The sequence below is a fragment of the Cryptomeria japonica genome, chromosome 11, assembly GCF_030272615.1.
Source record: "Cryptomeria japonica chromosome 11, Sugi_1.0, whole genome shotgun sequence".
NCBI lineage: Eukaryota > Viridiplantae > Streptophyta > Pinopsida > Cupressales > Cupressaceae > Cryptomeria > Cryptomeria japonica.
In genome coordinates this window covers 360,145,105-360,289,283 of record NC_081415.1, presented here as the reverse complement: position 1 = coordinate 360,289,283, position 144,179 = coordinate 360,145,105, and the positions used below count along the sequence as shown (strand labels likewise).

The window sequence follows — 144,179 nt, the reverse complement described above, 5'->3', positions numbered from 1 at the left end:
GCATTTCATTCCAGTAATATGTTCACGAGGGATAGGTGAAGGTGGTCTTGTGTTGGTTCTCTGGTGCTATCCTTATCTAATTATATACTAAAAAATGTCCATTAAAGATAGCATTATTTCATGTCTGACTATCATATCCACTATCATGTCAATATTCAGGAGAGGAAAATCATCTTTAGAACAAGCCTTGTTCAGATCCCTAAAGTTTGTGCAAATGTGAATTTATTTGGTTGGCTTAGTCATAGGTACAAGGTTTGAGATCCATTATACATAATATATGGGTCTAATGAAACCCACATCCAAAACATGTGTAGCTCTACCTTGACGAGGAGGGCTATCTGAGGGTGCATTTTTCATAGTTTTTGTTTATAGGGTTTTTCACCTAGAAGCAAGGGTAAGTGATGTAGAACCAGTTCTAGATCTAGGTTAGGCATGTTTGTGTATGACCAAGAAAAATTTATCTGCCTTTCTCTGAATAACTTGTTGAACTTTTCCTTTTCCTCCGGTTGTAGTGACTCTACAAGATGTATTTTCCTCCCATTCTCAACATCCCCAATGGTTATTTCTTCTAATTTTTTTACCAGCAACGAGGATCACTCCTGGTCAATTGGTAAGCTATTAAACCTTCCTCTTGACATGGCCTCAAATTTATTATTTATTTTCTTTTTTCCATGATCTGATGATGTCCTTTGATTTCTACCCAGGATCCTTTACTTTTATTTTTGTTTTCATCCTCTTCTTGGTCTCCCTGACTAGAACAAGAACTTGCTTCCCCATAATATGTTTCCATATTGAGGTCTATTGCAAATCCAACCTTGTGATCCCCATAGAGTAGTCCTTCCTAGACACTAAGAAATTCATCTATCACCTCATCATTTTTGAACCAGTCATGATGTGGCTTATCTTTTTGTTCTCAGTCTATAAGATGGGGAAACATAAGGCAAATATAATTATCTCTATTGGAATAGGATGCAGTTGTTAAAGTGCAAGAACAAGTGTCGAAGTAATGTCTCCATGAATTAGGATCAATTTCTTTATCCTCATAAACAATACCGTCATCAAAAAGAGGTTGATGATTGTAACACCGATCTACAACATATGTGTTGCTTCTATGTAGGGATAACCATTCATAAGCATGGGAGTTGGTCTCTGTCTCAATGTGTGTCTCCACATCAGATTATTTCTCATAGGGCTCGATCACTTCTTCAAGAGGAGGCAATTGGGTATTTACTTTATTCACCACCAATGGTATACTACTTTGGCTTGTGGAACCTTGTTCTATTTGGGAGGTTGTACCAATTTCTTTAATAACGGGTACAAAGCTTTTGGAACTAGTTCTCCCTGCTAGAGTTATGTTCATTTCCTTTGATGCAATCAAATGGGAGGGAGGCACATATACCACCAATAATAGTTTACTTTTTGTCTATTGACTCTTGGTTAGGAGTTACACTTGCTAGAGGCAAAATTATCGGGGGCACATTTAGTATCATTGGTCCATTATTTCGGCTTGTTGATCCTTGTTCTGTCTTTCCATATCTTAGGCCATGATTTCACAGATTTTTCATTGGAATTATAGGTTCTATGACACCTTGGTTCTATGCCCCCAAGCTTGTGGTGTCATCATAACCATGTCTCTATAGCATTTTGAACCCTTTGTCATATTGGTCTAAAGGAATATGGACTGGAGTGTTGTCTTCTTCATCCTTGTATATCCATTTACATATATCTTCTTCTAGTGATTCTTCATTTAATTCTCCCCATTTTATGAGGGAGGAAGAAGGTGAGTATTGAATTATTTATTTGCCTTTGTGTTGGTTAATATGATTTGGTAGCAGTCTTCCAAAAGATTTTGGGGACAAGAGTAGATGCTTGATGCAAAAAGCCTCATGAATAAGAATATTCCTCACATCCTCTATCATTAATTTGAAGTTTAATATTAGATTTAGATGTAGAAGGCACTGATGTGTCTACTATTAACAAAGACTCAAGCCATGAGGTGAGGGGAGCTACCTAATTTACTGGGACTTGGTTATATGTGTTTTCTCTTAGTTTATTGTAGTGTTGGAATAGGTTTGGGTTCCCTTTTATAGTTAGTCCAACCACTACGTGAAAGCTAGCGCTGCCCACATTGGGTTACACATGGCTAAAAAAAAAGGCTTTACTAAAGTTTGGTTGGAGTCGGACTCGCTAAACACTGTCAACTGCATGAGTGGACGCATAGATCCTAGCTGGACAATTGTCATCCTGATCAAGGACTACTGAAATATAATTAATGAGTTGACAAATTTCAAAATCTTGCACATATACCGAGAAGGCAATAAGGTGGCAGATCTATTGGCCAATCTGGCAGTGGGATACATGGCAACCAACTAGTGGAGTAGCAGGGACACTTTCCCCTAAAATTTGTGTGAGCTGGCACATAATGATTACTATGTTAATCAATGATCCCTCATCATGACATGACTAAATTGATAGGGAAACAACTCTTTTTGGTTTTCCCTAATCAAAGATCTAGAAACCTCCTCGGCAACTAGATTTCCTATCTCATTGTGTGGTTTTTCTGCTACTGTTTGGATATTTTGTGGGTGTGGCCCATTTTCTATGACTGGTTGGTGTTAGTGAGCCCCATCTCCTACTATTTGGCAACTAGGAGCATAATGGGAGGTGATAAGAACATACAAGATCCCTCTACTTGCGAGAAGTGGAAGAAGAATAAAGATGTCTGGTAGGAATTCATTGATGGTGGCCTCATCCCCTACTTGGACCAGCTTCACGGCCCCTCTCCTCTGCTTATGGAGGTCTTTGTTAACGGATAGAAAAAAGGAAGTCTCGGGGCTTATGGTGCCGATTATCAAATTGATGAAACTCCGGTGGCGATGGTCACTGGTCTGGCCACGACTGGAAGAAGTCTTATAGGTATAGAAAAACTGGGGAGGAGGACTTGTCGAGTTTCTTTTACAAAGACAAGGAGCGCTCCAGAGTCACCAAGATGGCCGATGGCGGCTATAATAGAAAAGACCTCATGGTAGGCATGCAAGCATCTTTTCCTACCATTTCACTATCTTAAATCATTTTAGACACGGTAAAATCATCTTTGTTCCTGTCATGCCCAACTTTTGGGCACAAAAACGGAACAACAAATTTTTTTTGACGTCATGAACTCGCAACATATCCTACAATATAATAACTTTATTGGAGGTTTGTCTTATCTAGGGTGTAAATAAATTTACTTACAAAGGTTGGGTTAATTAACCAACTCGAACGAGCAACTTAATGGGTGGAGATTAATTAGTGCCACGGATTAGTTAGCTAGCTCAATTTCCTTAACTAAGTTGTCGCTAATTAAAACAAGGGTTAATCGGATATCTTGACGTATTAAATCATTCCCAATCATATAATGATAATGTTATTAATTAATTGATGCACACGCAAATTTATTATTTAAATCCCACCGATATGGTTTAAATTTTTATAACACCATTTGCCCACTAAAACCAATATTAGGCTAAGGCCAATTCTAATTTTCCTAACCTCTTAGTTTTGATGATTTAATTATTTCGCCCAAATCGGTCACAAGGCTTATGGTTCATTAATTTACAATTTCTCTTTTTTAAATTTTCCCCATTTACAATATAACCTAACGCCCAAATGAGTTGAGGAAAATCTATTGATTAATTAAATAAATTAATCGATTTAATGTATGGTGTATCCAACTATAATAACTCTTCATTTTTAAACCCCTTTAATTTTACTATATTAAAATTTTAATTCCCTAAAGAATAAAAAGACATATAATAATTCAATTATTAAATTAACCCCAAATATACATTAAAATCAAAGTTTAAAATTCCAATTTAAATTTCCCATCCCTAATTTAAAATTCTTTTTAAATAAAGAATTCCCCTTTTCCTAAAATGCTAACCCTAATTATAAATTAAAAATCAAATTTTAAAACTCCAATCTAAATCTCCCATATATATATATATAAAATTCTTAAAATGCTAACCCTAACCCGAAATTGGGTTAGGGTTGCATTTCTATATATTACACTTTGTTTTATTTTCTTATCATTTTATACCCTAACCCGAAATGGGTTAGGGTTTATTATACCATTTTTTTTTATTGTTTAGTGTGATTGCAGGTACGGTGGATAGGGCACGGCGGAGGGTTCGAAGAGGGGAGAGCGAAGGGTTTGGCACGGGGTTCCCCCGGGCGCCGCTGTGCATACACACAGTGGCAGCAGCGCCGCCCACTGTGTGCACACACAGTGGCGGACGGTGTAACCCGCCGCCCACTGTGTATACACACAGTGGTGGGCGCCGCTCGCTCCACTGTGTTTGCACACAGTGCGGTGCCCTTCGGCGCCACCCACCGTGTGTAAACACAATGGCTCGGCCGTGAGCCGTCCACTGTGTTAACACACAATGGCTCGGCTCAGTACCCGCGATTTTCCAATGAGTTTTTTTTGGTAGGTTTTAATATTTAATATTTCACTTTCCTTTTTTTTTTTATAACAGAATATATATATATATATATGTATATTATTATATATATATATATATAAATATATTTCTATATGCATATATTTATATCTATATATATATGTGTGTATATTCACTGCCATGACCAGAATACATACATATACCCCCATGCAGGAGTATATATATATATATATATATATATATATATATATATATATATACCCGATAGGGTTAGGAAGTTTATTTTGAGTTATTTTTAACACAGCAGTATGTAATCTTTTATATATTTTGTAACAGGGATACACAAGTTCAAAATATATCTCTTTTTTTGTTGTTGCAGGGGTATGCACATATAGCAGTTTATATATATATATATATATTTATATATATATAGGTAAATATTTTTCAATATATATACTTATATATTTATAGATATATATAATTAAATGTTAAAATAATAGGGCTGAAAACCCTAATATTGTTTTGAGATTTTAACAATTAAACATTCTATTCTTAGTCTTCTAACAGCATTAAGAATAGGTCTTATTTTTCTTCTTTTTAACAGTCATACATCATACTTTCTACAGCAATGTGAAAATACTAGTTCTCTTTTTTTTACAGTCATAAAATAACAGTAATTTAAACTATGCAAGTAAATAATGAAACCTAATGCTTTTTTTTTTCCTTTTCTTTAATATCGTAGTAAATAACAAGTTAACAGACCAGATTTAGATGTAGTCTACAGCAACATAATAGACATCAAAATTTAAATAAAAATTACATTGCTTCCAGAATAATAAGTTACAATACCCCATATATAAAAATGGGTGAATAATCTAACCAGTCTTCTCTTTCTTAAATCTTTATACAGAGAATAAAAGAAGTCAACACAAAACTCCTTATTCACATATATTTATTTTGCTACAATTCATAAAAATTACATTTTCTTTTTGCTTTTCTGCATTTAAATAGAAAATCTGTATCTGAATAAAAATCTGCAACCAAGCAAATTTGCAACTCCTAGTCTTTTTCCCAAGCAACCTGCATGTAAAATTTTAGGGCTGTGACCATGGGATGCTCACCTCCCAGCTTAGACTTACCAGAAGCCACCCCCGATCTAGGAGAATCAAGACCTAGACGGGGTTACAACCAAGCAATACAACAAGCAAAGGGGAGGAAAATTACACAACAGAGACACCCTTTCCCAAGTTGAAAACTCCATCACAAAATGTGATGCCTTACTAGGGTGGAAGTGGACCAAGTACCCTAGGGGAGAAATCTGCTAAATAAAACTTACAGCCAACTCATGGCACCCATGACTGCATAACCAGAATTCATCCTTAATCCCTACACCCTTATGACCCCCAACAAGGCAAGCATGCCATATTTGCTCCCCCTTATGACCCCCAAGTGTAATAACACAAAAGAAAGCAGCAAGGGTCTCATGGACAGACCCTTGAGATCACTCTCAAAATGAGAGCCTCTCACCCTAAGGGCTGTCAAGCTCCTTCCACCCCCAAGACCAATCTTTCCTCCCAAGGAAAGGAGGGTCTTGAACATTCCCCAAATACAACCTTACATAAAACAACAATAAACAAGAAACACATAAATTTTACAAATACAACACAACAAAGAGTTATAGCAATTTCCATTCACATTCTATAACAAGTTTACATTTACATAAGAGGGGAAAAATAACACCAACCTTGACCTGCCAAAGGAAATCTAAGGGAAAGCTTGATGAAGAGCTGCCCAATCCACTAATTCTTTTCTGCAATTCCTTAGCCCCCAAATCTGCTATCCTAAAACTGATCTTCCTCCAAAATTTTCCAAAAATCTCCAAGGATGGAGAGTGGGTAATTAGCTCACTAAGCTTCCATTCTTGGCCTAAGAAGGCCTCTCTCACTCCTTCCAACCTCTTGGATAGAGTGAGGGATCCTCCATTGGATTGGTTTTCCCTAGGTCTTACACACTCCCTAACCTAGGTGTCTAGAGAAGGGAAATGGAATGGGGAAGAGGGATTACTCCCTTCAAGAAGGTTCTCCTACCAAGGAGGGCACTCCTATAGATGGAATTCGTCCATCTTGGGAAAACCACTTTTTTGGGTGGTTAAACAAGTGCTAAGGGAAAGACACATGGCCAATTTTGGCCTTCACCCATAGGTACCCCATGAGGCCTAATAGAAATGCTCTAAAATTGACTCTAGGAGTTGATTTGACCCTCAGAAAGTCCACCTGAAGTTAACCTACGGGTCAACTCTGAGTTGACCTTTCTTGTGGCTCACTAACCTAGATTTCTTGGTTCCTTCAAGGATAATTAGGAGATATAACAATTAACAAAAACAAAACTTTCCAAAAAGGTGACAAGACAATTTGCCAACACAACTTACTACATAGGTGTCAAGTGACACTACAACATAATTCCACATCACAATTACATACATGGCAATTGTCCCTAAAATAATTTAAACAATTCAATAAATACAATTTACACTCATGTAACATTTTACATTTACGAATAAAATACAATACATACGGGGTGTTGTCTCTCCAAATAGACAACCCATGGTTTTACTAACGCACATAGGCCTAGGCTCGATTCTCCATAATATTTACATGGTCACATGGATAATCTCCTACACAACTCAATTTAAACATTAGTACTTCCCAATAGCCTCATATAATATAAAATACATAATCAGAATACAATACATCCATTCTGCAAGGACTTGTCATTATAAAATACGATTTGTCACAAATCAAAGTAATTCATCATAATCCTCAAAATTTGATCCCTCTACAAGATATGCAAACATATTTCTAACATTATAACAAATCCTGAAATTCGGATACTAACATACATCATCACAATATTACCCTAATTTGGAATCATATAATATTCTATAATCCACAAGGCATAGAAATGGGGCATCAAATATATATCAATATTACCAAAAATCGTGGGATCATAAAAAAAAGTTCTATATCCATAGTGTGTCAAAACTAGCATCCAAAATAGTTCTAATATGAAAATAACTGAAGAGATAGGATAGATCGGGGTAGGGCCTCACACCCTCCCCCTCTAGGCATGAACGTCCTCCTGGAGTTCATCAAAAAGATGAGGTTATTGTGATCTAATACGTGTTGCATCCTCCCATGAAGCTGTAACCTCATCATAGCAATCCCACTGGACCCTAACTTGGTCCAGCTCTCGACCTCGAAGGGCCAACGTCCGGCGAGCCAAAATGCGAATGGGCTCCAAAGCTAGATGCCCATCCAACTCCACCTGCAAGGCATCCCAATCTAAAATATGAGACTCATCATAGATATATTTTCTCAAAACTGACACATGAAACACATCGTGGATGCGTGACAGGCTAGGTGGCAAAGCTAGGCGATAAGCAACTGGTCCTATCCTCTCAAGGATCTCAAAAGGTCCGACAAAGCGAGGTGCGATCTTAGAACCCTTTCCATAGCGGATTGGACTCTTATGCGGTCGCACTCTCAGAAAAACTCTATCCCCAACGATGTAACTCCTGTCTATCCTCTTTGCATCTGCATATTTCTTTTGCCTATCCTGTGCTTCTCTCAGGCGCTGTCTAATCAAAATTACCTGCTGCTCCATATCATGGACCATCTCAGGGCCTATGGCCACTCTATCTTCAATACGGTCCCAACTCAAAGGTGTCCTGCATGGTCTGCCATACAAAGCCTGAAAAGGTGGCGTCCTCAAGGAAGTGTGATGCCCATTATTATAGGCAAATTCTACTAAATCCAGGTACTCCTCCCATCTGGTCTGATGATCCATGACGTAAATGCGGAGCATATCCTCTAACACCTGGTTAACCCGCTCTGTCTGTCCATCTGTCTCTGGATGATAGGCTGTGCTGAAGTTGAGCGTGGTGCCCAATGCTGCCTGTAATGCCTTCCAAAAGGAACAAGTAAAGAGAGAATCCCTATCATAAATAATCTTGCGTGCAACACCATGAAGCCTGACAATGTCTCACAAGAACACCTGTGCCACTGCTAGAGCTGTGAAGGTAGTCCAGACGGGTGAGAAGTAGGCTACTTTGGTCAATTTGTCAATTGTCACCAAGATTGCATCATGGTGACGAGATGACATAGGAAGACCAATGATGAAGTCCATGGATATGGTATCCCACTTCCACTCTGGTATAGCATGGGACTGGAGTAACCCACCTGGATGGCGGTGCTCCTCCTTGACTCTCTGACACTCAAGGCATCGGGCTACAATATCGGCTATAAGCTGCCGCATTCCTGGCCAATGATATAACAGATCCTCTGACAAACCTCTAGATACCAATCATCCTCCGGCAACCGCTGCAAAATACGGTCTCTCAAATCTGTGCTCATGGATATGGTGTAAACCTCATGCCGTCTCCTACTTAGGGCATCTGTGACCACATTCTCCTTTCCTTTGATGTAGTGAACATCAAAATCATACTCACAAAGGAACTCCATCCATCTCCTCTAATGTGCATTAAGGTTAGGCTGGGTGAAGATGTACTGCAAACTCTGATGGTCTGAATGAAGCTCGAAGTGATGACCTAAGAGGAAGTGTCTCCACCTCACTAGTGCATGTACAACCGCTGCAAGCTCTAGGTCATGCGTAGGGTAGTTAAGCTTGTGAGTTTTAAGTTTCCTAGACTTGTATGCTATAACCCTACCTTCCTGCATAAGAACTGCTCCCAATCCATATAAGGAAGCATCTGTGCATACCATGAAGTCGGTCGTGGGGTCTGGCACAATAAGAATAGGTGCACTAGTAAGTGCCCTTTTTAGATCCTGAAAAGCCTTCTCACACTTCTCTGACCACTCAAATTTCTTCCCTTTTTGCTGGAGGGATGTGATGGGGTGTGCAACTCTGGAAAATCCCTCAACAAAGCGTCTGTTGTATCCTGCTAAACCCATGAAGCTCTTGACCTCTGTCACACTGGTAGGGGCTGGCCAATCCATGATGGCTCTAATCTTTGATGGGTCAACTGAGATCCCATCGCCGGATATAACATGTCCTAGGTACTTTACCTCTGATCTAAAGAAAGCACACTTCGACAAACTGTCGAACAACTGGTTGTCCCTCAAACACTGCAAAACCTGCCTCAAATGCTCCTCATGCTCCTACTCGTTCCGGGAATAGATCAATATGTCGTCGAGGAACACAATCACAAATCGGTCGAGGAAGGTGCGGAATACCCCATTCATGAGACTCATGAATACAGTTGGAGCATTCGTAAGACCGAATGGGACCACAGTGAACTCGTAGTGGCCATATTTGGTCCGAAACGCGGTCTTGTGGATATCACTTTCCACAATCCTCAACTGATGATATCCTGACTTCAGGTCTATTTTGGAAAACACCTTAGCACCTTGAAGCTGATCAAACAAGTCATCGATCCTCGGCAAGGGGTAGCGGTTCTTGATGGTTCCCTTATTGAATTGCCTGTAGTCAATGCACAACCGAAGGGATCCGTCCTTCTTCTTCATGAAGATGACTGGTGCGCCCCAAGGGGAGACGCTAGGATGAATGTGACCCTTCTCTAAGAGTTCCTCTAGCTGCATCTTGAGCTCATTAAGCTCATGAGTGGTCATCCTATAAGGTGCTCTCGAAACTGGCTCGGCTCCTGGTACCAAATCTATGTGGAAGTCAATCTCTCTGCTAGGCGGCATACCAGGTAGCTCCGCTGGAAACACATCTGCAAATGCCTCAAGGATGGGATGATCATCTATGGAAGACTCCCTCTCATTTTCTTCCTCTCTATCACTGATCGTGATAGTAAACAACTAGCATCCCTTCCGCATGCTCTGCTTAAGCTGCATAGCAGATATCATATGAAGAGACACAGGTCTCTGAATCCCAGTGATTATTATGGGAGCACCATGATCATCCTCACACTCGATCTTTTTCGAGCGACAATCCATCTTGGCTCTGTGGGCGTAAAGCCAATCCATGCTAAGTACGACACCATAAGATCTGAGTGGCGTAACTCTAAGGTCTACTAAGGTGGTGGTATTGCCAATCTAGAGTGGACATCCCCTAACCTTTGAATCAACTGACACTCTAGCCCCTGAAGCTAACTCCACTTCCCAGCTGACACTTTGCCTTACTGCCACTAGCCCGCAAGGCTCCACAACCAATGGAGATATAAAGGAGTCAATCGCTCCTGAGTCAAATAATATAGAAATACTGCTACCTCTGATCTTACCTGCAGCCTCGATGATTGTGGCCTGATGCTCTGCCTGGCGGTTGTCAACCGCTGCGAAGACTCTATGGGACTTGCCCATATCCCCAACTGTAGGCTCTGATGTCGCCATTCTCTGATTTCCTGTCATCTGACCCTGTGGACACTCTCTCGCCATGTGCCCCATGGCTCCACACGTGAAGCAAGAAGCACGTGCCTGGGACTGTGTGCCCTGTGACCTGGAAAAAGGATGCCCACCTGTCTAGCTAGAACCACTGTACCCACCCCTGGTGGACTGCTGAGCCCGTGTCGGGGGTGTATATGTACCCTGTGCTCTCTGGTCTCGCTCAGGACCCTGTGACAGCCACTGCTTGGGCCTGGAGCCCTGCTGTCCCTAAGGGGGCCTCTGTCTCTAACTCTGCTATGACTACTGCAGAGGAGGGGGTTTATGTGACCCCGAAACATTTCTGTGGTTGCCTTTCCAATGGGGTTTCTGAAACCTAAAAGATTGGGGGATCGGGTTTCGGTTCTGAAACCGATCCCTCGTGTCCTGTGGCCTAATCTGAATCTCCTCGGCTATAAGGGCCTTCTCTACGGCAACTCGAAGGCTTCCGGGAGCGGCCATCCTTACTGGCCCTGCTATCCCAGCATTAAGTCCCCTGACAAATCGGTTGACGAGCAACTTCTCATCCTTCAGGTAATCTACATAAGGTAGGAGCTCAATAAACTTACTCTCGTACTGGGTCACTGAGAGACCCTTCTGCTGAAGGTCATGGAACTCATCGATCCGACGCTGCCTGAAGTGCTCTGACAGGTACCTCTCTCTGAACCTCTCTGTGAAGATTTCCCATGTGATGGTATCTGCAGTGAGTCCACACTTGAATTCCTCCTGCTTCCACCATGTGGAGGCTGTCGATCTCAGAAGGTGGACTGCAACTCGTGCCTTCAGATTGCTTTCATAAGATCGCAATGCAAAGCACCGATCTAGGCTCAAAAGCCATGCCTCAGCCTCTACTCCGTCAGTGGTTCCTCCAAAAGATGGTGGCTGGAGGCGCAATACCTCTCTAATCAAGTCTCCTGGTTCCTGACGTGCTCTCTCAAAGTACACAGGTGCCGCTACTGGAGGTGGTTCGGGCAGATGAACGGACTCCGGCTCATGCTCTGCCTCGCCCTCTATGGAATTAGGAGGTGGACTCCTACTCCGTTCCCTCTCTACTAACCTATGACTCCTTGAGTTCTGATTGTCTGCATGACGGTCCACTGCTGGAAGCCTATCCTGCATGATCCCAATCAAGTTCTGAAGAGCTAGCAAGATGTCTCGGTTAGGGTCAACCGGCGGTTCGAGAGGTGCTTCCGGGTTCCCTTCTAGGACCGATTCCTCCCTAGTAACATCCTCGCGTGCCTTACATGTACGCTTAGGACCCCTTCCGCGCTTGTGAGCTTGTCGCGTCGTCGGAGGCATCCTAATGAGAAAGTAAATAAATAAAATAAATAAATAATTAAATAATTTAATTTTCACATATTTATATTTTTTTTTGAGAAAACATTTGATTAATTTAGATAATTAAAGCGAAACGTAATGGAGAAAGGTTCCTATTGTCGGAAACCTTGCTTTGATACCAAAATGTCATGCCCAACTTTTGGGCACAAAAATGAAACAACAAATTTTTTTTGACGTCATGAACTCGCAACATATCCTACAATATAATAACTTTATTGGAGGTTTGTCTTATCTAGGGTGTAAATAAATTTACTTACAAAGGTTGGGTTAATTAACCAACTCGAATGAGCGACTTAATGGGTGGAGATTAATTAGTGCCACGGATTAGTTAGCTAGCTCAATTTCCTTAACTAAGTTGTCGCTAATTAAAACAAGGGTTAATCGGATATCTTGACGTATTAAATCATTTCCAATCATATAATGATAATGTTATTAATTAATTGATGCACACACAAATTTATTATTTAAATCCCACCGATATGGTTTAAATTTTTATAACACCATTTGCCCACTAAAACCAATATTAGGCTAAGGCCAATTCTAATTTTCCTAACCTCTTAATTTTGATGATTTAATTATTTCGGCCAAATCGGTCACAAGGCTTATGGTTCATTAATTTACAATTTCTCCTTTTTAAATTTTCCCCATTTACAATATAACCTAACGCCCAAATGAGTTGAGGAAAATCTATTGATTAATTAAATAAATTAATCGATTTAATGTATGGTGTATCCAACTATAATAACTCTTCATTTTTAAACCCCTTTAATTTTACTATATTAAAATTTTAATTCCCTAAAGAATAAAAAGACATATAATAATTCAATTATTAAATTAACCCCAAATATATATTAAAATCAAAGTTTAAAATTCCAATTTAAATTTCCCATCCCTAATTTAAAATTCTTTTTAAATAAAGAATTCCCCTTTAACTAAAATGCTAACCCTAATTATAAATTAAAAATCAAATTTTAAAACTCCAATCTAAATCTCCCATATATATATATAAATATATAAAATTCTTAAAATGCTAACCCTAACCCGAAATTGGGTTAGGGTTGCATTTCTATATATTACACTTTGTTTTATTTTCTTATCATTTTATACCCTAACCCGAAATGGGTTAGGGTTTATTATACCATTTTTTTTTTATTGTTTAGTGTGATTGCAGGTACGGCGGATAGGGCACGGCGGAGGGTTCGAAGAGGGGAGAGCGGAGGGTTTGGTGCGGGGTTCCCCCGGGCGCCGCTGTGCGTACACACAGTGGCGGCAGCGCCGCCCACTGTGTGCACACACAGTGGCAGACGGTGTAACCCGCCGCCCACTGTGTATACACACAGTGGCGGGCGTCGCCCGCTCCACTGTGTTTGCACACAGTGCGGTGCCCTTCGGCGCCGCCCACCGTGTGTAAACACAGTGGCTCGGCCGTGAGCCGTCCACTGTGTTAACACACAATGGCTCGGCTCGGTACCCGCGATTTTCCAATGAGTTTTTTTTTGTAGGTTTTAATATTTAATATTTCGCTTTTCTTTTTTTTTATAACAGAATATATACATATATATATATATGTATGTATATTATTATATATATATATGTATATTATAATATATATATATATATATAAATATATTTCTATATGCATATATTTATATATATATATGTGTATATTCACTGCCATGACCAGAATACATACATATACCCCCATGCAGGGGTATATATATATATATATATATATATATATACCCGATAGGGCTAGGAAGTTTATTTTGAGTTATTTTTAAATAGCAGTATGTAATCTTTTATATATTTTGTAACAGGGATACACAAGTTCAGAATATATCTCTTTTTTTGTTGTTGCAGGGGTATGCACATATAGCAATTTATATATATATATTTATATATATAGGTATATATTTTTCAATATATATACTTATATATTTATAGATATATATAATTAAATGTTAAAATAATAGGGCTGAAAACCCTAATATTGTTTTGAGATTTTAACAATTAAACATTCTGTTCTTAGTCTTCTAACAACATTAAGAATAGGTCTTATTTTTCTTCTTTTAAACAGTCATACATCATACTTTCTACAGCAATGTGAAAATACTAGTTCTCTTTTTTTTTACAGTCATAAAATAACAGTAATTTAAACTATGCAAGTAAATAATGAAACCTAATGCTTTTTTTTTTTCCTTTTCTTTAATATCGCAGTAAATAACAAGTTAACAGACCAGACTTAGATGTAGTCTACAGCAACATAATAGACATCAAAATTTAAATAAAAATTACATTGCTTCCACAATAATAAGTTACAATACCCCATATATTTATTTTGCTACAATTCATAAAAATTACATTTTCTTTTTGCTTTTCTGCATTTAAATAGAAAATCTGTATCTGAATAAAAATCTGCAACCAAGCAAATCTGCAACTCCTAGTCTTTTTCCCAAGCAACCTGCATGTAAACTTTTAGGGCTGTGACCATGGGATGCTCACCTCCTAGCCTAGGCTTACCAGAAGCCACCCCCAAGCTAGGAGAATCAAGACCTAGATGGGGTTACAACCAAGCAATACAACAAGCAAAGGGGAAGAAAATTACACAACAGAGACACCCTTTCCCAAGCTGAAAACTCCATCACAAAATGTGATGCCTTACTAGGGTGGAAGTGGACCAAGTACCCTAGGGGAGAAATCTGCTAAATAAAACTTACAGCCAACTCATGGCACCCATGACTGCATAACCAGAATTCATCCTTAATCCCTACACCCTTATGACCCCCAACAAGGCAAGCATGCCATATTTGCTCCCCCTTATGACCCCCAAGTGTAATAACACAAAAGAAAGCAGCAAGGGTCTCATGGACAGACCCTTGAGATCACTCTCACCCTAAGGGCTGTCAAGCTCCTTCCACCCCCAAGACCAATCTTTCCTCCCAAGGAAAGGAGGGTCTTGAACATTCCCCAAACACAACATTACATAAAACAACAATAAACAAGAAACACATAAATTTTACAAATACAACACAACAAAGAGTTACAGCAATTTCCATTCACATTCTATAACAATTTTACATTTACATAAGAGGGGAAAAATAACACCAACCTTGACCTGCCAAAGGAAATCTAAGGGAAAGCTTGATGAAGAGCTGCCCAATCCACTAATTCTTTTCTGCAATTCCTTAGCCCCCAAATTTGCTATCCTAAAACTAATCTTACTCCAAAATTTTCCAAAAATCTCCAAGGATGGAGAGTGGGTGATTAGCTCACTAAGCTTCCATTCTTAGCCTAAGAAGGCCTCTCTCACTCCTTCCAACCTCTTGGATAGAGGGAGGGATCCCCCATTGGATTGGTCTTCCCTAGGTCTTACATACTCCCTAACCTAGGTGTCTAGAGAAGGGAAATGGAATTGGGAAGAGGGATTACTCCCTTGAAGAAGGTTCTCCTACCAAGGAGGGCACTCCTATAGATGGAATTCGTCCATCTTGGGAAAACCACTTTTTTGGGTGGTTAAACAAGTGCCAATTTTGGCCTTCACCCATAGGTACCCCATGAGGCCTAATAGAAATGCTCTAAAATTGACTCTAGGAGTTGATTTGACCCTCAGAAAGTCCACCTAAAGTTAACCTACGGGTCAACTCTGTGTTGACCTTTCTTGTGGCTCACTAACCTAGATTTCTTGGTTCCTTCAAGGATAATTAGGAGATATAACAATTAACAAAAATAAAACTTTCCAAAAAGGTGATAAGACAATTTGCCAACACAACATACTACATAGGTGTCAAGTGACACTACAACATAATTCCACATCACAATTACATACATGGCAATTGTCCCTAAAACAATTTAAACAATTCAATAAATACAATTTACACTCATGCAACATTTTACATTTACGAATAAAATACAATACATACGGGGTGTTGTCTCTCCAAATAGACAACCCCTGGTTTTACTAACGCACATAGGCCTAGGCTCGATTCTCCATAATATTTCCATGGTCATAAGGATAATATCCTGCACAACTCAATTTAAACATTAGTACTTCCCAATAGCCTCATATAATATAAAATACATAATCAGAATACAATACATCCATTCTGCAAGGACTTGTCATTATAAAATACGATTTGTCACAAATCAAAGTAATTCATCATAATCCTCAAAATTTGATCCCTCTACAAGATATGCAAACATATTTCTAACATTATAACAAATCCTGAAATTTGGATAATAACATACATCATCACAATATTACCCTAATCTCAAATCATATAATATTCTATAATCCACAAGGCATAGAAATGGGGCATCAAATATATATCAATATTACTAAAAATCGCGCGATCATAAAAAAAAGTTCTATATCCATAGTGTGTCAAAACTAGCATCCAAAATAGTTCTAATATGAAAATAACTGAAGAGATAGGATAGATCGGGGTAGGGCCTCACACCCTCCCCCTCTAGGCATGAACGTCCTCCTGGAGTTCATCAAAAAGATGAGGGTACTGTGATCTCATACGTGCTGCATCCTCCCATGAAGTTGTAACCTCATCATAGCAATCCCACTGGACCCTAACCTAGTCTAGCTCTCGACCTCGAAGGGCCAACATCCGGCGAGCCAAAATGTGAATGGGCTCCAAAGCTAGCTGCCCGTCCGACTCCACCTGCAAGGCATCCCAATCTAAAATATGAGACTCATCATAGATATATTTTCTCAAAACTGACACATGAAACACATCGTGGATGCGTGATAGGCTAGGTGGCAAAGATAGGCAATAAACAACTGCTCCTATCCTCTCAAGGATCTCAAAAGGTCCGACAAAGCGAGGTACGAGCTTAGAACCCTTTCCATAGCGGATTGGACTCTTATGCGGTCGCACTCTCAAAAAAACTCTGTCCCCAACCATGTAACTCCGGTCTATCCTCTTTGCATCTGCATATTTCTTTTGCCTATTCTGTGCTTCTCTCAGGCGCTGTCTAATCAAAATTACCTGCTGCTCCATATCACGGACCATCTCAGGGCCTATGGCCACTCTATCTTCAATACAGTCCCAACTCAAAGGTGTCCTGCATGGTCTGCCATACAAAGCCTGAAAAGGTGGCATCCTCAAGGAAGTGTGATGCCCATTATTATAGGCAAATTCTACTAAATGCAGGTACTCCTCCCATCGGGTCTGATGATCCATGACGTACATGCAGAGCATATCCTCTAACACCTGGTTAACCCACTCTGTCTGTCCATCTGTCTCTGGATGATAGGCTATGCTGAAGTTGAGCTTGGTGCCCAATGCTGCCTGTAATGCCTTCCAAAAGGAAGAAGTAAAGAGAGAATCCCTATCAGAAATAATCTTGCGTGGAACACCATGAAGCCTGACAATGTCTCGCAAGAACACCTATGCCATTGCTGGAGCTGTGAAGGTAGTCCGGACGGGTGAGAAGTGGGCTACTTTGGTCAATTTGTCAACTGTCACCAAGATTGCATCATGGCGACGAGATGACATAGGAAGACCAATGATGAAGTCCATGGATATAGTATCCCACTTCCACTCTTGTATAGCATGGGACTGGAGTAACCCACTTAGATGGCAGTGCTCCGCCTTGACTCTCTGACACTCAAGGCATCGAGCTACAATCTCGGCTATAAGTTGCCGCATTCCTGGCCAATGATATAACTCCCTCAAGTCAGCATGCATCTTCTTAACCCTGGGATGCGCTGCATAAGGAGCTCTATTAGCCTCCATGATAATGAAATATTGCAAACCCCCAAGAGAGGGTACATAGATGCGCCCTCTATGGCGTAATAAACCATCGGTCTCTAAAGAGTAGTCCACAAACTTTCCCTCCAGGGCCTCCTGATTATGGATCCTCTGACAAACCTCTAGATACCAATCATCCTCCGGCAATCGCTGCAAAATACGATCTCTCAAATCTGTGCTCATGGATATGGTGTAAACCTCATGCCGTCTCCTACTTAGAGCATCTGCGACCACATTCTCCTTTCCTTTGATGTAGTGAACATCAAAATCATACTCACAAAGGAACTCCATCCATCTCCTCTGACGTGCATTAAGGTTAGGCTGGGTGAAGATGTACTGCAAACTCTGATGGTCTGAATGAAGCTCGAAGTGATGACCTAAAAGGAACTGTCTCCACCTCACCAGTGCATGTACAATCGCTGCAAGCTCTAGGTCATGCGTAGGGTAGTTAAGCTCGTGAGTTTTAAGTTTCCTAGACTTGTATGCTATAACCCTACCTTCCTGCATAAGAACTGCTCCCAATCCATCTAAGGAAGCATCTGTGCATACCATGAAGTCAGTCGTGGGGTCTGGCACAATAAGAATAGGTGCACTAGTAAGTGCCCTTTTTAGATCCTGAAAAGCCTTCTCACACTTCTCTGACCACTCAAATTTCTTCCCTTTTCGCTGGAGGGATGTGATGGGGTGTGCAACTCTGGAAAATCCCTCAACAAAGCGTCTGTAGTATCCTCCTAAACCCATGAAGCTTTTGACCTCTGTCACACTTGTAGGGGCCGGCCAATCCATGATGGCTCTAATCTTTGATGGGTCAACTGAGATCCCATCGCCAGATATAACATGCCCTAGGTACTTGACCTCTGATCTAAAGAAAGCACACTTTGACAAACTGTTGAACAACTGGTTGTCCCTCAAACACTGCAAAACCTGCCTCAAATGCTCCTCATGCTCCTGCTCGTTCCGAGAATAGATCAATATGTCGTCGAGGGACACAATCACAAATCGGTCGAGGAAGGTGTGGAATACCCCATTCATGAGACTCATGAATACAGCTGGAGCATTCGTAAGACCGAATGGGACCACAGTGAACTCGTAGTGGCCATATTTGGTGCGAAATGCGGTCTTGTGGATATCACTTTCCACAATCCTCAACTGATGATATCCTAACTTCAGGTCTATTTTGGAAAACACCTTAGCACCCTGAAGCTGATCAAACAAGTCATCGATCCTCATCAAGGGGTAGCGGTTCTTGATGGTTACTTTATTCAATTGCCTGTAGTCCATGCACAATCGAAGGGATCCATCCTTCTTCTTCACGAAGATGACTGGTGCACCCCAAGGGGAGACACTAGGACGAATGTGACCCTTCTCTAAGAGTTCCTCTAGCTGCATCTTGAGCTCATTAAGCTCATGAGTGGTCATCCTATAAGGTGCTCTCGAAACTGGCTCGGCTCCTGGTACCAAATCTATGTGGAAGTCAATCTCTCTGCCAGGCGGCATACCAGGTAGCTCCGCTGGAAACACATCTGCAAATGCCTCAAGGATGGGATGATCATCTATGGAAGACTCCCTCTCATTTTCTTCATCTCTGTCACTGATCGTGATAGCAAACAACTGGCATCCCTTCCACATGCTCCGCTTAAGCTGCATAGCGGATATCATACGAAGAGACACAGGTCTCTGAATCCCTGTGATTACTATGGGAGCACCATGGTCATCCTCACACTCGATCTTTTTCGAGCGACAATCCATCTTGGCTCTGTGGGCGTAAAGTCAATCCATGCTAAGTACGATGCCATAAGATCTGAGTGGCGTAACTCTAAGGTCTATTAAGGTGGTGGTATTGCCAATCTGGAGTGGACATCCCCTAACCTCTAAATCAACTGACACTCTAGCCCCTGAAGCTAACTCCACTTCCCAGCTGACACTTTGCCTTACTGCCACTAGCCCACAATGCTCCACAACCAATGGAGATATAAAGGAGTCAGTCTCTCCTGAGTCAAATAATATAGAAATACTGCTACCTCTGATCTTACCTGCAGCCTCGATGACTGTGGCCTGATGCTTTGCCTGACGGTTGTCAACCACTGCGAAGACTCTATGGGACTTGCCCATATCCCCAACTGTAGGCTCTGATGTCGCCATTCTCTGATTTCCTGTCATCTGACAATGTGGACACTCTCTCGCCATGTGCCCCATGGCTCCACATGTGAAGCAAGCAGCGCGTGCCTGGAACTGTACGCCCTGTGGCCTGGAAAAAGGATGCCCACCTGTCTGGCTAGAACCACTGTACCCACCCCTGGTGGACTGTTGAACCCATGTCGGGGGTGTATATGTACCCTGTGCTCTCTGGTCTCGCTTAGGACCCTGTGACTGCCACTGCTTGGGCCTGGAGCCCTGCTGTCCCTGAGGGGGCCTCTGTCTCTGACTCTGCTGTGACTTCTGCGGAGGAGGGGGTTTATGTGACCCCGAAACATTTCTGTGGTTGCCTTTCCAATGGGGTTTCTGAAACCCGAAAGACTGGGGGACCGGGTTTCAGTTCTAAAACTGATCCCTCGTGTCCTATGGCCTAATCTGAATCTCCTCGGCTATAAGGGCCTTCTCTACGGCAACTCGAAGGCTTCTAGGAGTGGCCATCCTTACTGGCCCTGCTATCCTAGCATTAAGTCCCCTGACAAATCGGTTGACGAGCAACTTCTCATCCTTCAGGTAATCTACATAAGGTAGGAGCTCAATAAACTTACTCTCGTACTGGGTCACTGAGAGACCCTTCTGCTGAAGGTCGTGGAACTCATCGATCTGACGTTGCCTGAAGTGCTCTGACAGGTACCTCTCTCTGAACCTCTCTGTGAATATTTCCCATGTGATGGTATCTGCAGTGAGTCCACACTTTAATTCCTCCTGCTTCCACCATGTGGAGGCTGTCGATATCAGAAGGTGGACTGCAACTCGTGCCTTCAGATTGCTTTCATAAGATCGCAATGCGAAGCACCGATCTAGGCTCAAAAGCCATGCCTCAGCCTCTACTCCGTCAATGGTTCCTCCAAAAGATGGTGGCTGGAGGCGCAATACCTCTCTAATCAGGTCTCCTAGTTCCTGACGTGCTCTCTCAAAGTACACAGGTGCCGCTACTGGAGGTGGTCCGGGCAGGTGAACGGACTCCAGCTCATGCTCTGCCTGGCCCTCTATGGGATTAGGAGGTGGACTCCTACTCCGTTCCCTCTCTACTGACCTATGACTCCCTGAGTTTTGATTGTTTGCATGACGGTCCACTGCTGGAAGCCTATCCTGCACGATCCCGATCAAGTTCTGAAGAGCTAGCAAGATGTCTCGGTTAGGGTCAACCGGCGGTTCGGGAGGTGCTTCCGGGTTCCCTTCTAGGACCGGTTCCTCCCTAGCAACATCCTCGCGTTCCTTACGTGTATGCTTAGGACCCCTTCCGCGCTTGCGAGCTTGTCGCGTCGTCGGAGGCATCCTAATGAGAAAGTAAATAAATAAAATAATTAAATAATTTAATTTTCACATATTTATATTTTTTTTTGAGAAAACATTTGATTAATTTAGATAATTAAAGCGAAACGTAATGGAGAAAGGTTCCTAGTGTCGGAAACCTTGATCTGATACTAAAATGTCATGCCCAACTTTTGGGCACAAAAACGGAACAACAAATTTTTTTTGACGTCATGAACTCGCAACATATCCTACAATATAATAACTTTATTGGAGGTTTGTCTTATCTAGGGTGTAAATAACTTTACTTACAAAGGTTGGGTTAATTAACCAACTCGAACGAGTGACTTAATGGGTGGAGATTAATTCGTGCCACGGATTAGTTAGCTAGCTCAATTTCCTTAACTAAGTTGTCGCTAATTAAAACAAGGGTTAATCGGATATCTTGACGTATTAAATCATTCCCAATCATATAATGATAATGTTATTAATTAATTGATGCACATGCAAATTTATTATTTAAATCCCACCGATATGGTTTAAATTTTTATAACACCATTTGCCCACTAAAACCGATATTAGGCTAAGGCCAATTCTAATTTTCCTAACCTCTTAATTTTGATGATTTAATTATTTCGGCCAAATCGGTCACAAGGCTTATGGTTCATTAATTTACAATTTCTCCTTTTTAAATTTTCCCCATTTACAATATAACCTAACGCCCAAATGAGTTGAGGAAAATCTATTGATTAATTAAATAAATTAATCGATTTAATGTATGGTGTATCCAACTATAATAACTCTTCATTTTTAAACCCCTTTAATTTTACTATATTAAAATTTTAGTTCCCTAAAGAATAAAAAGACATATAATAATTCAATTATTAAATTAACCCCAACTATATATTAAAATCAAAGTTTAAAATTCCAATTTAAATTTCCCATCCCTAATTTAAAATTCTTTTTAAATAAAGAATTCCACTTTTCCTAAAATGCTAACCCTAATTATAAATTAAAAATCAAATTTTAAATCTCCAATCTAAATCTCCCATATATATATATATATATATATATATATATATATATATATATATATATATATATATATATATATATATATATATAATTCTTAAAATGCTAACCCTAACCCGAAATTGGGTTAGGGTTGCATTTCTATATATTACACTTTGTTTTATTTTCTTATCATTTTATACCCTAACCCGAAATGGGTTAGGGTGTATTATACCATTTTTTTTTTATTGTTTAGTGTGATTGCAGGTACGGCGGATGGGGCACGGCGGAGGGTTCGAAGAGGGGAGAGCGGAGGGTTTGGCGCGAGGTTCCCCCGGGCGCCGCTATGCATACACACAGTGGCGGCAGCGTCGCCCACTGTGTGCACACACAGTGGCAGACGGTGTAACCCGCCGCGCACTGTGTATACACACAGTGGCGGGCGCCGCCCGCTCCACTGTGTTTGCACATAGTGTGGTGCCCTTCGGCACCGCCCACCATGTGTAAACACAGTGGCTCGGCCATGAGCCGTCCACTGTGTTAACACACAGTGTCTCGGCTCGGTACCCGCGATTTTCCAATGAGTTTTTTTTTTAGGTTTTAATATTTAATATTTCGCTTTCCTTTTTTTTTTATAAAAATATATATATATATATATGTGTGTATATTATTATATATATATATAAATATATTTCTATATGCATATATTTATATATATATGTGTATATTCACTGCCATGACCAGAATACATACATATACCCCCATGCAGGGGTATATATATATATACCCGATAGGGTTAGGAAGTTTATTTTGAGTTATTTTTAACACAGCAGTATGTAATCTTTTATATATTTTGTAACAGGGATACACAAGTTCAGAATATATCTCTTTTTTTGTTGTTGCAGGGGTATGCACATATAGTAGTTTATATATATATATATATATATATATATATATATATATATATATATATATATATATATATATATTTATATATATATAGATAGGTATATATTTTTCAATATATATACTTATATATTTATAGATATATATAATTAAATGCTAAAATAATAGGGCTGAAAACCCTAATATTGTTTTGAGATTTTAATAATTAAACATTCTTTTCTTAGTCTTCTAACAGCATTAAGAATAGGTCTTATTTTTTTTCTTTTTAACAGTCATACATCATACTTTCTACAGCAATGTATAAATAATAGTTCTCTTTTTTTTTACAGTCATAAAATAACAGTAATCTAAACTATGCAAGTAAATAATGAAACCTAATGCTTTTTTTTTTTCTTTTTCTTTAATATCGCAGTAAATAACAAGTTAACAGACCAGATTTAGATGTAGTCTACAGCAACATAATAGACATCAAAATTTAAATAAAAATTACATTGCTTCCAGAATAATAAGTTACAATAGCCCATATATAAAAATGGGTGAATAATCTAACCAGTCTTCTCTTTCTAAAATCTTTATACAGAGAATAAAAGAAATCAACCCAAAACTCCTTATTCACATATATTTATTTTGCTACAATTCATAAAAATTACATTTTCTTTTTGCTTTTCTGCATTTAAATAGAAAATCTGTATCTGAATAAAAATCTGCAACCAAGCAAATCTGCAACTCCTAGTCTTTTTCCCAAGCAACCTGCATGTAAAATTTTAGGGCTGTGACCATGGGATGCTCACCTCCCAGCCTAGGCTTACCAAAAGCCACCCCCGAGCTAGGAGAATCAAGACCTAGACGGGGTTACAACCAAGCAATACAACAAGCAAAGGGGAGGAAAATTACACAACAGAGACACCCTTTCCCAAGCTGAAAACTCCATCACAAAATGTGATGCCTTACTAGGGTGGAAGTGGACCAAGTACCCTAGGGGAGAAATATGCTAAATAAAACTTACAGCCAACTCATGGCACCCATGACTGCATAACCAGAATTCATCCTTAATCCCTACACTCTTATGACCCCCAACAAGGCAAGCATGCCATATTTGCTCCCCCTTATGACCCCCAAGTGTAATAACACAAAAGAAAGCAGCAAGGGTCTCATGGACAGACCCTTGAGATCACTCTCAAAATGAGAGCCTCTCACCCTAAGGGTTGTCAAGCTCCTTCCACCCCCAAGACCAATCTTTCCTCCCAAGGAAAGGAGGGTCTTGAACATTCCCCAAACACAACATTACATAAAACAACAATAAACAAGAAACACATAAATTTTGCAAATACAACACAACAAAGAGTTATAGCAATTTCCATTCACATTCTATAACAATTTTACATTTACATAAGAGGAGAAAAATAACACCAACCTTGACCTGCCAAAGGAAATCTAAGGGAAAGCTTGATGAAGAGCTGCCCAATCCACTAATTCTTTTCTGCAATTCCTTAGCCCCCAAATCTGCTATCCTAAAACTGATCTTCCTCCAAAATTTTCCAAAAATCTCCAAGGATGGAGAGTGGGTGATTAATTCACTAAGCTTCCATTCTTAGCCTAAGAAGGCCTCTCTCACTCCTTCCAACCTCTTGGATAGAGTGAGGGATCCCCCATTGGATTGGTCTTCCCTAGGTCTTACACACTCCCTAACCTAGGTGTCTAGAGAAGGGAAATGGAATGGGGAAGAGGGATTACTCCCTTCAAGAAGGTTCTCCTACCAAGGAAGGCACTCCTATAGATGGAATTCGTCCATCTTGGGAAAACCACTTTTTTGGGTGGTTAAACAAGTGCTAAGGGAAAGACACATGGCCAATTTTGGCCTTCACCCATAGGTACCCCATGAGGCCTAATAGAAATGGTCTAAAATTGACTCTAGGAGTTGATTTGACCCTCAGAAAGTCCACCTAAAGTTAACCTACGGGTCAACTCTGAGTTGACCTTTCTTGTGGCTCACTAACCTAGATTTCTTGGTTCCTTCAAGGATAATTAGGAGATATAACAATTAACAAAAATAAAACTTTCCAAAAAGGTGACAAGACAATTTGCCAACACAACATCCTACATAGCTGTCAAGTGACACTACAACATAATTCCACATCACAATTACATACATGGCAATTGTCCCTAAAATAATTTAAACAATTCAATAAATACAATTTACACTCATGCAACATTTTACATTTACGAATAAAATACAATACATACGGGGTGTTGTCTCTCCAAATAGACAACCCCTAGTTTTACTAACGCACATAGGCCTAGGCTCGATTCTCCATATTATTTCCATGGTCACATGGGTAATCTCCTACACAACTCAACTTAAACATTAGTACTTCCCAATAGCCTCATATAATATAAAATACATAATCAGAATACAATACATCCATTCTCCAAGGACTTGTCATTATAAAATACGTTTTGTCACAAATCAAAGTAATTCATCATAATCCTCAAAATTTGATCCCTCTACAAGATATGCAAACATATTTCTAACATTATAACAAATCCTGAAATTCGGATAATAACATACATCATCACAATATTACCCTAATCTGGAATCATATAATATTCTATAATCCACAAGGCATAGAAATGGGGCATCAAATATATATCAATATTACCAAAAATCGTGGGATCATAAAAAAAAAGTTCTATATCCATAGTGTGTCAAAACTAGCATCCAAAATAGTTCTAATATTAAAATAACTGAAGAGATAGGATAGATCGGGGTAGGGCCTCACACCCTCCCCCTCTAGGCATGAACATCCTCCTGGAGTTCATCAAAAAGATGAGGGTACTGTGATCTCATACGTGCTGCATCCTCCCATGAAGCTGTAACCTCATCATAGCAATCCCACTAGACCCTAACCTGGTCCAGCTCTCGACCTTGAAGGGCCAACGTCCGGCGAGCCAAAATGCAAATAGGCTCCAAAGCTAGCTGCCCATCCGACTCCACCTGCAAGGCATCCCAATCTAAAATATGAGACTCATCATAGATATATTTTCTCAAAACTGACACATGAAACACATTGTGGATGCGTGACAGGCTAGGTGGCAAAGCTCGATGATAAGCAAATGGTCCTATCCTCTCAAGGATCTCAAAAGGTCCGACAAAGCGAGGTGCGAGCTTAGAACCCTTTCCATAGCGGATTGGACTCTTATGCGGTCGCACTCTCAGAAAAACTCTGTCCCCAACCATGTAACTCCGGTCTATCCTCTTTGCATCTACATATTTCTTTTGCCTATCCTGTGCTTCTCTCAGGCGCTGTCTAATCAAAATTACCTGCTGCTCCATATCACGGACCATCTCAGGGCCTATGGCCACTCTATCTTCAATACGGTCCCAACTCAAAGGTGTCTTGCATGGTCTGTCGTACAAAGCCTGAAAAGGTGGCATCTCCAAGGAAGTTTGATGCCCATTATTATAGGTAAATTCTACTAAATGGAGGTACTCCTCCCATCGGGTCTGATGATCCATGATGTACATGCGGAGCATATCCTCTAACACCTGGTTAACCCGCTCTATCTGTCCATCTGTCTCTGGATGATAGGCTGTGCTGAAGTTGAGCTTGGTGCCCAATGCTGCCTGTAATGTCTTCCGAAAGGAAGAAGTAAAAAGAGAATCCCTATCAGAAATAATCTTGCATGGAACACCATGAAGCCTGACAATGTCTCGCAAGAACACCTGTGCCACTGCTAGAGCTGTGAAGGTAGTCCGGACGGGTGAGAAGTGGGCTACTTTGGTCAATTTGTCAACTGTCACCAAGATTGCATCATGGTGACGAGATGACATAGGAAGACCAATGATGAAGTCCATGGATATAGTATCCCACTTCCACTCTGGTATAGCATGGGACTGGAGTAACCCACCTGGATGGCGGTGCTCCACCTTGACTCTCTGACACTCAAGGCATCAGGCTACAATCTCGGCTATAAGCTGCCACATTCCTGGCCAATGATATAACTCCCTCAAGTCAGCATGCATCTTCTTAACCCCGGGATGCGCTGCATAAGTAGCTCTATGAGCCTCCATGATAATGAAATCTCGCAAACCCCCAGGAGAGGGTACATAGATGCGCCCTCTATGGCGTATTAAACCATCGGACTCTAAAGAGTAGTCCACAAACTTTCCCTCCAGGGCCTCCTGATTATGGATCCTCTGACAAACCTCTATATACCAATCATCCTCTGGCAATCGCTGCAAAATATGGTCTCTCAAATTTGTGCTCATGGATATGTTGTAAACCTCATGCCGTCTCCTACTTAGGGCATCTGCGACCACATTCTCCTTTCCTTTGATGTAGTGAACATCAAAATCATACTCACAAAGGAACTCCATCCATCTCCTCTGATGTGCATTAAGGTTAGGCTGGGTGAAGATGTATTGCAAACTCTGATGGTCTGAATGAAGCTCGAAGTGATGACCTAAAAGGAACTGTCTCCACCTCATCAGTGCATGTACAACCGCTGCAAGCTCTAGGTCATGCGTAGGGTAGTTAAGCTCGTGAGTTTTAAGTTTCCTAGACTCGTATGCTATAACCCTAGCTTCCTGCATAAGAACTGCTCCCAATCCATCTAAGGAAGCATCTGTGCATACCATGAAGTCGGCCGTGGGGTCTGGCACAATAAGAATAGGTGCACTAGTAAGTGCCCTTTTTAGATCCTGAAAAGCCTTCTCACACTTCTCTGACCACTCAAATTTCTTCCCTTTTCGCTGGAGGGATGTGATGGGGTGTGCAACTCTAGAAAATCCCTCAACAAAGCGTCTGTAGTATCCTGCTAAACCCATGAAGCTCCTGACCTCTGTCACACTGGTAGGGGCCGGCCAATCCATGATGGCTCTAATCTTTGATGGGTCAACTGAGATCCCATCGCCGGATATAACATGCCCTAGGTACTTGACCTCTGATCTAAAGAAAGCACACTTCGACAAACTGCCGAACAACTGGTTGTCCCTCAAACACTGCAAAACCTCCCTCAAATGCTCCTCATGCTCCTGCTCATTCCGGGAATATATCAATATGTCGTCGAGGAACACAATCACAAATCGGTCGAGGAAGGTGCAAAATACCCCATTCATGAGACTCATGAATACAGCTGGAGCATTCGTAAGACCGAATGGGACCACAGTGAACTCATAGTGGCCATATCTGGTGCGAAACGCGGTCTTGTGGATATCACTTTCCACAATCCTCAACTGATGATATCCTGACTTCAGGTCTATTTTGGAAAACACCTTAGCACCCTGAAGCTGATCAAACAATTCATCGATCCTTGGCAAGGGGTAGCGGTTCTTGATGGTTACTTTATTCAGTTGCCTGTAGTCAATGCACAACCGAAGGGATCCATCCTTCTTCTTCACGAAGATGACTGGTGCGCCCCAAGGGGAGACACTAGGACGAATGTGACCCTTCTCTAAGAGTTCCTCTAGCTGCATCTTGAGCTCATTACGGACCAAGGGATTAAACTAGACATCCCTATCAATGTTCAGAAAGAAAAAAAGGGGACCATAGCCAATGAAGAGAACTGTGGGAATCAGAAGAGTGGTAATCTGATGAATCTAGTCATGGAAGCTACCAAAAGCCAATAGAGCTATTGGAAGTGGGTCGAGCGTGAAATTGACACCCTCAAAATGGGGGTAAAAGAAATAATTGATATTTTCACTACTTTCCTTGAGCCTAGAAAATCGAAGAAACTCATGATTATGAACAAAAACTCTCCCAGAATGTTGAGGCAGTGAAATACAACCACAAATAAAGGATTGATAAGGTGGAACAATCCATGGCTGAGATTGAGAAAAATCTCAAGAACCTAGTTGACATTAGTAAAAAAGCCATGAGCAACAGTATTGAGGGGCTTGAAAATATTAATGCCATGGTTGCTGATTATAGATCCAATCACAGTGAACCGATGAAAGATCTTGGAGGAGATGATATGGCTACTGGAGACAACAAAACCACTGGACCTAGTTCTAGAACCAAGAGCAGAAGCAACAACAAGGGTACCTCCAGATTCATCATGGAGGAGCTGGAGGAAATCAATAGGATATCCATCCAAAAGAACAAGGATCTGGTGCTCTCTCTTAACTGAGAGCTTTTTCTTTTGTTTTGGCTTGTCTGTCTATGTTTCCTTTGTTTTTCGTTTCTACTCAGCATTTCTCCCCTATTTTGCTATTGTTTCTTGTTGGTTTGGCTGTTAACCAACTATTGTAAAACTTTAGGTTTCGGGTCCTTGTAAAACCCATTTATCTTTATCAAAAACATAATTCAATATGCAATAAACAAAATGGAAGCATAACACATGACACTAGATTTTGTATGTGGAAAACCCAATATGGGAAAAACTACAAAGAGATGATTCTCTTAGGAATAGTGTAATATGTAACCGATTACACAGTATAGAGGGTGGCTCACTGTCGGTTTGGCTCATTTTTGGTTTGGAATCACTATCCTATATACAAAAGAGGGCTTACAACTGGATTACAAAGTATACAAAAATTGAACTATTGTAGTTGCATCTCACACATGCATGAAATATAGTTCTCTTGAAGTACATAAGCTATCTCATAAATTTGCTATACTTGATTTGCACAACCATAGTATTTTTGCATATAGTAAACAAAATAATAATTTTTCAACAACCATACCATCAACACATAGTATTATTGGCAATATATATCTGCATCATATTAATTGACAAGATGGCCCAACCGAAAGAGAGATGAATGGACTTATCCACACACTACAGTAATCAAGGCGACTTCATGTGGTGTTGTCTTCTAGAAACAAGTAGACTGGTGGATCACTCTTTTCACCATATCCAAATAGGATTGGATCTCAACTCATCTTAAGACATGTGCTACCATCATATCCAGATAAGAATGGACCCCAAAACTGTGCATACATAATAAAACAATATTGCATATATATAAAGCACACTTTTCGGATCGGGTCACATACATACATGCTGGATAACATATGATATTCATAACATCAATGATAACAATGATAAATAGGCCAACAAATTCAATATGCATATATTAAGTCTAGCTTTTCCATCTATCTGTACTCTTCTAATTTTATGTTTATGAATAAATACTTGCATATGCAAAGGATCATTATGCGATGGCTTGTGTACTGGGATATCTTGTTGTGTAAAGGTGATGTGGGGGTGGAAGATAAAATTCTCACCATGGATTGAAAGGAATCTTCATTGATATTTTGAGGGACAACAAATTCATGGAGAGCTTTGTCTAGGATTTCCTTATGATGTGAAGATATGCGCAATAGCTCAAAAAAAGATATTTGTGTTGGAGTCTTTTTTAGTTAGTCAATCACATTGTAGATTCATGTTGGGGAAGGGTTAGATGGTGCCTCTTGAAGTGTAACCTTTGAGTGACAGGTGATCACTACATAGATTGGGCTCTTTTCTTTAATTGTAATGCTGGTCACAGACTCATATACTTGGCAAATGTGATTGATCATGTAATCATAAGATGCATGCATATAATTGGACTTATTATCCTGTGAACCTGAACTAGAGGCCTTTCCTTTGTCATGATTGTAGAAGGGGTTAGTAAAATTCATGTGATCTATGTTTGAAGTTTCTTTTGAGTTTTCAATACTTATGTCCCCTTGATCAATGAGGTCTTGAATTAAGTTCTTGAGCTTATAATACTTGGATGTTTCATGATCTTTAGTTCGGTGATATTCTTAGAAACCATTGTCATTCCACCAAGTAGGCTTGAGTGAACCAGGTTTGTAGGGTTTGAGTTTTGATAGTATTATCACATTAGATTGGATTGGCTTCTTGAGTGTGGATTCAATAGGTTCCCCTTAGGGAGTGTAATTTCATTTGGGATTGTTATTCCTCTATGAGCATTGGTTGCTAGGTTGTGTTGTGTTTGTCAAGACAACATTACTATTATTAGGCTGACTCTTATTAGGTGTGAATGTATTATTAGAGCCTTGAAGAGAGACAACAAGTTGAGCCCTATTTAGTACTCTAGAATCCATGATGCCAATGTTGGTGAATTTTTTGTTTTTTGACCATAATTTGAATTTCTCATTATTCGCATTGTTGGTCGAGTTTCTCTCCTTAGAATTATTCAAGATCCCTTATTCAATCATGTGTCCTTTCTCACACTTGATTCCTTTTTCCACTACCTAGTGAAATGAATTAAGACATTGCATTTGCAAAGGATATTTTATTTGGGGGAATAGGTTCTATGTGAACATGTCATCTTGTTCTTTCTCAAGAATATGACAAGGACTCCTTCAAGCGAGTGAGTGCCAGTGTTGTAAGAACGAAGTGAAAGATTCTCCCTCCTTTTTCTTAGTAGCACACAAGTCCATTAATTTTACAAGGTTATGAATGTTGTGAGAATAATGTGCAATGAACTATTTGGCTATCTCTCCCTATGATCTTATCTCTAGTGGGAGGTGAGAGAACCACTCTAAAGCTTGACCACCCAGGCTTCGAGGGAAAAGACGCATTAGGTAAGTATTATCATGTGCAACCTCTATATAGGCAGTAAAGAATTCTCAAATGTGATCTCTTGGGCCACCCTTCCCCTTATATTTCTTGAACTTAGGAATTTAAAAGTTTGAGGGAAAAGGTAACATATATATTGTCCAATCAAAGGGATATGGACATAGATCTTCCATCACATAGCTCCTTTTTGTGTTACCTGTTTGGAGGTTTATCATCTGTCTTTGTAGGTTATGAATTTCTTGGACAAGGAGAACTATTTGAGTCATTGGAATTGGTGTGGCATGATGAGAGCTAACAAAAGGGTTGTTATTGGTGTATACGAGAGATTGCCAAATATTTGAATGATTTTAGAGTTATGTATTGCTAGTCCCACTTGATGGGTTGAAGTATGCAAAATGAGTGCTGACGTTGGGATAAGTTTACCCAAACAAATTATGAGGACCTTGATTTAAATTTTGATTATTGTAGGTTGACCTTATAGAAACTAAGACCGAAGATCACGTACTTATTACCATTGATCCTCCAAGAGTCGAAATAGGGATTTGTGAGGCACTAGCCAATGTTTAGGATGAGGTTCTAGAAGCACTGGATGATGTTTATAATGACATACTGGTACTTGTTTGAGATGTTGTGTTTGTGTGTGTCTGAGTGCTTGAAGATGAGGTATTCAAATTTACACTCTAAGTAGAAGTCGTGGTGGCTTGGGTTGATGTTGATTGTGCACATTGTGTAGCACTTTGGGTAGAACTTGAAGTTGCCAGGGCCAGTTTGGGTTTGTTGAGAAGATGACCCTAATGTTCATCATGTGTTTGTATGAAGTGTAGTCCCGAGTGGTAGAATGGTCATAACATCAAAACCGGATGGTAATTTGGTCCCATTCTGAAGTAACAATACAAGGTATATATTCAGGTTATTATTTAAAAGACCATTGAGGAGTGTAAGCATATGAGGGTCTTGTTGTGTATCCTCAATTTATTTTGTTGTTATATTATGCTAAAGGATATCTACTAAAAAATGAATCATTAGTATTTGATGGTATGTTTCTACTCCTTCTAGGTTGTCCACATGAATATGTTGGCAGGTTCATAGTGCTAGTAGGATTGAAAGTGGGGTCACTATTTGGGTCCATTTGACTCCTGGTTTTTTACAATCAGGTAATAGGAACTAGTGACTTCTAAGACACTCTAAAGATGAAATACAAAAGTTAAGATTGGTTATGACATGTTAATAGATATTAAGGTTGTTTGTGATGGACTAAGGATGCAGTTGGAGTGAGTATGACTTTTGGGAATTCCTAAGACACTCTATTGAGGACGTGTAGGAGGAGGTGGAAGTCCTTGTTCGAGATGCACTCTTTTGAGTCTTTGCTGAAGGATTTATCTTTCAACTACCACTTGAATTCATTGGACTTTCTCTTCTTCCTCCTCTAACATGAAGCTCACTCACATATATTGAGGTGCATTTATTTTTAATTTCCAAGAGAGATTGTTTATCCCTGAGATGATATCTTCTTGGTTGTCTTTAAATCCTAAGTTGGGTTGTAAGACTAAGATTATGTCTCTATGTGGTGACACCATTTTGGTTCATGCTAGAAAATTTTCCTATATCAGACTGTATGATTCCTAAAATGATGAAGTTATTGATATGAATGATGCTAATGTCTATAATACCCAAGGATAAGTTTATGGACACTTAGCAAGAGATATCAAAGATTATTTTGCCCCAAGATAAAGTTTAAACTAATTGAAAGATAACAAATGTCAATACCCTATGCTAGACTTATGAGAAAGTGCATTAAATTATGAGGATTGACTGAAAGGAGGTCTAAATTTCTCAATGGTTCTCTAGCTTGATGTTAAAACGAAATCCTTGGATGACTGTTTGAGATGCACCCAAATTGAAGATAAAATTGTAGACTCTTATGGACATGCAACCTATAGGGAGATAATCATTCTAAAAGACTCTATTGGTCATAAAATTTTAGAGCAGTTCAAACCTTGGAGATGAAATCAGGAGTTATCTATACATGCTCTAATTTTATCCAGTTGGACGCAAATTTGGACCAAGAAAAATGAAAAATGGGAAACTGGTAAGTGTGAAATCTGATTTGGTTGAATGTGAAATGGCAACTAGATGAATGCAGAATGGCAACTGAATAAATGCTAAATGGTCTTAAGATGAATGCGAAAGGGTTTGTGGAAAATTGTGAAGTTTTGTGTTTCCTATGGAGTTTGAAAATGTTTGATTTGATTTTGAGAATTTTAGTCAAATTATGATAATCAAATAGTCAAAAAATAGTATGAACACTATGGCCTTCGATTTTTGTTACTCTAAAAATCAGAGTTGTGCATCGAAGGGCCTAAATCAGCCCAAATCAAAACTAACTCTACTAGTTTAACACATTAAAGTTTTTGTAGACACTCAAAAGACAAGCATGTGACATACTCAGGATAGAAAGGCAACCATCCAGTGGGGCCCCCACAACAAAATACCTTTAATAGAACAAGCAAATAGAGATCGGGTTGCACTCGCTCCCCTCCATGGTACCGACACACCTTTTCTCTTATCCTGAAGCTCTAGAGATCTCTTAACTGGGGGATTCTTATCTCATTATAAAGGGTACATGAGGAGTATCTATGATCTGTATGATCCACACTCCCTGAACCACCAGATGTAGGGTTTTAGGCCTCTAAAAATAATGGTTTCTAGTCAGAATATAAGGTCACCAACACCTTGTGTGTGCCAAGGAAACCTTACTCAGGATATGAAACCCCTTTCAAATTGACAAGAATGGAAAAAGCTAATATTGGTTGGGCTATGACTTTCATTGCACCCTTTTTATATAGCAGACTAGGTTAAACTACCTCTTAGGTCATTCCCTCTCACTTCAATAATGCTTTAGGAGGCAGGCCTTCTAATGGGGTTAAACAAAATGGGCAAGTGCCCCAGACACGTCAAAGAAGTTGCTCATTTTAAGCACCAAACGAAGTGTGAGCTAATCTAGAAAAAAAAAAAAACACATACTACCCCTTCAAAAATAATGAATTAGTATTTTTGTCAATTTGGTGTCTTCAACCAATTGTATGGTTTTCTCCTTAGAATTTCATCTACCACATGTTGAAAATATGACATTAGTAACATGGGAAAAACAAAAAATGAATTTGTAGGATGAAACAAATATTATATTTGACAGTGGAATGTGAAATAATAAATAGACAAATATGAAATGTAGAGATGACAAATGTGAAATACTCAACAAAAAAATGTGAAATGCAAAAATTTAATCTATGATAAAGAATTCTGCAAAATAGAAAGTCAGAATTTTCTAGAAAATAGAATTTGAAATTAGAACATCAAAATTGTTTTGGGGTGCATGTTATATTTTTGTGTGTAAGCCATAATGCACATTTGATATTTCATAAGCTCAATGTATTCGTCGGGTTCATTGAGTAATATTTCTACTCGCAAGATCCACCCGAATCATTTGTTCAACCTCTTATGTTTAGCTAATTTTATGGTATCTTAGAAACCTTATCTTTATTTTACAAGGCATTTTATCGGATTCATTATCAATTATAAAACAATTTTATCAATTTACTTTCAAATTGGGAGTTGAATTCTAAAAGAAAACAAAAAATAGAATACAATTTGGAGAGCCAGTTTTTATACCTTTTTCTATTTTACCTGAGTGGCGTGATGATTTTCGTGATGAATGTGAAAAAATCGTGAGACAAATGCAGAATGCTACCCAACAAATGCAAAATATAGTCTAAACAAATGCAGAATCACTTTCAATGAATGCGGGATCTCAAGACAAATATGAAATTCCATACCTATAACCTACAAAAAACACAAAAAATAAAGAAATTATAAGTTAGAAGTTTTGATTCACATTGGGTTCACCATTTTGTATACGTGGGAAATTTTATCATAAATTATGTTGATCAGATTTAATGGGAAACCATAAAGCCTTGTCTAATTAACAAAATTTCATCGTAATACCAATGAAAGTATGTGATCAAAACAACAAGATAACAAATAAAAAACTCCCTATTGCATCTATACATGTCGCTTCCATTATTCTTTTTCTTCCAACAATATGGTGGCTCTCAGAGTCATGTTGTAAAACCTACAAGGTATGGATGCAATAATTCGAAGATCGTGGTTGTTGAAAAAGGAGATTGATGCTGAATTATAGATTCTGGAATGATTCGTTAGAAGACTGAGATTGAGTTGAGAACAAATTCGATTGAAGGTTGAGATTTCATGTGACAATTTAGTGAGAGAGAATCACTCATACTAGCTGAATTTGATTGATAGATCAACTGGCTTGATTGACTAGATAACTAATGTGGTTGGAAGTTGAACAAAATTGATGGATCAGTCATGAGATTTGATTAAATAGTTAACAAAATTGATTGATCAGTAGACTGATTTTATTGATCAGTTAGAAAAAGTTGATTGAGAGTTGACTGGATGTTAGTGGCAATAAGATTTTTAGTATGTGTTGTAGGAAATTAGCATGAAACTAAATTTAATTTGCATTTAAATGTATGAAAATGCCAAAATGACATGCAAATTAATAAGAAATTAAATGAAATTTGAATGTGGAAGAATTTGAATTATTTGAAGTGGAGGGAAATTAAATTAAATAAAGATTAAATTTTTTTAATTTGGAGGATGTAATTTGATAACTAAAAAAGTTAAAGAAATTATTTAATTATGGGAAGAATAGAAATTAAACTTAATTAAATAATAAAGATCATTTAATTAAAGTAAATAATCACAATTAATTAAATAAATTATTTAATTAATTTTAGAGAAGAATGGTTAAATGATTAAATGATTAGAGTAGAAATTGAATAATTAGTTTGTGATGAAAAATATTTAAATATTAATTTAGAAGAATAAAATTAGATTAATTAAATAATTAAAAATTATTTAATAAATATAGAGGAATAATTAGTGATGTTAGTAATGGGATAATTTTGAGTGTCTACAATATCAATAACTCTTATAAGGAAGTGAAGTCAAACATTCGCACACCTGTACTCAAATTGGATTAATACAATCATCTTATAGTTTCAAACTTAGATGACTTAAACACTATTCAAGAGTTGGAATGGAAATTCTCATCATGTGTTCTCACATTATATTGACTCTAAGAAATATATTAGAAATTAGGATCTTAAGATACTAACCATTATAAATAAGATATAAAATATATGTATTAAGAATCATACACCATAAATTAAGGCATTACATAAGATATGCATGGGGAAAACCCTCTCAAGTAAAAAACCCCATAAAGAATCATTTTATCTAACACTTACAAATATATTTTATCATAAAATGGACTAGAATCTGGGGACACTCCTCCAATACTTCCACATGGTCAATAAAACCTCTTGTGCATAGTGATACAACTCACCATAAAGCTCTAAATTCACACCCTTCTCAAATGAGAGAGAACCTCCTTAAATATAGGATGAAGGGCGACTTCACTAGTCACACCTTTTCAATAACCCTCATTTATAAATAATTGATAATCTAATGGCTATTCTAGATTATAATTACTTCTAAGGGATTTTCTTATAAAGCATATAATATATAAGGTTTTATAACCTTATATTAGAATATTATATATAAATATTATAAGGGTATGGCCCCTAATAACATTATGTTCTAACTCCCCCCCTTAATGTTAATAGGGGGCATCACATATCAATTCATAAAAGAAAAAATGAAGTAGCCTAGTAATTTAAATCTTCTTTGACAATGATAAATAGGGACACAAATATATGCCAACATATATTTAGCTGAGGCCATTTGGTGGAATTGATTATGTGTTGCATTGATGCCAACACTAGTTGTTTTTATGCTTTACCGACACCCTTCTGGTCCTGGTAGTTTGAGTGGTTTTTGGTTGATTTGGATCCGACATGATCCGGTAGGCTCTGGTATAGTTTGGTGATGGAATTGGCTTGTTCATGATACTCATGCTCATATTTGGTCAGTTGGTTTTGGTCTGATGATCAGATGCTATCCTTCTTGCTTAGAAGCTTGGTTTCTGGTTTCAGCAAGGGTTTCACCGGCAGAGCTTTTGGTGGAGATCTTTGATGAATTGCATAAGTGGTGTTGGTGCAGGTTCCGGTGGAGTTCCAGGATGCTTTTGGTAATCATGTTTGAGACTTGGCAGATGAAGATCATTACTGAAGCATGTGGACCTATATTGGGTCTTGATTGATCTAGGTTATGGACCGACTTTAATGTAACATGTGGATTGGACCTATTGATGTATTTACAAGATGTATTATGTGTTAGATATTATTTGTTTGGTCTAAGACTGACATGGTTTGTAATTATGTAATTGGTTTATTATCTCGTGGCTGACCTAATTGTTTATGGTCAAGGGTTTGTATATATAGATGTAAGATCTCATTGTAGATCATCATGGTTATTGTTAGAGGTCATGTTTAGGGAATATAATGTGCGGATAATGTAATATCATTCAAGAAGAGGAGTTGGTCAATCATTGGAGATTGAATTGGGTTTATGTAAGAGGATTTAGTCCTCTGGTATTGAGCTTAACCAAAACTGTACTCAGGCATAGGAGATGTTATCTTTTGCATTTCAAGACTTCTCTGGATTGTAGTCTAGATTTATATGTAGTCAGTGAGGCTCCTTTTGTGATGAGCAGTGCGCTCTAAGTTGTTGGCCTTCCTGCAAGTGCATGATCCTCAATTGTAATTCACATACTTACTGCAGAAGTATTATCTGACTGTGGGTAGGCTTCCCACCATGCTTTTTCCCTTTACCAAGTTTCACATGTATAAATCTTGGTGTCATGTAGATGGTATTTATTCTGTGATTATTGCTTATGCTTAATTGGTTTAACTGTTATTTCGGTATTAATCTTTTGGGTTCCGGCATTAAAGTTTAAATTGATAATGGTTATGGTAATCCATGACAACTGATACACCCCCCCCCCCTCTATGTTATCTTTAGGTTATTTGAATTGTCTAACAATTAGTATCAGAGCTTTGGTCCTCTCTGCAGAAAGCTTAACCGCTTGAGGAAGATCCTATGGAAGCTAACAGTTCAAGTTCATCCAGTTCATCTAGAGCTATCTTTCGAAGAGATATTCCTAGGCTTGATGGAACAAATTACACAATATGGAAGATTCAGATGGAGACTCATCTAAGATGTCTTGGCAAGGAGATTTGGGAGATCACACAGAATGGTGTCACACCCTATAATCCAAGATCTGGCAATCTTCCTCTGACAAACTTGGACAAGGAGCTTGAGAATTATTGTAGAGCAAGAGAATCCCTCTTGTGTGAACTTTCTAATCAGAAAATTATGGGATTAACCGACAAATCATCTAGAAAGGCTATAAGGGATAAGTTGGAGGCTCTTAATGAAGGTGATCCTATAGTGAAGATTGCTAAACTTGATGGTTATCAGGTGAGATATGAGATGAAAGGATTACTACATTCATGGAAAGGGTAAATGAGATTGTTATGGGAATTCAATGTTGTGGTGGAGCTCTGAGCGAAGATGAAATTGATTCTAAAGTCCTAAGAGCCCTACCACAGGCTTACAAAATGAAGGCTACTTCTATTAATGAGTTGAGAACAATGGCTAATACATCTGTCAACAGAGATACTTTGGTTGGGAAACTATCTTCTTTTGAGCTTGAAGAATTTGGACCTTCTGGAGCTGTGAAGACTGAACCTTATTTTCATGCATCTACATCTACAACCAGTAAGAAAGATTGGAAAGCTTTGTATGTAAAGGAATTAGAAGATATGAAGAGAGAAGATGATGAGTTTGAGCAACTTGAAGCACTATTTTCTAGAAGAGTACCTAAAGGATAGGTAGGAAGTAAGTATGAAGGAAAACCACCTTTTAAATATTTTGCATGTAATAAGATTGGTCATTTTGCATCTAGATGTCCTGAAAGGAATTCAAGATTTGAAGAAAGAGTTAGAAGATCATTTAAACCTAACCCTGAATATCAAAACAAGTATAAGTACAAGAAAAATAGAGACAAATCATTCTACATAGCAGATGAGGAAGGCATTATTGATTCTGATGATGAACCGACAGAAGGCTCTGCTAGTGGTTCCGGCAATGGGAAGGAATGGGTGTTCTTAGCTATCAAGGAAGATGATCCGGTACTGGAAGAGAATGTACCTGAAGAGAAGGCACTTGCTACTAAAATTGAAGACAAGGATGAATGGGTAATTGACAATTGTTTTTCACATCATATGACTAGAGATAAAGGGAAGTTTTTGTCTTTGCAATAATTTGATGGCAGTCTAGTTAGATTTGAAGATGACAAAGCATGTATGATCAAAGGAAAAGGAACTATATCATTGGATGGTAAGAATAATACTAACAATGTTTATTATGTTGAAGGTTTGAGGCATAATCTTTTGAGTGCAGGACAATTGGTAGACAAGGAATTTCAATTACAGTTCAAGGATGGAAAATGCAAAATCTTTACCAGATCTAGTTTGGAGATTGCAACCGGAACATAGACAAAAGGTAATATACTTCATTTGAACTCCGGTGAGAAGACATGTTTGACTACTCATATTGATGAGAGTTAGCTATGGCATAAAAGGTTGTGTCATGTGAATTTTGATTGCATTGTGAAGATCAGTTCAACTAAGGTAGTTAGGGATATACCTAAGATTATCAAGCCCTATAATCCGGTATGTAAAGAATGTCAAATGGGTAAATAGGTTAGAACCTCTTTTAGGAGTATACAAGATAAATCAAATGATGTTCTTGATCTTATTCATACTGATTTGTGTGGCCCTACTAGAGTTAAAAGTTTTCAAGGTGATAGATATTTCATTCTAATCATTGATGATTATTGTAGAATGATGTGGGTTACTTTTCTGAAAGAAAAATCTGAAGCATTTGGTAAGTTTAAGATCTTTAAGGCTAAAGTGATAATTGAGACAAGATTGAAGATTAAATGTTTGAGCTTAGATCATGGTGGAGAATTCACATTTGGTGAGTTTAAAAACTTTTGCGAGAAGCGTGGTATAAGAAGACATTTTTTTGCTCCCCGGATACCTCAGCAGAATGGAGTTGTGGAAAGGAAGAACATAACTATCTTGGATGCTGCTAGAACAATAATGATGGAAGCTAGTCTACCTCATATATACTGGAGAGAAGAAGTGAGCACAATGGTTTATACATTCAACAGAGTACATATCAAAGGAGAAACCAATAAGACACCTTATGAATTATGGTTAGGAAATACACCTACAGTTAAGTATTTCAAAATTTTTGGTAGTAAATGTTATATCAGGAGAGATGATATATTGGGAAATTTGATCCTAGATGTGATGAAGGCATATTTCTTGGTTATTCTAATGAAAGTAAAGCATATAGATGTTATAACAAAAGATTGTAGAGAATTGTGGAGAGTGCTAATGTCAAAGTAGATGAGCTGAATAGAAGTCAAATCAGAGTTTATGAGAAGGAACCGGTAGTGGAAATTATTATATCTGAACTAGTAGCACCTTTACCAGAACAGAGTGTTGAAACAGTTACTCCGGAAACATCAGATAATTCTATAGTAACTGAAGAATAGGGAAGAGGAACAGAAAGTCAGAAGACTCCTAGGTATGTGAGATTGAATCATATAGAAGATCAGATCATTGGGGATAAGAGCAATGGAGTGATGAAAAGAAGAAGACTAACAACTAATGAGGTATGTTTAATTTCACAAGTTGAACCGGTATCAGTAATTGAGGCATGTAAAGATGAATATTGGTTGAAAGATATGGAAGAAGAATTAGATCAGATTGAGAAAAATAACACATGGACCTTGGTTCCCCGACCTAAAAATAAAAATGTTATTGGAACTAAATGGATATTTAGGAATAAATTGAATGAGGATGGTCAAGTTATAAGGAATAAAGCTAGATTGGTTTGTAAAGGATATTCTTAGAAGGAAGGAATTGATTATGGAGAGAATTTTGCACCTGTAGCTGGGATTGAAGCTGTAAGATTATTTCTTGCCTATGTTGCTTATAATAACTACAAGGTTTATCAGATGGATGTTAAATATGTATTTTTTAATGGGGATCTTGATGAGGAAGTTTATATTTAGTAACCTGATGGGTTTTTACTATCAAATGATACAGATATGGTTTGTAGGTTAAGGAAAACTTTATATGGATTGAAACAAGCACCTAGAGCTTGGTATGCAAGGCTGGATAAATATCTTTTGAAGCTTGGTTTTACTAAGGGAAATGCTGACAGTAATTTATATTATAAAATCATTGATGATGATATACTGATTATTGAAGTTTTTGTTGATGATATTATTTTTGGAGGCGAAGATAAGTTATGCATAGAATTTTTTAAGAATATGGAGAAATAATTTGAGATGTCTATGATTGGTGAGATGAAATGTTTCATAGGTTTGCAGATTACTTGGATTGACAAAGGTATTTTCATTTGTCAGACTAAATATGCTAAGGAATTGTTGAAGAAATTTGGTATGGGATTCTAAACCAGTAAGTACTCCTATGGTTACAAGTGAGAAATTGACAAGAAAAGATGTTTCTGCACCAGTAAATCCTACAAGATACAAATCTATGATTGGAGGTCTGCTTTATTTGACTCGGACTAGGCCTGACATTATGAATGTTGTTTGTATTGTTTCAAGATTTTAGAGTGATCCTAGAGAAATTCATGAGATGGCGGTGAAAAGAATTTTTAGATACTTGCAAGGTACATCAAAATATGGCTTGTGGTACCCTAAAAATGATAAATTTACTTTATGTGCATATACAAATGTTGATTGGGCTAGAGATATTGATGACCGGAAAAGTACTTCTGGTGGAGCTTTCTTCCTTGGAAAGAAATTGGTTTCATGGATTAGCAAGAAACAGTCATGTACTTCTTTATCTATTGCTGAAGATGAGTATGTTGTTGTTGCTACTAATTGTACACACGTTCTATGGATGAAGCAAATGTTGAAGGATATATAGGTAGATTGTGATGCACCGGTAGTTATTCACTATGATAACTATGTTGTTATTGATATATCAAATAATCTGGTATTTCATTCTAAAACAAAGCATATATCTATAAAGCATAACTTTTTGAAGGAAAAGGTGGAAGCAAATGAAGTTAGACTGGTTTATGTGAATACCAAAGAGCAGATTGCAGATATTTTCACTAAACCTTTGCCCAAGGAATCATTTGAGTACCTGAGAGACAGACTAGGAGTTTTTGCCGCTCTGATAGAGACTTGATTGATGCAGTTTGGCATCATTCCAGCATGCATTATCAAAGATACTATTCTTTCTGGCACTGATGTGGGATGCTACTGCTTTGGGTGAGTAGTCATCTTTGTGATTTAGTGGTTTATGTTCTATCTTTGATATTTCTGTCAGATTTCTAGCATTGATGTCAAAGGGGGAGTGATATTGATGTGAAAAAGAAAAAGAAAGAGAAAAAGAAAAAGAAAGGGGGAACGATATTGATAAGGGAGAAATTCAGAGCTTTACGGAGATATTATTTATAGGGGGAGATATATTAACATTCAGAGTTGTATGCGGGAGATTGTTGGTCATCTTCCATTGGGGGAGACTTGTTTGGCATTTCTTGGTACTTACATGTTTTTCACATCTAGTGTTTCCATCAATGCCAAAGGGGGAGATTATTGGCCATTTGGTGGAATTGATTATGTGTTGCATTGATGTTTTATCATTGATGCCAACACTAGCTATTTGGATGCTTTACCAACACCCTTTTGGTCTCGGTAGGTTGAGTGGTTTCTGGTTGATTTGGATCTAACATGATCCGGTAAGCTCTGGTATAGTTTGGTGATGGAATTGGCTTGTTTATGATACTCATGCTCATATTTGGCCAGTTGGTTTTGGTCTGATGATCGAATGTTATCCTGCTTGCTTAGAAGCTTGTTTTTTGGTTCCAGCGAGGGTTTCACCGGTGGGTAAAAGCACAAAACTATGTCACGTTTCAGGCTAACTTATCAGCACAAGTGAATTTAAGTAATTCTAACTAAAAATTATTTTTAGTCAAACATATGGTCTATATAGATTCATTAGAGCTAAGTTATATATGGGCCACAACTTTTCCAATTGGAAGTATCTACTAAATGTATATTTTATAGTACTTTTGGTCTAATTACAAAAAAAATAAAATTCAATGTTTCAACAACTCCTACTCTTATAAATAATATATTTTTTGAAATGTAAAAATACCCTTTTATAGATCTATAAGTGAATTTTCCAAAATATATATCTTTTAATATTTTAATTAGTTTTTCATGTTTTATATTTTATTTTTATTGAAAGTAGGTTATCAGCACTAAACTATAAGGTTGATTATCTTGTCAAGGAAAAAATACAATAATTTATTAAAAAAAAATTAAAAAGATTATGATGCAGTAGAGAAAAGAATCTATGTCAAGATGATATAATTCTTTTTTGATTTGGATAAATAATTAAGAGAAAAGGTGGTGGGAATTGGAAATAGTTATATTTCAGCACACAACTTTTCAAATTTATTGAAAAATATATATTTATAAAAAAAAGTAAAAAATATATCCATGCACTAAAGTTTCAAGTTATCAATATACAAAAAAAAAAAATCCAAGAAAAAAAAGTAAATTTTACTAAATAAAGTGTGGTGGCTTGTGTAACTTCAATTTCAACATTTTTTCAGCAACTAAATTATAGTATTTATTTTATAAAAAACTATATTCAAATAATTTTTTAAATTTTTGTTAAAATTACAAACTTAAAATAGACATAAGAATATAAATTTGTCTAATTTACATAATTTCAAAATTCAAAACATATATTTTACTTTCTATTGATTTAATTTAAAAAGTTGAATTAACATTGGCCATTTCCTTTATAAAAGTGTGACACAACTTTGTACTTTTACCCCGGAAGAGCTTTTTGTGGAGATCTTTAATGAATTGCATAAGTGGTGTTGGTGTAGCTTCTGGTGGAGTTCTAGGATGCTGTTGGTAATCATGTTCGATACTTGGCAGATGAAGATCATTGCTGAAGCGTGTGGACCTATATTGGGTCCCGGTTGATCTAGGTTATGGACTGACTTTAATGTAGCATGTGGATTGGACCTATTGATGTATTTACAGGATTTCTTAAGTATTAGATATTATTTATTTGGTCTAAGGCCAACATGGTTTGTAATTATGTAATTGGTTTGTTATATAGTGGCCGACCTAATTGTATATGGTCGAGGGTTTGTATATATAGATGTAAGATCTCATTGTAGATCATCATGGCTATTGTTAAAGTGTTGGCATTCTACACTCAAATGAGAATAGTTGATGTTGTCATTGATGGAAACCAACTGGTAATATGGTTCACAGCATACACCGGCAACAAACATCAGCTACCGGCACCGGTAGGCACAACAAGATTATTCACACCAGCACCCAGTCTACACCGATAGAAGATCTTACTAGCACCCCAACCAACATGGAAATTATATTTTTTTGTATTATAACTATATTGTATAGCCAACATGATGTATTGTAAAGACTCATATATGTATGAGATCTTATAGGTCATTTAGAAAGTGACATAGGTATGTGAAAAGTGTGTTAGGTATGTGAAATATGTATAGGTGATTAATACAAGTGGATTATGAGAGCGAATATCTGTATATGTATTTTGATGTAATAATTTTAATGAGTGAATAAGAGAAGAGCAAAGAAATGGTAGAGGTATTTGATAGAGCTTAAATGGATACTGAATCAAGCATTGTAGATGCTATTTTGAGTAGTACATTGTCATTGGATTTAATCATCCAATTTTGTAGCCAATGTGACTCCTTTTTGTAATTGAGCAGTGAGCTCTAGGCTGTTGGCCTTCCTACATGTGCAGGCCCCTATTGTATCAGTAATATTTATTCATTTTGGCCAGTGAGTAAATATTGTGGATCACTAATCCCATCGAGGTTTTTCCCCTACCGGGTTTCCTCGCCAAAATATCTTGTGTTATGGTGTGCATTGACGTTGTCTCTCTTATTTCTCTTTATTGCTTTATTTCTTTTTTACCGGTACATTAATTTGGGTTGTAAAGTTGTAAACAAGTTTAAATATTTCATATACTAGTTAGAAACTGATTAACCCCCCCCCCTCTCAGTGTCTTTGGGACTGATCAAGTATCTAACAATTGGTATCAGAGCCTAGTATTCTATTTGCAAATTCCTAACAGCTTGAGGAAGATTCTAAAACCGGTATCAATGGAAAGCTTGAGACAACAATTGGAAGGAGCTCTTGAAGATTTTGATGTAGATAAATTGAAGAATATCAAACTGGAAGATGAACTCAGAACTGCTCGGGAATTTATCAAAGCACTTCACGATAACCTGGTTATAGCAAAGAACAAGAGAAAAGAATTACATGTGCAATTGCAAAATCAAGATGATGAAGAAAAAGAAACTCTTAAAGATATTGCAGATAAATTGAGACAAGAGAACAGTAACATGAAGAATGAGATGCAAGATTTAACCATGAGACTATGCAAAGATATTGAAGATAGAAAGAGGAATAAGGAATATTTGGCTAGAAGACTAAATGAAAGATCGAATGAATCTCAAAGGCTTAGTTATGAAAATGATATGCTCAAAACTGATTTGATCACATGCAACATGACAAAGATGAACTTTTGAGACAGGTTAGCACTTTGGAAAGTGAGTTGGTCACTGCAAATGAATACAAAGACAAATTCAAGAAAAGTTCAGATAATCTTAATGATATGCTGAAAAGTTAGAAACCTGATGGAGAAACAATTAGACTTGGATTTGAACATGGAGAAAGCTCAGGGACTACAAACAATCATGATCACAACAAACTGGTAAGGCAACCTAATGCTTATAAATTTAATGGGAAATATTTTAATTGCAACAAATTTGGTCATAGAGCAAATAAGTGTAGATTTAGGAATAATCAAAATACAAACTTACCCATCGATCAATGTTCCAAATGCAATAAAAATGGTCATAACTCAGACAATTGTAGAATGAATGTGAAATGTTATGTTTGTGGTAGATTTGGACATTTATCTAATCAATGCAGAACTCAAACTGGTCAAGGTTATGGAAAGGCTATTCAGAGAAACAAAGTAACTTGTTATGCATGTAACAAGATTGGACATATTTCATAATCTTGTAGAAGCAAGAATTCACCGATGAACAATAAAGGATCTAATAACAAAGGCAAAGAGAAGGTGACTAAAATCAAGCATGAATTTTTTAAAACAATGGATTAGGAAGAGAGATCAGAAAGGTGATGAATCTGTCACTGCACCGGCAAAACAGGGTAATCCTACACTAACAGGTGATTCTTCATCCAACTAAGGAATAATCCCTAGGGGTACGGCAACAAATTGAAAACCATGCATTTACCCTCAGTTGATGGTTAGAATTTATATTTCTTATTTACTGACAGATATGTGGAGTTTTTCACTTCATCGGTGAGCATTTATTGCGGTTGTAAGTCAAAATTTTGGTTATAAAGGCATTGTAACCTTTCATTTCAACTCACCAAGCATCCAAGCATTCGAAGAGAGTGAAATTGAGCAAAGGAATTCTAAAGGAAAAGCAACAAATATCTTTTTCAAGGCATCCAAGGATTTCACAATTAAGAAGTATTTATCTTTCACAATGGCATCTTCATCTTTTGTTCCTAAATTCATAGCACACCCTACCATTATGGAAAACATTAAGTGACCTAGACCAGTTTTCAAGATCATTCCCAAGATAGAAAAACATGATGATTCTATTGGTGCATTTTCCAAAATCCCAAAGGGATTCGCGTTCACTGAAGACCTTAGGGCATACATACATTGCAACATAGAAAGTTTAGGATTTGAAGATTTGATGAACATGTACATAAATGAAATTACTGACAAGGGGATAGTGAAACCGAAACATAAGGTAGTTGAGGATTTAGGTTTCATAGACATCCTCCATATACTAGAATTCTTCGATGAAGTCGTCTGCTATGTCCTTAGCAGAGTTCATGGAGAATTTATGTGGTTGGACTTGGTATTCAAGATTACCAAGGAAGCTATCAAAGTTGTTACTGGTTTACCCTCCATCGGTTCTAGACCTCACAAGAAGAATAAAATCCCTAACAAGGAAGGTATGAGCTTAACCAGAGCTACATATGACAACTGGTCACTTAGGGTTAATGACATAAAGGATAAAAATGTTAAATTTGCTAGCATGATAACTGGATATAAAGTTGGTCACACAAATAGATTGAATTTTGTGTCAAGTTCATACATTCATAGTGCACATGAGATGATTGTAAACAATGCAAAGATTGATATTTGTGAATGGTTGAAGGATGAATTGCTAAAAAAACTGGATAAGATAAAAGGTGACAAGAAAGGAACATTCAAATTTGGAAATCTGTTGGTATGTTTAATGTTTTTTTCTAAGGAGATCCCCGACATAGGTCATAAGGATTTTGCCTATGATATTTCTACTGGAAAATAGATAAAGGAGGCAATCACCGGTATGGGAGCTAACAGAGATGAGTTGGTCAAAGATTACTTCAAGAATTTTCAAACTAGAATGAAACAGAGAGAAAGAACTTCCCAAAGCATCGTAGACAAATATGATAAACAAATATGCTTTGTAGTAAAGAGAGATGAAATTTGGATGGAAGCAGTCACACCCAGAATTGTATGGATTACTAAAATGGGATATGAGGTGGACTCTCACATCTTGGAATCATATGCAAAAATACTCCTAGATGCTCCACCAGAACCATCAGAGAAAATATTTGGTAGTGCTGAAACAATTGAAAGTGATGTAGCCATGATGAAGGAAAGAAACAAAGGAGACAAATTCATGAAAGATGCTTCTAAAATGGTGAAAGAAGTTATAGAAGGGTTGATAAGTCTTGGTGGTATTTCTTCTGAAGTATAAATTCAGTCAGAACAGACATCGATAGCTCATGTTTCCTCCATTGTTACTTCTTTTGAGATAGAAAGTGATAAAGTAGCTGAATTTAAAAGAGTTGAAAGGAAGAAAAGAAAACCTTCACCGGCACCTGCCCCATCTCCAAAGAAGTCAAGGACATAAAGAAAGAAGAAAAAGGCTATAAGAGAGCCTAGTGGTCCCAAGAAGAAGGTAAGGCCTAAGAAGAAATCAAAACCTAAGGCACCGGACACTCTTACACCAGAGGAACTGATAAATGAAATCACACAAGAAGGTAACCTTAGCAATATAAATAAACTCTATCATTATTTCAAGGACGCAGATAAAAACACTATAGATGAAAGCATTATATTACATCTTGATATCTACAAGAAAGTTCTCATTGAGGTTGTAGATGATCTGCCCAATGATTTGTATTTGAGGTTAGAAGCTAAATGGATGTCAGTTATGGAATTAGATAAGAAATTAAAAGTTGAAGAATTGTTGGTGGTTCACCCTGTTAACTCCAAATAGGAGATTGATGAATTGATTGCAAAAGCCAACCAGTCAGTTTTTGTAAGTGGTCACCGACAGGTTAGCCTTATGGCAGGCCGAGTTAAGGAAATTGCAAATGAAATGGCAGACAATTGGGACATATTCTTTGTGGAAAGAGAAAAGAAAGAAGAAAAGGATAGACAGAAAATGGATAAGTATTTTCCAAAGGAATATCAAAAGGATAAAGGTAAAGGTAAAAATGGTAGTGTACCTAATATAACAGTCAAGGATAACCTTCCTCCACTGGCACAGGATACCCCACCAATAACTGCAGAGGTATTGATACAAACTAATAGTCAACCAAAAGAGAAGGCAGAGGAAATAACAAGAGATGAAACCAATCCAAAATATGAACTTCTTTTTACCATGAATGTGGACACACAAGACTTCAACATTGTCATGGACAAAGAGACTACAGAGGTAAAACAAACTGATGTTGTAAATATTGAAATCTCTGAGTCACCGGTCAATACTATTGACTCTCAAAACATTGAGATACGAGCACAAGTTGAGAAACATGATACCATCCCAGATGCTACTCAGCCTAACATTGAGAAACTGGCAGAAGCACAAGCAGAAGCAGAGGTAAAAACACAAACTGAACCTACAAATATCGATAATCAGCAGAAGGTAGAGAAACCAACAGAGAAAGAACTTGAACAGAGCATAGCTAAACCAACAATCAGCAAGATAGAGAATAAGGAAGACAGTAAGATTGAAAGCAAAATTGAAACCCAGAATGAGCAAAAAGCAGAAACAGCGTATAAAGAAGAGGTCAATGATGGAAATAAGGAAGAAGTGGTTAAGGCAGTTGGACAAGTGTTTGAAGAAAAGAAAGTTATAGCCGAGCCTAGCACTTCCACCATGAATTTTAGGCCTACAAATGTGATTGATGTACTTTTGGATTCAATTAAGAGGAACATAGATTGCAATGCCTTAACATTCAAGGCCATTGATGACACATTACCTATATTGAAGATGATTGCACCAACTTGTAAGATAGATCACATTGATGGATATTTAGGTAAATTGGACACATTGTCCAAATTTATTGCTTCAAATATGTTAATTGTAGATAAGATTAATGAGGAGACTGTTAAGGAAAGGGTAAATAAGGAGAAAAATGAATTCTTTAATAAAACTATCAAGGATTGTACTGAGCACATTGATTCCTTATTACCGGTACTTAATTCCACCATTCTAGAATATAAAGAATTTTATAAGGAAGCATGCAAGCCTCACAACTTGATAGAAGACATTGAGGAAGAGATAAAGAAGACACAAAAAGAGATTGATGATATAACAGACAATATGATAGGTTCTTCAAAACTTAGATCAGTTTTTGAACAAGAAATGGCAGTTTTTGAGGAAAAGATTGAGAAATTGGAAAAAGAAAAAGCAAGGATAAGAATTAAGGCACGTGAGCTGAAAAACAAACTTGGTCCTAGATTGGATAACCTTATAACTCAGCGGGTTGAGTTGTCCAAAGCAACAATTCAAGGAGAAAGATCATCAAAGAAAAAGATGCATTATCTAACAGGTATGTTCCAACAGACTGAAACCATTATCTCTGACAACACCAAATTCATGCAGAGTCTTAATCTGATTTTGGCGGATATCTTTCAAATTGTCCATAACCGAATACAGCCTATGAGGTAGAATTTTGAATTCTTTGTTCTTTTTGACATCCTTTGTCATTGATGTCAAAGGGGGAGTAGTAGTATGGAGAAAAATGTACAGATGAGATCATTTTCTCAGGGGGAGAACTCTTTTTTTGATAAAGTTTTGGACTTGATTTTTGGATATCAGTTTTTGGATTTTTCTCATGAGTGTTGCCATCAATGCCAAAGGGGGAGATTATTGGCATTCTACACTCAGATGAGAATAGTTGATGTTGTCATTGATGGCAACCAACTGGTAATATGGTTCACAGCATACACCGGCAACAAACATCATCTACTAGCATCGGCAGACACAACAAGATTATTCACACCGGCACCCAGTCTACACCGATAGAAGATCTTATCGGCACCCCAGCCGACATGGAAATTATATTGTTTTGTATTATAATTATATTTTATAGCTGACATGATGTATTATAAAGACTCATATATGTATGAGATCTTATAAGTCATTTAGAAAGTGACATAGGTATGTGAAAAGTGTGTTAGGTATGTGAAATATGTATAGGTGATTAATACAAGTGGATTATGAGAGAAAATATCTATATATGCATTTTGATATAATAATTTTAATAGGTGAATAAGAGCAGAGCAGAGAAAAGAAAGGTTTATGGTAGAGGTATTTGACAGAGCTTAAACCAGTACTAAATCAAGCATTGTAGATGCTATTTTGAGCAGTACATTGTCATTGGATTTAATCATCCAATTTTGTAGTCGGTGTGACTTCTTTTTGTGATTAAGCAGTGAGCTCTAGGCTGTTAGCCTTCCTGCATGTGCAGGCCCCTATTGTATCAGTAATATTTATTCATTTTGGCCAGTGAGTAAATATTATGGGTCACAAATCCCACCGAGGTTTTTCCCCTACCGGGTTTCCTCACCAAAATATCTTGTGTTATGGTGTGCATTGATGTTGTCTCTCTTATTTCTCTTTATTGCTTTATTGCTTGTTTACTGGTACATTAATCTGGGTTGTAAAGTTGCAAACAAGTTTAAATATTTCATATACTAGTTAGACATTGATTCACCCCCCCTCTCTGTGTCTTTGGGACTAAACAAGTATCTAACAATTCTAGTCATGGTCAAGGAATGTAATGTGTGAATAATGTAATATCATTCAGGCAGAGGAGTTGGTCGATCATTGGAGATCAAATTGGGTTTATGTAAGAGGATTTAGTCCTTCGGTATTGACCTTAATCAAGATTGTACTCAGGCATAGGAGATGCTATCTTTTGCAGTTCAATACTTCTCCAAATTGTAGTCTGGATTTATATGTAGTCAGTGAGGCTCCTTTTGTGATGAGCAGTGCACTTTAGGTTGTTGGCCTTCCTGCAAGTGCAGGCCCCTCGATTGTAATTCACATACTTACAGTAGAAGTATTATCTGACTATGGGTAGGCTTTCCACCATGGTTTTTCACTTTACCCGGTTCTCCACGTATAAATCTTGGTGTCATGTGGATGGTATTTATTTTGTGATTATTACTTAAGCTTTATTGGTTTAACTACTATTCCGGTATTAATGTTTTGGGTTCCAGTATAAAAGTTTAAATTGCTAATGGTTCCAGTAATTTGTGACAACTGATTCAACCCCCCTCTCAGTTGGAATTTGAGTTATTTGAACTGTCTAACAATATTTAACTGAGGCCATGGCTACTTACCAAACTCTTGTCCTAGTTAAATCTATGGGATTTACTAAAGTCTGGCTAGAGGGAGACTCAAATAATATTGTTCAATGCCTAAAAGGCCTATCCTCCCCTTCATAGACCATAAAGAATATCATATCTCAAGCTAAGGAGATAATCAAATCTTTGAGCTATGTATTGTGTCTCACAATTATAGATAGACCAACACTATTGTTGATTAGGCTTCCAACATGGCTTTTCATGTTGATCACACTGTGAGCTTGAGAGGTGAGATAGATCTTCCTCACAAGGCACGTGCACTCCTCATTTATGATAGAGTGCATGGTTACGAGGGAGTGATAAGTAATTATGACAATGCACTTATCAATGAAAAAGGCCATAATGAATCGGAAAGAGCGACGCTCGAAGATTGAGCTGGCGTTTAATGCGAACAAGATTCTGCACGTTTTGTGGGTGCCCATTTCTATTTTGAAGACATTCCTACTCTGCACTTTGATTTTTGTTTCTGCCCTATTTTTCATAGTGAAGGATAAGAATTTTTTGTTTGTTGACGCCATGGGAGGAAATAGGAAAATAATTGAGCCACTTTCCTGTGATGAATGGAAAGACAAGCCGAAGGCTTGGGCTATTTTGGAAATGACTAAGATGATAGGGTATATGGACAGAATCATAGGGAAAAACCCTACCGTGACCAGAATTTTCAAAAGAATTAGAAATATGGTAAAATAACCACAAGAAGAAGAAAGATTGAAATTGACGAAGGGATGATCATAGAAGTTACTGGTATGTCAATGGAAGGCAGAAAGTTTTATAGAGACAAGAAGCTCACTGAAGCTGTTATCAAGTGATTCATGAAGGAGGAGTCTGAGAAGAGAAAGTTGGTGAAATCAAGAAAAACCTACTACTCTCTGAAAGTGATAAAGAAGGTATGGAGATGGATTTTGTTTGTTGGCATACAACATGTTACACTTGATGGTAGATACTCTTGTGTCTACGGTTATCACTTTGTGCTTCTGAATCATTTTCACCATAAAGACCTGATTTCTATCCCTTTCTATTTGATTAGCTCCCTTAACACTAGCATTAAGGATTTTAGGGCTAACCCAGATAGTAACCCTCCCATGCATGAAGGGTTAATGTTTCTCTTATACAACCATGTCAAGGCTTCCTTTGTGCAACATTCTATCACTAAGCTCTCTAATTCAGATGATGAATTTGAGGACTCTGATGACAATGAAGGTAACGGGTCTGATACTAAGTGGGAAGACGATGTTGATAGGATTACCCCTGCTAAGGGTTCTACGAAGAAAAAGGATAGATTTGGCATCTGGGTCTGGAAATAAGAAAGCTAGAAAAAGGGTTAAAGGAAAAAGAAGTAAGGTTTAGGAAGAGGAAAGTTGGCTTGAAGATGATGAAGAAGATGATGAGGGGATGGAGACTAACAGTGATTATGTTACCCCTCTAGCAAAAAAGAAAAACAAGCGGAGCCCTGTCATCACCAACATTAGTCTTGATAAAGGGAATGATTCTATTAATGTTCAACCCAATCGTTAGGACCCCAATAAATCTACTGATGATACAGAAGAAGAGGGGAAGACAGTGAAGGAAGTTGATACTCTTCCTCCCAATGCTACAGATGTTAATGTGGAGACCCTGGAGAATTATGCCCTTGAGATCAACATTGACTGCATAAATTTCCTTTTAACCATGCTGAATACCGTGAAGAGTGGGATTATGGAGTTCTGCAAGGTTATTGATTGGATCTATTCTTAGATCAATAGTTTGAAGAATAAGTTGGAGGATTCATCCAAGAAAGTGACTACCCTTGAAGTTGTTGGTACTGGTAAGCTCAGTACCCTTCCTAACTACCTGAATGAATTAACTAAAGTCATCAGTGATGCAGAGGCTATCACTCGTGCGTATGGCTCTTAATTTAAAGTTGTGGAGGATAGATTCAATGATCTAGAGAAATAGGTTCTCAATCATGAGAATACCTTGAAGAAGATTGGAGAACAAAGCAAAAAAATACTGAAAGCCTCTGCCGATAGCTTCAGTATGATGATCAACAAGCTGGAATAGGTCCAACAGGAAAATAGCACTATTGATACTACCGAGGATAAGGTGTTAATTTTTGAAGGGGGGATAGTTGGTCATGGTAAAATAACTCATGCTAGTGCTAGGAAGATGACCCAGCATGTCAAGGAGTTGGAGAATTTGAAGAGTGTTGTTGCCTCTATGGTCCTGCTGGAGAAAGAAGCGGCAGAGCTTATCATAAATCTTTCTTAGGGTCTATTGTTCATAGTTGTCCCTTAGTTTTCTTTGTGTTGTCCCTCTACCTCTTTTGGCTTCTTGTTGTCTTTTTGTCTTTTCCAGTTGTCTCTCTATTGTGTTTTGTTCTCTGTAGCAGATCTTTAATGCTCTATCTTTTCATTATCTTTCTGTAAAAAGGGTTTCGGGGCCCCTTCAAAACTTGCTTTTCACTTAATCAAAAACATGAAGATCATGCATTCCACACTACATGAAATTCATCTTGTCATAATTTATAATCCAAGTGTTTTAAAAATGATGCTATGAGGTCTTATAACAAATTATATTGGAATTGTAGTCTCCTTAATTTATCCTCTCCCTAGGTTCATTACATAATGTTCGTAGGTCTTAATACAATGTTTTTACAAGTGGAAGATTTACAAGGAGAAGAATTTATAATATGCCAGTAGGACTTAATATAATATGCCTATAGGACTTAATACAAGGTGCCCATAAGACTTAAAACATTTTCAAACTTATAATAATGTGCCCGTATGACTTACAATAATGTGCCTATATGACTTAAAACATCTATTTGTAGGACATGCGATAATATGCTCATGGAACTTAAAACATATGCCTGTGGGACTTACGATTATGTTCTCATAGGACTTAAAACATATGCTCATAGGACTTACAATTATGTGCTCATAGGACTTAAAAATTAGGATTTAGCGATTAGGTGGTGTCATTGATATGCACAATCCCCCTCAATGGCATCACCTAAGGCCAAACATTGATCTAAATTTGGAGCATATTATTGCATGATCTTTAATAAGTGATGGTTAAGATTCAAATATATAGCATGTGCCCATGATCTTCAATGTGCTTTTATGATGGAACTGGAGAGAAATTTTGTGATGTATTTTCACTTTACTAAGGTGTCATGATCTTCAATGTGCTTTTCTCTCTTTAGAAGTGATGTTCTTTGGAAAGAGGAAAATAAATTTAAGTTAGATGGTACTTTTACATGTATCCAACAAGAACTATTCCATAAATCTTCAAGGCAATATTGATTCTTCAAGAGCTACTTCCATATTTCACCCCTTTGATTCAAAGAGACAAAGAAGATAATTTTTTTATTAAGGTAGCACACCATCCATGTAATAGCACCTGCATCACATTTTTTGAAGTTATAATCTCGCCATAGAAGAAATAATATAGTTAGTAACATATTAATCAATTAAAATTCATTTTTGGTGCAAGGAAAGAACAAAATATTGATGAATAGTAAGAGGGGGGGTGAATTAGTATACCAAAAAATACTGAACTCAAACACTTAAACAGTTTAGCAGTAAACCAGTATAACAGTTTAACTAACAAACCGGTTAACACAAATGTAAAACAAACAACAAATAAGGCATTCACCCATAGAAGCCCAATCACCATAACACAAGAGATTTTGACATGGAAACCCAAATGGGAAAAACCATGGTGAGATGAAACTCACAAGTAACCATCTGCAGAATAGTAACCAGACCGGTTAAGGTCATACAATGTTCTTTACCAGAACAAATCCTGTTAGGAATCTCAATCTCTGTTAGGACATAAGTCTGATTAAAGACTACCTTGTGAGAGGATTTCAGATCCACAGATGTGAACCACCTTGTTAGATGATTTACAAAGGCTTTTCTGGTCCTACCCGGTTAAGGGTTTCAAACTTGTCGAAGATGTGAGTAATCAACAAGTGAATGATCTAGCAAATAGCACAGTCTGCTTGGTTAGATCCATGATATCTCATTGATAATGCATTTTAGCATTACTTCAGTCTTTGGTAAATCCACACTTTGTTATGGCACACAGACTTGATCTTCTCTTCTAAGATCGCACATACAAAAACTCATCAACCACCAAAAACCCTAACAGCTACATCTCCTAAAACCCTAAACATGATGTCCTTAAAAAGGAATTTGATTTCATGTCGGTCCAATAGGATTACATTGCAAGTTCCTAGGTTCATTACATCTAGACACATTTGATAACATGGCACAAAATCACCGTCAAAGTGTCAGTGGATGGTAGCTCATCACAAAAATACCGGTTGGTAACTCATCACAGAGTATTACCGGTTCATACAATTTTACTAATTACCAGTTGGTAACTCATCATAGAGTAATAACAGTTCAAACATTAAACCGATTACCGGTTGTCAAAAATGAAGATTGGGAAAATGATAACTACCACTTCAGTTCCTTCATACCGCTTGAGATCCTCGAACTGCTTGAGGTCTTCATACCACTTGGGATCGGTAGACACTTTCTACAAAAACTGATAGCCTAAAGGCTATAATACATAATACTGGTTTGGAACAAATACCGGTTGAGCATAACTCATACATACAAAAAGTGTTCCCAAAGCAAGTGTGTGTCCATCATTGACAATCACAATATAATCATCAAAAATACCAACAATCTCCCCCTTTGGCATTGATGGCAACACTTAGGACAATGACAATAAAGAGTGAAACTTGTCAAAAACTGATTTAAAGTCTTGCATAAATGTTTTCATGGATACAGACCATGATTCAAGCAATGAGGTAGCAACCTCACTCTCTGTTTGCATCTGGGATACTTGTTCCTCCATGGCGTCCAAGGTACTCATCTCTCGAGTGACCGTTAAGGCATCCAGATTGAGATAGCATTTCTAAAGTATTTGTAGTCATGGTAGTAAAACCAGTTGAAGTTCCTGCAAATCTCTGGTCTAGTTGCTGATCTCTAGTTCTATTCTTGCAGCCTGAAGTTGAAACCTGTGAACAGTTTGCCCATAAGCGGTGAAGGAATCATAGGGCATCTTGAAGGTGCTTATATATGCTTGCAGGTCAAATTGCAACTTCTCCTTCTATGCAAGCACATCATCACAAAATAGATGGGGTTGACTAATCTTACTGAGCAGTAGATTCCCCTCATCCATAACATCTTTTATTTCCTTTTGTGCTTTCTGTAGATCAGACCGGAGCTCATTTAACTTCTTCACCAAAGTAGTGTTCAGAGCCTTTTGATGCTTCTTTTTTGCATTGGCTTCAGCAACATCTTCCATACATTGCACTTGGTTCTCTACAACTGTGCATAGGAGCTTCAATTGAGCTAGAGAGGAATCATTACTTGGGAGATTCGTACCGAGAATCAAACTGGTGAGAGTTTCCACCATAGTTTGAATCACATCTTCCTCCTTTTTCCTCCTTAGTGCTTCCAGATGCTCTTGAGCAAGCTTAATACTTTGCAATAGCTCTGTTTCATTTGCAGACTAGATGTCAATGGGACTAGTGATGTCAGTCGGTTTGGCTTTGCCATCGGTTGCCTTTGGGGTCTCTACATGTACACTCTTTGATGCTTCCTCCTTTTCCTTGGCTTTTTGCTTATATCTTCTTCTGTCTTCGTCGGCTCCTCAGCTTCTTTATTTCTTTTCTCTTCTTCCTTCTTCCTTTCTTCTTCTTTTCGCTTCTCTTCTTCTTTCCTCTCCTCTTCCTTCTTCTTCTTTTCCTCTTCCTGTTTCTTCTCCTCTTCCTTCTTCTTCTTCTCCTCTTCTTGTTTCTTGTCTTCTTCCTTCTTCTTCTTCTCATCTTCCTATTTTCTCTTCTCTTCCTCTTTTGTCTTCTCTTCATTTCTCTTCTCTTCTTCCTTTTGCTTCTTCTCTTCTTTTGCCTGTTTCCTCTTCTCTTCCTCCTTTCTCTATTCCTCTTCTTGTTTCTCCTGTCCTACCATTTTTGTTGGTGTATCTGGAGTAACATCTTCACCATCCAAAGTATCAACATCAATAGGGTCCATTTTCTCAATGACCTATTCTCCTTCACTATTATACACCTCATCTAGTTTTGCAAGTTTCGGTTCTTGTTCAGCCTTCTTGTTGGCTTCAGACACTTGATGCAACTTTAGAGTAGCTTGGACATGAGAGTGGGTATCTTTTACCACCTTAGGGACTTTCCCTTCTAGCTACAAGAGTCTCCTTCTTCGCATAAAGAAGAGGCCTTTATATTTTTACATAACTTCATAAAGTTCAAAATTAGACACATCAGGAAAATATTGAGCAAATATTTCCTCTCTTATCTCCTCTTCCTTTTCTATGGCAATGCGCCATTTGTTGTCTAAAGAATTATATAAAGAATTCGATGTCACAGATTTAATTTCTGATGGTGACTGGTCATTAATACATAAATATTGAATGACTTCTTGTTCTACTTCCTCCTTCTCATTATCATTGAAATCATCAAAATAATTTGCCAAACCACTCCAAACGTTTCTCCTAATGTTCTTAATAGTTCTTTAACAATGTGTCAAAGGTTTGTAAGAGGAAATATCAATATTTATTGGTGCTGATGATGTCGGTTCATTGCTGGTTGCCTTAGTCTTCTTTCTTGTTTGCCTAGTCTTCTTAGGCTATTCTTCAGATTATGTATCTTCTGAGTCCGATGTGTTGCCCTTTGTCTTCCGCTTTCTCTCAAAGACTTTGGTGGGTGCAACTTCCAGTTTCTTCTTTGTCGATGACCGCTTGGTCACTTTAGGACTTGTTGAAGTAACCAGTGCCGATACAAATGGCACTGTCTTTCCTTTCTTCACTGAGGGCTCTTCAATCGGTGTAAACCTTTCTAGATAGGTGCCAATTCTTTTCTTCTTAGGATCAAGCGGTGAGAAAATTAGGGTAGAAGCATACCCATCTAGCATGGCATACATCACCTCATAACCCATAGGTTCCACTTCTTCCTTTCTGGGCTCAACAGCCTCCATTATGCACTCATCTACTTTGATGATAAAGTAGATGTCCTCTTCATATTTCTTAACAATATCACCAGATATTCTCACCCTTTGGCTCATCTTGCATCTGAACTCATCAAAGTATTTGTTCAAGACTTCAGGATAACTGGTTCCAACTGCTTGAAGACTTTCCCTAATTTTCTTTGTAACCGGTTGGTCAATAGACCACTGAATATCACTGACTCCTGGAAAGTAGCCTTGGAAGTAGAAGAACAATCTGACCAATAGTTGTCTAAATTTAAATCTTAAGGCATTGTCCTGTTTGATTGACTTTAGGTTCACCAGTAGCTGCCTTTGCATACAGGTGCATAAATCAAACGAGGCATCTTCCATGATCATCCTATAGCCAGCATTTACCGCTGCTGCAGAGACAGAGTTAATTCTGCTAGCATGGAATGTTTGGTGACCTATCACCATGCAGGCATACTTGACCAGATTGTCCTTGATGGTATTGATGGTCATTCCCCATTGGTCACTCACAGAACTGGTGAGCTTGGCCATTTCGGTCTTACTGATCTTCCTTAGAGCTGGCACTTCTCCAATGTTACAGAAACTGGTGACGACATGAATTGCTTCCGGTGTGATGTCATGTGTCTGCTCTAAGTACATTTTGTCACCACACACTCTACTTAGAATGATGTGAATGTGATCATCTGTGAATTCTTCAAGGAAATAGACCGCATTGTGAAGCTTCTTCTTTTCCAAGATGTTGAATTCTGGTTTGATCTTCTTGTCCTTCCCACAAAACAAACTCAACTGAGAGTGGATTACTAGATATCCTAGATCTTCAATTTTACAGTCAATGTAATTCAAAATACCTTCCTCAACTATAACACCAGCGGGTATTTGGGATAGTGCATTATATTTTGCCTTCCGTTGGATGAAATCTACTTAATCAACGGGTGCACTAGAACTAGAGTGTGATGCTGAAGCCATGATAAACAGAGAAACTTGAAAAATACCTTCAAAAGTTGAGATTTAGGGCTTTCAAATTCTACTTCACCACTCACTACTTTAGTTACTGGGTTACTGCTTTGAGTTCTACACTTGACCGATTGATGTTATCTTCAGATTCTTCTTCAAGGTTTTGAAATCTCTCTGAATTGCAACACAAATCATCTTTTGTCGCTCTGCATTTGAAAACTTCTTCACTCAAAAATTGATAAGTGAAAGTGACTTGAAAATCCCTTTTAAATGAATTCTCCACCTACCATAATAAATGCTCCACCATTAGGGCGTAACCCCTAATTTGCCTTTTACCATTTCCAGTCTTCTACCAACTGACAGGTATCACATACCGGTTAAGGTCTTTTACTGGTGTAAACTGGGGGTTCAAAACATTTTTCCGATTTGTTTCCCCCTAAGCTTTCCTATAGCTTAGTTTGCTGGTTCAGAGATTTCCACACTAGGTGCAAAAACCGGTTCTTCTAGAGACACTTCTTCTGGCTTCTTTTTCTAGGTTTTCTTCATATCCGCTTGAACAGTTTCAACATCAATCTTTCCTTCCGAAGTGATTGGGATATCATCCGATATATTCTTTCTCATCCTGCAGAATCTTGTTGTATGACCCAGTTTGTTGCAATGATAGAAAACCATTCCAGGTGCTCTCCAAGGTCCATCATTCATGTTTCCATTCTTCCTTCTGCATGTTGCAGCAGTGTGACCATTTCCATGACAGATCAAACAGGTTGCTCTCCATCCGGTTGCTGCTTGATAGCCACCGCTACCTGACTGATGATTATAAACCGATTCCCAGAGGGTTTAGGAAAGACTCCTTAACTCCTTTGAGGATACCTTCCAGTGTTGTACATGACAGACCTGCATTCAAATTCTCCATGCCCAAACTTGTTGCATGCATAACAATTTCCATTGAATATGTTGGATCTAGGCTTATTGTTTAGAAAGGAAAGTTATTGTAAGCCTTATTCCTACATACATTAGCAGTATATCCTTCCTTGAGATAATTAAAGCAAACATGTTTGAACTTTTTCTTACCTTTATCCTTTGATGTCACTTGCTTCTTTGATGCTACATCTTTTGTTTCAGAGGTCTCACCTTCCTCATAACCAGAAAAACCAAGTCCAATGATATTCTTCACTGGTTTTGCTAATTCAAGCTTTTGTTCTAGCTTAACAGTGCTCTTATTGAATTTGGCAAGTATTTCCTTTGACTCAATGAGTTCTTTGGTAATAGAAGCATTGGACTCCTTCAAGGTTGCATTCTCAGAAATAGCCAAGTTAAGTTCACCTTACATATCTTCTTTTTCCACTTTTCTTTCTTGGAGATGAGCGGTAAGAGCACTGACTTCTTGCTTTATCCTAGAGATCTCATGATCTTTGTCTTTTACCAGATCTTCAACTTTCCTCCAGTTCTCAAGCTCTTGACACATCCTGATAGTCAGTCCATCCAATTCCCTTCTTAGGTTGGTATTAGACTCATTCAGTTTTTCAACTTCTTCAACTAGGGCTTCCATGTCTGCTTCATCAGAGGAACTATTTTCAGTTAGCTCCATCAGTTTCTCAGCATGCTCTCTCCTTTTTGTCAGAGAGGCCTTATACTTGACTTTGAGTTCATCATAGGCTTTCTCAGTCTGAGTGAGCCGATGAGTAAGTTCCCTTATAGTGTATTCCCCATATCTCTTTCCAAGTGGTTAAACTTATAGAAAGGTTGGCTCTGATACCAATTGATGAATACTAAGAGGGGGGGGTGAATTAGTATACCAAAAAATACTGAACTCAAACACTTAAAAATAGTTTAGCAGTAAACCAGTATAACAATTTAACTAACAAACCGATTAACACAAATGTAAACCAAACAGCAAATAAGGCATTCACCCATAGAAGCACAATCACCATAACACAAGAGATTTTGACGTGGAAACCCAAATGGGAAAAACCACGGTGAGATGAAACTCACAAGTAACTATCTGCAAAATAGTAACCAGACCGGTTAAGGTCATACAATGTTCTTTACCAGAACAGGTCCTATTAGGAATCTCAATCTATGTTAGGAGACAAGTCCGATTAAAGACTACCTTGTGAGAGGATTTCAGATCCACAGATGTGAACCACCTTGCTAAAGGATTTACAAAGGCTTTTCTGGGCCTACTCGGTTAAGGGTATCAGACTTGTCGAAGATGTGAGTAATTAACAAGTGAATGATCTAGCAAATAGCACACTCTACTTGGTTAGATCCATGATATCTCATTGCTAATGCATTTCAACATTACTTCAGTCTTCGATAAGTCCACACTCTGTTACAGCACACAGACTTGATCTTCTCTTCTAAGATCGCACATACAAAAACTCATCAACCACCAAAAACCCTAACAGCTACATCTCCTAGAACCCTAGACATGATGTCCTTAAAAAGGAATCTAATTTCATGTCGGTCCAATAGGATTACATTGCAAGTTCCTAGGTTCATTGCATCTAGACACATTTGATAACATGGCATAAAATCACTGTCAAAGTGTCGATGGATGGTAACTCATCACAAAAATACTGGTTGGTAACTCATCACAGAGTAATACTGGTTCAAACATTAAACCAATTACCGATTGTCAAAAATGAAGACTGGGAAAATGATAACTATCGCTTCAATTCCTTCGTACCGCTTGAGATCCTCAAACCGCTTGAGGTCTTCATACCACTTGGGATTGGTAGACACTTTCTATAAAAACCAGTAGCCTAAAGGCTATAATACATAATACCGGTTTGGAACAAATACCGGTTGAGCATAACTCATACATACAAAATTGTTCCCAAAGCAAGTGTGTGTCCATCAATGACAATCACAACATAATCATCAAAAATGCCAACAAATATTATGCATTTGTCATTTGCAACAAAGATCATATAAAATTCCTCATAAATGTAAAATATAATCCAATAATTGTAACCAAGGAGATCAATATATATATTCATGAGAATAAGCATGAATAATTGTTTGCCTTGTTTAAAATAAAAATAGGCTTGCTACTACATGTAGTAATGATCCATAAAAATTTAGGCAATGGGTAAGCTATTCTTTCTAGGTTTTCTCTCCAAATAGTTTATAAAGGTGATAGCCACCCATTTAAGTAGCTACATGATATTTATTTTCAAAATAGTATAGTTGAAACATGTATAAAATTCAATATAGAGAAACACACTCTTTGCAAAGAGATGAATATTAAAGTTAGGCTATATTCAAAGCTTATTATCCTCAATATGGTTGAGTCTAAAATATCTCAACATGTAATAAATAAAAGGAATTAAAAAAATGCTGTTGTGATTCCTTATTTAACTTGCATCATGTGTGAACAATGATATCATAATGTTAAATAATAGTATATGTAGTAAGTTTAGCTTACTTTTCACCTTGATAATATAACAAGAAAAAGAAAATTATTTGTTAAGAGAATTTACAAATCTTATTTTGATAGTAAGATATAAAAAAAATCCAAATATAATCTTAAAAACCTTAAAACCCAAGTTTTCACTATTTATCTATGAAATGTAGATTAAAGAGGAACATAACAAAAATTACATTACTAAAACCTCCTTTTCCTATTCTAAGATCGAGATAAATAATATTAAGGTTAGAAAGAGTTTCAAGATGACATGATGACAATGTTTCAGTAGTTTATGAGACAATAGATACATCCTTAACTATGCCATATATCATTCATCTCATTTTGTTGCAATGGTACCTTGTTTCAAAAGTAGTGGAAATTATATAAGAACATTGTGTACTGTGTGAGCATTGTAGACATTAATGATTTTGAGAAACAATATGATGTTGGATCCTAGTCAATCATTGAGAAAAAAAAATGTCATATGCTTTGTTAGCATTTCATCTTTAAAAAAGATATTTAATAGACTCCTACCTTCAAACATAAAATTTATTTAGCAAGTCACAATTAAATGATACATCCTCCTCTCAATATAGTACACGATGATTTAAAAAATAAATCTCTTCATGCGCAAAGTTACATGTAGAAGGATATGTAAAAATAATCTCATGCGTTGAGTTAATTATTTTAGAATAACAATAGACATAAATTAGTATCAATTTTGTTTACAAAATATAAGATGCAAGGGAATTTTTCACAAAGGACTTTGTTAGAGGGAAGTAAGATTTTTTAAATATTTTTTTATGTTTCTTAAAGTCAATTTTTTCAAAAAAAATCAAATCAAATCAAATCTTTGTCTTTTGGGGTGCAATTTAAATGTTAGTTTTTCCTTTTAGGTAATTATTCTTATAATCATATTGTTCAACTAGTGTAATTATATATTTTTTGCACTGATTAAGGAAACACATTCAATTCATATGAGAGGAAGGCAACAAAGATAATTCCTTATGACTTTTAAAAGGCTCATCTTTTGACTTTAATAAGGGATACTAATCTATTTAAAGAACCATAAAATTTTAGAAAACCAACATGGAAAAAGTTTTGAGAATATGGTTCTTTTATTATAAAACAATTATTGAGGTAATAAGATTATGAAATTTAAAACTTAAATATCATAATCACCTAAAAATCAAATAATTTCCAATCACAATTCTATGTATTTTAAATATTTTTAAAAATTATGAAATATTCTCAAAATATCACCTCTAAAGAGAAATAGTTAGAATTTCCTTACTTGGCCTTACTTGGCCTTGATAGATTGATTTTAAAAATAATAGAGAATACACACTAGATACATAGCTCAAATGGCCTCTCACACATGTTGATTCAACATAAATAAGTCTCGCATCAAGTTTGTTGGTGTAATTATTTATTCATCTTGGAAATAATTACACTTTACTTAAGTTTACTCAGGTACATGCATAACATTGTAGTTTGCATATGAGACACATAGGGAGATGTGCATACATTGAGAATGTGTATGTAGGAGAATTTCCACCTTTTATGGTGTGATCTTGTTGTTGCTTTATCATATCCACTTATTGTGGAGTGATAATTCCACTTTCGATGGGTGATCCACCTCATGTGGAATATTTTACTATTGTTCCTACCTACCCTTGCATCTCATTGAGCCACATGTCATCATTGTGTTCTCTCTTGTCTCTTAGCCTTGCCTTTATAAGAAGGCTCATCTACATTGTATGTAACAATTTTAATGATAATCCAATTGATCTCTTTTGCATCTTGATAGAAATACAGTTTATTCTTGTCATATTTTATCTTTCTTGTCATTGTGCTATCTTTGGTCTCTTTGATCTTGGTTGTTTCAAGTATAATCTCACATGGTATCAAAGCGGTTGGAGCACCATTGCATAGCCTTTGGAGATATTTTATTGCATTTTTGAAGGAGGTCAAGAGGCATATATGAAGAGCAACATCTTATAGAGGCATCCTAGACCAGATCCGATCTCACCATTGCATTTGGGTGGTCCTTTCCATAAAGATCGAGTATAAATTCAGCCTACTTGGGTGAAAATCATAATGGAGGCTTTAGAGGAAAAATTTAGCCAATTTGGCAAGGCGGTATGGATTTTTCAAAAAAAAAAAATTTAAAAATCTTTAATTTTCGACGAAATTTTTAATTTTCATTTTTAAGTTCGCAGTTTTTATATGTATATGTAAAAGTTTTATTATTAAGAATCATATATTATAATTACGGGGGGTTTTGTTTTACCTCGCCCCCATCATACTATGTACTTTCCACCTACAAGTAGTTTAGGGTCATATGTTGGTCTTCTTCACTCCGGCGCCGACATCAACTCATTCACTATTTGGTATTTGATTAGACCCACATGCTGAGTGTGGAAGCATGGTCGACATCTAGTGAAAGGTGGACCCATTGTTTCTATTGGCATCATAGACTTGCTTTTTACTTACATGATCAATGCATAGGTGGATTCATTTGCTAGTGCACATTGTGTGGTTAAAGTTTCATGGGTTGAATTTTTCCACAACCTTATCTTTGGAGTGTGGGGTGGGTGAAGCCCCATGTGGCCCCCACATTCTTCTTTATTTTTTTCTAAAAAGTTTTTTTTAAATAAATTTTTTGGAAAGTAAAATGATTTTTTTATTACCAGAAGAAATATGCTACAGATAAGATTAGAGAATATTGTATGTTGACATCATCATATGCAATGGATTTATGACCCCGTTTTCATTGAGCTTTTCAGTGCAATTTTTTTTGAAATGGGCTAATTTTTTGTGTACTTTCACGTGGTGGTGTTATCTTCTGATTTGGATGGACATAGTTTTCAAAAAAAATAGTTTTTGGTGACTGTACTTGTCTAATCCCCATTTCTAGAACTTTCGAGACTCCGTTTGGACTCATACGAACTCCTTTTTAGGTGCAGTTTTTTTGAAGTGCATAATTTTTTGTCTACTTTCATAATCTTCTATAAGTTTGTAAATATTTTGAGTGGAATGTGTACTTTCAACATATGGTCTTTTTGGCCAATTTGGCACTTGTATTGCATAGATCTATCATTTTGGTCTTTTGAATTGTATTTCTTAGCCTATTGGAGCAAGTTGTAAAACAAATTCAAAAGTACACTGCCATTGTTTGCAAGTGGCCTATTGTACACACACTAATATAAAGTGTTGGTATTTGCATGAAGATTGCATTAATGATATGTTATGTTGTCATTGATGTCAATTGAACCGGTAATGATATTGTTGATATTGATTGTTTTTGTTGATATTGTCTTGTAACCGGTAGGAAGACCTTTGAGAAGATGTTGTAAACTGGTATGTAAGTTTGTGAGTTGAACCGGTAACTAGAGTAAAAGGTTAAACCCTTTCTATGTTATGTAACCGGTAAACCCTATCAGTTGTTTTTGTTAAACCCTAACCGATTAAGGTTGTTGAATTGGTTATGTTGGTTTATGATCTGATGTTGAGTGGTAATGATGGTGACACATATGGTCATTGTATGAAGACAAGGTCAATTGTTTTGGCATGTTTGTTTATCTAGGGAATGAGAAAAGTGTATTGCATCTAATGCAAAGCACGTGATGAGCTACTGAGATCGATGAAGTGGTATTCAAGGAGTGGTTGAGGTTTTCTTGATTGATGTGTAGGTATTGCTATGAGATCCAATGGTCATGCTTGTACTGACATTTTTGTAATCTCAATGAGGATTAAATTTTTGTTGTGTTACTGACCTAATTGATTTGCATTTAAGGTCGATGAAGTTGTTTTGTTTAGTGTTGGAAAGAGTTGACAAAAATCAGTTGAGTGTGTGGTTGTCGAACTGAAGAATGAGTCTGTAGTTTGAGTAAAGGAAGATAGAAGCTTAAATGGATCTGATCAAGCAATTGTAGTGCTATTTAGATAGATCAAGAAACTCTTGTTGTTTTCTAACAATTATAGTAGAATTGAAATCCCCTAACCAGGTAAGCTCTAACAAGCTTGGTTACTTATTAAATCCTCTAACAAGGTGGTCCATTAGATTGGAATCTGAAATCATCTACTGAGGTTACTCCTTATAGGGTATTTTCTTCTAACAAGGCATTTTTAGTCAATCCATTAATCGTGTGATTCCTAATAGGATCAGTTCTTAATAGGACTTTTGTAAAAGCTTTAATAGGCTTGGCTCTTAACAGGGCAAACTTCAGAAGAGCTCAAATAATTTCTTGTGAGCCTCATCTCACCGTGGTTTTTACCTATTTGGGTTTTCCACATATAAATACTTGTGTCATGTGGTGAATGTTTTTGTGGTTATGATCTTATTGTTGATTTGATTAACTTCTTAACTATTTCTGATAAGGCATGATAACCGAAAGCATTGAGAAATGAAGCATTGACATATGATAAAGCATTTGGATGTTTACAAGTTAAATGTTGTTTACTGTTAAGTTGTTGTAACAGTTAACCGATTGATGTTGATTATTCTTATGAGTATTGATAGTGGTCTTTCATTGATAAGTTTACTTTGAGTTTGAGTTTGGGAAGTTTGTATCAGTTTTTTCTATTTAATGATTCACCCCCCACCCCCTCTCAGTAATCTACCGGATACTTATTTTTCATCATACCATCAATTAGTATGAGATCATCTCAAGTCCTCTAAGGTCTAAGCCTAACAGCTTGAGGAAAAGATCTACTAGATCATGATGAAGAAGAAAGGTCGGAAGTTCAACAGAGAAAATTGTAGGATATGGAGCAACCGAATGAATATTTACATCAAGAGTCTGGGAAGTCAGTATTGGGATCATGTAGATACTCAGTGATGTCATGGAAATGGGCAGATTTATGTGACTACACTAAGTATATTATAATTAATAGGACTCTGACTGATGATTAGAAGAAAGAAAAGCAAGAAAATCATCAAGCATTGGAGGCTATTATCAGTTCCATGTCTGATGTTGGATATGTAGATGTTCATGGTCTTGAAACTACATATGAAGTATGGAAAAAACATGAAGAGATTTATAGCAGAGATGAACATGTTAAGATTGCTAAAGAGGAGAGTCTAAGAGGAAAATTTGATGACATGAGAATGTCTGAAGGTGAGAATATCCGACAGTATGGTCAAAGGATAAAAGAGATAGTCGGTGAAATTAAGAGTGGAGGAGGGAAAGTGGAAGATGCCATAGTAATCAGTAAGGTTGTAGTACCCTTGCCCTAATCATATTTTAAAACCCGGTTTGACCCTGGTTGATTTACCATGATGTAATGTTATAGTCAGATATTATGATTATTGTGCGTAACTATAAATGTTGTTTTCACATCGATTCTTATGTAAGTTTATTTATTGTTTTTCTAATTCGTGTTATTAATCTTGGGCTAACATTTTCATTAAATATATATATGTATGCATGTGTGGTTCTTGGTTGCAGGAGATTGTAGGTACAATATCGCATACGTACGGGGTTCGTCTCCACCTAGATTTGCAGGTTTGAGTGTACCTCATCGGTCCTAAGGAATTGGATTAGCTATTCGTAAGACCCTCGTCCTACCCTAGTCATGCTCCAGTGAGCATCGTCAGTCGTCCATCAATTTCCCCTTTGGTTGGGTATGTGGATCGTGTATTTGTTTAGCTTTCTTGGGTTGTGTGTTGTGCATGTGGTAAAATTGATTATTTAATCCCAAGTATTTCATTAGATTGAATGTGTTTTTATGCATTAGTAAATTAAGGGAGTAAATTGAATAGGACCCTTTTTGTGTGATTAATCAATAATTAGAATTGCTCAATTCATGTTTGTACCAAGTTTGATTAAATGGTTATTTTTAAATGATGAATTAATTAAGTTTATGCTTTTTGAAAGGAAAGGTTAAATAGTATTCGAAAATAGAAATATTTTACCCTCTTTGGCATTTTCAAATAGAAATGTTAGTTTTAATTAAACTAAGAAAATCAATTTTAGAAGAAAAAACAAGTTTTGCATCTTTAATTGTTTGAAAAATGATTTTTATTTTTATTTGGAGGAAAATATTTTAAATCCAAAAAAATGAATTTTGGTGAAACTTTTCCCTTTTAACCTAGGTTTTGAAAATATTTTGGGGGAGTTATTTTTGGGATGAAAATTTTGGGCATTTGGGGGAAGAAGGATTTTCTTGAGCTTGCAGGTTGGGCTCTTCATCAAATCATTCCCAGGATTGTTGAATAAGGTAGGATTCTTGTTTATCTCTTTGGTTTCTTTGTTTAATAGAGATTGTTTTGATTTTGAAGAAATTCGGTTGTGCTTGTTGAAAATCTCATATATTTTGTGGAATAAGGAAGAGTTGTAGTTAAATCTCAAATTCAAACCCTCCTTGCTTCCTTTCCCAACTGTGCTTGCTGAAAATCTCATATATTTTGTGGAATAAGGAAGAGTTGTAGTTAAATCTCAAATTCAAACCCTCCTTGCTTCCTTTCCCAACCTCTAGATCAAATTTTGGTTGCTCAAATTAATTTTTAAAATAAAAAATTGGGGTTGGTTGTTCATAATATTTTTTTGTTAAAAATCCAAATGAATATTTTCAGATTCAAGTTTTAAATGGGGAAATTAGTTTGTTTTGGGCAAGATTGGTTGGATTGGTTGGATAAATGTGTGTAAAATTTATTCTATTTGCCCAAATATGGTATTTGGTTGAAGAAATTTGCCCAGTTTTATCTATTCTAGGACTGGTTATTGAGAAAATTTAAATATTTTGGGACCATTGTATTCTGGAAATTTATTTAATTTTGGTCTCAGTATGAGACTGTGCAATCTATTGGGGGGAGGTTTTCTATTTTACCAAGGTAGCAGACTACTACCATTTGGTAGCAGCCCCTCCCCCCTCGCTAAATCCCTTTTTTGCGGTAAACTTGTTTGTCCATGTCAATAGCGTGGGTATAAAAAAAAGGATTTTTAATATATATACTTTTTAATTTTAATTTAAAATATATTTAAATTGGTATTAAATTTGTATATTTTAAATATAGCTTGTAAAAGTAAAATGATTTATGTTTTGGTAAATTTTGGAAGTAAATTTAATATATGTTTTAGTAAATTTTAGCTAAATGAAATAATATTTATATTATCTGGAAAATATTGGAAAAAAATAAATATTATAATATTTGTTAAATTCTTGGAAATTAAAATGATATTTTAGTTTGGAAATTTTTGAGATTAAATTTTATTTCATTGGGAAATGATTATCTATCTTAGTTTATTTTTAATGTATATTTTCATATTCTGGAAAGTGTATCTCGGTTTTGGAAAAGGTAAGTTTAGATAAATTGTTTCAAACAAGAATGGAAATGATGTTTTATTTTGAAAAATAAATATCATATTTTAGTTGATTAATATTTATTTAATATAGTGATTTGGTCTGAAAACTCATGATGAGGTATTTATATTATTTTATGATGCAAAATGAATTATAGTGAGTTATTAAACCATGAGCGACATGTACCTAGATAGGGTAGACAAATTGTAATCTACTTAGATCTATTAGAACACTGGATCGATTGTGATGTTTAAACGATATGGAAGAAGATTGTCATTTCCAATTTATGTCTATGCATGTTTAATTTTCTATATTCGCATTTGATTAAGAAATGGCAAGTCCTTGATTGTGATAGGTGGATATTGTCCTATGTTTATTTTGGACTCTGCTTATGTTCTTGATCTTGAGTTTTGGACTATTTTCTTGTGATTGTTTGTATCTGGTCATGTCCTTTATGCGAGTGTTGGGTGTTGTTATGTGGTTGACTGTAGATGGTCATGTCTCTCATTAGAGTACCATCAGTCAGTGTACCTCGTATGAAGACTTGTTTGGCCAAGTGGGTATTCCTACCATATTGAACTCCATATGCTTGTCCTGGTGTATTCCTTGGTTTAGGATTTCGTATGATTATGGTCTAGTGTCATATGGGAAAGTGGCTTTTGAGTGAGGACGCGCCCAAATGGTTGCAGAGTAACCCATCGAAAGTGTGTCTAAATAAGTGATAACCTAATAGAATATTAGAGATTTTAGTTATTGAAAACACTAAGTAAGATAATTGTGCCTCACGCATGGGATGAGGGCTAGTACAGACTCGACATGCAGTGAGAAGGCCTGAAATGGCAAACCAACAACCTTGTCTCCACGAAAGGATGTGTTGGGTCCACATGAGACTTGGATGGGCTGGAGGATCGGGAAAGGTTGCCAGGGTAACCCAGTAGATGGGTTCGGAACCTATGGAGGCCTACCAAGGTAGCCATACCAAGTTATGTGATGACACTTGTCCATTATATTCACTAGTGTACAGCTTGTGTTGTCTTTGCTAGGGGCACTGTTGTGGAGTCATATCTGGTTGTTTATGCCCTTGCGAGAACCTGATATTCATGTTAGACCATGGGTTGCTTATGATGGGTTACGAGGACTTAGTTTCGTGGGTGCTCCAGTTGTTCTTTTGAGATTGCTTCTTATCATGTTTCAGATGGATCCTTTTCCTTTTTCCGGGATCATTCATGTATCAATTGGATTGATGTGGTCGTATGTATTATTGGTTTATGCATGCCTTGATGGAAGGATGCAAATGATGTGAACCTTATGTATTCTTCACCCTATTATTTATTAGAGGGGTCTTGCAGTTGAGAAGACCCGGAGATGTAGCCCACTAAGCCCACTAGGAGTGAAATATGATATCATTTCGGTGTTATGTGGTGTTTGTGTTCTTTTGTTTCCTTTTTATTTAGCATGTATGGATGGCATTATGGGTAAAATATATCATGCAGATTAGATGATATTAATCTTAAATGCATGTACGTAGTTACCTTATTAAACGTAGTAATATGGATCATGAAGAATGTAGGTTTGTATAATGGAAAGTATTCATTAGTTTATAATGCAGTTAAAGTATATAAGGAAATTAGATGCATGGCATATGTTTTATTGTAAGTTTGAACGAAATGTATGGTTAAATTGTAATGGATGAACTTCTTATGTTATCTATATTTTTAATCTATCGAACGAAATTATCCTTTGTTTAAGTATTATCATTTCATTAAGTTAATCAACTTAATTGGATTAATTAGCATGAAGTTGAGTTAGTGTTGAATCAAGTAATCACGTTGGGAAACTCTTTAGGTGTTATTTAAGTCTTTCATTGTGTAAGCTGAGCTTAATGTTAACTCAATGTATCTGTGATTTTGTTTTAACTTTAAGAAAATATATATATATATATATATATATATATATATATATATATATATATATATATATATATATATATATATATATATATATATATATATATATATATATATATATATATATATATATATATATATATATATATATATATATATATATATTTGCACTCTATTCTTGTGTTTTAGCTTTATCCCTTCGGGGTTTCTTGGCGGGGCATTACAAAGGTACTGAGAACCCTACTACCGGTCTATGATATTTGAGTTGCAGCTATTCAGGAGCTGAAGTCCATTCACAAGACTAAGGTAACTCTTGACTCCATCATTGGCAAGCTTATTTCTTTTGAATTAAACAGTTATGATGGTAATGTACAGAAATTTGAGTATGCATTTAGAGCTTATGTTTCTAACCCATCTATGAGAAAAAGTAGAGATACTAGTCATGGTTATGAATCTAGACTCAGGAGAGATGCTGATGATGAAGATAGTTTAGTGGAGCTTGAAGCATTATTGGAAAAGTGGTTGCCTAGAGGCATTGGCAAATACAAAGGTAAATTACCTTTAAAATGTTTTGCATGCAACAAGATTGGTCACATAGTGGCTAATTGTCCTAATGGTGAAAATGAATACAAGAAGTATAAGGGTAAAGGCAAAAGAGATTGTCTTATTGCTATTGATAGTGGTATCACTGATGAAGAATCTGATGGTGATGCTAGTGAAGATATTGTGTTTGTAGCTATTAAGGAAAAGATATCAAACCAGAAGGCATTAATCTCCAGGATGGATAACCCTAATGATTGGATCATTGATAGTGGTTGTTCACGTCATATGACCGCTGATCGAAGCAAATTTCTTTCCCTAAAAGAATTATATGGCGGTGTTGTTAGATTTGGCAATGACTCACCCTACATGGTTAAAGGTAAAGGAGTTATTTCTCTTAATGGGAAGAGCAGTGCTGACGATGTCTACTGGGTTGAAGAACTAAAGCACAATCTTTTGGGTGTGGCACAACTCAATGACAAAGGATACCCACTGGAATTTAAAAATGGTATGTGCAAAATCTTTGACAACAAAGGTGAATTGATTGCAACCGAGAAACAAACTAAAGGTAACCTGTTTCACCTTAATCCTAAAGTTAGAAACTGTTTTATTGCAAAAATAGATGATAGCTAGCTTTGGCATAGGATATATTGTCATATAAACTTTGACAACATTGTTAAAGTGAGTAAGTCCAAGACAGTGAGAGGTTTGCCTTTGTTAGACAAATCGGTTAATGCTCTTTGCAAACAATGTTAGTTAGGAAAGATGACTTCTTCAACTTTCAAAAGAAAATCTTTTTCACCGAAGCACTTGTTAGATTTGGTTCATATAGGTCTTTGTGGACCAATAAGAACAAAAAACATTCAAGGTGACAGATATTTTATGATTCTCACTGATGATTGCTCAAGGATGATGTGGGTCACATTCTTGAAAGATAAGACTGAAGCTTTTGGTAAGTTCAAGGCATTCAGAGCCTTAGTTGAGAAAGAGAGCGGCAAGAAGATAAAATGTTTGAGTACAGATCAAGGCGGTGAATTTACTTCTAAAGAATTCACTAGGTACTGTGAAGAGAATGGTATCAAATTATAGCTTTCTGCACCAAGGACACCACAACAAAATGATATCGTAGAAAGGAACAACTGGTCAGTTGTTGAAGCTACTAGGACAATGTTGATCCAAGGAGGTGTAGCAAAAAACTTTTGGAGAGAATCTGTCTACACAATGAACTGGGTTCTGGTAAAGATAGGTAAGGAAAAGACTCCTTATGAATATTGGTATGGAAGATCACCTGATGTTAGCTATTTTAAGATATTTGGAAGTAAATGTTTTATTAAGAGAGGTGATTACATTAGCAAATTTGAGGCTAAGAGTGATGAAGGCATATTTCTTGGCTATTCCACCAAGAGTAAGGCCTAAAAATGTTTTAACAACAGGACATAGAGAATTGTTGAGAGTGCTGATGTTCGAGTGGATGAATTTCCTGAAGTCTCAGAAGGAACCAGATCTGAGAAAAAGGATCAAGATCCTTGCATTTTGTTTTTGAAACCAGAAACTGTGAAATCTAAAACTGACAAAGTAAATTTTGATGCACCAGTACAACCGGAATAGATAAATTCAGAAGAAGATGATGACAATAAAGAAGTTGAACCTGAAGATAATGATCATGTTATTCCTATATATGTGAGACTGAATCACAATCTTGAGTATATTATTGGAGATAAGGATGTTGGAGTGCTAATCAAAGAAGAATCAAAGAGAATTCTTGCATGATCTCCACCATTGAACCAAGAACTGCTAAGGAGGCATTTGGTGATGATCATTGGGTTAAAGCTATGGAGGAGGAATTGGATCAAATTGATAAAAACAACACTTGGACCCTAGTACCCTGACCGATAAATAAGAATGCTATAGGTACTAAATGGGTATACAGGAACAAGTTCGATGAAGATGGTGTTGTAGTTCGTAACAAGGCAAGATTAGTCTACAAGGGTCATGGCAAGAAGAAGGAGAAGATTATGACGAAACTTTTGCACCAGTAGCAAGACTAGAAGGTGTCATAACTTTACCTGCATTTTCAGCCCATAAGAAGTTCAAGGTATATCAGATGGATGTTAAGTCTGCATTTTTGAATGCGATATTGGAAGAAGAGGTATACATAGAGAAGCCAAATGGTTATGCTTTGACTAAAGAGAAAGACATGGTATGTAGATTGCATAAGGTTTTATATGGATTAAAGAAAGCACCCATAGCATGGTATGAAAGGCTTCATACATATCTAATGAAGATAGCCTTTCTGAGAACTAGTGATGATAGTAACATATATCTCAAATCTGAAGGAGATGAAATATTGGTCAGTGAAGTATTTGTTGATGATATTATATTTGGAGATAATGATGTCATGAGCAACAGTTTTGCAGAGGAAATGAAAAATGAGTTTGAAATGTCTTTAGTAGGGGAAATAAAAAATTTCATAAGCTTGCAGATACAACAAATGAAGAATGGTATTTTCATTACACAGTCTAAGTATGTGAAAGAGGTTTTGAAGACATTTGGCATGAGTGACTGTAAACCAGTTGGGACACCAATGGTTACAGGTTGTAAATTGTCCAAGGAAGATAAATCTAAGTCTATTGATGAGAAGGAATACAGGTCAATGATTGGCAAATTGCACTATGTTGTTCACAGTAGACCGGACATACCCCATGCAGTTGGTATAGTTGCTAGATTCTAGAAGAATCCTAAGGAGACACACCTGATAGAAACCAAGATAATCTTTAGATACCTAAAAGGTATTGTTGACTATGGATTATGGTATCCATATGGAGGAAACTTTGATTTGAAGGCATACACAGATGTTGATTGGGCAGGAAATGTTGATGATCGGAAAAGCACAACCAGTGGAGAATTTTTTCTTAGAGGAAGGCTTGTTTCATGGAGTAGTAAAAAGAAGAGTTGTACTTTACAATCTACTGCTGAAGTTGAGTATGTTGCAGCTTATATGAATTGCATATAGCCTATTTGGATGAGGCACATTTTGGAAGGTTTTAAGATGAAAATTTTAGAACCTATAAAGATTTTATGTGATAATACAAGTGCCATAAATATTTTGAAGAATCTTGTTTTGCATGCACGAACCAAGCACATTGAATTGAAGTATCATTTCTTGAGGGAAAAATTTCAAAGCAAAGATGTTATCTTAGAGCATGTTTCTACCAAGGAGCAGCCTGTAGATATTTTTACCAAACCTTTGCCTAAGACTACTTTTGAGTATCTTAGAAGTTAGTTAGGGGTTGTCCCTCTTCATGAAGTTAGTTGAACATGATGTTGACTGCATCAGTCCCTGAATTACTTGTAGAATTTTACAAGGGTTGATGAAGAAGTGGATGTATTCCACAGGGGGGGCATCAAGTTGCAGTATGTTGTTGATACACAGTGAAAATTTGACATTATATGTTTTACTTTCAATTTGGCATTGTTGTCAAAGGGGGAGAAGAATTATGTGTTATTGTGAAGGAAAACCAGTGATAGACTGAAGACAAAGAGAGCATGTGAATACTTAGTAATGTAAACCAGGATTCCTATTCACACTCACAATAGCAAAGCAATGCCCTTGATATTTGTATTGCCATCAATGCCAAAGGGGGAAATTGTTGGCATTTGCATGAAGATTGCATTAATGATATGCTATGTTGTCAAAGATGTCAATTGAATCGGTAATGATATTGTTGATATTGATTGTTATTGTTGATATTGTCTTGTAACCGGTAGGAAGAACTTTGAGAAAATGTTGTAAACTGGTATGTAAGTTTGTGAGTTGAACTGTTAACCAAAGTAAAAGGTTAAACACTTTCTATGTTATGTAACCAGTAAACCCTATCAATTTTTTTTGTTAAACCCTAACCGATTAAGGTTGTTGAATTGGTTATGTTGGTTTATGATCTAATGTTGAGCGGTAATGATGGTGACACATATGGTCATTGTATGAATACAAGGTCAATTGTTTTGGCATGTTTGTTTGTCTAGGGAATGAGCAAAGTGTATTGCATCTAATGAAAAGCATGTGATGAGTTGTCGAGCTCAATGAAGCGGTAATCAAGGAGTGATTGAGGTTTTCTTGATTGATGTGTAGAGATTGCTATGAGATCCATTGGTCATGCTTGTACCGACTTGTTTGTAATCTCAATGAGAGAATTAGATTTTTTGTTGTGTTATCGACCTAATTGATTTGCATTTAAAGTCGATGAAGTTGTTTTGTTTAGTGTTGGCAAGAGTTGATAGAAATCAGTTGAGTGTGTGGTTGTCGAACCAGAGAATGAGTCTACAGTTTGAGTAAAGGCGGATAGAATCTTAAATGGATCTGATCAAGCAATTGTAGTGCTATTCAAACAAATCAAGAAACTCTTGTTGTTTTCTAACAATTACAGTAGAATTGAAATCCCTTAACCGGGTAAGCTCTAACAAGTTTGGTTACTTATTAAATCCTCTAATGAGGTAGTCCATTAGATTTGATTATGAAATCCTCTACTGATGTTACTCCTTATAGGGTATTTGCTTCTAACAAGGCATTTGTAGTCAATCCCTTAACCGGGTGATTCCTAACAGGATTAGTTCTTAACAAGATTTTTGTAAAAGCTTTAATAGGCTTGGCTCCTAACATGACGAACTTCAAAAGTGTTCAAATATTTTCTTGTCAGTCTCATCTCACTGTGGTTTTTACCTATTTGGGTTTTCCACGTATAAATACTTGTTTCATATGGTGAATGTTTTTTTGGTTATGATCTTATTGTTGATTTGTTTAACTACTTAACTATTTCTGATAAGGCATGATAACCAGAAGCATTAAGAAATGAAGCATTGTGATAAAGCATTTGGATGCTTACAAGTTAAATGTTGTTTACTATTAAGTTATCGTAACAGTTATCCAGTTGATGTTGATTATTCTTATGAGTATTGACAGTGGTATTTCATTGATAAGTTTACTTTGAGTTTGAGTTTGGGAAGTTTGTATCAGTTTTTCTATTTACTAATTCACCCCCCCCACTTTCTCAGTAATCTACCCGATACTTATTCTTTCATCATACCATCATAAAGTATCAAAATCATCATTTTGGAGGAGGTACTTTGCTTGAGTTAATTTCGAGAGGGGGGGGGGGTTTGTCTCTTGTGCTCTTGTTCTCTTGTGTTCTTTCTTTTTGCTGCTATGGGTTCTCCTAAGTTTCCTCTCTTAACTCCACATAGTTATGCTACTTGAAAAATTGGTGCATGGAGTAAACTAATGGAAAAAGGATTAACTCATTATATTGATGGAACTATTGTTGCTCTTGTTGATCCTAAGACTGATCTCAATGGTCACTTAGATTAGCTTACTAAGAACATCATGAAAATTGGTACCTTAAGAAAGTATGTATCAAAAGATCTCATCTTTCATATTGAAAAGTGTATTTTAATTAAGGATGCTTGGCAAAAGTTTCAAGACTTGTATGGTCAAGTTGATGAAATTAAGGGATATCAAATGGATAGTGATCTCACCATGTTAGATCCCAAGAACTTTGATACAATAAAAGATTATGTCACTAAAGAAAAAGAGTTGAGGGCACAACTCAAGTATTGTGGCATTGATAAGAAGGATACTCAATTGATCTTCAATTTGATGGGAAAGCTTACACAAGAATATGCAACATTTGTTTCTAGTTTCCAAACCCATAGGATGGCAATGGGTTCATGCTACACAATGCCTACTGTAGATAGGAATCTGGAAATCATCAAAGCAATAGAAATTAGACTAGCTCAATCACAAAAACTAGATTGCAATGATAACAATCCTAAAAACATTCAATAGAGATACTAAAAATAAAACATTTAAATCAAATGCAAACCATTCCAAACATGAATGTCTTCTCCAGAATTCTCCATTGTCCTTCTTTCTCCTTCAAATTGCTTTGTTTGTGGATCTCACCTACAAATGCAAAGGTTTAGCATGAAAGCAAGATTGACAAGACGAGATGACAGTGTAAGGATACTAGAAGCGTGATTGATTCGGATCAAATCGATTCGTAAATGTAATTAATTGGGATCGGGATTGAAGAAATTCATCCATTTATAGACAAATTGGAGAGATGACAAGATTAGCATGAAGAGATTTGAAAGGAAATTTCAAATCAAGAATGACAAATATGACAAATTATGACAAAATTGACACTTTCTATGCAAGATTGATTGATTGACAAATTATGACAAATTGACAAGGTTGCTATGCAAAAATTGATTGATTGACAAATTATGACAAAATTGCTAGTCATTCCCACGAAATTAGGGGAAATATGAGAAAAATAGGAGAAAATAGAAAATTAGATGAATTGGAAATTAGGAAATTAGAAATTGATGGAATTTAGGAAATAAGGAATTAGGAGAAATTAGTAAATTGGAAAATTAGGTAAATTAATTAATAATTTTTCATTCATTAATTAATTTACAAAAAGAGGAGGAATTAATTAGCCAATTAAATAAATATTTAATTGTGACAAGAAGACTTAGGATAAATAAATAAATTATTTAACCTAGAGGGAAAATGACAAACAAGATTTTATGAATAAATCATAAAACCTTAGAAGATGAATTAGAAATGCAAGGATGATAATTAGGTCTTGACAAAAGATAATTGATGTCATTTCGATCATGATTTTGATTGACAGAGGACCAATGCTGATACATGATTGAGATTGATTTGACAAAAATCAATGACAAATTGACCAAGATTGACAAGGAGATCAAATTGAAAAGTGCCAATTGACGAGGAACAATAATTGATCCAAATTGACACGATTGAAAAGGACAATGATCGATGACAAATCGATCACAAAATTGACAAGATTGACCCTAGGAGATAAGAGATTGACAAGATCAACCAAAATCATGACTGAAGATTGCTATCAACAAGACCTAATTCGAAAGCGAGAAAAATGATGAATGCAGAAGGACTCGATGCTCGCAAATGATAAACACCAAGTGCGCAACATAGAAAAAATGTTAATGCGACGCAAGAACCCTAAAAATAAGGCAATGCGCAAATGTTAAAGTATGACTTTGCAAGCGTTGACCATTTTTAGATGTCTACATTTTGCCCCTCTTTGAGACAATGTGATTCTAAGTGTTGTTTCAAAGAACAATAATGAAAATGCCTCAGACAATAACAATGACATATGCATGCCCCCTCAAGGAATTGGCCGGAAAAAACTAGAAAAGAGGCCAAGTGATCGATAAGAATGACAGAAAATGATAGGTTCGAACGGATCAAACAGACTGCCAAGACTGACGGAAGAAATGTTAGTAAGAAGAAATTAGACAGAGGACAGTTAGAGATGAAGGAAAACTTGCTTTCACAAATGCACATAAGTAGGTGAGAACCTTTATTTATTATAGCAAAGCAGATGTAGAGCATCATGGAATTGAAGGCCAGAGCTGGAACGCAACCCCTTTTGCAAAAGACAGACACATCGCACACAAAGAATGAGTGAAGCATCCTAGGGTGCATACATCAAGGGTCGAGGTATGTGCGACATTCACAAAGTGAACGTACTTATCATAGACACCCAATGATATAGTTGCCCCAGTTTGTAACGAACATTCCACAAACAGCAATCACAACAAAAAAGAAAGGGACCATGAACCATCCCAGACACTCTAAATCACTCAGTGACATCATCGAGCAACATAGGAACATGATTGAAACCAAAGATAAATCAATAAAAAGATAAGACTCGCTAATTCCAACAAGTCAAACAAACATCTTGATCTTCATTGTCAAAAGTTGAAAGTGTTGATAGGACGATCATGCTATCTAGTTTCAGGGAATGCGGTACCCCATCTAAGACAGGACACAATCTGGTTTCGAGTATACCATGCCCTGTATAAGACCCATGATAATGTGACAAGGACAGATAATGTTGATGCTGATGTTCGATTGAGAAGACAATTGTGATCAGTTTGAATGTCTGGTTTGATTGAAAAAGTTCATCTGTGAATGCGTGATTTCAGTAAAGCGCAGTGTGTGATTGCATGTCATTGGAGGTATGCTCAGCGATCTGTCTTATGCACAAAGGGATCATTTATTGCAAAATGCTTGTTTTTGGATTTTAATGTTTTTGAAAAAATTTCGTTCATTTTGTTAGGACTTTATTTGACTTTTTAGGGATTTATTTTAGGACATTTTTCAATTTTTATGATTTTTTTTTTTCAAGACATTTTGCCATTTTTATGATTTTTTCAGGACATTATTTGATTTTTAGGGATATTTTCAAGACATTTTAGCTGAAAATGAACACATGATTTTTTTGATGTTTTTGAATGTTTTTAGGATTTTTTTTTCAATTTTTTTGATTATTTCAGGATAGTATTTGAGTTTTTTGGATTATTTCAGGACAGTATTTGAGTTTTTTGGATTATTCCAGGACAGTATTTGATTTTTTTTATGATTTTTCAAGACATTTTTCAATTTTTTTATGATTTTTTTTTTCAGGACATTTTTCGAATGTTTTTAGGATTATTTCAGGACATTTTTCAATTTTTATGATTTTTGCCCCCAGTGTCTATCAAGGCAAGGAATATGACAGGTGAATAAATAGGCTTGCTGAAATGATGGTGGATAGAGGGAAGATAAAGGCCTTTTATTATGGAGACAATGGGAAACAATTTTCAGGGGCTATTGCGTGATGGGACAAGAGACTGGATATGACAATGTAAAGCAGTGACATGGCATGAGGGACATGTCAAGAGGTTTTTGAAAAATGTGTTTTGCATTTCACGTCCTTATGTCAGATCAAGATCAAGGGACAGAAAGAGTGTATGGATAGTGATAAGATATGGATAGGATAAGCAAGACCAAGAATGGATAAGGGACATGGACTGAAGGTCGGGATTGGCTAAGGGATAGTGGCAGAAAGTTGCAATAAGCTAGGGAATATGGATGAAAGGTTATAATAAGAAAATGGATAAATGACCAAAAGCTATGATGGACTAAAAGCTGCAAACAAGATGCATGATGCTCATGACGATCCTCAACCTTGTCAAGATCAAAGGTGGAAAGAGGAAATGGACATGAGGGACAATAGGATAATGGAGGAGTATGACATGGTATGATAAGAAAATGAAAGGCAATAGGATATGAAGGAGGAAAGCTGCCCCCAAGTGTGGTATGCAAGAAGTTCATAGATTACGCATGACGTTTGTTTGCCAGGTTTTCATCATGGTACTTGCCCAAGGCGCCTGTTTGCCAAGTTTTCACTAGTGGACGAATTATTTTTGCTTTTACTTTTTTTCTTTTTCTTTTTTTTTTCAACTTTTTTTTTTTATTTTGACTTTTTCAATAGAAGATGGACATATGATAGGGGATGGAAGAAGGACTCAAGCGTCTTTTTTTTTTTTTTTTGGATAGTAGCCTTGAAAAGAATGGACCATGACCTTTAAAATTATGCTCAAAGACATTGGTAGGATAAGGACATGGAAAAAGAGACGAAATTAAGGCAAGGATTTATGCAAAGGATGGGATCGAAGGGATCGAAGGATGGAAAATATGCATTGGATAATGGATAGGGTATTGGAAGAATTGAACTTCAGTGGATGAAAATGAAGGCAAGATCAACATTGGAACACACCTTGAGGGGTGATGGACTGATGGAGGAAAAATGGATCTCAGATTGTGAGATTTGGATGGAGGAATAGCTTGGGATTTTGGGAAATAAGGCCCCAAAATGGAAGAAGGAGGTGATGGAGGAATAGGCTTGGAAGGTTTGGATGGAGGAATAGCAACTTTGGATGCCAAGTTGGATATTTCTTTAGGCTTTTGTGCTTCAAGGAGCTGCTTAGGGATCCACATGGTTTTTGATTTTTCATGCTTTTGTTGTTCTTTGGTGTGCATTGCCAACACAAGGGATTTAGGAACCCATATAGATTTTAACTTTTTTTTTTGAGCAATGGGCCTTTGTGACCTTTTGGATTTTTCCTTTTCTTTATAGATCATATTTTTCTTTGCTTTGACATGTCGATTATATTGGACATGTTGATCCTTGAATACATGTGGATTGCTAGACTTATGACGTTTATACTTGGCATCCAAATTGCTTGGAGGGGGAAAGGAATGCATGGATGGATGTGAATGAAATGGAGTTATTTTGGATTGATGAAATTTACTCAAGGATGTGTGCCTTTGTTGACCTTGCATAGAGGAAAAAGGGATATAAGGACCTAAGATGGATGGAAAGTATGATGGGGAAGGGATATGTTTGGATTGTGATGGAGGGATACCAACATCTTGACAGTGAGTTGTGTAGACATGACCCTTAAGATCTTCTTTGATATGGAGAGATTCTTGCTTATGGAGATCTACTCCTTTGCCTTTATGAATATCTTGACTTGTAGGATACTCTTTTCTTTGGGAAGAAGACGCGAGTCCATTATGAGGTGGATATGATATGAGAGAAATAATGACATCGTGAAGTGGATTAGATTGGACCAAAGAGGAACAACCCATTGTGCATGTCGAGGGTTCATGAACATCTTGCACTGACATGTTAGAATCATGAGGGGGATTAGGATCATGAGAGGGACTAGGATTGTGTAGTGGACATGGTTCAATGACAGGCTCGTCAAGAGATGGAATGGGAGAAATAATGGGATCATCAAAAGAAATGCAATCTTGGAGTGTATATGGAGCATTAAGACAAGGAGATGGAGGAACAAAAGGATCTTGTGGAGGATTTAAAGGAATAATTTGATCTTGACAAGGAGGAAGATCATTGGAATCCCCTTCAAAGGTGTTTTTCTCTTGACTTTCAATGGGATCATTGGAAAAGATGGAAGGGATATCTTGATCTTTCCTAGGAAGTGGAATGACAATGGGATTTGAAAGGACATTTTTTTCATGAAATGGAAGGGGATCGTTTGGGATTGGATGGACTGGGATATCTTGATCTTGCTCAGGGAATGGAGTGTCAATAGGACTTTGGATAGGATGGACAAGAATAATGGAATCATTGCGAGTGTCTAGGGAAATGGGATCCTGGTCAACAATTGGATGGGATGATAAGGTTTCAGGATCTTGATCTTGATCTATTTCAAGACACGTTTCTTCATGCTCTAAATTATCCTCTTGACATTGGGTTGGACTTTGGATATGCATGGAGGATTCTGACAAGGGATCAATGTTTTGGCATGAAGGAAATGCACTTTGAACATTTGTGATGGATTCTGGCAAGGAATCAATGCTTGAACATGAGGAAGAGGGACTTCGAATGGGGTCCTCTAAAATAGGTAATGGCAATAAAGTGCATGGTGGCATTGGGTCTTGTATTTCTAAAACATGACAAGGATGTGCATCATGAATTGGATTATCTTGACAATCAATTATGGATATCCCTTGGATAATTGCATCCTTTGGTGTATTACTTGATGAGGACAATATGGAAGGTTCTTGTAAAACTTCTAAAGGTGTAGGGATAGATGCCACTGGAGAGTCCATTTGCTTGCAGGGGGATGAGGCATTGCTAGACATAAGTGTATTATCTCGATCTTTCTCAAAGAACCCACTTGGTAATTTTCTTAAGAGCCTTGCAATAAAGCCACCTTTCTTTCGAGGTTTTGACATGGTTGTATCTGAAATTTGAACTTGTTTGGCAAGAACTTGGTCTTAGTTTGATGTCATGTTTTGATTTCGAACTAGATGTTGATCAAATTGGTTTGATATGTTCAAAATTTGGCTTGGTGCATGTTGCAAGTTTTGTTTGTGAATTTGTGATTGTAGTTGTTGACATTGATATGTTGATTGAACTTGTTGATATTCCACCATTGGTTGAACTATTTGTGGACATTGTATAGTTGGTTGGACATATTGTTGAAATTGGACCATTGGTTGTATATGTTGGACCATTGGTTGTGTCTGTTGGAAATGTTGAACAATTGGTTGTGATGGTTGAAAATCGGATTGATAGTAAACACCTTCTTGTTCTTGTTGTGAAGGCACATAATGTTGAAATTGTTGTTGTCTCTTTTCTTGTAATTGTTTCATCATCTCTATTTGTGAGAGGAGAGCTGGTATGTCTGATCGTTCAATAAGGGATCTTACATCAATTGGCTCAATATTTGGATTTCGACCTGGAAATTTTTGAAACATTTTGGACGTTTGTGATCTATTCTTCTCAATGTTTTTCACTCTTTGTTCCAATATCTCCTTTTCTTGAGCTAGTTTCTCCTCTAGCTTTTGTATTTGGAGACTTGTTTCATCATAAAAAGTTTGATCCAAGTTCTGAGACATGTAGAGATTGGATTGACATGATTGATTTCTCAGTTGTGATGACATGGCTTCGTTAGAAGGTTGAGACCTCATTTCAACAAACATGTCACTATGCAATGTAGCTAATGGGATTAACAAATGCAACCTAAAAGGATGACAATGCAACTTAATGTTTTTGTACTTTTTGAATTTTAAAAGGATGATGTATGATATGCAACTAAATGCAATCTATGTTTTTGGTTGCTTTTCAAGATTTTGACAAACTCATGAATGCAATTTTAAGAATGAGACCCTTAGGAAATTGAAATGATGTCTAGACCTCAAAGGACAAAAGGACCAAGTGACAAAAGGACAAAATGACAATGTCTCACCTATATGCTTGGATACTAAGCTAGGTTTGACCAAATGATATTGATGACAAAAAGGCAAAAGTTTGATAAGGTCTAGACTTCCTAACAATGACTTAGGGTTTATCAAAGATTTGGATTACTCAAGTATGATAAAACCTAGTTTTGACACTATATGCAAAGGGACAATTACTATGCAAATGACCCTAATATGATATGATAATGACCTAAGCTTAATGAAGAGATCTAGGGTATGCAAATGTGACCTAATGTTATGAGGACAAGGATGCAAATGCAAATGTATGACAATGTCAACCTAAGGTTGAATTATGAAATGGTATTGCTCTAATGCAAGAGGACACATGCAAATGGATGACCCTTATTGATATGCAAAGGAGTATGACCTAGGTGAAACTTAACTTTGGTAATTGACAATGAATTTGCAAAATGCAAACCTAGGATGAACCTAAATCTAAGTGACATGAATGTTGAGACAGGATTTTGAAAAATGTTTGACAACCATGTTTGAAGGTGTTTTGAACTTTGTTGAATGAAATACTCTTGTGTTTAACCTTGTTTTGAATCAATTTGTCTTGTTTTTGAAATGAGACACAACTCAACTTTTGACAAGCAAAGAAGACAAGATATTTTAACTTAGACTCAAGACAATCATGCTCATTCACACATTTCTTATGGTAGGTAAGGACAGTAGGTACCTGAGAGGTAGACTCGTTATGAAATTCAAGGAGAATACATAGATGATTGACCCCACGGGCTCCCCTCCACGGCACTCACTTCTCAGGGCAACCAAGCATCAGTCCCCATGGAAATCTCCCCATGGCGAACTTAGTATCTCTTCCAAGTATCCAAACTCCTCCTTCTCAAGCAACTAGAAGGATTTTTGGCAAGCGTGATTGAGACATAGGCCCACCAAGATACTAAACAAATTTAGTCGCCCAAGCACGATTTAGACTATGAGGCCCTACTTAGATGTTGATATGAGAAAGAGTCCAAGGGTCATCACTTCCCAAGTAACTACAATTCCCATGTAACCCTTCCTTCAAAGCTTTCACCCATCAGGTATTTATTTATAGTGAGTTAGAATGCCAAGGTACTCTTGCTGTGCTCACTTTGGGTCATTCCCTTCCCACGATTGTCACTTGCTTGCAAAAGAAAGCAAATGGTCGGGAAGGTAGGCCCTCTAAAGGTAACACACAATCCAAAACATGAGAATGGTATCGAAGATCTGGATTTCTGATCACCCTAAGAAGGATGAGAGCATACTCTCCTACTCCAATGTCAAACTCGACAAGCAAAGTGAATACATGTTCATTCCATCCTACTTAGCAAACATACTAGGTGTCTAATTAAAAATCACAAACACAAAGTTTGGTTGGAATATAAGGCAACCTACAAAATCACTAAGATAGGAGTTTGATTTGCTTGGTCTTTGACTAGCGAACCTGCATAAAATTTGTTAGTAGTTTCATTCTTTTTTTGTCTTCGTCACACGTAACGCCAAGGTGCTGCACAGAGAATCAGTACCAAAAAAAAAAAGTAGAATGCAAGAAAGAGAATGGAATTTTTTTTATTTTTTATTTTTTTACACAAGCGCAAATTGCCTTAACACAGACGCAAAACCCATCAAGTTGCACCTGTGCAGCATCAAGTTGCGCCTGTGTACCTTACACAGGTGCAGAACATCTTACATAGGCGCAGAAGGCGCCCACACAGGTGCAGAAGTGTCCAGAAAGCTCTGAGTCGCCCTGTTTCTTGATTTTTCACTTGCAAATTAGCTCAAAAGCACTCAAAAACATGGTTAGGGGAGTTAGTTCATGTAGGGTTCACCAATTAATGTAGATAGGAATCTGGAAATCATCAAAGCAATAGAAATTAGACTAGCTCAATCACAAAAACTAGATTGCAATGATAACAATCCTAAAAACATTCAATAGAGATACTGAAATTAAGACATTTAAATCAAATGCAAACCATTCTAAATGTGAATTTCTCCAAAATTCTCCATTGTCCTTCTTTCTCCTTCAAATTGCTTTGTTTGTGGATCTCACCTACAAATGCAAAGGTATAGCATGAAAGCAAGATTGACAAGACGAGATGACAGCGTAAGGATACTAGAAGCGTGATTGATTCGGATCAAATCGATTCGTAAATGTAATTAATTGGGATCGGGATTGAAGAAATTCATCCATTTATAGACAAATTGGAGAGATGACAAGATTAGCATGAAGAGATTTGAAAGGAAATTTCAAATCAAGAATGACAAATATGACAAATTATGACAAAATTGACACTTTCTATGCAAGATTGATTGATTGACAAATTATGACAAATTGACAAGGTTGCTATGCAAAAATTGATTGATTGACAAATTATGACAAAATTGCTATGTCATTCCCATGAAATTAGGGGAAATATTAGAAAAATAGGAGAAAATAGAAAATTAGATGAATTGGAAATTAGGAAATTAGAAATTGATGGAATTTAGGAAATTAGGAATTAGGAGAAATTAGTAAATTGGAAAATTAGGTAAATTAATTAATAATTTTTCATTCATTAATTAATTTACAAAAAGAGGAGGAATTAATTAGCCAATTAAATAAATATTTAATTGTGACAAGAAGACTTAGGATAAATAAATAAATTATTTAACCTAGAGGGAAAATGACAAACAAGATTTTATGAATAAATCATAAAACCTTAGAAGATGAATTAGAAATGCAAGGACGACAATTAGGTCTTGACAAAAGATAATTGATGTCGTTTCGATAATGATTTTGATTGACAAAGGACCAATGCTGATACATGATTGAGATTGATTTGACAAAAATCAATGACAAATTGACCAAGATTGACAAGGAGATCAAATTGAAAAGTGCCAATTGACGAGGAACAATAATTGATCCAAATTGACATGATTGAAAAGGACAACAATCGATGACAAATCGATCACAAAATTGATGAGATTGACCCTAGGAGATAAGAGATTGACAAGATCGACCAAAATCATGACTGAAGATTGCTATCGACAAGACCTAATTCGAAAGTGAGACAAATGAAGAATGCAGAAGAAGGACTCGATGCTCACAAATGATAAAGACCAAGTGCATAACATAGGAGAAATGTTAATGCGACGGAAAAAAACCTAAAATAAGGCAATGCGCCAATGTTTAAGTATGACTCCGCAAGCGTTGACCATTTTTAGACGTCTACATTTTGCCCCTCTTTGAGACAATGCGAGTTTAAGCGTTGTTTCAAAGAACATTAATGAAAATGCCCCAGACATTGACATTGACCTAATTCAAAAGCGAGACAAATGAAGAATGTAGAAGAAGGACTTGATGCTCGCAAATGATAACGACCAAGTGCGCAACATAGAAGAAATGTTAATGTGATGCAAGAACCCTAAAAATAAGGCAATGTGCAGATGTTAAAGTATGACTTCGCAAGCGTTGACCATTTTTAGATGTCTACACCTACATTTTATGCTTTCACCGACATGTTGATGATGGAGAAAACTAAGTTGATAAGCATGAGAATTCTTAATACTTCTAAGTCTTGAGCATAAATGGCAACTCAAGGGAACAAAGGAAATAAAGGAAAGGACAACTCAAACAAGAAGAAATGGAAATCAAAGCCTAAGGACAAAGCACCACCTTCTCCATAACAAGGAGATTCATCCTCTTCCAAGAAGGAAAATTCACCAAAGAAGGAGAGACCTACTTGTGCCTATTGTATAAAGGTTGGTCATGAGGAGAGTTGTTGCCATTCTAATAATATTGATGGACTCCTATATATCCTCAAAAGGAGCAACATCAATTTTCCTAATGCCTACAAGAAGGAGGATTCATCACCTTCCACTTCCTCACAATCAAAGGGGAAAGGACAAGCATTTATGGAAGAAAAAAGTGGGAAGACTCACTCTTTTGGGACAAGAAAAGTAAAAGCTCTTTGTGCTACTACAAGTCATGATTTAGGGAGATGGCTTCTAGATTCAGGGGCTTCTTATCATATGGCATCTTCACAGTCTATGTTCTCTTCATTTGAGCCTTGCACCATGCTGCATATTTTGATGGGCAATCATACATACATGGATGTTATTGAGAAAGGATCTATTGCCATTGGGGATAAATCCTTCAATGGTGTGCTGTGTGTACCCCACTTGGCAAACAATCTTCTTTCCATCTATCAAATCACACTTGGGGAAACAAAGAAAACTATGGATTTCACAACTAAGTCATTTATCATTAGAGACCTGGAGTGTAGAGATATCATTGCGACTGGGGTTGTGGATCATGCATTTTGGTTATATTCCTTTTCAAATTTTGTTCCTATTGATGAGGTTGATTTTACCTATGATGATCATACTTCTTGTGATGATTCAGATTTTGAGGAGAACTTTGGGTACTTGAACTTGGGGATTCTCACATGTGACCCCGTTCTTGATCCTTGCATTTCATCTCCTCCTCTTGATATCACATCGCCTATTGCACCTAATGAAGCAGATGATGTGACAATTTTTCCTTCTTGTGATTGAGTGCAGCAGTATATACCTTGTCTTCTAGCTTCAGTTTCTTGGGATGACTACTTGACAAACATTGCAGGTTTCTTTGTGGAGTCTAAAATTGCATATTTGGGAGACATCATTGATGATATTCATCTTCTCTTGGATGAATATGATCCTTCTTTGATTGTTGCGAGGGAACACTCTGACCCTCTTATTCATTCTCTACATGATCATTCTTTCGAGGTTGACATGATTGTGTATTCTTATGTACAATAGTTGGAGGAGGTCTCTTTATCTTTAAAGGAGACATGTGAGTCTTTAAATAATGTTATACATTCATCTCCACTAGATCTTGGAGTGCCTTTTTCAGTGGTGTGGATCAGTACACCACCTTTGGAGGGGGTAAATTTTAGTATGACATGGGGACACTTGAGCAATTTTTCAGAGACTCCATTCATTATGAGTTTTTTCCTACATCTTCCCTTCATGATTGGGGAGACTTCATGAATACACCTTTGGTTTTGTTTCTTCCCAAAGTGAGGAACATTGTTCGACATTTATGGAGAAGTTTCTTCATCCAGTTTCAAGATTATACCATTGGTGCAGATTCTACATTGAGGGGGGGCTAATTAGTCTCTCTTCTTCTTCTTCTTATTCTCTCATATGGGGGGGACTTTATCCTCACATGGGGTTTTGTCCTTAACATGCTTCTTTGAGGGTTCTTTGTATAGTCTTCATCTCTCTTTGTGGGGAGGGCTTTTTCCCATTGGGTTTTTCTCTCTTTCCCCGCTTAATGGGAGATTGCATTTGCATTTGAATTTTTACATGGGTACCTACATGGCCTTGTATCTAGGACCCATCTTCCATTGCTTAGTTGCATTTTAGACCTAAGTGCATTCCCCTAAGTTGCACTTAAGGGGGGGTGTTGGTGTAATTATTTATTCATCTTGGATATAATTACATTTTACTTAAGTTTACTTAGGTACATGCATAACATTGTAGTTTGCATATGAGACACTTAGGGAGATGTGCATACATTGGGAATATGTATGTAGGAGAATTTCCACCTTTTATAGTGTGATCGTGTTGTTGCTTTATCATATCCACTTATTGTGGAGTGATAATTCCATCTTCGGTGGGTGATCCACCTCATGTGGAATATTTTACTATTTCTCCTACCTACCCTTACCTACCCTTGCATCTCATTGAGCCACATGTCATCATTGTGTGCTCTCTTGTCTCTTAGCCTTGCCTTTATAAGAAATCTCATCTACATTGTATGTAACAATTCTAATGATGATCCAGTTGATCTCTTTTGCATCTTGATAGGAATACAATTTATTCTTGTCATTGTGCTATCTTTGGTCTCTTCGATCTTGGTTGCTTCAAGTATAATCTCACAAATTTTTATATATCTTCTAGTTTGACCTGTAAAAATGATTAGTATAGCCTAGCTTTCTCTAATACCATGTTAAAAATTAAGATCCTAGGATACTAATATTATAAACAAGGTATAAAATAAATGCATTAATAATCATACACCATAAATTAACACAGTACACAAGATATGCATGGGGAAAACCCTTTCGATTAAAAAACTTCATAAAACATCATTTTATTAAATACTTACAAATGTAGTGTTTCATAAAATAGACTAGAACCTGGGGACACTCTTCTAATACTTCCACATGGCTAATAATACCTCTTGTGCATAGTGATACAACTCACCATAAAGCTTCAAATTCACACCCTTCTCAAATGAGAGAACATCCTTAAATATAGGAGGAAGGGTTACTTCACTAGTCACACCTTTTCAATAGCCCCCATTCATAAATAATTAATAATCTAATGGTTATTAGATTATAATTATTTCAAATGGGATATGCTTATAAATTGATGGAGGGACTTCCGAGGGTCATAACTTTTGACTCGAAGCTCTGTTTTTCCTGAAATTTCAAAAGTGGCTTCATTATGAGGAGTCGTTTGGATTTTCAATAGAAATCAACTCAATAGGAAGCCATTTTGACATTTTTTCAGGAGCTCAAAATTTCATTTGGGCCTCCAAAATCAACTTTTAGTGTTTTTTTTAATAACTTCAAAATCATGTTTCCAATTTCTAATGTTAGTTGACAATTCATCTCACCTTAGTTTTAAGAATTTTTAGGGACAAAAATAGGTTCTTAGGATTCGTTTGGAAAATTACTAAAAATGGAAAAATCTAACAATTGTCAAAATCTGCCAAAAAAGGTAATTTTTGGTTTTTAGTTTTTTGAGAGATTTTTTTTATATAAGGATCTTTTGATCATTTTAGAAGAAGATTTGGTGAATGGAAATAAATAATTTTTTAATCTATCTTGTAATTCTAGTTTTTCCTATTCTGTAATAATTGAATTAACTTGAATGTGTGTGTATGTTGCATCATAAATCATATAGTATATAGGGTTTTATAAAATTATATTAGAACATTATATATAAATGTTATAAGGGTATTAACCAATAATAATTATTGTCATAATATGGCATTGTGATGTCAAAAGCCCTAAATCACTATATGTGGTGTCTATGTTCGAGTTGAATCATTATGTTCGGGTTGAGTTATTGTGGTGACTAGATTCTATTTGGTGTATGTGCTCAAATTTTATCATTGTGTTCGAAGTTATAAAATCCTCTTTCGATATAACCCTAGAGTTCAGTGAGATGGTTATGAATGGTAGCTAATGCTCACTCTTCTCACCGACATTGTTCTTGTCTTTGCATGTTCTTTTTGGTGTAACCTTGGTGATCTATGAGGAACCTTAAGTGTCTTGGCGAAGTGATTCGTCATAGTGTTAGCCTCATTTTCAAACAAGTAAAAATTTAAAATTTTCGCGTCAAACTCTTCAAAATAATAACTCATGGCCAAACATTGTCTCACTTGAATGTTATGTATTGTTCTTGTTAGAGTATTCGGGTATTTACTTGATTAATTAAACATTCTTTGTTTAATTATTTAAGTTCCCTTTATCTCTTTTACATTTAAGCTAACTTTAGGTGCATATAATTAATTGTTTTAATTAATTATTATGTGCAAACCTAGGTTTTCCCTTTTTAGGGTTTCTTGACCTATTAAAGGTTGAGTTCTTTCTTTTCATTGTAAGAATCACATTACATATTTTTGTGAATATTGAGCTCTCTCTTTTTGAGCATATTCTCTGTGTTTTGTATGTTCTTCAGATTTTGCTTCATTGCTTCTCCTTGTAACAGGTTATTCGGCTTGCAAAAGATCTTTAGGCTCCTGTGGTGTTGTATTTTCTCAACTCCTATATGGTATCAGAGCATGGATTTGCAGCTGCCTGTTCTTGTTTTGAGATTTTTGGCTTTGGTAGCAGATATGGGGTTTCAGGAATTTTTTTTGTGTACCTAGGGTTTGAGCTTTTTTTCTGAGCACTATGGGCCTAAACGGACCTCACCATCATGCTCAAAAGGCCCGAAAACCCCTATGGTCATATAAAATTCGACCTATTTTGGTTCCTGAGTCTCTGGGAGCTATTTTTTTCTCTGATCCAGGCCGTACGACCCTGGCATGCAGATCGAGAAAAAAAAATTTAAAAAAAAATAAAATTATTTTTTGCCTTTTTACGGCATGTAGGCTGAAATTTTCTTTTAAAAAAATCTTTCAAAAAAGGCGAAAAAAAAAAGAGTTTTTTGTTTCTTTTTAAGAAAAAAAAAAAAAATTTGGGAAAAAGTTTTTTGGGTACCGCAGGGTACCGGACTGACAGGCCTGTCAAACCTGTCAGTCTGGTCCCTGCGGCCCCACCGGCGGCACCTCCGTCTGGTTTCCGGCGGCCCTGCTTCTCCCCAGCTCCGGCGACTTCCCCGGCTCCGGGCTCCGGCGACTCTCCCCGGCTTCGGCGACTTCCCAGCTCCGAGCTTCGGCGCCTCTCCCCGGCTCCGGCTTCTTCCCCGGCTCCGGGCTCTGACGACCTTCCTCCACTCCGGCAGCGCTTTCCCACCGCCCGCCGCCCGCCGCTTTCCTTCCGGCCGCCGAATCCCTATGCGCCCGCCGCCGGCCGCCGCTTCCCTTCCGGTCGCCACTGCCGGTCTCCCCGCCCGCGCTCAGCCCTGCGCCCGCCGGCCGCCGCTTTCCTTCCTGCCGCCACCTCCCTGTGCGCCCGCCGCCAGCCGCCGCTTCCCTTCCGGTCGCCGCCGCCGGTCTCCCCGCCCGCGCTCAGCCCTGCGCCCGCCGCCGGCCGCCGCTTTTGCTTGGCCTATTTTCCGGCCAGCAACCGGACCACCACTCGACCACCGCCCTGCCACCCGGCCGCCACCGGAGCTCTGCTCCCTGGCCACCGGACCACCAACAATGCCACCAGACCCCTTTTTTGGGCCTTTTAAGGGGGGGTTTGGTTTTTTGGCCCTATCTTGGGCATACGGAGTCGGATTTTGGTGAACGAATAAGCGTTGGAAAGCTGGTTCTGAGGCCGACCTCATGGTGTTGTTAATTTATTCCAATTTTTTTGTTTGACTGTGTTTTTTTTACAGTCAAAGTGAGGTCTCTTTTTTGCACTCTGGGAGACATAGAATGAGCATCCGACCTCCATTTTTTGAAAACTTTATATTTTCGGAAAGCGTGTTCTGTGTACTTTCCAAAAATATGAGTTTTTTTCTAGCTTCTGCTCCATGCATATTTTATTCAGTTTTTTGCTTTTGAACCCTCTGGTGGATATCGTGGTTGTTTCAGGTCCTGGGATCTCTTTTCTGAGTAGGGTGTCTCTGTTTTGATTCTCGTTTCTATTTCCAATCTTCTTATCATTGTAGCTTGTAATTATGCAAATGCACTGAGATAAAGTGTCATCATGCATTGTTTACTTGGAATCTTGCATATCTTGTGTCTTGTTGTACATGCACTGTTGATCAAGTGCCATGAGGGGGTTGATGTTTGCCTTTGTTTGTCATCTTCCTTTGTCAAGTGAGTGTTCCTTCCACGACATTCTCCTCATGATGATGTGTCTCAGCACCTTTGATGTTCTTGGTTCTTCATCATGCAGTTGTTTTTGGCTGTCCTTTTTAGTGTTCCTGTCCCTCTCCCACTTCCGCATTATGGGGAGGTTTATCCTGTTGGTTCTAATGCTTCCGTGGTTTGATTGATCAGCTCTTCAGGCTTTGGTTTCTCATGCTATCTATATCTTCGATTTCAATTGTTTTACCTTGTTTGCCTCCTGATTCAAGTAGTGTCATTTGAGGGCACTCATGCAGATTACAGTCTTCTCTACCTAGTCATGTTCTAGTTCAGTGGATGTTCTTCAGATCAGCAGTTATTCTTCGACAGAGTTTGCAGGGTCTTCATGCTTCAGTGATATTCTTTTCCATCTCTTTTTGGAGTAGAGTTTTGTTCCCATGTGGTTTTCTCTATTTCTCCAGTTCATAGAGATTTCATTGTATTTGGGTACCTGATCAGGCCTTGTTGTCGGGACCCATCTTTATTGCTTTCAATAGCTGTTCTAGGTTTTAGCTTCTCCCTAAGTCTAGCTTAAGGGGGGGTGTTAGAGTATTCGGGTATTTAATTGATTAATTAAACATTCTTTGTTTAATTATTTAAGTTCCCTTTATCTCTTTTACATTTAAGCTAACTTTAGGTGCATATAATTAATTTTTTTAATTAATTATTATGTGCAAACCTAGGTTTTCCCTTTTTAGGGTTTCTTGACCTATTAAAGGTTGAGTTCTTTCTTTTCATTGTAAGAATCACATTACATATTTTTGTGAATATTGAGCTCTCTCTTTTTGAGCATATTCTCTGTGTTTTGTATGTTCTTCAGATTTTGCTTCATTGCTTCTCCTTGTAATAGGTTATTCGGCTTGCAGAAGATCTTCAGGCTCCTATGGTGTTGTATTTTCTCAACTCCTATAGTTCTCTATTTTCAAATCAACGGGTCTATCAAGAAAAAAATTCTCCAAGGAAACCAACTATAATGGTACAAAAGTATTGATAAAATGAATTCTATAACCTTCTTATATTGGTTGAAGACTAAGGGTTGATCACTTCACTTGCAAACTTTCTTTCTCACTTTTTCTAATGTTCAATTAATGACATTATTTTATTAGAAAAACATAAATGATTATATATGTTTAAAACATGAAAGATTTTTAGTGAGAAGGGAGAAGAAACCGATGGTGAGAAAATTGCCAATGATAAAGGCCAATGGAGAAATGAAAATAATGTCTTGTCGGCACTTTTGTACCCATTCCGAACTCGCCAATTGATCTTCATTTCACCAAGTGCATTGACAAAAGAAGTTGAATCGTTGGCCAAAAGTCTTCTCAACGGTGCAAGAATTGGTTATTTTGTCCATCAACAATTTGGACAAGTGACCTAAGTTACTGATTTACCGATGAATATCTTAAAGCATTTCAAGTTAATAAAAATTGATGTTTTTCTCAAAGCTCACAAGTTACCAATAGAATGAAGACCGATAAAGACATAACTATCGGTGGTTTGCCTAATTTGACAAGTTGGCCAATTTTCACAAATCACCGAGAAAGGGAGTTTCTCATTTGATTTCAAAGGCCAAAGATGAGGTAGTTATAATAACTACTTATTGATAGCTAGTTTATTGAAGCATTATGTGCAAAATCACAACGGAAGTTTCAAAAACTATTAGGCACATACACTGGCCAAGTGCAAAGGTGATCCTATAATGGTTATCGGCATCCTCCTTCCTGCTTGCAATGAAATTTGAAGCTTTGGAAGAGGTCACGAACATTCATCAAAAACATTGATATGAAGATTCTTGTCAGATATAATAGCTCAGAAACGCATAGGCAAAGAACTTGAAATGATTGACAAAATGCCTCAAATCGATGTCATCTAATGGACTAAAATTAAGAGATTGTGGAATATCTACTAGATGGATTCTACAAGAAAGCTCTTCAAATCCGTAAATTGATGATGCACTCTTGGGCCTTCTTTAGATTATCATAACTAAATGTGGGTTGACAATGAAATTTCATCAAATGCAATGGTTATGGTATTGGCAAAAGATAGATTTTATTGAAAAGACTTTAGTCACTTTCAAACAAATATAATTGCCCTGGTCAAAATATGGAAGCATAAAACATGGCAAGCGAAATATTTGATAGAATACATCAAAGTGATGTCGTCTCATGGTACACCATGATTGCAAGATTCAAAGATAATGGATTTGTTGAAAAAGCTTTAGAAATCCTCAAACAAATGCAATTTGCAGGTGTAAAGCCGCATTCCACAATCATAGCATGCACTCTTTCTCCCTGCCCGCATAAAAATGGAAGCTTCAAAACATCGTATGGACATCTATCAAAGCATAGTGGTGGGGGTTTCAGTCAGATGTTATGGTTATAAATGCTTTCATATACATGAAAGCCATGGTGTATAGAGGATGAACAACTCACATGAACTCTTTGACAAAATGCCTCAAATAAGATGCATCTCATAATGTGTTTGATCATGGTTGACATGTGGTGCCTATTTGCAAGAAACCTTACACCTTATTATTATGATGCCAATTAGACCTGTGGTGGTTGAGTGAACTTATTATCTTAGTGTATAAGCGAACATGTATGCAAAATATCTATGCACAGACAAGGTGGAAGCATTGGGATAGCACGTCACCATGTATATAAGTGTGGAAGCACAAGCAACACATGACCCAATTGAGGCAATATGCATGTAAAATGTGGAGCATAGCTAATACACTTGAATTCTTTGATAGACTACCCCAATAAATTGTCATCCCATCAAATACCTTGATTGAAAGATATGTAAGAAACAGATACAGTGGAAAGTCTTAGAAATTTCAAAGACATGCAATTGATAAAGGACGCCTCAGGTGGATGTATCACATGGAGCATGAGTGATCTCTTAGAATACCTCGAGAGAGAAGAGTATTGTGTCAAGGAATGAAATGAGATGATTATAGATGATTTCAGGAGATGCTCAAATTAAGATGTATTTGGATGCAATGTATGTGTGGATGTGCTCTCTTGGTGCATGCAGATTTTACATGAATATGAACTGATGATGTTGAAAAAGCTTTAAAAATCTTCATGAAAAAAAAAAATTTAAGCGCAAAGCTCATTCTACAACCTATGTCAGCATCTATGGAGCCCATGCTAAAGTGAAGTATTGATATCCATCAAAACATGAAAGGATGACTACAAAATTCAATGAAAGGAGATCCAAAAGATTTCATACAAATGTGCAGATAATGAGTGTAAAGCTATGTTTTTTAACATTTTCCAGCATGTAGCTACACTCTACAGTGTAAGCAGAGAATTGATGATGAAATAGTTACAAAGATAAAAGATCCAGATGAAGATATGGAGGTCATCTCAATGAAATTGACACCGAGTTCTTTCTTCAAAGTAATAGGTTTTAAATTGATGTCAATTTATTGTAATTAAAGTTAGCCTTTTCAATTTAGCTTTGTAAAATTTAGGTAAATCCTAACTTATCTTCAAAAAGGTAGTTATTCTAAGCATTGGCTTAGGTAGTTATCCCAAGTGATTAAGTTTGGTAGTTATTTTAAGTGCTCAACTCAGGTAGTTACTTTAAGTAACTATTATTTAAAAATGAGTTCGTTATTTCAAGTTGTTACACTTAAAGTGAGTTAGTTATTCTAGGTAGTTATAAAGGTGGTTAAGGTAGTTACCTTAGGTGGTTACTAACCTCACCTATATATACCTCATTGAAATTCAATCAAAGGGGTTCCACTTTGTTGCAAAGCATTGTATGAAGGACTCGAATAGTACTATTCAATCAAGAAAGCAATAAAGAAATGTTTTGGATGTGTGTTCAATTCATCTCAAGTGTTATTGTTAATATTCTTATGTCCTATCAATGATAACCATTTTCTATCCTTTAACATTGCATGTGAAGAAGATTATCATTTCAAGTTTTGGTATCTTAACTTGGATGTGTGGAATTTAAAAATTGATAAGTTTATATCTTATTTCTTTATCAGTTTTGATATACATGTTCTTTAAATCATAGAAAATCCATATACCCCCATTATACGAGAGAGTTCCCCCTCTCAAACGTAGAGAGGAATTGCTATTGTTATGCAATTCTTCAATTGTTGTGAACACTTTGTTGCTGATCACAGGGAGAAATAGGGCTCTTCAAGAAGATTACTTAAAGCAAAAAATTTGTTTACCAACACATAGCGATAAGCAAAGACCTTTTCACTATGACACTAGAATGGTCTTGGCGACATCTGGGATTTCGATGTGACATATATTTTTCAATAAGACACTTTTAGCAGCTAACCAAAGTTAATAACTATGCTGAAAAATCATATTGGTAAGACACTGGGATGGTCTAGGTGATTACGTTGATTTCAATGAGACATTGTAGTTCGATAAGAGATATCTAAGGCATTGTAGAAGTTGGAACTCTTGTTGATAAGTTATAAACCAATGTGGGGACAATGTTTGAATCATTTGGACTACTGAGGTGGATACATATAATTGGTCCATGATGAATTTTTTGGTGCAATCCTTGTTGTTTATTATGAAATGATAATTTGTTAGTCACAGTTATATCTTTCAGTGATTTCAATGAGACAGTATCGAAGGTCAATCTATTTAGTCATCAAATCGAACAAGCATGTTTAGATGGACAAATCTATATTAAGTAATGAAATCTTGTGTTTATTATTAATAGGTTCTTTGTAGTTTAAAAGTTATAGTTAGAAAGCAGTTTGAGAAACAGAGAAAAAACTGATTTGTAACTAATTGATAATAGTGTTTGTTTTAAAAAAAGATGAAAATTTTCCTGTTGCAGGTTGTTGAACATATGGTTTTTCATTCAGCATTTTGCGAGAAGAGATAAGATCAATACATGTATATTTGGAAAATATTTATCAAGAAGGTTCTGCATTAGTCTTTATGACCATTCTAATTCATGGAGATATGATGTTTGAATAATGATTCTTGTTCCTAAAAGGTTGTTAAAGTAAAACTTGTATTTTGAAAGAAGGGGTAATTTGCTTTGTATGGAAAATAGAGGTTTGCCTCTATATAAACTCTATTTTTGACATTTCAAGGTGTGTTGAGTCAGTCAGTGAGACACAAAGAGTAATTAGTGAGATTCACTATTGTCAGTAAGACATATTGTAGCCAGTGAGGCACATTTTTGTTATAAAGCTAGTGAGGCATTTTAAGAGTGGTTTTTATTCCCCGTGAGGGTTTTCCACTCATAAAAATTATTGTGTTACCTTCCATGTTCTTGGAACTTTATTTTTTTATCCATTAATTTCATTTGGAACTCTGATACATTTTGTAATAAGTTGGTCCAAGAATTAAATTGAAAGTGTTTTTTTTCTTGTCACTAATTCACCCTCCCCCTTCTTAGTGACACTAGTATTCCATCAATTGGTATTAGAGAGAAGTGCCTTGTATCCAGTTTAACAACCTAAGGTTGATCCTATCCTTGGAATACTGTAACAATGGCTCAAGAAGGTTGTTTTGCATCAAAATCCCCTTTCTTTGATGGAACAAATTATGCCTTTTGGAAGGTAACAATGCAAACCTACTTATTCTCTTTGGGAGTTGATGTGTGGGATTCAGTCGTCAGTGGATACATTGTGCCTAAAACCATACCTACTAATCTAGATGGAAAAAGAGAGTATGAGACTAATGTTAAAGCTAAACATGCCATTTTTTGTGGTTTTTCAAAAGAGGTATTTGTAAAGATCATGCACTGTAGCTTTGCAAAAGAAGTCTGGGATAAACTTAACATTTATTATGGTAATGATAAAGTAAAACAAGCCAAGATACAAACCCTTAGGGATAAGTTTTAAGGTAGGAAAATGTCTGGGGATGAAAAGGTTGCAGACTATTTTCTCAGAGTTGGTGAAACAGTCAATGCTATTAGAGGTCTAGGAGAAATTATGGATGATAAGGATGTTGTGAAAAAGGTCATGAGATCTCTTCCTACTAAGTATGATTCTATGTTGTCTGCAATAGAACTTAAAGATTTAAATACCTTAACAATGGATTATCTTCATGGGACACTCATTGCCTATGAGATGAGAACTTGTAGTGAAGAAACATCTCATAGAGAAACTGCCTTTAAAACTGAAAAGAAAAATAAGGAGGTAAAATCAGAATTTGAAAATGATATAGAAGAAGTAAATTTTGTTGGAAAACTTAAGAAAGGGCCAGGAAAGTATAGAGGTAAACTTCCCTTCAAGTTTTTTAAATATGGCAAGATCGGTCATGTTGCTGCTAATTGTCCTTATGAAGATAGTGATAAAGAAAACTCAGAGTTTATCAACAAAAACAATCCTTCAACACAAGGAGAAAATTTACTATCAAAAACAAGAAAAGCTTGTGTTCCAAAGGGGATGTTATAGATAGAAACTCAGAAGAGTCTATTGGTGGTGAGGAAGGAGTTCTATTCGTGGCCATTGATTTCTTTGTAGAAATTCAGGGTGATAATGACATTAGTTCATCTGACCTTGAGAGTGAAAATGAGATTGATCTAGAGGGTGAGTTAATTTGTGCCCTTAGAGAAGTCAAAAAGTTAAAAAGAGAACTTGGTGAACAAAAGGATCAAGTAAAAACTCTGAAAAATAAAATTAATACCCTTGAATCTTTGGTAACTGATTTGACAAGATAGGTTGAGGAACACAAAATAATTGAACATGTTACAAAAACTGAATTAGCAATCAAAATTAAATTTTATCAAAAATTGGAAGCTGAAATAATTGGTTTAAAGAGGAAACTTGAAACGTATGATAATACTAGGTTGGAAGATATTTTGAGCAAACAAAGAAAAGATAAAAGTGCTAATCCTATGAGGATCCAGTTAATATTGAGAGGGGGGGTGAATCCGTATTAAGACCAATTCAAACTTTAACTCAAAATCAGACTTATTTTAGCTTATCTCAGATCTGAAACCATATAACAAATATCAACTTTTGTAATCAGATCTAATACCTCTATCAGATATTCTTAACACATTAATCAAATCGTTTACTAATACTTTCACCACCAAAGTAATCATATAAACTTGATCAATTACCAACTCATTAACCTTATCAATAAGATCAAATACTTTCTCAAGCAACTTCTTATAAGTACTGGTAACCTGTGATAAACTTTTGATCAAACATCATAACTGGTGTCTCAAAAATAATGCATGAAATGAAATATAAACAAGAACATCACATGGAAAACATTCCACACATAACGCCATAATTTTTTGACATGGAAACCCAAATAGGGAAAAAACCATGGTGGGAGTTGGCACCCACAAATATTTGTAGTCTTTTGAAGTACACCTTGTTAGGAACTTAGCCTTGTTAGAAGCTTACAATATGCTCGGTTAAGAGAAAACTCTGTTAGGAGTCACCCGGTTACAAGATTTGCCTTGCAACTCAATTTGGAGCTTGATGATCTATTGATGGGATGGGGTTAGGGATAGACTAGCCTAGTCTATGCTCTTGGATCCTTCCCTTGGATCACCTGGTGTTCTCTTCACACCCTAGGGTCTCTAGGACTTCCCTTGCTTGAGGAATCCCTTGACCTTGCCCAATCCACCCACCAATGAGTTGCAATGCTGCTCCTAAGGTCTCACCTACTCATGAGACTCAAAACCCCTTACTATGGCTAATAAGGGCTTGGCTTGTCCTACTACTTCCTAGGTCTTAGCAAGGTTAGGCCAGGTCTATTTCATGGTTTTTTCACCCATTCATGTGCCCCCAAGAGGTTTCAAGATTCCAACCCCTTATTGATTTCACTATTTTGTGTTTTTGCCTACAAAATAGGGCTACAAGGATTTTGACCAATTAGGCCTCCTACCTGGTCCTTTAGGGTTTCCTCTCACAAATGATGCACAAACTACCCAAACTCCCAAAATGGACTACCATTAATTTGGCAAGGGATCAAGGATTTCTCTAGTTTTGGGCCTCCAAGTGGTCGTACAGTGCCTTGGGCGAATTTTGGGGTTTTTAAGGGTTTTGTGAGGGTTTTATGGTCTGCCTGGGTTACAGTGTATGTTTTGTGTTTTAGCCACCTTGTCTAGATTGGTGGAGGCTCCTCCTTCACATAATTGGTGCTTCACACACACCTCTACACCTCCTCCAAAGGGTGCACTCTCCTCTGACCAACCTTGCTCTCCAAGACCTCTGCAACTTAACCCTTCCTAGTCGGGCACTATTCAGTCTCGCCTAGGATTGGGTCTTTTGATGGCCTCCCTACATTTTCAAGGGCCCTGCTTGATTTGTAGTATAGTACAAGGTCTACACTCTCATTCCCAATGGTTTCATGGTGGTTCCACAATGGGGAATGGAGTCATGATTCCATTTGCACAAACTAGTCCAAAACTGGACAGTGAGAAGACAACTTACAAAATATTTACAAGCACACCACACTTACAAACCAAAACCTAATCTAATTGCTCAAAATGAAATTATTTACACCATATAAGACACTCCATATAGTTTTTCATGTAAATCAATCCATTAACAATCTTCCTTTACTCCATTTGTGCCGACTGGCAACAAAATTGCAATCTCAGTCAGGTCACTTTGCTTGGGCCGTACAATGCCTGACATCCAACCCATTAACTTAGGGTTTGCAATTACTTATACCACCTTTGCCTCAATCTATGTTCCCATATTAGGGTTGTCCACGCTACATTAAGGATTTTGACCTCATGGTGGAAAAGTTACTTGACAACTTTCAAAAGTTGTCATGCAACTTTTGAGCAACTTTCCCAATGTTGCTTTTCTTGACTCCTAGACCCACATTGGGCTAACCTAAGGACACCACCATGCTATGAGGGACCCCTAAACACCTCAAAGACATGCATACCCTCTATTTTCAAGAAAATCTCAATTTTTGACTCATGACCCTAAGACCTCAACTAGGACCCTAACTAGGACCAATGAGCACATGGCTCTTTATTTTATATACAATGGCTTCAAAAGAAGCATAACACCAACAAAAAAAAGGAGGAAGAGCTTGGAAGGGTGCTCCTGCACCATCTATTAGGATCAACCTCGTGAGAGGATTTAACACTCTTTTGAGAGTTGCCCTGTTAGGGGAGTTAAATGTTTAAGTTCTGTTAGAACCTACCCAGTCAAGGGATTTAACTTGTTGAAATTGTTAGGGAACAATAGTAAGAAATGATCTATTTTCTTGCACTTCTTTGATTTCTTGATCTAATCTAGTTATACACAACACTCTGCAACTCTCAGGAAGATCTCACACTTCACTTGGATGACTTAACACATTCTTTAAGACCACCGACACAATAAACATCAATTGTGTCAACATAAATAGCCATCTCAACTAGGTTGGACAAAGAACCTAATTACATCATGAATTTACAATAAGATCATAAATATCATTGTAGATCCCTATCTAGATCATTATAACAAATCAAAATGCAATATCAATCGTTGATTGATCATAACTCATCACAAAAATCTAATATGTATCCTCAAAACACTCTACTAAGTGTTTTGTTGATTCCCAAAAAAATATTCCTTGAATTATGCCAAAACAACTATTAAATCTTTCGTGCAGGTTGTGTCGTGTTACCAACTTCAAGTAGACTTTCTATCGATCACCGTCATAACAGAAATCATTACCGGTTTGATGATTTCTTCACCAGTCCTTAAAAATTACTAAAACCTTAGCAAAACTTCATCATAAATTTTAAACATGCCTTCTGGTAATCATCACAAGTTCTGATTCTGGTCATAAACACCTTTCCATGATACAGGGTCACCATCCAAACCACAAATCACCAATCATCACCAATCGATCAATCCAATCAAAACAATTATGCTTTACCAGTTAAAGTTCCAGTAAACCAAATCACTTAGATGATAAAACAAAACATCAAGAACATCAGTTGCCAGCAATGACAATGCAAATAACTGATCATTTCATCTATTCATATAATCTCAATCTCTTCATCACAAATAGACTTCTATCCTTTATCGGTGCAATCATTGAACTTCAACTACATCAGATGATCTGTGTTAGTTATGCCAAATGCCAACAATCTCCCCCTTTGGCATTGATGGAAACACTAATCAAATATATAATCAGAATACCATCATCATCTACAACTTTCTTGCCAATATGATATCTCTCTTTGCATCTCTTTTGATTCTCCTTTTGTTATCTCCCCTTAAACTAATGCTTCACTCAATATAATCTTAAACTTCTCATATGTCTGCCATATTTGATTTCTATTATTTTCTTCTCCCCCTTTGACAACAATGCCAAAGATCAAAATGCATCACTTGTCTTTAATTCTATTGCTACCTCTTTCATCATCTTTGCTACATAAATAAAAAAAATTATAACAGAGCATTAAATCAGAACTTTACATCAGACTCACTCCCCAAAGGAGTATCTTGTACCTTCATCAATCCTTAGTGAAAAATAAACATGAAATCCATAGGATTGATGGATCTCCATCACTTTAGTTCTTCTGGTGTAGGGGTCTAACCCCTAGTTTACCTCTAAGAAACTCAAAGGTAGCCTTTGGTAAGGGCCTAGTAAAGATATCAGCTAACTGATCTTTACTCTTCACATATTCCATCTTCACCTCCTTATCTTAAACTCTTTCCCTTAGGAAGTGATACTTCAATGTGTTCAGTTCTAGCATGTAACACGGGATTTTTAGAAATGTTGATTGTACTTGTATTATCACAATAGATAGTCACCAGTTCTGACATATCTATCTTGAATCCTTCTAGCACATGTCTCATCCTTATTGTCTGCATGCAATTCATGGATGCAACTACATACTCAGCTTTAGCTATAGATTGAGAAGCACAAGTTTGTTTCTTCCTCATCCATGCCACTAATCTTCCTCCAAGTAGAAAATATCCACCAGTTGTTCTTTTACGGTCATCCACATTACCTACCCAATCAACATCAGTAAAGACATCTAAAGTAAAATCACCTTTATAGGGATACCATAAACCATAGTCTATTGTACCTTTGAGACACCAAAAAATTCTCTTCACAGCCACCATGTGACATTCTTTAGGCTCTTTTTGAAATCTAGCAACTAATCCAACAACATAAGCAATGTCTGGTCTACTATGGACAACATAGTGTAGCTTTTCACTCATAGATTTGTACTTTTTTTCACTAACAGCAGGGGAATCATCTTCCTTTGACAACTTGCAACCAGTCACAGTCGGTGTCCCTACTGGTTTGCAGTCTTCCATGCCAAAAGTCTTCAATACCTCTTTGATATACTTGGTCTGACAAATAAAGATACCACCATCTAGTTGTTGGACCTATAAGCCAATAAAGAACTTAATTTCTCCAATTAGAGACATTTCAAATTCCTTTTTCATTATATCAACAAAGTCCATACACATATCATCATTGCCACCAAAAAATTTGTCATCAACAAACACTTCTGCTATCAGCATCTTGTCTCCACCAGTTTTCAAATAAATGTCGTTGTCCTCACTAGTACGATGGAATCCAATCTTAATAAAATGTGCATGTAATCTCTCATACCATGCTCTCGGTGCTTGTTTAAGACCATACGAATCTTTTTGCAATTTACACACCATGTCTTTATCATCGGTCAAGGAAAATCCATCCGGTTGTTTAATGTATACTTCTTCTTCTAGAATCCCATTCAGAAAGGATGACTTGACATCCATTTGATAGAATTTGAATCCCTTATATGAAGCAAATACCAGCAACATCCTTACACCTTCTAATCTAGCAACAGGTGCAAATTTTTCACCATAATCCTCTCCTTCATCTTGAGCATACTCTTTGTAGACTAACATTGCCTTGTTTCTCACAATCCTTCCTTCTTCATCCAATTTATTCCTAAAGACCCATTTTGTTCCAACATTTTTATCCTCCAGTCTAGGAACAAGTAACCATGTCTGATTCTTCTCAATTTGATCTATTTATTCATTCATACCTTTAACCCAATCATCATCCTTTAGTGCTTCCTTAACTATCTTGGGTTCAATTGTAGATATCAAACATGAATTATCTCAGATCTTTCTCTTGATTTGCACACCTGCATTCTTATCACCGATTATTTGTTCTTGTGAATGATTCAATCTGACATGTCAAGGTATTGCCTATGTTGGTTATGCATCTTCTTCATCAGGTTCTTCATCTTCTTCCTCATTATCATTGCTTACTGGTTGAGCACCTAGTTCTATATTTGTCGGTTATTCATTATTCTTTGCTTCCGGTTCAATGATCACAAACTTTTCCTCATTATCATCCTTTTCAAGTTTCAGATCTGCTTGTGCCTTCAGACTTATCAGATAAATCATCAACTTTATCACTTACAACAATTTTCTTAGTTTTCTTATTGTAGCATTTATATGCTTTACTCTTAGAAGAGTAACCAAGAAAAATTGCCTCATCAGATTTGCATCAAACCTCTCAATGTAGTTATCTCTCTTGATAAAACATTGACTTCCAAAGATTTTAAAATAACTAACACAGGGAGTTTTCCATACCATAGCTCATATGGTGACTTATTGTTACCTCTTTTTACCAGTGCCCGGTTTAAAGTGTATACACCAATACTAACCACTTATCTCCAAAACATTTTGGATACATTACCCTATAAAAACATGGTTCTTGTAGCTTCAACTATTGTTTTGTTCATCCTTTCTGCTATGTCATTATGTTGTGGTGTCCTCGGAGCTGACATCTGTCTCTTTATACCCTATTCATTACAATACTTAACAATTTCATCAGATGTGAATTCACCTCCTCGGTCTGATCTTAAACACTTCAAGTTCTTACTGGTTTCCTTCTCAACCAGAGCTTTAAATGATTTAAATTTATTAAATGCTTCTAATTTCTCTATCAAAAATGTTACCCGCATCATTTTAGAATAGTCATCGGTGAAGATCATGAAATACCTATCACCTTAATAACTCTTTCTTCTCATGGGGCCACAGAGATCAATATGTACCAAATCTAAAACATTCTTAGAAATACCATTCTTGCTCTTAAAAGAAATAGAGGTAATCTGACCAATTTGACAATCTTTGCATATCACACTATCTAGTTTGACAAGTTGGGGTAATTCTCTTACAACACTTGACTTTCTTATCTTAATCAAATTATAAAAAATTAACATGACAACATCTTTTATGCCATAACCAACTGTCTTTCATTCTTGCAACTAGACAATTATTAACATTATTGTTCAAATGGAGTAAGTTACCTCTAGTTTGCTTCCCGGTAGCAATCAGTTCACCATTACCTCCAATAATTCTGCAGACTCCACCCTTAAACTCAAGCAAATAACCTTTATCATTGAGCTAACCAACACTTAAAAGATTATGCTTAAGACCATCAACCCAAAATACATCATCAACATTACTCTTTCCATCTAAAGATAAAATCTTTACCTTTCACCATGCAAGGAGAGTTGTTCTCAAATCTAACAACACCTCCATCAAATTCATTAAGGGTTATGAACTTATTTTTGTCTCCGGTCATATGGTGCAAGCAGCCACTTCTATAATCCATTCATCACTATTCTCCATATAAGATACTAGTGCCTTTTTATTAGATAGTTCCTCCTTCATAGCTACAAACACAATTTCTTCATTGTCATCTTCTTCTTCTGACTCCTCATCGGTCACACCTTCATCAACTACAACATAACAATCTTTCCTACCCTTTCCTTTGAATCTTCTAAATTTTCTTTCTTATCGGTGTTAGGTTATTTAGTAGCAATATGACCAATTTTATTACAAGAGAAACACTTCAAAGGTAGCTTTCCTTTATACTTACCAATGCCTCTTAGAAATCTCTTTGCTAACAATGCTTCAAGTTCTATCACTTGACCTTCATTATCATCATCTCCCCAGTTACTTCCATGACTTGTCCTGCACTCATGATTTTGATATACATCTTTTCCTTTTCTAGCAGATGAACTGGTAACAGAAGCTTTAAAGGAAGATTTGGTATATTTTGTCACACTGTTGTCAAAACTATTTAATTCAAAAGTTGTAAGCTTACCAATCAATGAATCAACAATTACCTTATCCTTTGAAATAGATCTAAGTTATTGGATTGTTGATACTCTTATAACATACTGAGGTTGAATATTTTTGAGCATTTTACTTACTATTGTATCATCTTCTATTTTTCCTCCAACACTCTTAATGTCACCAACAACTTCTTTGATTCTCTGACCAAACTGTCCAATATTCTCTCCTTCAAGCATTCTCATGTCATCAAAATTTCCTCTCAAGATTTCCTCTTTAGCTCTTTAAACATGCTCATCTCCTCCATAGATTGTCTCTAACATTAATATATTTTGAATCAAATAAAGTACTTACAATAGCTTCTAGGGCTTTCATGTTATCTTGTTGCTCTTTGAGTTCATCTGGTGTCAAGGGAGTAGTGGTAGGAGCAACATATATTGTTTCAACTTCCATCCAATATTGTGCACCAAGACCTTTTATGTAGATCTTCATTCTATCTTTTCAGATCTTGTAGTTATCCTTGTTGAACTTGGGACCCTCTTTCTTCATCATCTTCAATTCCTCATAATCTTTTCCTCAAGTGGTTAGAATTTATGCACACAGAGGACCAAAACTCTGATACCAATTGTTAATCCTATGAGGATCTGGTTAATACTGAGAGGGGGGTGAATCAATATTAAGACCAATTCAAACTTTAACTCAAAATCAAACTTATTTCAGCTTATCTTAGATCTGAAACCATATAATAAATATCTCAACTTCTATAATCAGATCTAATACCTCTATCATATTTGGTTAACACATTAACAAAATCATTTACCAATACTTTCACCACCAAAGTAACCATATAAACTTGATCAATTACCAACTCATTAACCTTATCAATAAGATCAAATACTTTCTCAAACAACTTCTTATTAGTACCGGTAACCTCTGATAAACTTCTGATAAAATATCATAACCGGTGTCTCGGAAATAATGCATGAAATGAAATATAAACAAGAACATCACATGAAAAACATTCCACACATGAACACCATAAATTTTTGATATGGAAACCCAAATAGGGAAAAAACCACGGTGGGAGTTGGCACCCACAGATATTTGTACTCTTTTGGAGTATGCCCTATTAGGAGCTTAGCCTTGTTAGAAGCTTACAATACGTTCAATTAAGAGCAAACCCTATTAGGAGTCACCCAGTTAAGGGATTTTCCTTGCAAATCGATTAGGAGCTTGATGATATATTAGGATCAACCTCGTGAGAGGATTCAACACTCTTTTGAGAGATGCCCTGTTAGGGGACTTAAATGTTTAAGGCATGTTAGAACCTACCCAGTCAAGGGATTTAACCTGTTGCAACTGTTAGGGAACAACAGTAATAAAATGATCTGTTTTCTTGCACTTCTCTGCTTGCTTGATCAAATCCACTTATACACAACACTCTACAACTATCAGACAGATCTCACACTTCACTTGGACATCTTAACACGTTCTCTAAGACCACCGACACAATAAACATCAACTGTGTCAATATAAATAGCCATCTCAACTAGGTCAGCCACAAAACCTAATTACATAATGAATTTACATTAAGATCACAAAATATCATCGTAGATCACTATCTAGATCATCACAAAAAATTACAATGCAATATCAATTGTTGATTGATCATAACTCATCACAAAAATCCGATTTGTATCTTCAAAACACTCTACTAAGCATTTTGTTGATTCCCAAGAAAATATTCCTTGAATCACACCAAAACAACAATTAAATCTTTCATGCGGTTTGTACCGTGTTACCAACTTCAAGTAGACTCATTGTCAATCACCGTCATAATAGAAATCATTACCGGGTTGATGATTTCTTCACCGGTCCTTAAACCCTACTGAAACCTTAGCAAAACTTCATTAGAAATTTGAAACACGCCTTCCAGTAATCATCACAAGTTTGGGTTCCAGTCATAAACACCTTTCCATGATACAAGTTTACCATCCAAACCACAAATCACCAATCATCGTCAATCGATCGATCCAATCAAAACAATTCTTCTTTATTGGTTAAAGTCCTATTCCACAGACTTTAGTTCACTGCCAGTAAACCATGTCTTCCGATAAACCAAATCACTTAGATGATAAAACAAAACATCAGGAACATTAGTTGCCAGCAATGACAACACAAATAACTGATCATGTCATCTATTCATACAATCTCAATCTCTTCATCACAAATAGACTTATATCCTTTACCGGTGCACTCATCCAACTTCAAATGCATCACCTGATCTGCATCAGTTATGCCAAATGCCAACAAAAAGTATTTCAGGTTTGGGTTTTGAAATTAGACAAAGTTCTAATCCAAGTCATAATAAAATTATGTATGATATATTTAGATCAGAATTTCAAGACATGAAGACAATTAATTTAGAATAGGGTAAGCAAAGCAACTCTAAATCAACCATTACAAACTCCCAAAAGACTTTCAACTGTGATTTACAACCTAGGAACATAAAATTCTTATCTAAGTCTTCATGGTTTTTCAAACCAAGGTATTCATGGAGGTCACAATCACATTTCAATGGTTATTGTTTCCAATGTAGCAGGTTTGGACACAAATCCTCTAAGTGTTGGTTTTTACAAATAAAGACACCACATTTTAATAATATAAGGTGTTTCAATTTTCATAGATTTGGACATACTAATAGGTCTTGTAGGTTTTCTCTTTAGGATTGGAAGAAACAAAATGGTGTTGAATCCTCCAAAAGAGATTGTCTGAAATCTAATTTGGAAATGAAAACCAAAGCTATTTAGAGACCTAAGGAAATTACAATTCTTGAAAATTCAATGATAGTGCAAGTTTCGTACCATACCACAAAGGAAGATGTGTGGATCCTTGATAGTGGTTTCTCTCATCACATGACATGAGACATAACCAAATTTACAAAATTTGAAGATTATGCAAGACTTTTTATCAGGTTTGGTGACAACTCTACTATTCAAATCAAAGGTTTTGAACTTTACTACTGAATGACAAGACTCCCATTCATGATGTCTATTATGTTGATGGATTAAAACATAACCTTTTGAGTGTGAGTAAAATTTGTGACAGTGGTTATGAAGTTGCTTTTCACTCACAGGGTTGTGAGACCAAAAAGAAATCAAGGAAACTTATTGCAGCAGGTAGAAGGACCAAGGGTAATGCATATCATTTGCAAAATATTTCCAATGGTGATTGCAATAGTCACATTTGTCTTATGGGTCAAATTTAAGAGAGTTGGCTATGGCACAAAAGATTAGTGCATCTAAATTTTGATAATCTTGTCAAGGTTAGCAAAAATCAGAATGTTAGAGATTTGCCTCTTTTGAATAAACCTAAAAATATAACTTGTAAAGAGTGTCATAATGGTAAGCAAGCAGGGTTAGTCATAAAACAAAAGAACATGTGACAACAAAGCCTTTGCAACTTATTCAACTGATTTTTATGGTCCTACAAGGACAAAGTCTATTAATGGGGAAAGGTATTTTATGCTTTTCATAGATGATTACACTAGAATGACATGGGTAACTTTTCTTAGACACAAGCTTGAAGCTTTTCATAGGTTTAAAGTATTCAGGAAGATGGTTGAAAAAGAGTAAAAAATAAAGATCAAATGCCTAAGATTAGATCAAGGAGTAGAATATACTTCAAGTAAATTTGAAGAATATTGTGAGAAGCATGGTATAAAAACATAATGTGTTGTTGCAAGGACACCTCAACAAAATGGGGTTGCAGAAAGGAAAAATAGAATGGTAAAGGAAATGGCTAGGATAATGTTTGATGAGGAAAAGATATCAGACACATACTGGAAGGAAGTTGTTCATACAGCTATATACATTCTTAACAAAGTGCAACTAAGGGTTAAAATAAACTATACACTCTATGAAATATGGTATGGTAAACCTACTTCTATAAAGTATTTTAGAATTTTTTGTAGCAAATGTTACATAAAGAAAGATGATGCAAACTTGGGCAGTTTTGAGTCAAGGTGTGAAGGCATCTTTCTTGGTTATTCCTCTCACAATAAAGCATACATGTGCTTTAATAAACATTTGAAAATAATTATTGAGAGTGCTAATATCAAGGTTGATGAGAAGTTGTAGGTTGATAGAAATTATTTGAATAATGTAGAGGCAAAATTTGAGTTAGAAACAGAGATGGAACCCAAGGTAGAAGAGATAGAAAATCAAACTCTAGAAGCAACACCAATATCTCCAGAAGCAGCACCAAAAACACCATCAAAGATACAAAGAAAGAAACTTCTAAAACATCATCCACAAGAACATATTATTGGAGACAAGGATATAGGTATTTTGACTAGAAGAAGAGAAACATTGTTAGGTGAACAAATTAAATTTTTTTTACTTTCTGAATTAGAACATAAAACATATGCTGAGGCAAGTCGAGATGAGTGTTGGGTTAAGCCCATGGGAGAAGAAAAAATCAAATAGAAAATAATAAAACATGGGAATTAGTTCCTAGACCTGAAAACTAGAATAACATAGGAGCAAAATGGGTCTTTAGAAGTTAGCTTGATGAAAATGGAAAGGTGGCAAGAAATAAAGCTAGACTGGTCTGCAAGGGCTATTCACAGATTGAGGAAATAGACTTTGGTGAAACCTTTGCTCCAGTAGATAGACTAGAATAAATAAGGATCTTTTTAGCTTTTTCTATTTATAAAAACTTCAAAATTTATCAAATGGATGTTAAAATTGCCTTTCAAAATGGATATCTTGAGGAAGAAGTGTATATGGAGCAACCTGAAGGGTTTCAGTGTTTGGATAAAATTGATCATATTTACAGGTTAAGGAAAGATTTATATGGTTGAAACAAGCCCCCAGAGTATGGTATGCTAGACTGGACAACCATCTTTTGATGAATGGGTTCATCAAAGGAGGTGTTGATAGAAATCTTTACATCAAGGTTGAAGGTGATGATGTTCTTATTGTAGAGGTTTATATAGATGACATCATTTTTGGTTGTACAAATGATGATATGTGTGTTTTGTTCTCTAACATTATGCAATCAGAATTTCAAATGTCTATGTTTGGAGAACTCCATTTCTTTCATGTATTGTAGGTTGCCCAACCTCCCAAAGGCATATCTTTCCTAGACTAAATATGAAAAAGAGATACTAAAAAGATTTCATATGGATGAATGTAGCTCAATAAGTACTCCTATGGCAATAGGTTGTAAATTGGGCAAAGAAGATGGTTCTCCTTATGTTGATCAAACTAAATATCAGTCTATGATAGGGAGTCTCTTATATCTTATAGGTACAAGACCTGACATAATGCATGCAGTATGTCTAGTTGCACATTTTTAGGCTTCACCCAGAGAGACACATGTCACTGTTGTTAAATGAATTTTCAAATATATAAAAGGAACATTGGACTATGGACTATGATATCCTTGATATGACAACTTTACTCTCACTTCTTTTATAGATGTTGAGTAGGAAGGCTTTTTGGATGATAGGAAAAGTACCAATGGAGCATCCTTCTTCTTAGGATCAAAACTTGTAGCCTGGCATAGCAAAAAATAGGATTCAGTCTCCTTGTCGAAAACAAAAATAGAGTACATAGTTGTTGTCTCCTATTGTATTCAAGTATTGTGGATGGCCCAAACATTATAAGACATGAAGGTAGAAGTGTCCAAACCAATTTCTATTCTCTATGACAACAAAAGTGCCATTAGTATTTCCAAAACACTAGTGATGAATGCTCGCACAAAACATATTGACATTCAATATCACTTTCTCAGAGAAAAAGTGTAGGAAGCTGAGGTATGTCTAAATTATATCATCATTCAGGATCAAGGGGTAGACATATTTACCAAAACTTTGTCAAAATAAATTTTTGAGAGGTTGAGACAATGATTAGGCCTTGTCTCATTTTCAATCTTGCCTTAATAGTTGATAAATCTCTTTTTCAAGGGAAGTATGTGCCTTATCTATCCTGAAAGATAAGATGCCTAGGCATGATGTTTTTTTATTTAAATATTCTCATCTTTCAGCTATCTTTGACATATCTTGAGAGCAGTCAAGTATATTGGACTCTAAGTTCCCAAGGATAGGTATTGTTGGCATTATGTATAGTGTTTTCTAATAGGATATAAAGGATCTTGCTAGTGGATTCCTCTTCTTTGGCAGAGATTGTTTCTTATGTGTGTTTCTTCATCCTTGTCATTGTTTCCAAAATATGGGGAGAAGAGCTTAGCATTTTTGACATCAATTCCAGGGGGAGCTTGTTCGCATAATATGGCATTGTAATGTAAAAAACCCTAAATCACTATAGGTGGTGTCTATGTTTGAGTTGACTCATTATGTTCGGGTTAAGTTATTGTGGTGACTAGATTCTATTTGGTGTCTGTGCTTGAAGTTTATCACTATGTTCGAAGTTATCAAATCCTCTTTTGGTATAACCCTAGAGTTCAGTGAGACGGTTATGAATGGTAGCTAATGCTCACTCATCTCACCGACATTGTTCTTGTCTTCGCATGTTCTTTTCAGTGTAACCTTGGTGATCTGTGAGGAGCCTTAAGTGTCTTGGCAAAGTTCTTTGTCATAGTGATAATCAAAGCCCTTTTCGCTATGACACTAGAATGGTCTTGGCGACATGCGGGATTTTGATGTGACATATGTTTTTGATAACACACTTTTAGTAGCTAGCCAAAGTTAATACCTATGCCGAAAAAGCATATCGGTAAGACACTAGGATGGTCTGGGCGATAACATTGATGTCGATGAGACATTGTAGCTCGATAAGATATTTCTAAGGCATTGCAGAAGTTGGAACTCTTGCCGATAAGTTATAAACCAATATAGGGACCATGTTTGACTCATTTGGATTGCTAAGGTGAATGCATATAATTTGTCCAAGCTGGATTTTTTGGTGCAATCCTTGTCGTTTACTATGAAATGATAAGTTCTTAATCACAATTATATCTTTCAGTGATTTCAATGAGACAGTGTCGAAGGTCAATCTATTTAGTCATAAAATCTAACAAGCATGTTTATATGGACAACTCTATATTAAATAATGAAATATTATGTTTATTATTAATAGGGTCTTTGCAGTTTAAAAGATATAGTTTGAAGGCAGTTTGAGAAACAAAGAAAAAATAGATTTGTAACTAATTGATAATAGTGTTTGTTTTTAAAAAAAATGAAAATGTTCCTATTGCAGGTTATTGAACATATGGTTTTTCATTCAGTATTCTAAGAGAAGAGAGAAGATCAATACATGTACATTTGGAAAATATTTGTCAAGAAGGTTCTGCATTAGTCTTTGTGATCATTCTGATTCATGGAGATATGATGTTTGAACAATGATTCTTGATCCTAAGAGGTTGTTAAAGTAAAATTTGTGTTCTCAAAGAAGGGTTAATTTGCTTTGTATGGAAAATAGAGGTGTGTCTCTGTATAAACTCTATTTTTGTGATTTCAAGGTGTGTTGAATCAGTCAATGAGACACAAAGAGTAATCAATAAGATTCACTGTTGTCAGTAAGATATATTGTAGCCAGTGAGGCATATTTTTGTTATAAAGCTAGTGGGGCATTTTAAGAGTGGTTTTTATTCCCCGTGAGGGTTTTTCCATTCATAAAAATCATTGTTTTACCTTATGTGTTCTTGGAACTTTATTTTTTATCCATTAATTTCATTTGGAACTCTAATATATTTTGTAATAAGATGGTCCAAGAATTAAATTGAAACTATTTTTTTCTTGTCACTGATTCACCAACCCCCCCTCTCAGTGACACTATTATTCCATCAATAACATTATATTCTAACAAAATCGTCACTAGATCACATGTCAAAATGATAAAACATGTATATTTAAGAGTGTTTCATATTATTACTCTTGAATGTTTAAGGAACGTGCAAGTAAAATTACCCTTCACGTACTCATGACTTGATTATCTTTGCAACTAGTAAAGGTAGGAGACTTACTAATTATGCAAAAACATTTCTCATACGCTCCAAGTTTGATTGAGTTTCAAACTATTCTGAAAACATGTTTTCAAGTTTAAAGTTAAAAAAGACTATTTTAAATTTCATACTCGTCTAGAAACCAAAAAGGTTTTAGTTTGTTCATTAATGAAAATGGGACTTAATTGAGGAATAAATTACTTGTTTCCTTCAAATAGTCACAATTATCAAATTTATCATGCTTTACCATTAATAATGCACCTATTATTAAATTTTAGCGTACATACATTCACCACAACATGGGGAACCCATGGCTGTGGGCTTACCCACAACATGCGAACCCACGACTGTGGGAACACACAATGTGGGCTCTCCCATAGTGTGGGATCTTTCACAGTGTGGGTGCCACGGCTGTGGGGGTGGACACCCACATTCATGGGTCCCCACATACCCTCACCTCCTCCTCCCTTCGTGGGGGTGAAATTAGGGAGGATAACTTCCTTATATGCCTCTCTCAAGAATTTTTAGGTGTAAAACTCAGAGTAGGCTGACATGAGAAAATATTTCACTCTCAACCATGATGACCATTATGTGGTTTGAATTAGGGGCCAAACATGGGGGAGCATGCCAATTTACTCAGCATGCTCCTAGGACCATGCCAATCTCATCGGTATGCTCCCTCCAAAGTGGCCCCAAATTTGGACCTGACATCCAAAATGACAAGTGGAATTGAGTTGGGATGAACAAGACAAAATGTGGGAGGCCATACATGCTAAAATTGTCTCTATCTGAGAAAGAAATTCAATAGAGATACAATTTATGATGCTACATTTAGCCCCCACTTTAGGAAGAGTATGATCCTAAACACATACTCATGATAAATTAAGAGAGAGAGAGAGAGAGAGATTAGGAAAGCCTACAAACATATAAGACATCGCTAAGTTCAAGGAATGAGCCCCCAAACCAAGGATCTTAACTTGTACAACCACATGCAAGGACACATAAACAAAAACAAAGACAAACAAAAGATTGAAGGCACAAAAAAGTGGTTAGTACTAAAAACAAAGGCTCTAAACCAACTAGTTGAAGAGACCCCAACAATCAAAATGTCTCAACCACTAATATCACCCTCAGAATGCTATTGCAAGAGCACAAGTGGTCACCTAGAAAGAGCAAGAGCACACATCAAAGATGTGACAAGACTCCATGGTCCAATCATCTAGAAAAGTATGTTATGGGATCATGGAGGAGGTAGAAGAAGAGCACGGATTCCATGGGCTACCAAGATGTGTTATGCAATTTGACTTATGAAAGAGAAATGAAGACTTAAAAATAGTCTAGAAAATTATGTTATTCTAGTTCCACTCATCCCAAGAGGTCTTGGTGCAAGGAGAGATTTAAATAGTCTATCAAGTTGTGTTATGCTAGTAAACGATCCCAAGGATAACCAAGGAAAGAATTGTCTCTAATTAAATATGCCAAAAATGGTGCAAAAGGATAACCAAGGAAAGCATTGTCTCCAAGTAAATCCACTAAAAACAATTTAAAAAGAATAACCAAGCAAGGCATTATGCAAGGAAATCCACTAAAAACAATGTAAAAGGATAACCAAGAAAAGCATTATCTCCAAGGAAATCCACTAAAAATGGTACAAAAGGATAACCAAGGAGACCATTATCTCCAAGGAAATCCGCTAAAAATAGTGCAAAAGGATAACCAAGGAAAATATTGTTTCCAGGGAAATTTACTAAAAACGGTGCAAAAGGATAACCAAGGAAAGCATTGTCTCCAAGGAGATCCATAATATAATACACAAGGAGGCCGCATATATGTCCCATTCCTTAAGATGACATCATAGATCTATGGTTTCATCTTAAGGAAAATAAGAACAAGGATACACATATTCAATCACCAAGGAGATATCTATAACAATAATGTACATGCAACCCTATCCAAAGAAGCATAACTCTTATTAGCCAAAGAAAAGATAATTGTGAGATATCTTGTCGCAAGTGTAAAGGGATCCTTTTGAGGGATACAAGGAGGAAGAGATCTTTTCTCAAAGACATCTATCTCCAAGAGGAGATCTTGACCAAAAGTAACATCATTGACCAGAAGAAAGGAAGGAGAACAAGAATTCATACCTTCCTCCTATTACTAGGTAAAGGTATTCTAGATGAAGGATAACACACTTTTTGACTCCAAGTGAGGGATTTGTTTAAAATAGATATATTGTAGTACCCTTGCCCTAATCAATTCCTAATCTCGGTTTGACCTTGGTTAGTTTATCATGATATAATGATTATAGTCAGATTTTTTGATTTAGTGCATATCTGTTAATGTGGTTTTCGCACCAGTTTGTATGCAAGTTAATTAGTTTTCCTATTTCATGTTATTAATCTTGGGATAACACTTTCATTAAATTTATATATGTATGCATGTATGATTCTTGGTTGCAGGAGATTTCAAGTATAGTACCGCATGGGTGCGAGGTTCGTCTCCACCTGAATTCGCAGGTTTGAGCGTACCTCTTTGGTCCTTACAACTTGGATTAGGTGATCATAAGACCATCGTTTGACCATAGTCATGCTCAAGTGAGTGTCGTCAGTCGTCATCAGTATTCCCTTTGGTTGGGGTTGCAGGTCGTCTGTTCGTTTGACTTTCTTGGGTTGCATGTTTTGTGTGTGGTTAAATCGAGTAATTAATCCTTAATCTCTAATTTGATTTAATGTGTGTTTTCGCATTAGTATTTTGGGGACTAAATTAAATAGGCTCCCTTTTTATGTGATTAATCGTTAATTGAATTGTTCAATTCAGGTTGGTGGCAAATTCAATTAAATGGTTAATTTTAATATTAAATTTATTATGTTTATGCTCATGAAAAGAAAGATTTAAATTTAATTGAAATAGAATTAATTTAATCTTGTTGGCATTTTGGAAATAGAAAGGTTAATTTCAGTTAATTGAGGAAATCAATTTTATATTGAAAAGCAAGTTTAATATATTGATATAGTTTAAAACAATGATTTTTGGGATTTATTTTAAATAAAATAGTTTAATTCCAAAACTAAATTTTTTGTCAAACTTCTCCCATTTAACCTAGGTTTGAAAATTATTATGGGAGATAGATTTTTTTGGAAAAATATTTTTGGATGGAAAATTTGGGGGTTTTGGAAGGAGAAAGATTTCTTGAGCTACAAGTTGGGGCTCTCCATCAGATCTTTTCCAAGAATGCTTATTGAGGTAGGAATTTTGTTTATCAATTTAGTTATTGTTTAAATTTTAAAAAAAAAAATGGACTTGAATGTTCTTCATGCAATTTTGGTTTCAAAATTCTCCATTGATTGCCCAAGATTAAGAATTATAGTGGAATTAGTTAAAAATTGGCTGATTGTTTTAATCCTTATATGAGGAATGAGCTCCTTTTTGCCCAAAATTGTATATTTTGGAAGGTTATGCAACAAATTTCTCTAATTTTGAAAACCTCTATCATTCTAAAAAAAAATTATTTTAAATTTCAGTATGAGACTGTTTTTAAAAAAATATATAAATGGGGGTTTGTCTTTTTTAAAAAATATAGAGAAAAGAAAATATAAAACAAAATATGTGAATCAAAATCAGTTTTATTTTAAATAAAATGAAATTAAAAAAAAATAAAATTAAACCATATTGGGGTTGGAGGGCGGGGAGCGGAGGCTCAATGCACACCTCCTCCCCCTGCGCATAGCGCAGCTCACAAAGGTCTGCGACTGACAGCGGCCACAGTTAACTGCGACCCCCACGATGGCCGCAGGGAAATGCGACCCCCGCGGTGGACCGCCCCGTGGCTAGGGCACGACCGCCCAACCCCCACATAAGGGAGGTGGGTCCGACTGCCCTCGCCCCCCTTTCCTTTTTTTTATTATTTTTTTTGGGGTTTAAAAAAAAAAATTATTAAATTTAAAGTTTTTCTTAAATTAAGTTTTTAATTAATTATTAATTAATATTAATATATATTTATTAATGAAAATTAATATGTATATATTAATTGATATTTAATTTGAATTTGTGCAATATTAATTAATATTTAATTAGGTTTTGGTGTATCGTTAATTATTAATTATGTATATTTTATTAATCATGGGTTAATAAATATATATATAAATTAATATTTAATTCTGGGATCTGTATTATTGGGAAAGCATCTTTTTGGAAAAAGATAGAATATTACTTTAATTGGAAAAAATTTTGAGATAAAATATATTATTCAGGAATATTCTATTTGAAGAATTGAATGTTAATAGGTCATCTGCAAATGTTAGAAATGAAATATTATAGTATTTGAGTAATTGAAAATGAGATATTTTATCATTGGACATTATGAATTTAAACGATATGCTATTGGTATTATTGGGAGTATAGTTAAGTATCATTTGGAAAAAAATTGTTAAGTTACTGATATGCTCGTTTAGTTAAATAAATGGTTTAATTATATTTTTCCGTTGTTTTGGAAATAGACAAATGGTACTATTGCTATTGTGGTATTGTATTCACCTTGTAATGATGATTTCTTGTGAGTGTTTTTTGGAAACTTAGATCATTTAGAAAAATGGATCGACTTTTATTGTTTAAATCAATATGGGAAAATATTATCTTTTCCGATTATTGCCTTTGCAAGTTTTAATTTTTGTATTCGCTTTTGCTTAACTGATGGCAAGACCATGTTTTGTTTGATAGGACCCTGTCGTTTGCTTGATTTGGGGTACCTATTTCAGTCCTCGGTCTCGAGTTTGACTGTTGTTTTGTGGTGGTGTCTTAATTGGTCATATCCTTTATGGGGGTGTCGAATGATGATTTGTGGTTGACCATAGTTGGTCAGGTCTCTATTTAGAGTACCGTCTGTCAGTGCACCTCATATGTGTCATGTTTGACCAAATGGTTGTTCCCTCCATTTTGAACTCTGTTTGCTTGACCATGTGTATTCCTTGGTTTTCGAGTTCGTTTGAGTATAGTCTAGTGTCGTAAGGGAAAGTGGCTTTCGATTGGGGGCTACACCCAAAGTGGCTGTTGGGTAACCCATCGAAAGTGAGTCTAATAAGTGATAACCTAATAGTATATAAGAGTATTGTTAATGAATCTCTAAGTAAGATAATTGTGCCTCACACATGGGATGAGTGCTAACACAGACTCGACATGTTGTGAGAAGGCCTGAAATGACAAACCATCATCCTTGTCTTCACGAAAGGATGTGTGGGTCCACATGAGGCTTGGATCGGCCGGAGGTTCGGATTAGGTTGCTAGGGTAACCTAGTGTATGGGGCCAGAACCTATGAAGACCTACCATGGTAACCATATCAGGTTGTGTGATGATACTTGTCCCTTATGTTCGCTAGTGTGTGGTTGTATTGTCTTGATAGGAGCACTTTTGTGGAGTCGTCCTGTTGCTTATGCCCTTGTGAGTACCTAGTTTCATGTTATACCCTGGGTTGCGATGACTTAGTTTGTGAATGCTCCAGTAGACCCTTGTATTAGCTTTGATTATGTTCAGCTGGAACCTTTCCTTTTCAGGGATCGTTTATGTATTTATTGACCGATGTGGTTGTTTGTATATTGGTTATGTTTCGCCTTGATGGTCGGATTGTAAATAATGAGAACCTTTTGTATTATGAACTTATTTAATTATCAGAGGGGTCTTGCAGTTGAGCAGACCCGGAGATGTAGCCCTTTAAGGGTGAACTCTGAGATCATCTTAGTGTTATGTGATGCTTTTGTTCTTATGTTTCATGTTTAGTGTTAGCATGTATGAATGGCATTTTGATAGAATGTATAAGTGGATAAGATGAAATTAATTTTAAATGAATGTATGAAGTCCTCTCTTGAATGTAGTAAATTGGAACATGAAAGAATGTAGCTTAGGATAATGGAATATATTCAGTTATTGTTAAGGAAATTAAGTATGCATGGAAATATCTCATTAGTTTATGATAAAATTTAAGTGTGTTGTTAAATTAGATGTGTGCCTTAAATTCTAAATGAAAGTTTGAATGAAGGGTATAGATAAATCTTAATGGATGAACCTTATATTGTGATCTATATTTTCATCTATCTGAAAGAAATTATCCTTATTTAAGAATTATCTCGTTATAAGATAATCAGCTTATTGGATTTTTTAGTGTGAGTTAAGTTAAATGTGTAATTAAGTAATCACGTTGGGAAACTCTTTAGGTGTTAGTTGATGTCTTCCGCTATGTAATATGAACTTTTATATCTCGTTGTATCATTATGTTGTGTTTAACTTTTTAAAAAAAATTATTGCACTCTATTCTTGTCTAATGGCTTAATCCCTTCGGGGTTTCCTGGCGGGGCATTACATTTGGTATCAGAGCCCATGTTGCAAACACTGGGATCTCTGGTGTTGCTTGTTCCCTTAGTTGGTGTGAGGTGTATCGACCTTATGTGCATTCTTGTCCTCCTCTTGTATGTAAGTGATTGAGCAGACTTTAACTTGTTTGTAACGCGTGTGTTCACACCTTGTTTTCATCTTCTTGATGTTGGTGTTTTGAGTGAATAATTGTGCTTTGTTTTCTTATTGATGTCCTGGTCTATGATTACTCATATTTTGCAAGAGAGTTGTATGTACCTTCCTCATTGATTGTTGTACTCTTTAGACTAATCCATTTGGGTTGGTCAGTGCTTGTCTGGAATCTGAAAGTGCGAAATGTGCTTGTTTAAGATTATGATCTAGCCTAGTGTTGTTCGCTTGAAGGGCTTGTATGGTAGATATTGAATTCTTATTTTGTAGCAAATTGAATGATTATGACCATTCCTCTATCTATCTCTAGAAATTAAAATGTTTGGGATATGTGTAATTATCTCTTATATGAGGTTTCTTTTTGCAAGAGAAAGGTTGTGACTTCTTGAACCCTTGTGTGAACCCTATGACGCTTATGTGTCTTTAGATTATAAAAGGGCTTCAGGTTGAAAGTTCATATTGGTTATTGAGAGAAAATTGTATGTGTACATTAAAGAATTCTCCATGAGTTTAGTAGAAGTAACATAATTAAATTATATCTTAAGTAATGTGCACTAATATGCAAATAGTTGTTATGTGAAACTACTTTGTTTGTAAAAAGAAGTATTAAAGGGAACGTGTTATAAGAGCTTCGAGAGTGTATTAATGTGTTCCATGAAAGATTTTTTTATGTGTTTCATTAAACCAATTTGATTGAGGATTTATTTTAGCAATGCTCCATTGAACTTGCTTTTGGGTATATGTAATTACCTTATTATGTTTAGAAAGTGCAAATGAAAAGCTTGTCTGATGTGCATGCATTAATATGTATTATTTTGGTGATATCTCCTCGCTTACCTTTTGATCGTAATTTGATTTTCAATGATAGGTTGCAAATTATGACATGTGTCTGTATTGTATTATAGTAGTGAGTGTTCTCAAGAGACCTTGCATCATCGATAAGATTACCTATTTTGATCTCTGTTGTTTGGAAAACTAGAACATTTTGTTGCAACCATAATTATTGGAAATGTCATGTTAGGCTATTTGGCATCCTTCTAAAATGATAGCGAAATGAAAACCGTGCATTTAAAATGATACGCTTATAGTGAGCAATTTTATATTATAGTGTGATCTTGTTGATCTTGTGTCTTTGTAGGAAATAGTTTGATTATCAAACGCTCTTTCCCTTCTCTTTGCCTAAATCATAAGATTTTTGGAAATGCTACAAAGAATGCATTGATTTAAAAAGAATTTTCTTTATAACGCATATGAAATTGTATGTTTGCTTTTGGGCTTCTTATGGAAAGTTGAAAGTCTTAAGCTTTAGAAAGAAAATTTGCATAGTTAGTAATTTAGATACAAATGCTTATTGAAATTCGAGAAAGATATAGGAATGATGTTATTTCCTTATGTAATTGTGAATTGTCAATAATTTCAGTACTTGTATCTAGAGTAAACTTGATTCAGTTATTCATGTGGAAAGAATAATTAAAATCTTCCTTGAGTAGATGATAGCATACTGAAAAGTACTCCCCATAAATGTGACTAAACCAGTATTGGTGTATTCGTGTGTACTGTAAGAAACCAGTGCTTATTATATGTGCCCATGGATTAGTGAAGTAATCAACCATGGAGGATATGTTGCTTATGAGTATGGGAAACCATACCGTTTATGCGATGTTGCTTATTTGTTTCCCTACTGAGGACCAAACCTCGGGTTGTGGGTAATTCAGTATGTTAAGGGGTAGTATTTGAAGTCACCATTCCTTGAATAGTATGGATTGGCGTACGAGTAATGTTAGTGTGAAGCGACTTTAGCTTCTCTATTTTGAGGAATGATATAGTTATACTATAACACTGTATCAAAGGTGTACTCAATACTTTCCCTTTTGATAAATCTATTTATAGGTTTATGTGTGACAGCCTATTCCTCTCCTTTATTTGAGCATATTGATGGTGATTCTTGTGTATAGTGATGGTGTAATTTGGAGGATCCTTTGCCTTATCTTCATGAAAGGTAGGTTTATCCACATGAGCTTCTAGTTAGTATGTGTTGGTGGGCATGTGGGTGGACCTTAGTCATGTATACCTCTGGCTTACGATGAGTATCCTTATAGATACGTCGCTATGCGGGACATGACCTACGTGTGCTTGTTTCTGTGAGGTACACTACCATGCGGGATACATCCATTGTGTGTCTTCTCTACTCGGGGTATGGTCATGCTGCGTGATGATGTGATGCGGGGTGATGTTGAGGTGCACACCGCCATGCCATGTGGGTAGTGTGACTACGTCGTACCACATGATGAGCTACTGTGATAGCTAGACGATTGTTCATTCCTTCCTTGTTGGTGGCTAGATGTTAGTCATATAGTGATGTTATGTGCAGTTGTGATATTCTTTATATTTCTTTGGGGACTAGCAATTTATTTTACTTTGACTTTGAAGGTTTAGCCATGATCTTGTGATCTTTTGCATTCTTGATTTGGTGTTGCAAATTCTGGATTATTCTCTTGCCTTACTGTTGGAATTGATGATTTATTATCTTTATTCATCTGTACTTTGGTGGCTAAACTGATTTATCCTTATTGTTTTGTATGCTGGTCTTGTATTGAAATGTGAAATTCCTCTCCAAGGACGTATGAGACGGTCTTGGTAGAGTGTGTATGAGGAAGTAGATGTAAGGAACCTTGAGGATGGGGGTATGTGAGGCTGTGATGCAGCTAGGATCCACTACCTACCTATGTGTGGTGACTATCTCTTGGAGACTAACTACCTTACTCAACAAGGGATGTTCACGAAGGTCTTGTATGGAAGGTAACACCGCTATGGTGTGCCTAGCACCATCGAGCCTTGAGTGAGATATTGGATATTTATGATCATATTGTTGTTATGAGATCAGGCATAGAGATGTTGATCGTGCATGTTATCTTTGACTGGGAATTTGACATGCTCACATGTGGCCTTTCTAGTTATGCATTCCAGTTATGTGGATGGTTATTATGTGTAATCATGGAGTAAATTGTGTTAACTTGTCACTATGTTATGGGACATAGTCATTGGAAAGGATTTTGTATGCCTAGCAAGTGTAAACAATTGAGTTATTTACGTTTCTCTTATTTCATGAAAGTTAACTTGGTTGTAGAATTTGAATTTTGAAGCTAGTTCTATGCGATAAATTTTTATGATAAAGATGGATTGGTCAAAAAAAAAAAAAAAAATTGATCATGATGGCATGTTTTCTTGTCATGTTTGATAGATGAGTATGGTAACATTTTCTTACCTCTTTTAATGCTTTAACTTGGTGTAATGAAAGGGAGAAGATTCTTGTATCTCTACTATGATTGTGGATAATTCCTAAAATGCTATAAGAAATGTATGGATTTAAATGTATCTTGCCAATGGGTAATGGCATTCGTAGAGGAATTAGCAATAATGTTTCATTTATTTATGGAAATATTCCTATGTGCAATTTAATATTTGTTGAATGAGTTTCAAGGCTGTTGCGTGTGACATGTTCTCCATCTAGCCTTACGACTTCCAGGAGTAAGTCAGAACCTAGGGTGGGAGAATGTAGTACCCCTGCCCTAATCAATCCCTAATCTCGGTTTGACCTTGGTTAGTTTATCATAATATAATGATTATAGTCAGATGTTTTGATTTAGTGCATATCTATTAATGTGGTTTTTGCACCAGTTTGTATTCAAGCTAATTAGTTTTCCTATTTCGTGTTATTAATCTTGGGCTAACACTTTCATTAAATTTATATATGTATGCATGTATGATTCTTGGTTGCAGGAGATTTCAAGTATAGTACCACATGGGTGTGAGGTTCGTCTCCACCTGAAATCGCAGGTTTGAGTGTACCTCTTTGGTCCTTAGAACTTGGATTAGGTGGTCGTAATACCCTCGTTTGACCATAGTCGTGCTCAAGTGAGTGTCGTCAGTCATCGTCGATATTCCCTTTGGTTGGGGTTGTGGTTCGTCTATTCATTTGACTTTCTTGAGTTGCGTGTTTTGTGTGTGGTTAAATCAAGTAATTAATCCTTAATCTCTAATTTGATTTAATGTGTGTTTTTGCATTAGTATTTTGGCGACTAAATTAAATAGGCTCCCTTTTTATGTGATTAATCGTTAATTGAATTGCTCAATTCAGGTTGGTGGCAAATTCAATTAAATGGTTAATTTTAATCTTAAATTTATTGTTTATGCTCATGAAAAGAAAGATTTAAATTTAATTGAAATAGAATTAATTTAATGTTGTTGGCATTTTGGAAATAGAAAGGTTAATTTAAGTTAATTGAGGAAATCAATTTTAAATTGAAAAGCAAGTTTAATATATTGGTATAGTTTAAAAGAATGATTTTTGGGATTTATTTTTAAAAAAATATTTTAATTCCAAAAATAAATTTTTTGCCAAACTTCTCCCATTTAACCTAGGTTTGAAAATTATTATGGGAGATAGATTTTTTTGGAAAAATATTTTTTGGAAAATATTTTTGGATGGAAAATTTGGGGGTTTTGGAAGAAGGATTTCTTGAGCTGCAGGTTGGGGCTCTCCATCAGATCTTTTCCAGGAATGCTTATTGAGGTAGGAATTTTGTTTATCAATTTAGTTATTGTTTAAATTTTTAAAAAAATGGGCTTGAATGTTCTTCATGCAATTTTGGTTTCAAAATTCTCCATTGATTGCCCAAGATTAAGAATTATAGTGGAATTAGTTAAAAATTGGCTAATTGTTTTAATCCTTATATGAGGAATGAGCTCCTTTTTGCCCAAAATTGTATATTTTGGAAGGTTATGCAACAAATTTATCTAATTTTGAAAACCTCTATCATTCTAAAAAAAATTTATTTTAAATTTCAGTATGAGACTGTTTTTAAAAAAATATATAAATGGGAGTTTATCTTTTTTTTTAAATATAGAGAAAAGAAAATATAAAACAAAATATGTGAATCAAAATCGGTTTTATTTTAATTAAAATGAAATTAAAAAAAAAAAAAAAAAAAACAAATTAAACCATATTGAGGTTGGAGGGCGGGGAGCGGAGGCTCAACGCGCGCCTCCTCCCTCCTGTGCATAGCTAGGCTCACAGAGGTCTACGACCAGCGACGGCTGTAGTTAACTACGACCCCCGCGGTGGCCGCAGGGAGCTGTGACCCCCACGGTGGCCGCAGGGAGCTACGACCCCCGCAGTGGCGCCGCCCCGCGGCAAGGGCACGGCCGCCCAACCCCCATGTAAGGGAGGTGGACACGATCGCCCTTGCTGCCCTTTCCTTTTTTATTATTTTTTTGGGGGTTTTTTAAAAAAAAAAATTATTAAATTTAAATGTTTTTTTTTTAATTAAGTTTTTAATTAATTATTAACTAATATTAATATATATTTATTAATGAAAATTAATATGTATATATATATATATATATTAATTGATATTTAATTTGAATTTGTGCAATATTTATTAATATTTAATTGGGTTTTGGTGTATGGTTAATTTTTTTTTTATCGATAACATTATGTAATATATTGCTTATAATAGAAAAGCATTACATCCAAAGAGCAGATAGCCTATCTGCGACACTAAGGGGTCACACCCCTACTACAAAAAGGAACCTGATAAAACACCAGCCCACCCTGACCAATAGCCACAAAAAGGGTCACATACATACACAAAATCCACACACTAGGCCCCGAACAACCCAAAGATCCTAGCTATGAAACCACCCCAATGCCTCTTCTCTTGAAAAATTGGGGATACCCCTGCTGGATCCAGCCTCCAGCGTCATGCTCCCTACACCTAGCACCGTTCCTGGCCTGTTTCCTCATAGAGACCCACGCTCCACCACCTTCCCCAATTTCTTTGGAAGCTAGCGATGAACCAAAGGCCTCCCATCCTCTCCCAGAGGGGCCTCAGACCGATGGGAGTCACCTTTCCATGGATCTTCACACGCTCAGTCAACCCCAATTGACGAACAAAATTCACAATCTCATCCTAGCCTTTCCTTGCATCGTCCACCTGCAATGCAACCGGCCGAGAAGGCAACCAAATGACAAAAGGTTGCAGCTCCCCAATGTCCACTCCAATCCTCCTACACAGGCCTTCCGCCAACTTCAACCCCTTGCCAATGACAGCTCGGGCCACCACTTCCTGCAAACCTCCTACCCATTTGGGTCTTAACACCAGGGAAGTAATCCATTGCACTTCCTCCACCGACCTCCCCACCTGCAAGGCCAAGGCAGTAAATAGCGACGAAATGTCAAGGTTTGTTCTCGGCCGCCAATCCTGAGTCAGGAATTCCTCTCCAAAGAACAACCTCACTGCCCTCCAGAAATCATCTCCATCCACTCTAAAAACATTCGTTAACCTAATCCTCGAGATCATCCCATGAAACGCAGGCAATTGCCCATCCGACTCCAAAGAAAAATTTGCTTCCATCCTTTCTCGCTACTGCACAAAAAGAAACCCTGAGCAGCCACCACGAAATGCCGGGAAAAGAAACACAAGGGCCTTTAAAAGCCACCACCATCACAAGTCATGAATACTCCACACGCTTCGTAGAAAACTAAGCATCATCACCAATCACTCACACCGCTTTCCTCCATCATCATCCATCACCACAAGGCCAATTGCAGTAACATCGTGAAACACACACCACGAGGAACATTAATTCCCACAGGATCATGGCTACATATGGTCGCATCAAATCAAGCTCAGGTTCACTTTTCTAAAATAAGCCTTCTACCCAAAATTAGAATCAAGAGGACTAAGAATTTCTAAAGTCCTCGAACAATCTAAACATATTTTCCAAGGAGCCATTCACTCTCACATTGGAAAGTTTGTCAGCTTCCAAGTTTGCTTCTCGGAGGACATGAGTCACCTTAAAATCTTCAAAACCGTTCAGCAGAAGTTGCATTCTTCACACCTGCTTGTCTAAAAACCACGCTTCCATTCGACCTAGAGCTATCCCATTCAACACAACCTGAGAGTCGCCTTCCAAATGAAGTTTCTTGACCCCCAATTTCTCAACCATTAGCATTTCTTCTAATGCTGCTTGACACTCAGCAATGTTGTTCGTTCCATCCACCAATCTCTTACCACCAATGGCCAGCGTGTTGTCCCGATCATCGCAGGCAATCACCCCAACACCCGAAGCCCTTGGGTTGCCCCTTGATGCGCCATAAATTTAATCTTAATCCACCCCTTTTCAGATGGAGTCCACTTAGGGATTGATAGGCCCTGACTCTGAAGATTAGCCCTCAGCAGCCCATTAGCAGGCCTGAATTTAACCAAAGGCCAGCTTGACAAAAAACTAGCATCAAACTAAGAAAAAGGAGTCTTGGCTAAATTCATGTGAGAGGCAGTGTTAGAAACTAGTTCTGAAATGGCCCTCTCCAGTCTAAACAAAAAATGCTTACCATTTTCTGCTTTCCCTTCAAACACTCTTCGATTTTGTTCCTTCCAAAGTTCCCATAAAACAATAGAGGGCAAAATCTTCCATATGGCGGCAAAGATAGAAGTTTTACCCAAAACTGGCCAATATTCCAACCATTCACACAAGTTCCCAGCCATGGGCCCTTCCAATTCAATCTCTGCAACCCAAAAAGCCACACTTTCTGAGAAAACTCACAATTTAGCAGGAGATGGTCCACATCCTCCTCTGCCTTTTCATAGAGCATGCAGCGGAATGGACCTGCAAACCCCATCTTCCTCAGACGATCTCTAGAAAAAATCCGCTTATTGCCAGCAAGCCAGGAAAAGGCCCCTGCTTTCCGAAGACACACATTGTTCCAACACACCTTAGCTTCCCACTCCTTCATCCTGACATCACTCTCCAAAAGAGAGACCCCCACTTTAACAAAGTAGTAGCCACTCTTGAACCTGCACCAGACAATTTCATCCTCCTCCCTCGAGAACAAAACTTCATGGTTTTCCAGGATCTTGCATAGATATCTTTCCTCGTCCACCCCCAAATTTAATTCCTGAGGATCCTTCCAACTCCATCTCTGCCCCAACAAGGGCATATCTTGCATCAAAAAATCACTCACCTTTGAGCCCCAAACCTAAGTAGTCTTTAAAACTATTTTCTAGGGGGCCTGAGACTCTAATGATGGATGAACATCCCAGGAATCCTACCAAAATTTTGCCTTTTGCCCATCACCAATACGCCAAGATAGGTGATTTGTGATTAGGCTCCTACAACTCACCAAAAACTTCCACAAAGAAGACCCTCTCGAGGGATCTTTCACCGTTAGAATCCTTTCCTTTTCCCTACTATCCAATTATTTGGCTTGTAGAATTCTGACCCATCTCTACTCCAGTTTATTATACATTTGCCATACCAACTTATCCCCCATAGCCTCATTAATAAGCCTCCAATCATGGAGCCCCGCCCCTCCCCCTCCTTTGGGTTTACAAACACTATCCCATGCCATGAGCGGTACTTTGTCCTGTTCCTGATTTCCATTCCACAAAAATTTTCTCATCTTCTGCTGCATACTCTTAATTATTGAGCCTGGGAGTTTAAATAAGGCCATTGGGAAGATAGGCATCGCCGACACAACTGACTTCAGCATCAAAAGGCGACCAACCAGAGAAAGCCACTTGCTCTTCCAACTCTCCATCTTAGCTTTGCAACCATCAAGAAACCCTTTTCAAATGTCTGTCTTGCCTGCTCCAGCAAAGAGAGGCATACCAAGGAACTTACCAGGCAGTTGTCCAATCTTTATCCCAAATAATCTAGCAATAGCTCCCTGAGACCAACATTCCATATTGAAGAAAAAGATCTCCGATTTGAGCCAGTTTATTTCCTGACTGATGGCCCAAGTAAATCTATCCAAAACTTTCTTTATAACCGAAGCCTCATGCATAGAAGCAACACCGAAAAGACAGGTGTCATCCGCAAACTGAGAATGAGTTGTGGAGTCCACCCATCGAGCAATCTCAATACCCTTCCACAACCCTTGAACTCTCTTGTGAGCAATCGACCATCCAAGAACTTCAGCCAACAAAATAAAGAGAAAAGGGGAAATTGGATCCCCTTGCCGAATACCCCGAGACGTCAAGAAGAAGCCTTGAGGGCTGCCATTAACTAAAACCGAGGCTATGAATTGCATAACCATACTAGAAATCATTTAATCCAAGACTTACCAAACCCAAACCTTTCCAGCACAGCCACCAGGAAAGACCTATCCACCCTATCATAGGATTTTTGAATGTCAAGCTTTAGGATCATTCTTCTCTTTCTACCCTTCATAGCCATGTAAATAGCCTCATGGGCTACAATCACCCCATCCACAATATTCCTTCCAGGAGTAAAACCACTCTATTCGCAAGAGATCAACTTATCTAGAATTAACTTGAGCCTGTTAGCAGCAACTTTTATGATAATTTTGTAGATGGTTTTGCACAGTGAAATAGGACGAAACTCCTCCATCCCTTCTGGCTTGGCCTTCTTAGGGATAAGCACCACCAGAGTGCAATTGAATTCCTTCAAAACAAAGCCTCTGGACCGTGACTCTTCAACCACAGCTAGCAAATCCTCACCAAGCTCATCCCAAAAGAATTGAAAGAAGAACTCCTGGAACCCATTTGGACCTGGTGCTTTCTCCCCACCTAATCCAAAAATAGAAAATTTGACTTCCTTCAGCAAAACAGGTTCCTCAAGCATGATGTTGTCCTCCCTCGAAACTAAGGGAGGGATTAGCTCTAGAAGCTCGGTTTGTAGGCCCGACTGAGCAATCCCACTTCTCCTCCACAGATTTTTGAAAAAGTCAACAGCCTCTTTACTTATGCAGTCTAGGTCTTCAGGGATTGAGCCATCCACAAGATGCAAGGAAATAATTCTATTAAGACTTCGCCTTGCTTTCACCGAACTATGGAAGAATTTTGTATTTCTATCACCAGCTTTAAGCCAATTTTCTCTCGACTTCTGTTTCTAGTAAATCTCCTCCCTCTGCAACACTTCTCCATATTTTCTAAGAAGATCTTTCTCCATGAGGAAGTCCACTTCATCCATTCCTTTCGCCAAGACTTTCATGTTCAAAGCCCCCAAGTCTCCTTCAAGCCTTCTCTTTTCATCAAAGATATTTCCAAACACAACCCTATTCCAAGATTTTAATTTCTGTTTCACAAAACTAAGCTTCTTGAAAAACTGAAAGGCCAAGAACCCTTCCACCACTAGGGCCTCCTTCCACCACCCAACTACACAATCTCTAAATCTCGGTTCCCTAATCCACATCTTTTCCACTTTGAAGGGACAACAAATTGGAACTTCATCTTTCTGCACAACCAAGGAGACTGGGAAATGATCCAATCCTGAAATAGCTAAAACCTCAGCCTCGAAAACCAAAGGGGCTAAATTCCAATCCCTTGCAAGGAAGAATCTATCTAGTTTCTCAGCAATATTGGAAAAGCCCCTTCGTCTATTAGTCCATGTAAAATTCCCACCTTTAGCTGCCACTTCAAACAGGGCATTATCATTAACAAAAGATTGAAAGTCCAATTGCGACCTGCTCAATCTCCTCACCCCTCCACACTTCTCTGAGAAAGAAAGGGTGGTATTGAAATCTCCAGCAACAATTTCTAAAGATGGCCTCACTTTCTCTAAGCATTTAGAGATTTCCTCCCATAATCTACACTTTTCAACAGCCAATGTCGGCCCATAGACATTAAGAAGAAAACAAGAGAAATTCATGGTCTTCGAAATCACCTTTACCATCTGCTAATGTTTATAACTTGAAACTACATCCACTTGAATAGCCAATGGATTCCACAGAATGCCAAGCCCACCTGATGCCCCATCTCAATCCACAAAATGTCCAAACCACCTCTGCCTAACCCCAAAAATACAAGCAACTGCATCACGAACCAGCTTAGTCTCCTGAATGCAAATAACTTCCAGCTTAGCCTAATCAAAACCTCTTTTGATTAGACATCTCTTGCCAGGGGCATTGCAGCCCCTGACATTCCAGGTTAGGAACTTCATTGCTGCCCAGGAGAGAATAAGTCTCTCCCGGATCTAAGAAGTCTTGTCTGGCCCTTCATGTTGCCTGCTTCCTCAAGCAACTTTTTCCTATTCTTCCTTCCTCTCAAGTTCCCTTTAGACTTAGAGGGATTTATTTTGGTCTGTTTAATGGTCCTAACCTCTGTCTCCCTATTTCTACTGACAGCCCCAAAGAATCATCACTAAATTCATCCTCCTCCTCAGACTCCAGCTCTGCTATTGATCCATTCACCTTGCCTGGGGACATGTGGATGTCCTTGAAACTGATTACTTTACCATCCACACTCTCAACCAAATCCTCTAAAACTAACAGGGACTTTGCACTCAAATGCATCCCCTGCCCCTTCAACCCATCCGCCAAGGTGTTGTAGAACCTATGTTGGGTCGGGAAACCCCCACCAACTGCACAATCCTTTAAAATGGGCCCAATCACAACCTCGATAAGCTTCCCATCTAGATGAGAATGAACACCCCCACCATTTCCAAAAAAACTTGACCCGCTTTCTCCTCAACCAGACAATCTCCTTGAACCTGAAAAAGCTCCACAGCTGGCTCACCCACACCGCCCGATACCAACTCAGCAGACTTTTCTCCAGCCAAATCTGCGGCATAACCTGACCTAGACAAGAGTCATCTGGTACTCCCATCCCTTCTTGCATGTCTAAAATGTGTCGAAGAAACCCATCCCTTGCTACCACCGAAACCGACCTCTGATTGGTCATTTGATTGCTCACGCTCTGGTCAACTGCCGAACCTGCTAATAGCTGCTCCTCCAGCGCACGATCTGCCCTTCATTTCCCCTTTAGCCCAGACAAACAATCACGGTCCTCATGACCCCATTCTTTACAAGACTTACATTTGACCATGATCTCTTCTACTTCTATTTCTTGTCTCCATACACCCTCTGGCGATCTAACCTCGATGACCTTCGGGAGCCCTGGAAGAGGCTTCCACATAACACAAATTTGGGCATACATGCATGAGCTAGGTTTATCGATCGCTTCATTCGACTTGATGAACCTCCCTATTTTCTCACCTATACTCTTGAAGACTTCCTCCTTCTAGTACTCATGTGGGAGATTGTACAATCTTATCCAAACAGGGATTTCCTCAATGGTGGCTTGTCTTGGGTCAAAATTTGGGGTCCAATCCTTAATAAAAAAACCACTCCCGACATCAAAAAAGGCCCCGAGTCCATCAATGCGTTCTTCTCCTCAGCAGACCCAGCAATGATAAGAAAAAACCCATTTCTTAAAGTTTTTATCTCGAAGTGGTTCCCCTATTCTTCATTGACCCATTTTTGCACTATGGGGAAAGTTGGCCAATCACCTCCCCATTTCATGAAGAAAGCTCTGTTGTGCAAGTTTTGTACCGAATCCTTCCAAGCCTCTGAATCAATGAAAATACTGACTATCTGCTTCTCAAACATTGTCGGTTTCCCTCCTATGGTAAGGTCTTTCGGGGGCACCTGGAAGTTCTTCCTCAACCTTTCCTCCGACTACTACTTACTCCATTTCAGAAAATTCAGATATCGTGAATGGCCCCATTTGCATTTGTCTTGCTCAAACGGGAATCTATTTTTCCCCCAGCTAAAAACCTTCCTTCTCCTCCTTCCCATCTCTTTCCATTGCCAATGGTTTGAACGCGGTGGACACCATGGCCGCTGGTTCACTCTCTATCCATGATCGTGTTCCCATCCTCGCGACTGAGCAGCACCTCCGCCTGAAAACCCTCGCTTCCTCCTACGCTCCTTTATCAAAGTTTTTAGATTCTGGTGTATGGTTAATTATTAATTATGTATATTTTATTAATCATGGGTTAATAAATATATATATAAATTAATATTTAATTTCAGGATCTGTATTATTGGGAAAGCATCTTTTTTGAAAAAGATAGAATATTACTTTAATTAGAAAAAATTTCGAGCTAAAATATATTATTCAAGAATATTCTATTTCAAGAATTGAATGTTAATAGGTCATCTACAAATGTTAGAAATGAAATATTATAGTATTTGAGTAATTGAAAATGAGATATTTTATCATTGGACATTATGAATTTAAATGATATACTATTGGTATTATTGGGAGTATAATTAAGTATCATTTGGCAAAAAAATTGTTAAGTTACTGATATGCTCATTTATTAAAATAAATGGTTTAATTATATTTTTCCGTTGTTTGGGAAATAGACAAATGGTTCTATTGCTACCGTGGTATTGTATTCACCTTGTAATGATGATTTCCTGTGAGTGTATTTTGGAAACTTAGATCATTTAGAAAAAAGGATTAACTTTTATTGTTTAAATCAATATGGGAAAATATTGTCTTTTCCGATTATTGCCTTTGCAAGTTTTAATTTTTGTATTCGCTTTTGCTTAAGTGATGGAAAGACCATGTTTTGTTTGATAGGACCCTATCATTTGGTTGACTTGGGGTACCTATTTCAGTCCTCGGTCTTGAGTTTGACTGTTGTTTTGTGGTGGTGTCATAATTGGTCATATCCTTTATGCGGGTGTTGAATGATGATTTGTGGTTGACCATAGTTGGTCAGGTCTCTAGTTAGAGTACCATTTGTCAGTGCACCTCATATGTGTCATGTTTGACCAAATGGTTGTTCCCTCCATTTTGAACTCTATTTGCTTGACCATGTGTATTCCTTGGTTATTGAGTTCCTTTGAGTATAGTCTAGTGTCGTAAGGGAAAGTGGCTGTTGGGTAACCCATCGAAAGTGAGTCTAATAAGTGATGACCTAATAGTATATTAGAGTGTTGTTAATGAATCTCTAAGTAAGATAATTGTGCCTCACACATGGGATGAGTGCTAACACAAACTCAACATGTTGTAAGAAGGCCTGAAATGGTAAACCATCATCCTTGTCTTCATGAAAGGATGTGTGGGTCCACATGAGGCTTGGATGGGCCGGAGGTTCGGATTAGGTTGCTAGGTTAACCTAGTGTATGGGGTCGAAACCTATGAAGACCTGCCATGGTAACCATACCAGGTTGTGTGATGACACTTGTCCCTTATGTTTGCTAGTGTGTGGTTGTATTGTCTTGATAGGAGCACTTTTGTGGAGTCGTCCTATTGTTTATGCCCTTGTGAGTACCTGGTTTCACACTATACCTTGTGTTGCGATGACTTAGTTTGTGAATGCTCCAGTGGACCCTTGTATTAGCTTCGATTATGTTCAGTTGGATCATTTCCTTTTCAGGGATCGTTTATGTATTTATTGACTGATGTGGTCATTTGCATATTGGTTATGTTTTGCCTTGATGGCAGGATTTTAAATAATGAGAACCTTATGCATTATGAACTTATTTAATTATCAAAGGGGTCTTGCAGTTGAGCAGACTCGGAGATGTAGCCCTTTAAGGGTGAACTTCGAGATCATCTTAGTGTTATGCGATGCTTTTGTTCTTATGTTTCATGTTTAGTGTTAGCATGTATGAATGGCATTTTGATAGAATGTATAGGTGGATAAGATGAAATTAATTTTAAATGCATGTATGCAGTCCTCTCTTGAATGCAATAAATTGGAACATGAAAGAATGTAGCTTAGGATAATGGAATATATTAGTTATTATTAAGGAAATTAAGTATGCATGGAAATATCTCATTAGTTTATGATAAAATTCAAGTGTGTTGTTAAATTAGATGCGTGACTTAAATTCTAAATGAAAGTTTGAATGAAGGGTATAGATAAATCTTAATGGATGAACCTTATATTGTGATCTATATTTTCATCTATCTGAAAGAAAATATCCTTGTTTAAGAATTATCTCGTTATAAGATAATCAGCTTATTGGATTTTTTAGTGTGAGTTAAGTTAAATGTGTAATTAAGTAATCATGTTGGGAAACTCTTTAGGTGTTAGTTGATGTCTTCCACTGTGTAATCTAAACTTTGATATCTTATTATATCATTCTGTTGTGTTTAACTTTTAAAAAAAAAATTATTACACTCTATTCTTGTGTTATGGCTTAATCCCTTTGGGGTTTCCTGGCGGGGCATTACATATACATCATCAAGTGAGGAAGAGGTTGTACCCAAGATACATGCCTCTTTGCATAAGAGAGAATCCTTGAGTGAACAAACAAATCCACACAAGAATTGACATAATATCATAAGTAAATACCACCCAACCAAGGGAAAAGTGGATCTTTAGAGATAAATATTGCACACATTCACTAAGTGGATATCATTCATAAGAAGATGTCCTGATGCAAACAAAGAATAATTCCAATGAGAGGACATATATGTACTTTCATGGAGGACCACCTTATGAAAGAAAGGAATGGGTCATGGTTGCACTAATATCTACATAGGCACACTAGATTCTTATTGACATATAACCCCTATTTCTCCATCTAACAATTCAGCAACCTAAATATGTTGCCATAATTAGTTTTGTTAAGGTTATATCTTTTTGTCCTCCAATTCCTTAGTGCAAGTGTTTATTTAGTCTCATAGTAGTTCCTTGATTAATTTTTTCATTACTCTTAATATACAAATCTAGTCTAGCTAGGAGACCTTAAGTTTTCTAAGGAACAACTTAAATTTAGTTAGTAAATATGTGTTTTCTTACCTTGTTTAAGATAAACTAAAGTATGCTCTTTTACATTAAAATTCAATTAGAAAATAAGATAGATAAGTGAAAATAATTAACCCTATTTAATCAAATAAGGTTATCTACTCCTTATCCACAATTATGGTCATTCTAAAAAAGGTTTGTAGTTAGTTTCATCTACAAGCTTGTTCTTATATACATTATATAACAAAAAATTTGCATAATATTTGTCCCACTTATCCCATTGTAAATACTTATCCCAAGGTGTCTTAGGTTGGGACCTCCATTTTACCATCAATGAAATGTGATAATCCGCTTATAAATTTGAGTGCTCTATATTTCTCAAAAATTATCTCATGCAAGCATGTGAAGAATTAATTCTATGTAATTGTTTGTTCTTCCATCCATAATTCCTTTTATTGGTGTAAACATATGAACTTTATGTATTCATCCGTAAAGTGTTTGAGGGGATAAAATTCCTCTTCTAGAGTTTTGACAATTACTACTTATTCCAAAATTTGCTGGTAGTACCTCTTGCATTATGTGTTGAGTGATTGCCAGCAATTTGAGATTAAAATAGACATTTTCAATGTTACAAGGGAAATATTTTGAGTGCCAGTGAAGTTGTTGATAGAGAAGCAAGCTTCAATCTACAAAATACAAACATATAACACTGAGACATAAAATATTTATTTGAATGTAGGAATGTTGAGTTTGACTCAAACTCTTAAAGTATTTTAATGTTGTACAAACTATGTAGGGTTTTGTAGTGTCAATATAATGCATTTTATGAAGTCACAGAAGTGTGTAAATAGTTTCTATTTTGGGGCCTCCTAGTTAGTGTTGAAAATCCATTGAATTAACTAATATTTTGGGAGTGTTCATCAGTAAATTCTCTTTGATGTTTGTCTAAACTTTAACAATTTAATTAGGTGCATTAACTTCCCTTAACTACGTTGCATGCTTTTGCACTAGCATGAAAGAAAATATTTAGCTCTAATACTAATGATCTTTTTCCCAAGAAAAAATAAGTACAATCCTATAGATTATCTAGTACTCAACAAAATCACAGAATGTACATCAAGGATAATTTATATGCAAAATAGAACATACTTATAGGTAGAAAGAAAATGGTAGATTTGTCACTTTCATTCAAATTAAAAAAGAAAACTATATATAGAGGGGTAAGATGAGAATTTGGTTATCCCTCTTCTACTTTATAGATTATGTGAAGAAGGAATGTATACAAGTCTGTTGTTAGCTAAGCTCAACAAATATGCTAACAAATTTCATTTGTGTATGATGTATTAATTATATCGATGGCATATTGACATATGTCAAACTTATATGGTGTAAATTGTATTGTAGTTGCATGGTTGAGGCATCACCATATGTCAAATAAATATGGAGCCAATCAGATTATCATTCTATGTGATTTAGAGGTTGGTTGGTGGCACTCACATATGGAAGAATAACATATATATGTGGATGCTTCATATTGAATGTATATGGTCTAAATGTGCATGGAAATCCACATCAATGTGCAACACCACAAGATGCATTTAGGGTGTTGTTGTGTGGTGGCATGTGAGAATTATATGGGGATGGATGAATATTATGTTCCATGCATTGAATGAAGATAAGTGTGCTAATGATGCTACTAAAGTGGATGTGTGACACTACACTTGGATCATGAAGTATAAATGCAAGCATGTAAATCATGTAAAGCAAAACTGCAACAAATGCATGTATAAAAAAAGTGAAATGATTATGGTAAGCATGTGAGTTTGAGATGATATAAGTGAACAAGGTTAACCCCCAATGTGGACAAAAATATGATGATGTTCCTCTTAATGGTTAAAAACATACATGCCAGTACATAGGACATTAGAAAAGGCATATGTCTCCAATGTGGTCGCATAAGAAAACAATGGTCGATGTAAGGCAATAGATCCCTAATGACAAAGAGTTTGATATATGGTATAGCATGTAGTCAAGAGTGAACGGAAGGTAATGGTGTATTAGTAGTAATAATGGTTGTGATACATGAAATAATATGTAATTAATAGTATAGGGAAGGTTATGGTGTCCCAAGTATAACTCTTAGAACATAGTTAGGTCATGTGAGTACACAATGTGAAATATAATTTTGCAGACACATTCCAAAGTAATTTTCCCACATGAGTGGGATAATAATACATCAATAATGTAATGACATGGGTGATAAATATTTAAATAATGATATAAAATGGTGCTAATTGACCCAATAAACATTGTGTGATAATTGATAGTAAGTGAGCATTTCTATATGTAAACATGTAATCATAAATCATGGGGGTTTCACTAGATAGGAAATATTATACCATGTGCATTCATATTGGGGGGTTTTATATCCCAAAAATGAGGGTACAATATATTTCCTATCGGTGAAAATAGGGGGGTTTTTAATTCGGGCTATGAAAAAAAAAATATTTGGTGAAAATAGGGGGCTTTTAATTCACGCTATGTAATTGGAGGGGGTGACAAAAAAGAAGTTTAGGGTAATATTTTTTGAAAATAGGGGGATTATTTAGTATTCCATGAAAGCATGTACTATAACTCGGGTTCACTAAGTGAAGCCCCCATGTCATAAATAGTTAATGATATGATTGTGGAAGTCCTTTAAATTTGTGATGGATTCTGTCAAGTTTTATTCTTAAGGTTTGTGATTGATCTTGCACTAAACACTAGAGTATAATGGAAAGGATTAAATTAAGAAAAATTAGCATGCATCATCCCGAATGCATCATAAAGAACAGGCTCTTACACCACTATACTTGTGTGAAAAAATGGTGGAAGTTTGACTAGGTAATGTATGATCATCAATAATAATAAAAAAGTCATGGATTGGCAAGAATAGTGTAAAAGTCAAGATTCATTTGTAGTGGCTATCCAAACAGATAAAAATCACTTTATAAAAGGGGCACATATCCTGATGTGCCTTTTTCCTCTTGTATAAAGTGAGTTTTATCTACCTGAATAGCCACTTCCTTATTTGTGCATACACCCTAAGAGAATAGTACATTTGATAGCTCATTGATTGTTTCATTTATTTATTATGGCACAGGGGAGGCGTAACACCCATCTGGGGAATGGATACAAATAAATATTGGGGCAAGCTATCTTTTCACAACTACCAAAATTGTTCATTATTTTCAAAATGTAGACAACTGTGTTTTTGGGTTACGAAGTGCCCTTTGAATCTGACGTGTGGGTCCACCATGAATTGGATTCTCTGAACTAGTCTTTGCATTTGATCATGATTTGGTCCTTTTATGTTTATTTTTGATGCGTGTGTTATCAACCTCTTTCCTTCATGTATGTTTATGCAAACTAAATTTGGATTGGTCACAGAGCCTATCTCTCCATTGGAAACAAATCAGGAGTTAAAGCTACAATTTGGCCTATCTAAAGTGACAATCAAAATCTAAGTGAGCTAACCTTAAACCATATCTTATTTGGTACTCCCCATTATAGAGGGGTGGAGATATAGACTTGTATAGACCAAGACTGGTGATGATGAGGTGGAACCCTTAGCAAAATGGCCAATCACTGATGATGTGGGGGTCTCTCTAGAAATTTTGCATGGTAGGTGAAAGAGGCACCTTCATAATAGTATACTCTTGGTCCTCTAAAGGAGGTTCCCCTATAGTAGGAGTTGATCCATATGGTGTACTTGCTATTATTTCACTACAACAAATCATAGCTAATATCAATTGGTAAGGCATAGACCCAATTATGATGTGAGGATTATGCCAATTTTGATTTTGAGTTCTATTTTATATGGTTATTTGTATATGATTGACAATGGTTATGATATAAAAATTATTTGTATAGTGGGTTACTCTTATTTCATCTACTATAGAGAATATCACATAGGGTATTCCAATTGTACCAGCAAACCAAATACCTTTGAGATCATTCATAGGATACATGGTTCACTTTAACCCTATGCTATATAGCCATAGCCAATGGATTGTGTCAACAATGTGTGTTTCATAGGTTGAGGACAATGTCAAAACTAAGACTAAAAAGGATGATGCATGATATGAGCAAGATTAGATGGTGCTAGAGTGATGGTAGCTTTGCTAAGACCTAGATGTCATGCATGCAAATTAAGACAAGGTC

The 144,179-nt window shown here is 36.6% G+C and overlaps 1 protein-coding gene across 1 annotated transcript; it reads left to right on the top strand.

Moving 5' to 3' along the window:
• The first annotated feature begins 49,764 nt into the window (after positions 1 to 49,764).
• On the top strand, positions 49,765 to 100,731 carry LOC131860209 (uncharacterized). Its single transcript, XM_059214591.1, has 5 exons — positions 49,765 to 50,259; positions 53,852 to 54,019; positions 54,243 to 54,414; positions 94,732 to 95,246; positions 100,672 to 100,731. Exons 1-5 carry the CDS (start codon positions 49,765 to 49,767, stop codon positions 100,729 to 100,731), a joined length of 1,410 nt encoding a protein of 469 aa, XP_059070574.1.
• Positions 100,732 to 144,179: the final 43,448 nt, after the last annotated feature.

Coding starts and splice junctions, on each gene's coding strand:
- LOC131860209 (XM_059214591.1), top strand. CDS start 49,765: ATGGACAAAGAGACTACAGAGGTAAAACAAACTGATGTTGTAAATATT. Junction 54,415..94,731: donor CATGCTGAATACCGTGAAGA/GTGGGATTATGG, acceptor TGGGTACCGCAG/GGTACCGGACTGACAGGCCT. Junction 95,247..100,671: donor TTTGCTTGGCCTATTTTCCG/GCCAGCAACCGG, acceptor TATTATTAATAG/GTTCTTTGTAGTTTAAAAGT.